Source organism: Leuciscus leuciscus (genome assembly GCF_965113295.1).
Source record: "Leuciscus leuciscus genome assembly, chromosome: 13".
Taxonomy (NCBI): domain Eukaryota; kingdom Metazoa; phylum Chordata; class Actinopteri; order Cypriniformes; family Leuciscidae; genus Leuciscus; species Leuciscus leuciscus.
The window spans coordinates 5,215,274-5,359,452 of NC_138737.1; the positions used below are offsets into that span (position 1 = coordinate 5,215,274).

General features: G+C 38.0%; 7 protein-coding genes and 1 long non-coding RNA gene across 18 annotated transcripts in view; 7 read left to right on the forward strand and 1 right to left on the reverse strand.

The window, feature by feature from the left end:
* The first annotated feature begins 1,521 nt into the window (after positions 1-1,521).
* On the forward strand, positions 1,522-10,801 carry LOC309512134 (uncharacterized protein). 3 transcript variants are annotated; one of them, XM_082187561.1, is made up of 9 exons: positions 1,522-1,948; positions 2,410-2,583; positions 2,674-2,831; positions 4,266-4,464; positions 6,709-6,805; positions 7,537-7,708; positions 7,793-7,942; positions 9,010-9,131; positions 9,404-10,801. In XM_082187561.1, exons 1-9 carry the CDS (start codon positions 1,713-1,715, stop codon positions 9,470-9,472), a joined length of 1,377 nt encoding a protein of 458 aa, XP_082043687.1. In that variant the 5' UTR covers positions 1,522-1,712; the 3' UTR covers positions 9,473-10,801. The 3 variants fall into 3 exon arrangements, with proteins under 3 accessions (XP_082043687.1, XP_082043688.1, XP_082043689.1); XM_082187562.1 differs by having other exon boundaries at positions 9,407-10,801; XM_082187563.1 differs by having other exon boundaries at positions 1,926-1,993.
* A 176-nt stretch (positions 10,802-10,977) lies between these two features.
* fgd1 (FYVE, RhoGEF and PH domain containing 1) lies at positions 10,978-57,627 on the forward strand. 6 transcript variants are annotated; one of them, XM_082187554.1, is made up of 17 exons: positions 10,978-11,970; positions 40,627-40,839; positions 41,797-41,983; positions 42,590-43,277; positions 44,196-44,434; positions 45,520-45,676; positions 48,414-48,552; positions 48,766-48,824; positions 50,440-50,586; positions 50,723-50,815; positions 50,896-50,975; positions 51,169-51,199; positions 51,300-51,401; positions 52,659-52,787; positions 52,864-53,022; positions 53,953-54,099; positions 54,697-57,627. In XM_082187554.1, exons 1-17 carry the CDS (start codon positions 11,820-11,822, stop codon positions 54,964-54,966), a joined length of 2,991 nt encoding a protein of 996 aa, XP_082043680.1. In that variant the 5' UTR covers positions 10,978-11,819; the 3' UTR covers positions 54,967-57,627. The 6 variants fall into 6 exon arrangements, with proteins under 6 accessions (XP_082043680.1, XP_082043681.1, XP_082043683.1 ...); XM_082187555.1 differs by having other exon boundaries at positions 40,681-40,839; XM_082187557.1 differs by lacking the exon at positions 10,978-11,970 and adding an exon at positions 29,348-29,631.
* On the forward strand, positions 17,507-18,669 carry LOC309512135. The gene is made up of 2 exons (XR_014210911.1): positions 17,507-17,623; positions 18,388-18,669. It is a non-coding gene; the product is annotated as an uncharacterized lncRNA (long non-coding RNA).
* Positions 57,628-60,459: 2,832 nt separating the features above from the next.
* On the forward strand, positions 60,460-78,918 carry tfe3a (transcription factor binding to IGHM enhancer 3a). 2 transcript variants are annotated; one of them, XM_082189160.1, is made up of 10 exons: positions 60,460-60,954; positions 64,760-64,873; positions 66,547-66,775; positions 66,887-67,111; positions 69,589-69,684; positions 71,258-71,375; positions 73,786-73,842; positions 74,092-74,167; positions 74,443-74,590; positions 75,648-78,918. In XM_082189160.1, the coding sequence occupies exons 1-10, from the start codon at positions 60,818-60,820 to the stop codon at positions 76,071-76,073; spliced, it is 1,626 nt and encodes a 541-aa protein (XP_082045286.1). In that variant the 5' UTR covers positions 60,460-60,817; the 3' UTR covers positions 76,074-78,918. The 2 variants fall into 2 exon arrangements, with proteins under 2 accessions (XP_082045286.1, XP_082045287.1); XM_082189161.1 differs by lacking the exon at positions 60,460-60,954 and adding an exon at positions 62,339-64,147.
* A 5,267-nt stretch (positions 78,919-84,185) lies between these two features.
* LOC309512378 (myoD family inhibitor) lies at positions 84,186-92,550 on the reverse strand. The gene is made up of 5 exons (XM_082187919.1): positions 92,397-92,550; positions 90,375-90,513; positions 90,110-90,241; positions 87,123-87,365; positions 84,186-85,681 (listed from the first exon to the last, which is right to left on the reverse strand). The coding sequence occupies exons 2-5, from the start codon at positions 90,490-90,492 to the stop codon at positions 85,422-85,424; spliced, it is 753 nt and encodes a 250-aa protein (XP_082044045.1). The 5' UTR covers positions 90,493-90,513; positions 92,397-92,550; the 3' UTR covers positions 84,186-85,421.
* Positions 92,551-93,340: 790 nt separating this feature from the next.
* cxxc1a (CXXC finger protein 1a) lies at positions 93,341-99,357 on the forward strand. 2 transcript variants are annotated; one of them, XM_082189154.1, is made up of 16 exons: positions 93,341-93,561; positions 94,119-94,231; positions 94,336-94,436; positions 94,584-94,711; positions 94,837-94,992; positions 95,427-95,480; positions 95,708-95,851; positions 96,007-96,114; positions 96,935-97,122; positions 97,207-97,414; positions 97,518-97,625; positions 97,749-97,798; positions 98,323-98,419; positions 98,503-98,655; positions 98,844-98,991; positions 99,093-99,357. In XM_082189154.1, exons 1-15 carry the CDS (start codon positions 93,559-93,561, stop codon positions 98,988-98,990), a joined length of 1,758 nt encoding a protein of 585 aa, XP_082045280.1. In that variant the 5' UTR covers positions 93,341-93,558; the 3' UTR covers position 98,991; positions 99,093-99,357. The 2 variants fall into 2 exon arrangements, with proteins under 2 accessions (XP_082045280.1, XP_082045281.1); XM_082189155.1 differs by lacking the exon at positions 95,427-95,480.
* A 139-nt stretch (positions 99,358-99,496) lies between these two features.
* On the forward strand, positions 99,497-118,785 carry mbd1a (methyl-CpG binding domain protein 1a). Of its 2 annotated transcripts, XM_082189143.1 has the most exons (14): positions 99,497-100,836; positions 103,400-103,896; positions 105,016-105,130; positions 106,665-107,185; positions 107,304-107,380; positions 107,496-107,536; positions 108,771-108,827; positions 108,975-109,010; positions 110,147-110,182; positions 111,313-111,495; positions 112,343-112,645; positions 113,199-113,279; positions 114,429-114,674; positions 116,841-118,785. In XM_082189143.1, exons 2-14 carry the CDS (start codon positions 103,667-103,669, stop codon positions 117,306-117,308), a joined length of 2,394 nt encoding a protein of 797 aa, XP_082045269.1. In that variant the 5' UTR covers positions 99,497-100,836; positions 103,400-103,666; the 3' UTR covers positions 117,309-118,785. The 2 variants fall into 2 exon arrangements, with proteins under 2 accessions (XP_082045269.1, XP_082045270.1); XM_082189144.1 differs by lacking the exon at positions 108,771-108,827.
* Positions 118,786-121,978: 3,193 nt separating this feature from the next.
* Positions 121,979-144,179, forward strand: part of ccdc120a (coiled-coil domain containing 120a) — a 58,783-nt gene continuing 36,582 nt past the window's right edge. The window contains exon 1 of the mRNA XM_082189152.1: positions 121,979-122,155. The gene's annotated coding sequence lies outside the window, so the exon portion shown is untranslated. The remainder of the gene's footprint in view (positions 122,156-144,179) is intronic.

Consider the following 144,179-nt stretch of genomic DNA (forward strand, 5'->3'; position numbering starts at 1 on the left):
TCATACTTGCTCTGTAGCAGCAGCGTAGCAGATCTATTCCGCCAAGACCAAATACATTAACATTGCCATATCCATTACCATGCCAGTCTCTATTACCATACCAATCTCCCGAGAGTTGTCATGACAGACTGACATTTTCATGTGAACAATCAACAAGTGCCTGCTGTGGGGTGATGTTTGCATGGTTGAAATTTGTATTTTTTTTTTTTCCAACTTCCTCTTTTGACACATGAATGTGATAATGAGGTAAAGAAAAAAAAATCAAAAGAGGAATTGAGAGTACCATGTCTTTTCTCACAGGCCTATAAATGTGGTATATTGACAGACTTGGCAGAAAGCAGAAAAGAAATACAAAAATAACTGTTACCTTTAAAATGGATTCAACATCAATGCGCATGACAGCATCAATAAACACTCTCATTTCAAATATATGTCCCGTCCATGTTTAGATTTTACATGGTAAGATTTTTAGAGATTTGGATTTCTGTTTTAGCTTTTGGAGTTGTTGGGACTGTTTTTTTTAACATTCAGTTGAGCTTAGTTTTGTCCCCCTGCAATCAGAAAACACTTGCTTGGGTACACACTGAACAACACTTGCTGTTGAAACAGTGTAAAACATCTAAAACAGTGAAAACAGAATAAATCTGACAGCTAATGGCTTGAGAGGCACTAAATCCATAGGCCTACCCATCACGATAGATCAATGATATAGAAAAAAATAAACAGATGACTGCACTACCAGGACATATAGGCCTATTGGATCCACATTTTAAATCTGGGGCATTTTTGTCATTTTCAATAGAAATTTTACAGCAAGCACTGCTTCATTTCTGACCTTTCCTGGAAGACACAAAAAAAGTAGTGATGGAGTGATATAACGCAAGGCCTACAGGTCTCCATTTTTAGATGCGGTGGAACAAGTGGTACTTCCTTCTCAGTACCAACAACTTGTAACATTTGTAACACATTTTAACAAACAATTAAATTTTCTGGTCCCCATGAGAAAAACAGCTTATAAATGATAGTGATGTTTTTTTGAAAATGTAAAAATGCAGAATGTTTTCTGTGATTCAAAACTTTGGGGTCAATGAGATTTTTTTTTTTTTATGTTTTTATCTCGAGCTCACCAAGGCTACATTTATTTGATAAAAAAATACAGTAAACACAGTGTATTATTGAAATGTAATTTTTTCCTGTAATGGCAAAGGAATATATAATCAACAAATGCTTTAGTGAAGGTTGAACCTATGGCCTATATAATGATGTATACATACAATTTCATGATTGTGAATGAATTTACACAAAATTGCTGAAATTAAACACATTTTACACAATATTTGACCCATAATTCACTCACACACACACACACACACACACACACACACACACTCAAGTTTTATGGGGACTTTCCATAGACAAATGATTGTACAAACTGTATATTCTCTCCCCTTACACTAACCCTTACCCTCTTCTGCAAACGTACCAAATTAGCTCCAGAGCCTCGCGTGGACTAACGCAACCACAGGCCACATTCACTCAGCCTGTAGGCGGAACCACATCCATGGTGGTTAATGAGACAAATGAACTGAACGCTCAACGCTGGCGTGGTGCGCGTGCTGTAAAGCTTTTGGGTTTTTGTATTAGTCATATAATACAGATTATTTCTTTTAAATCACCTCTGTTGTGTGTTCATAAACTCCAAGCGGTCTGCAATGTTGACCACGGCATTTTGGGGCATCGCAGTTGTTGTCTGTGCCGTGAGTAGCGATAGAAGTTTAGAGGACAAGGGCCGCGTGGAATTACTGCGAGTGCGTGAACTGTCGCTGCAACCGCGTTATGGCGCGTGTTGGTCTCGAGCGCTGGAGAAAATACAGTCAAGCTGCAAAGATTTCAGTGATGATGTGCAGAGCAAGATTGCCTTGTCCTTCACACACTGCCACCTGCAAAGGTCAAGAGCTTTGAAATCAACTGAAACTCGTTGAACCAGCTTAAGGTTGTTAGGTGGTTTAAGAAGATCTCGTAGCCTGGCCAAGCTGGTTTTCATCTGATCACCCATCCTGACTAATTCCCAAAACGCCAACAGATCAGACTGGGAGATTTGCAAACCAGTTTAGCCTCGTTTGAGCTCCATTTAGGCTAGTCTGTCTGTCTGTCATCTATCTATCTGTCTGTCTATATATCTGTCTATCGTTGTATGTCTATCATCTATCTGTCTATCTTTTGGTCTATCTGTCTGTCTATTGCTCTCTATCATCCATCCATCCATAAGACATTTATCATAGTCTTTTCCCTGCCGTCTATGACTGCATCTGAACTGAACCAGTTGAGAAGCACTAGTTTAGCCACAGTGTTGTGACTTCATTCAACATAACATTTTCCCTGTATTCTGTATCTAATTATTTATTGCAGGTCAGGTCGTAGTTTCCCAGAGTGTCCTGAAGGCAGTGATGTCAAAACCTGCACACAAGACATGGATCCTGTGGCCTTCAACACCTACACTGAATTTTTTACCCATGCACACAGTATATGTCATTATTTGCAGAGCGAGCGCTGGCAACAAAGAGCTGAGAACACCATTTACAGGTACAAAGGTCCCTAGGTGCATATTTCGAATATGAAGGGTATTTATGTGTATAAAATATTAATGTAAACCGATGTTCATCTGTGTTTCAGGTTGACTGAGAGTTCAGCAGGGGTGGCGGAGCAGTTGGCATCTACCCAGCGGATGGCAGAAGATCTGGTTGTGGCGCAAAGTGCTGCGCTGAAATCCCAGGAGAGCATCCTTCGCAATGGAGAGGAACTCAAGAGCACCCTGCAGGACTCAACTCAAGGTGCTGGTTACTATCTAAATGAGAAGGGAATATGCTTATGAAAGTGTGTCATTTGGTTTAGAATCACTGACAGTAAAAGAGTTAGCAATAAAATGTCAAAATAAACATTTAAAATAGAAAGATAATACTGTTGAGGTAATCTGAGAAACTTTCATGGCATGTAGTTAATGGGGATGCTACTAGGATGTTGAAATTCTGGCCAGTATATGGATGTATAATGTATAGTATTAAAAATAACATTTATTTTAAGATTTCATAGAATTACATTTAACAGTATTATTAATGTTTTTAAAGAAGGTAATTTAAATGTGAAAATTGGGGAAATTAGTGTGCACAATGAAAAATTCAATATCAGTAATAAAAAAAAAAAATAAAACTTTAATATTTGCTGATAATAACTAATATGTTACCAATATATCCCTAGCAGAGGCGGCCTTTGCAATTTAGAGGCCTGTTTCAAAGAAACAGTTGGAGGCCCCCATATAAAAAAAAAAAAAAAGTCAGACAAGAATTTCATGCAGTGCGACTGCAATTAATTTATTCAACAATGGTATCTCATATTTCACTCATAATAGTCTATTTATAAATGCATTGTATCTACCACTATCTATTCTACACATTCTATATCTTTAAACCATTGTGACATTTTTTTTTTTAAATATGAAACTTAACTGCCAGTAGGTGGCGACAACTCAGTCTTAACGCGCGAGTCATTGAATTATTCACTCAAACGATTCGTTCAAAATGCCTGATTCATTCAGGTATGAGTGAGTCGTTGAGTCATTCATTAGAATGATTTGTTCAAAAACATGGATTCATTCAGTAAGGAAACATCCCTGTGTTGCTCGGAGACATGCAATGGCTCTGTTGTGGATTTGTTTTGAGTTATTTTTATCGGCGAAATAGAGCAAAAACAGACAATATTCTGAGTCTAGAATGTAAGTCACCTAATATTAACTTATTGTTCATTGAACTGTTGTATAAAATTAATGACATCTGCAAGCATGCTGATATTCGGGAAAACAGCACTCTTGCTCATATGATATTACTTAACTAGCTAAATCCTTTAAAAAAATATTAAAAACAAGAACACACTCAGAGACTCTGGCGTCTGCGTGGCGTGATGGAATGGGGGTGGGGCTTTCTTTTCTAGCACAATCCGAGGCCCCCTCACTTTTTATTACAGTTCTTGCAAGTTTCTGCAATTAATAAAATTTATTCTGCAATTAATTCGCGCTTAACCACTTAACATGCAGACTCCATTCCAACTGTTTTGTAGATCATTTTAGTCTAATTTGAGCATGTTGTAGAGATGAGGCAATCACTGCAAATAAAACTGAAGCATGTGCTTGACCTCAATTTGTCTTGTCTTTTACTTCATTCTTTGCATGTGTGCTATAATCCAAACTGAGCTAAAATGCTTGAATGTTTCAGGACTGAAAGATGTATTTGCGGAGATGAGGCATTCTGCGCAGGAGCAGCAGGTGGCATTTGCGGAAATCTTTAACCGCGTAGTGTTCCTCCAGAGCTTCATCATGTCTGAGACTCACACGTTTAGTTCCCTCTTCTACAACGCTCTGGGCATTGGCGCCTCTTATCTTCTGACCTCTGTGCGACGTACAGCTGGAGCCAGGTGAGTATAAACCAGTCAGTCAGTGCCGACAGTGCTTGTAGAATAGATAATGCTGTAGAAATAGTCAAAAGATTCTAATTTTTTTTCCCCTGAGTTTTTTTGCCAAAATATAAATTAGTTTTTCATGACCTTTTCAGACCCTTTTCTGAAGAATTAAATGGCCCCTTTTTCCTATTTCTGTGTAACTCTCTATGCATCTGAAATGAGAAATGGTGTTTCACTTTTAGTCAGAAGCTACAGGTTTTTAACTGTCATATCCTTCAATAACAGCCTGTATTATATTGTGAGATGATCACAAAACAATCCACACTGAAATGTGCCATTCAGACTGTTAAAGGGGTCCTATTTTACTTTTTTACATCTTCAACTTTCTTGTGTAATGTTGCTGTTGTTTCTAATTCTTAAGAAATAGTTATTCTCTATTTCCTGAGAATTGTATTCTTGAGTTTTCTTCTGGGAACGTACACCCCACAGAATTCCTCATTTAAATAATTAAAAGCATGTGCAAAAATAAAGAGCGAGGCCTGGTTAAGTTAGTAGTGTGTTGAACCTCACGGTTATGGTAAGGGACGTGATATTTCCCAAACATGCTCAAAGCTGTGGATGAATCACAACACACTGGTCCAGCCGACCAATCAGAGCACATCACACTTTTTGGAAGGAGGGGCTTCATAGAGACAGGAACTAAACGGAGCGTTACAGCACTGGTTTGGCTGATTTCCCCTCATCAGAGTAGGCACCGTGTGCATATGCTCAAATTTGTGCATCTGTCTGACATCTGGGCCCAGTTGTTCAAAAAGGTTGATCTGGATCAGAATAATTTTGGGCTGTTTTACAAAGCAAAATAGGATAATTTCACAATGCTATGTAAAGAACAACAGGTAGAAGAGTCAGTGTGGGTGTTTTTATTTGAAGAGAAGGAAAACAACATAAAAAAAACCAACATCCTCTTCCATTTTCAATTTCCTTTAAACAATCAAACCCTTACGGAGGCACTAAACGGACATGGAGAGGGAGAAAAATTATATATTTTAACGCTTTTTGCTTTCTTTCGCAAAAGTTTTGCGTTCCCCCAAGAAACTTTGCGTTCATTCGCAAAGAACTCAAAAGTTTTGAGAGTGAACGCAATGTTTCTTGAAAGAATGCAAAAGCATTAAAATGAATTTTTCCTCCCATCACCATGTCCCAGTAGGGTTTCCGTAGCCATGTAATCCACAACAAAAACAAACAAATATACATACAACAAGGGATGCAATTGTCAGAAACTACTTGACTTGACTCATCTCTGATGATTGTGCCAATGTTGTTTATATACAGCGATTAAAACAAATATATATATTTTTTTATTTATTTATATTAATTTAGTTTGATATTGACAGTTGTTTGGGGGATAATTTTATGCCAATTATTATTATTTTTTTACTGTACTGTTAATAGGGAGCCTAATGTCTACTTCTAATTTATTTCTTTAACGGTTAAACAGAGCAAAATGTGTATGTGTGTGTATACATTACATGATACGAATGTTGTATTTTTTTACCCGTTTTAAAGTTTTATTACTTTTTTTGTTGTTGTTTTTTGTTGCTGGAATCCACTCTTCTGCTGGGATCAGGATAATCCTGTATTTTATAATTTTTTTGGATCAAAGGTCCAAATTTAGGATTTAAGGATTTTAAATTTGGGAAGGTCCAGGATTTAGTAATCCAACTAAAATGAACAGCACAAACTGATGATTTGATTCAGATCAAAACCTAGATTGGTGCCTGGTTTCATAGATAAGGCTTAAACCTAGTCTCAGATTAAAATGCATGTGTGAGCTGTCTTAACTGAAAGCAATTTGCACTGACATATCTTTTAAAAAAATACACACCAGTAATGTAAGACACGTTTAAAGGCACTTAAATGTCCTAATTTACTCAAGGCCTGCTCCTGGCTTAATCTAAACCCTGTCTGTGAAACCAGGCCTAGATTTTGTGATTTAATTTTCTTTTAAACAACCCGTTTTCAAGATTTGATCCAACTGATAGCCGAAATCCAACCAGATTACTTTTGAACAACTGGGCACAGAATCTTCTGCAAGTTTGGAAAAAGCCATTTAATAAGCTTATTTCCAATAAATTGTCTCTTTGGACTGGGAGGATGTTTTGAAGTTTGAGTGTGTTTCTCAGTACAATGACCTTAATATTGACCTTTTTAATAAAAAGTACTCCGACATTGACATTGATGCATCATGTTTCATTTTAGATTTTTCCTTTTTGGGCTCGTGGCTTTGAATATATACCTTGAAAGGATGATCTGTAAGACGGTGTTGGAAAATGAAGATCATGGTTTTCAACAGATGGTAAGACTAATGCATTATACTGAATGTGTTAGAATTGGTCCAGTAATGTAAATGGTATAATCTTGTTTCTTGTTTACATGCCTAATTTGTGGTCGGGTTTTTAACCATTTTTTTTGATCAACTTTTTTTTGTTTAGTTTCTGTGAGTGTGATAAAGAGGCTGAAGTTTGTCTTTCTTTCTTGCTATTGAACATTAAATGTTCCCCTCTTCTTAAAATCAATTTTTAATCTGTTTTGTGCAGTGTTACAGAGTAATTGTACTTGGGCCTAAACCATGGTTTACTTTCTTGCACATTGTTAATATGTACAGTTGCAATCAAGTTATTAAACCCCCATTGCAAATCAAGTTTATTGGCAAACTTTACAGACTTTCAGCTGTTTGCAATGAACAATTCAAACAAAAGTAATTGAAATAGCTTAACACAACAAATGTTTCAAGTGGTTTCCCCAAATTCAACAGAATTTTGTAACTGCGGAAGTCATTAAAAGGTGCGTTTTCAATCATATTCTCGTTCCCTTGCATTAGTATGTTAATTGCATAAACAAGAGTGTTGCACTTGATTTGATTTCTTTAAACGACAACAAAAACCCTCCCTGGCGCCCTGATATGTATAAAATGTTTTTAAAGTCAACACCGCCACCATTGTCTTGGTTTAAAATGTGTGGAATTGAATAATAAAGAATGAATCTGCATACTGTCAATCATGGTTTTATTGGGATTTTTTTGCATAGGAGAAAATCACTTTTTTAGTTGGGCTTCTAAGAAAAACCATGGTCCTTGTCGGCTGCCTTGTTCTGCTGTACTTTTCTCTGCGCTACCGGAATATCAGCCGAGAGAGTCTTGAAATTCTCAAGGAGCTCAAAGAGACCCGCTCTGATCTTCAGCAGGCCTTGCAGAAAGCAGGTATCTCCGAGAGAGCAGGTTCATTGATATTTAAAGGGTTTAGTTCCAGGATCTGTTCTTGATCTTTCATGTGATACCTTCCAGAATGTATCTCGGCGTCTGTGGATGAATGGAAGAGGTCCAGACGAAAACACTGGGAAAGCAAGTGGGAGGAGAGAGATGACAGTTTAGTGATTCTGCATCCCTCTAGCGTCGTGAGTGCGGCCCTGTCGACATTCTCTCCGTCTCATGACAGTAAGCACTGCTTCGAAAAGTGTTGACATTTTAATCTGAGCAGGAGTCAATCTGCATGTTTCACAAGGTGACCTGTGCTCAGATGGTGATGTAAATTAGTTTTATGAAAGATATGCAGTTCAGCATTATGTAATATGGATTAATATTTCAGCTATCACTTCTAATATGTTGAACTAGCCTTAAACAGGGTTTCTGTGGGACTTAAAAAGTCTTAATTCGCCTTTACACAAATAAAGCTCTTAAATCAAAGCAGAAAGTCATGGGATTAAAGGTTGCATGCATTGCTTCCTTCTTCTGTGTTTTTGTCCTGATTCCAATACGAATATAGAAACGTCTTTAAATCAAGGTTCATTTACTTGAGATGCAAATGTACAATGAAGTCTTGGCAACCTGAGCAAAATCAAGTGAGTTTATACTTGAAACAAAAACAAATATCTGTCAATGAGACAGATATTTGTTCTGGTTTTAATTATAAACTTGCGTCATTATGATCAATTTCACAGAAAGCAAACTTTATATTTTGTTGTTTTGCATATCATGTAAATGTATCTTGATTTAAGAATCATAGGACAGTTTATTCCTTACATTTTCTTTACTTGGTGTTAAAAAGGTCTTTAAAAAGTCTTAAAGTCCCCCTGTGGGGAAAATCAAGTTTTTAATGTTGTTTATATGTCTGTGTGGTGTTTTAAAATGAGTGCAAATTCATAAGTCAACACAATTGCTGAGTATTTTCTCCTTAAAACAATCTCAAAATTGCAGTTTGAAATCATGTCACAAACTACCTTGCAACCAATCACGTCAACTTGTGATCATCAACCAGTGAATCTGTGAGCTGGTGTGAGTGGAGGCGGGGCTCATTTGCATATTCATAGAACTGCATATACTAAATGAGTCAAGGGTGTAGAGTTGCATTCAAGCTATTTTAAGACATTTAAATATGTCATTTTGGTGACTCATCAAATACAATTATTGACTATAGGGGGACTTTAAAATTACCTTCATAAAACCTACAGAAACCCTGTTAAATGAATCCTAATTTCAATGCATATTTGTATTGTCATCATCAGCCAGACATCACGAGACACAGGGCACCTCAGAAGCCCTGAAGAGACGTCAGCGGCGGACCTCAGGGTCTCGTTCGCGGATGTCTTCCGCCACGGTCTACAGTGTGCTGGTGGATGACAATGAGGTATTGTATCACAACAATACATCATTTGTATTAACGTTTCAGGGATATTTCTGTCATTATTTACTCACCCTAATGTGGTTTCATTACAGGAAGTTTATTATTAAATAACTTCTGGAGGAAGTTTTTTGATAAATGGCCCCTTTAATACAAAGTTCTGTAATGAAACTCTAGCAATTGTGCATGTCTATTGCAAAAACTGCAGGGCATGTGTCGTCCAGCTGTGTTTTGATTGCAAATGTCCGTTTGCTAATATATTTGCATCGTTTCCTCAGCAGCCGAGGTATAGCCTGAGAAGTCGGAAATCTTTGTGCGGTTCAGAAGTTAGCCGAGTGAAGGACTGATGCAGAATATCTGGAAAATGTTTTATTGCTAATCACTGGACCAGATCTTTGGATGGCAGAGATGCCAGATCACCAGAAAGAACTGAACCCTTTGAAAGGTCAGAAAGATCAAGGACGTTTCATCTGTTTTTAATGTATGTTGTTTTTATTGTTTTGTTTTTAAATATCCAATAAATAATTTCCAGTGTAGCAATTTAAGAAACTGTCGGTTTTAACTACTGTATCAGAAAACCTGTTCCCCTTTACTACCAGTATGACAGGTAAATTGTTTATCTGACTTTCTAAGCAAGACTGACATCTAATGGTCAAACTGTGTAATTGACGCCACCAATTATAGAAAAGGCTCAAACCACCTTCCTAGTCAAATACTGTAGTTAGTGGTGGGTAGGTCCTTTTTTGCTCTTTTTAAGTCGAAAATGGATTGAATTCTGTACTATATGACAGATGCAGGAATAGATTTGAAATCGTCTAAACCTCATTATACAAAAAACGCATTGCAGAGAGAGACGTGTGAAGAGATCCAGTCCTGCAGCTGGACAGAATCTACTGGCTCAACTCAACTTGTATAAACATTACAGAGTTTGATGGCGCTCTTTCCACCCATAACATGTTCATTTATGGGAAAACACACTCAGAAGGTTCACACTGCTGACAGAAAGGCAAAGGGTCGGGGTAATATCAAAAAAACCTGTCATGGGCTTGTCAAAGTTATTTTTTACTCTGAGATAACAAGAATTGAAAAATATATTATATTACATATTGCTTACAGGAAATGACATCTTTTTGTTAGGACCATTTGAGTTTTGTTTGTTTTTTGCACATTTTCATGACAAATTGAGTTAAATTAATGTTGGACAATTTTAAATGTGTATTTAAAAAAAGATATTTTTAATACATATTTAAGAATGCGATTGGACATGTTGTGCAATTCAAACATTACTAAGTTGAATCTTAAATGCAGTCATAATTCATTTACATGATGAATCATGTGCCATAAAAGGTTATATGACAAAGGAGTGCTATTAACCTAATGACACCCAATTATATCCGCCCAAATGCAAAACTGGCTAAAAGTTGAATCGGAGTTTTTTTTTTCGTTTTTTTCTCCCTCTGAAACCTCTTCAACTTGAGCTACTGGTGCAATGTAGGTCAAATGGGACGAGTCCATGTTTACAACCACTTCAGCTCTCCTCCAAAATCCACATATTTTTATGGGGTGTAAATGTTTAATTTATGAAATATAAACGATCTTCCCGATTAGGACACACAGGAGTTTCTTTTCATGAAGGGGGAACGTTCAAATCCTTTGAAAGTCTTTCCTCTGCCTCAGATTTCAAGCACAAACCCTTAGGAAAAGAAAGGGAGAGAGGGAGAAAAAAAATGAGAAACAGACTTTGGGAAAAGAGGAGAGAGAGATGGAGGGGGTTGAAGCTCGGTTTCATATGTCCTGGTGGAGGAGGAGAAGGAGGAGGAGGTTTTCAGTTTAACACACTTTGGCGTTGTCGAGTCCCACAAAAGAACGGACGAGCAACCGGTGGAGAGCGACAAGAGCGGAATTGTAACACTGAAACATTGTAACAATGGAACGTTGCGACAATGTAACATTTGTTTAGCGTTCGAATCCCGCTTAAAAGACGCCGACAGTCGGAGGAGTTTTCAAACCGCGAATGTGAATTGTGTTTAAAGCAGCTGAGTGTGCATATTTTTGGATACGGTTATTCCGAAAGGAAACGGAGGGGAAACCCGTTGGAATAAGAACGACAATATGCGGCGCCTTAAAGAAGTTGTTTAACGGGAAAGTTCGTTTTAAAACGCGAATGTCACTAACAGAACCAATGTGGTTATTCAAAGCTATTTTGCATTGGAAACGTCACGTAAAAATGTCAATCTCTTCTGATATGGATTCATAATGTCTGTACGTTATTCATTGCGTCTGTTTGTGTACATTCTGTGAGCGCCTATGAGGATGACCGAAAGACTGCAAATGGCATAAGAGGATGATTGCTTTTCGTAAAGGTCACTGCGTATTGGGAGTTCTTTATATCACATTTGCTTGGACTTGTGTGTGGTTCTGGTTAAACTGATCGTTGATGGCTGTTTCTGTTGCTCAAAGCGACTTGGATCGGATTGAGTCTCCACCGGCTGATCAGGGGGGATCGATCTGCCTTATCCAGCATCTACAGGAGGAGGAGGAGGCCGTCGGGACACAAGAGTGGCTGGTGGTTTTGCACCTGGACTATTTTGAAGATACGGCTTTTATATCTGGACCTGGAATATAGAGCCCGTTCCCTGGAAATAGCTCGCATCTTGTGCCCTATATGCCTGCGTGAGGGTTTTGCAGGCAGGGATGCAGTTGAATCGACCCAAGAGCGCGCATCTCATCAGCTCCTCCAGTCCGCACAATTCATCCTCCTATTCCAACCAGTTCAAAAGCATGCGCTTCTCTTACCACATCAGCAGTGGCTTATCCAGTCCACAGCCAGCCCTGCGCAGAACAGGTGAGTCTGGATCTTAAATCACACTATAAATATGCTCTGATCCCAATTTTATTTCCTTTCAGTAGCAAGAGTGTTTTGGTTTCTCATGCAGTGTTGCCAGTGCCAAGGCATCATTACACATAATAGACTCAGGGGTGACACTGATGCATGCAAACGTGGATGTGTCAGTGATAAATAAGGAGGATAGGAAGGAGAATTCTTAGAACATTTTTGCTTAAGGTGCCAACCTCTTGGAAAAGTAAAATTTGTGTTGTGTTAATATTTTTGTTGTTTAAGCCATTTTCTAAGAAAAAAGTTATTTATTGCCTCTATAAAAATGTCAAGTGATGTAACCAACGTTTTCAAATATATTTGTTCAAGTTTGAATCATACGTTTTTTTCAAGATTACTGTAATTAACCTGAACACGACTTTTTAAAAAAGGGTAAAAAAAAAGAAGGTTTTAATATCAGAGTCATGAGGTCCTGTCTGTTTTGATGGGTTTCTTGTCACATGACGACAAAATGACTTACTGTGTGTTGGTTATGCCACACTGACTTTAATTTGGGTGACATTTTTTTAAAATTATGAAATATTATGCCATACTTATTACATTTTTTTCAAGAATATCAGCCTTTTAATATCAATCTGTATGGTTACATCACCTTGACCATTTTTACTTAAACTTTTTAATATACTTTTTACTTTAAAAGATTTTGAATTAAAACAAAAATGTTTTGTGTGTGTGATATAGGCTATATTTGTGTGTTGAGTTGCCTTTTTAGTGTATATTTGATGGATTTAAACAACAAAAACGAGCATCACATCATTGATCCGAACGTAGATAAAAATCTGATAAAAACCAAAGCTTGCAGGTTAAAACCCCGGGTAGTATACACAAACTATGTCCGTTGTGTCCTTGAGTAAGACACTTAACCTCCAGGGACTCCAGAAGGACAGAACCTGTAGTAAATGTAGGATAAATTAGTGTATTATGGATTTTTTTGTTGTTGTTTTTTTGTTAAAGTTCTACAATTTACTACAATTGTTAACTCAACACTCCAGAACAAAAAAAAATCACACTTCAATCAATCACATAACGGCATGATAATGTTGAGAACAGATATAAGTAATATTCATATAGAGAAAATGTGCCCAGCATTGTGACACATTACCCTAATTCACCCAACTGTAAATTGCTTTGGGCAAAATAGTAACGCTTATTTGTGTTGATGTAAACCGAAACATAGATGTTGAATACTTGGAATGCTTGATGTTGAAATGCTCTTGACTCCGGATGTCTTTAAGACTAGAAAAATGCCACCACTCCAGTCCTTGTGTCTACCATATTGTGTAGGCGCTTGTACGGTTGAGTCCCAGAAAAATCACCTTTACACTATATTAAGCTGGTTTTAATGATTATTGGGAAGAAAGCAGCATTTATCTTATTTATCCTGCAGAACACTGAAGCAATTGTGCTCTGAATGAATGTGCTTGAAGACAAGGTCATCAGTCACAGTGGCATAATGTATTATCCTGCCAGCGCACGTTTGTCTCAGAGGACGGCATGTCACTAAATCAATGCCCTACCAGCAGACTGACATTTTCATGTGATTCCCATTCAAAGGAGATCATATAAATGTATAAAGAGCATGCAGTGAGTATCTTGATGAAACCGTTTGCAGTAGAGAAAGGGTGTTTGTGATGCAGTTCGTCAGATGTTCGTTGTGCATGTAATGATATTCACATGCTCCGCTGCTCACTTGCTGATAAGGCAACAGCAGAGACCTTGAAGCGAAGCCTCGTCGTCCTCGTGTCTCTTTTTGGAGCTACGCTGCCATGTTTGTACTCGACTGTGTGGTTACTTGAGGTTCTGTCTGTTTTGGATATTTACTCAAGCACTGCACTGTGAAATCCAATTAAATGTGTCTGGAGTTCAGTTCAGTTCAGTGGGTTGCATGTGTGTTGACCACCATACTCGCTGGTGGCTTTTAGAAACGTGGCTGATGCACTGGAAGGCCAAACGCGTGAAGCGCCGTCCCTGGTGAAGGTCTTCTTTAATAACTAGTGTGGTGTTTGCGCCATCCATCACTGTTGCTCATGGTTTGGGTTAGGGATTTGTACAAACCCTTGACATTGGTGAATGTCCTGCACTGTTTGCACATGAATGGTGCTTTACATTGTGTGGGTTACATAGCTATTGTTCTGCAGTCCATGATGATATCTTGTGCAGTCAGTCTGTGTTTGAAGAGCACATCATGAATAATCTGATGTTGACCTTAAAGAAGGGAGAATAAACGTGGAGTAGAACTGTTGCTGAGTGAACACAAGAGGATCAAACGAACCTGGATTATAGAGCGCTCGAACGAGAACAGTTTCCATTATCACTCATAAAAATAGCATGTAGGCTGCTATTTTGAAGCATTTTTATCCTCACTGCATATGACAGTAACAGATGGGGTCGTGGCTCGTGGGGGGCTTGTTCACACATTTAAAGTTATTACTCTAAAATGCATTCAGATCTGCAATCAATATAACCGGATCAGATATGTTTGATCGCTCTTAAAGCGATAGATTTGCTGTTTAAAAGAGGCCTAGCTTGAATGGGTTTAATCATGTGCATTCTTAGCATTGATTTTTATCAAAAGGTTGGGGTTTGAAAGAGTCTCTTCGGCTCACCAAGGCTGCATTTATTTGATCACTAATGCAGTCAAAACAGTAATATTGTGAAATAGGATTACAATTATGTGTACCATGTGAATATATTGTAAAATGTAATTTATTCCTGTGATCAAAGCTGAATTTTCAGCATCATTACTCCAGTCTTCAGTGGCACATGATACTTCGTGTGTGTGTGTGTGTGTGTGTGTGTATATAGTGTAACGTTTTAAATGTCTTTATTCTTACTGTTGATCAATTTAATGCCTCTTTGTTACATAAAAGTATATTATTTTAGTAGTACCAACTGACATCAGTGTTTTTTTGTTTGTTTTTTGACTTAGCATGTTTTCTAAAGTACTTTGGAGAACCATGTAAATGCCATGAAAATGATCATAAATCATTCATGGTGGTATTATCATTTGATACCATTAATGTAACATGATATCGCCACAGTTCTTTTTTTTTTTTTTACCAGGAAGGTCTCAGTGGGAAGTTGTGCTTGTCTTCATTTTAAGAATACATTATTCTGTTGTAGAAATAATTGCAGAAACCATATTTTCACACCATATTTTCTATGTCTCTGAGTTTGTTTGCCTTGGATGAAGGAGTTTTGCTGGATAATGTAGGAATGTGAGGGAAGAACGTGTTGCAAATACTTGGATCCGTCTATTCTTAAAAGGGTGTGTATCTGATCAACGCTCGAGTACGATCAGCCCCACAACTCCCATGATCATTGTCACATAGTTTTGGAAGACAATCCCATCTCCTCCCAGACTGATATCACGAGTAGCTGTGAGCGAGAAAACTGCAGCTCCTTCAGTTCTGATCATTCTGAGCGGCTGCTGTTATTATGACAGTGTGAAAGTGCAACAGTTCTCATTGGTCAACTGCCAACTCGGTAGATGAGTAGGAAGTCTGTCTGGCTGCTCGGCCTGGCGCTCTGTGGAGAATTACACTTGTGTGAATGAGCCAAACTCCCTGTAAATCTCCAGAGCGCCGTTAAAGAAACAGTTCTCGAGATGTATCCATATATAGGTTGGGAAAGGAGGAGACCGACTCTGTACTGGGAGATTGTGCTTTAGGAAGTCCCATATGCAAAACAGACCCACGCTCATGACCCTCTAGGCCTCTTTTATAAACGAAGAGTATGGGACAAGACAGTACGTTTACTTTACCTCGCCCTAGTTTGATTGGTGCGCATAGAGCACAACAGCCAGCTTTCCAGAAGTAAATATCACAATCATTTGCTCCTCATAGAAAATTATTTTAACAGTAACATATAAACCTTTGAAGATAGACTTGCTATGAAATACGAGGTTGTTAAACGATGATATGTGTTTCTGTGACAGCCACAAATAAGTGTGATAAATTACGGTGGTAAACACCCGCCCACTCCCATGAAGCACTGTTGATGACATAATCGAGTCAGTCTTCCTAAACTCCCAAACTACTTAAACTCTCAAACTACTTATATGTTTGTACATAAGTGCAATAAATTAAAAATATATTGTTTTTATAACCAATGAGTATGAATCAAGTTTTACTTTATTTATTTATTTGTTTGTTTGTTTGTTTGCCTCAATTAAAAGTTTGTAATTTTGTTATTCATTTCGGAGCTGGTTGGTTTGTTTCATGGTTTAGAGCTCTTTATTAAAGGAACCGTATGTAAGAAATGTATTTCAATTAATCATAAAATGGCCCTGATATGTCACTAGACATTAAGAAATCATGTTAATTTCAAATACTTATATCACTGACAACAGTAGTCCGGCCAGGATATTGTCATTTAAAAAGTGAAGTTGCAGCCCTCAACTGATGTTGATGTTGTCATCTTGTGTTTTGGCCTGAAGCTCCACCCTCCACCTATCTACCAATCAAGAAGTCAGTAGTGTTTGGCATCGGGGTTGCCAGTTCTGCTCTAGTTACAACAGCCTATTCCTGCTGGATCCTGCAGCCTATCTGGCAACCTCGAGTCAGGGGGGAGGGGGAGGGGATACACCGCTCTACAGTAATTTGAAAGTGATTGCAGTACCAGTTTTGGCCACAATCTTACATACGGCTCCTTTAAATGTTTTTCTATTCCAATGGAGAAAATAATTTGGGGAAATAAACTTCCCCCTTTCAAGGTCATTGAAAATTTGGACGATTACTGTTGTGCTGTAGTCATAGTATCATCATCTAGGTAACAAATTATGTGTGACGTCTAGTCAAAAATTTTGTTGTATTATTAAGTGCAGCCTATACAATGAAAGTCTTCATGCAGAACTTGAAGGATAAAACTATTCTCTTTATATTGTTTTTCCAAGTTTCTCTAGAAAAGTCTGATTCGTTTTGGCAGAATCATTGATACAAAGAAATTTGATCAGATAGAAATGTGAAATCTTAAATCTTGGCCTTCATAAATGCTTTGCTGACCTCAGCCTCTGGAACAATGGCAGCAGAACTATGCCTTCAATTCAGCAGACGTACCCCTTTAAGACGTTTATAAACGCCCACATGCTCATATAAAAGCCATCTGGTGGAGAGATTAGATTACTCTGAGGTGGTTGTTTCCATTCTGGATGTGTGTCTTCATTTCCAATATTATGAATTGTGAAAATTGTATGTTTGCACACTTTGTAGCACTAAATGACAGATGACCTTCAAACCCATACATTTACGCATCACAGTAATTAGTATTTAGGGTTAGAGAATTTAACAAACCCATGAGTATTAAACTTTGGTATGTGAATAGTTGATCTATATATTGATGTAATAGTGTATGTATATGAATGATATCTCAAATAAGCATAAGAAGCTGTCCAAATGTTTTTGTCTCATTACTGGATTAGGAAAGAAATCATGTCCAAGAACCTCAAGAGCCTAAAGAAACCTAACATACTTTTATTATTGGTACAGACTAGTACAAGTCTATCATTCATTTCCATAAGCACATTCAAATTATGGGTCATCTAGTCATCCAAAAACCGACTACTTTAAGTTTTGTTTCTTATACACTACTGTTCAAACATTTTGTCTAAGGGCTCTTACAGAGTCAACGCATCGATACGCATACGCGCCTGCAAGGCTACGCATCGCTACGCTTCGGCTGCCATTAAGGCCTATTTATACTTCTGCGTCGAACTGCCGCCGTAGCTACGTCGTAGGCTGTGTGTAGCGCGCGTACCCTTCGGCGTACCCTGACGTGCACCTCTCCAAAAATGTAACAACGCGTCAATTCTACGCGGACGCAAGCGCTGTGATTGGTCTGCCAGAACCCCTCCCTCAGGGTTTCACATGCTCCCTAGGTGCGCGTCAACGAGGACAACAACGCAGAAGTATAAATGAAAACCCGGACCTACGCCGGAGCCTCTACGCCGTAGGCAACGTGTTGGTTTTCATTTATACTTCTGCGTCGTTGTCCGCGTTGACGCGCGCAGAGGGAGCATGTGAAACCCTAGGGAGCGCTCCTAGCAGACCAATCACAGCGTTGCGTCCGCGTAGAGTTGACGCGTTGTTACATTTTTGAAGAGGTGCACGTCAGGGTACGCCGAAGGGTACGCGCGCTACACACAGCCTACGACGTAGCTACGGCGTAGGTTCGACGCAGAAGTATAAATTGGGCTTTATGCGTCTATGCGTAGCAAAATGTGTCGTCCCAGTTTTTGATACGCGACGCACCGTTGCATGCAATACTATTCGTTGTTGGTGGGGGCGATACTGCAAGTTGCTTGCGTCCGACGTGTAGACTATGAAAGGGAGCACGTCGCTCACGTTGCTCGCGTTGACTCTGTAAGAGCCCTAAGACTTTTTAAAAATGTTTTTGAAAGAAGTCTCTTATGCTCACCAAGGCTGCATTTATTTGATCAAACATTCAGTAAAAACTGTAATATTGTGAAATATTATTCAAATTTTAAATAACTAGTTTCTATTTTAATATATTTAAAAATGTAATTTATTCCTGTGATGCAGAGCTGAATTTTCAGCATCATTACTGATGACTTCAGTGTCACATGATCCTACAGAAATAATTTTAATATGCTGATTTACTTCTCAATAAACATGTATTATTATTATTATTATTATTATAGAAAACCAATTTTCCTCTTTTTTTTATTTTTTTTATAAAAAATTCAAAAGAACAGCTTTTATATGACAGAGAAATCTTCTTTTGTGACATTATAAAAATATTTACTGTCACTTGATCAAATTGAATGCATCCTTGTCATATCTCATGGTTGCACTCAGTTAAAATTAAAAATATCCGATCAAGACCATCTACAGTTACTGGTGTTCCTCAGGGCTCTGTTTTGGGCCCGCTTCGATTCATTATCTACTTACTCCCTCTTGGCCACACTTTCAGGAAATATGGTATCCATTTTCACTGTTACTCTAATGAGACCCAGCTCTACCTGTCTTCCAAGCCCTCTGGCTCTTTTCCTCCACCTTTGTACAGCTGTTTAGCTTTCAGCTGACTTTTTAAAACTCAATAGTGATAAAACTGAGGTCCTACTTGTAGGCACAATATCTACTCTAACTAAATCTGATTTTTGTTTGTGAATATTGATCATAATGCAATTTGTCCTTCCCCACAGGTTAAGAGTCTGGGTGTCATTCTGGATAGCACACTTTCCTTCTAAGCCCATGTTAATAATATAACGTGTGCTACATACTTTCACCTTTGTAATATTAATCAATGCTGAAATCTTTATCCATGCACTGGTTACTTCACGTATCGATTATTGCAACGCTCTTCTTACTGGTCCTCCTTTCAAACTTCTCTATAAACTTCAGTTATTTCAGAAGTCTGTGGCTTGTGTTCTTTCTAGAACTCCTTCTACTGAGCACATTTCCCCAATTCTCCAGCGACTACACTGGCTTCCAGTAAAGTATCGCATTGATTTCAAAATTCTGCTTCTCACATCCAAGGCAATTCACATCTCGCTCCTCCATACTTTACTGATCTTCTTCATATTTATACCCCTTTGCGTGCTCTAAGATCTTCACTCTCACTTTCTCTTGTCACCACGTATACGCCTAACTACCATGGGAGCTAGAACTTTTAGCTATGCGGCCCCTCGCCTGTGGAATTCTCTTTCTCTCTCTCAATATTCGTAATAGTGTCAGTCTGCATACTTTCAAATCCCCTCTTAAGACCTACCTTTTTACCCAGGCTTTTTTATTACCTACTTTTATTAACCTGTGTTGTATTCTTCTGTATATATGATGCTTGTATTCTGTGATGCTAATGGGATTGTTTTTATTTATATATTTTCTTTAATTCTTTAATATATTACTGTTTTGATTGCTTGTAAGGTGACCTTGGGTGTTATGAAAGGCACTGTTATTATTATCATTTGTGGAATAAAAGTATTCATTTCTTTTTTTTTACTTTTGAACGATAGTGTAAATTTTTTAGTTTTAAGCCATCAGAAAAACTGACATTGGCATAATGAATATCCATGCGTGTCGATTGGGTTTTACCTTAAATTGGGTTTATGACCTTTTACAGATAAAAAACCACAGTTTAAGGTGTTGACATGACCTCACAAACTGTTGTGTTAAGCATAATTGTAATGTTAATGCACTCATTGTGAATTAAATAGATTCTTTTGGAAACAAAACAGTTCCCTCGTGCTCAAGTAGTTATTTTTTATTAAATGGAGTGAAATTGCAAATACAGAGGAAAAGGCAGTGTAGCAGAGAGTTTATCTGATTATAGTTTCACTTTAGCATGTTGATTTATCAGCCCTGCGTAATATTTAGACATGGTCTACACTTTCTTTATTGTTGTAGAGTAGTGTGATTTGGAGCCTTTGGGGAAATAAACAGTGGAGTGAATGGAGCAACTGGGAGCTGTGTTGATGAAGCTTTACTGTTCTGTTTTTCTTGTTAGGATCCCATAAAAGACTCTCTATTGGTTTTTGCATGTTTTCATTTTTGTTTCATAATTGCATCCACATTTCGTGCTGTGCAGGATATGAAATAAACACAAACAGAGTAGGAAAAGTAAAAAAATAAAAAATAAATTGGTTGCTTTAGGATCAAACTGTTTCAGAGTAACCGTCTCCACAAAGCAAAATGGGTGTTTAAAAAGTTTAATATTTTAAAGGGATAATTCACCCAAAAATGAAAATTCTCTCATGCCTTCCCTGATGTATATGACTTTCTTCAGATAAACACAAACAAAGATTTTTAGGTCAAAAATCCATCTCTGAGTTCATATAATGCAAGTGAATGGCTGCTGCTCGGCTGACGCTTGATAAACCACACACAGCGATTATGGGGGGAATCCATACGACCCCAGTGGATGAATCAATGTCAATAGGTCTGTGCATATGAACAATCATAAGAGTGAGACGTGACACAAAAAATTATTTTATTTTCTTACACACATCTATCATTTCACTTCAGAAGACATTGATTCATCAACTCGGGTTCACGATTTTTCAAGTGTCAGCTGAGCGATGGCCATTCAATGGCATTATATGTACTCACAAAGATGGTTTATTTCCTAAAAATCTTAATTTGTGTTTAGCTGAAGAAAGAAAGTCATATGCATCGGAGATGGCATGAGTGTAAGTAAATGATGAGAGAATTTAAATTTTTTGGGCGAGCTATCCCTTTAAAGTTAGTGTTTGTATGAGCACTTGTAATGTTGATGCTTTGCACACAGCAAACACTGATAGTTTCCACTTCTGTTGAGCTTCCAGAAGGTCCATAGTTTCATAAAAACAGCACAGTTGTACGTAAAGAGTTAAATGATGAGAAAATATAGCTATCAAAGAGCACTGACAGGCATTTCGGTCACACATGCACCACTCACGGGTATAAATAGAAACCTCAGAGGTTTGGCCAGGGCTCACGGAGAAGAACCGAAGGGACACAGCCATGATGTTACAGAAAAAGCAATGGTCGTTCATGGGAGTCGTCAGTTTCACCAAATCCTGCTCAAGCTAAAGTGCGTTTACTAGTCAACCCCCAACCTCATAAGAATGAGATTTTGCCCTTGAGCAAGACACTTGACCTTTGCTTCTCCTAAACCACATGACCTCTAGTCCCCTTAGGGCGTTTTTTTTATATTTCCCCAGTGATGTCGAGGTTATCATAAGAGTTCTATATTATGTAAAGCCTGGGTGAGTAATGCATGTGATAGCCTGAAGCGGATGTGATGAATCGCAGTGCCGACTGAGCGAACAGTCTTTAGCAGGTACTGTGAGTGTTAGCTAGCTGTGAACAAAGTGACAGCGTGACAGTCTGAGCGAGATGCTATTACTGTTCTCTCACCTTCCGCTTCCCTTTCCTTCCTTATTAATTCAGTGAAAAACACTTGCACCTTGTGGCTGCCTCATATCTGTTTAAATGCAAAGGCAAATTGAATAAACCAGGACCTGTGTAGTTGTCTTAGGTGGAGGGTAGCTAATAGGGAAACAGAGATACAGGGGAATCTTTCTTGTGCACTTTATGCATGGGCTGGTATTGTATTTTATTATTTTATTATATTTTTGATTATGTTTTTATTATTTTACTTTATTTTATTGTACATTCTTTTATTTTCCTTTTTTCTTTTTTTCTTTTGTTAATGTAGTACAGTATTTTGTCATTACTTTTAAAAATAAAAAAATACATTTATAAATGTAAAGATTATTTTTCCTTGCCTTTTTAGATTTATTTCCTTTTATTTTTTGTTTATTTTTTATTTTAATGTATTATTTTGTTATTACTCTTATTTTTTTGTTAGTTTTTTTGTTATACGAAGGTCACATCACAGACATATTTCCTATTTTCCAAAGACGTTATTGTATTTCCTATTGAAACAGGAAGTTTGGACAGGACATATTTGTCCCACTTTTTCATGGATCTTTTAAACGTCCCATTTTGTAATTTGTTTTTGAATTATGTCTTCATTTATTTTTTGCTGTTTTTCAAGTGCCCTTTATGCCCCAAACATTCAAACTTATTATATATTTTTACTATTTATATAGCCTATATATATATATATATATATATGTATGATAATGTTAAAATCAGTTTTTCCACTGCAAACACAATATAGATTTTTTCAAATGTTAATGTACTTGTTTACCAATGTAAACGAAAAGCTTATCAAATTAGCCTTAACATGACAAAGGAGTAGTAAAAATGTTTGAAATTTTCTCCATGGAATATTGTCAAGTAAAACACAAAATAAGAAATGTGATGAAAATGACAAATAAATAAATAAAAAATATATAAATATGTTTATAAAAAATCACAATTTTCTTCTGATGCAAATATGTCCACTGTTGGACATTGTTAGTGGACTAAATAAACTAGTGAGAATAGTGATTTAAGAGATAGTGATTGCCCATGTTTGAAGAAAGACCCTTAAATGAATAAGCCTGTGTGTGTGTGTGTGTGTGTGTGTGTGTGTGTGTGTGTGTGTGTGTGTGTGTGTGTGTGTGTGTGTGTGTGTGTGTGTGTGTGTGTGTGTGTGTGTGTGTGTGTGTGTGTGTGTGTGTGTGTGTGTGTGTGTGTGTGTGTGTGTGTGTGTGTGTGTGTGTGTGTGTGTGTGTGTGTGTGTGCGTGAGCTAAAATGCTATCTGCTACTGCAGCTGTAGGCAGAGGATGAGAAGAGGGAAAATCAAGGGAAAGTGAAGACAGTGTGTCACTGTGTCAGCGTGTGGGAATGCCGTGCTGCTGTTTGAAACCACGGACAACGTGGCAGGACTCAGGAGAAAGAGAGAGGAAGCTCTAATCGCTCGAGAGGGAGCTTTAACCCACTCGCTCAAATCCTGGACGCTTTAATCTGCTCAAGTAAACGGGGAGGGCTTGATAAGTACAGAGATGGGTTTCAAAATCACAAGCTGATTAGACGGCTCACGAGAGAGAGAGACGAATGTGTGTCTGGAGAGAGGAAGAGGAGGAGGAGGAGGAGGAGGAGGAGGGGGCGTCTTCGGTCTCTGCTTCTCCACAGCAGAAAATGTAATGAGAGAGGCAGACAAAATACAACATGTGACCTCTTAACCACGTTTTTTTCCAGCAGTGAAGGGATGAGAGAAATGCATGCACTCCATGGATTTTCCTATACGTGTAGCATTTTATGCATTTTTTTCAGCATGGTCCGCATCCAAGTCCACGTGTGCACTGGTGTCGATGTATTAATGACAAAACCATATGATATGATAGACCGATGAATCATAGTCATTGTGCTCACTGATCCATAGGTCTTATTCATGATAAGAGCAAAATTAATTTCTGCTTTCTATGTAAATTTTCTCATTCAATTCGACGCAGCAGTTAATGTAGAAATGTGTGTATTTGGGGGATGCTTTTATCCAAAGTGACTTGCATACATTTGATCAGATCATGCATTGTCTGGGAATGAAACGTATGACCTTGGCGTTGTTGCATGCTTTAGCCTACTGTTTGAGCAATTTTTATGAAGTCATTGTGCTCGTTTCATGAATGTTCCTTTGTTTTGGATATTACTTTTTATGCAGTGGGTAATATAACTGTTTGTGAATGTAAAAGGTCTGTAAATACAAAGATCGAAGTGTACGAATAATTGAGTTATTGTCTCCCAAAAGAAAAAAAACAACAATTCTGAACCGCCTGAAACGAGTCATCAGTAAATCCAGTCTTACTTCCTGCACAAACCTACATGAAGAGTTCAGATGCAAAAGCCTCTAAATGCCATCTGAAATTTTCTTCTAGAGTGATCATTTTTATAAAGCTTGTATATTTAAGTTAAGTAATTTCACTTAAATGACAATTATTAGGTAATTTGCATTGCCATTTAAGTGAAATTACTGAACTTAAATATACGAGCTTGATAAAAATGATCATTCTAGAAGAAAATTTCAGATGGCACTTAGAGGCTTTTGCATCTGAACTCTTCAAGTAGGTTTCGTAACAAATGTGCATAATGCCAGTCTATGGTCTTCATTGCCTCCCCACAAACAACATCTTTGATCCTCATACACTGTATCTAACTGAGGCCTGGAAGAGTTCATGTCTGGTTCATGTTGTCAACATATTCGGGTCTGAGAAAGCAAATCCACTTCTAAAGGATGAGGACTTGATGCACTATATATACATTCAGCTCTCTTGGCTCCATGACTTTTAAGATTGTCATTATGAGACTCAGACTCAAATACCAAAGTCAAAGATCACTGAACCCACATTCCAGCCCCGTCTGAGCTGAACAAAGCATTGCATTCCTGACCGCTCAGAGAAGAGCTCATCTATACAATAGTATCAGAATTGAAATGGAAGCATGGAACGCTTGTAACCGAAGCAAGATGGATTTTCTTTTGCAAGAGATAAGTGAAGCTACTCGCAGTAAAAATTAATGGCGTCATAAATCTTTTACCCCTCGTGCACCATTCTGAAGGTTTTCCTTGAGTATCTGCAACCCGGTTCAATCCCTGAGAGAGATGCTGTGAGCAGGTTTGGTTTAGGGAGGACCGTAGATCACAGAGGTGTAGCGTTATCTCAAGCCGTTCACAACAGAAACCGCTTTTGGAGGAAAACTGATAAAACCTTCCGTGTCCTTTTGAAGTTTATCAGGAATCTGCTTATTTAACCCTGGTTTACATAGCCTACATTATTCACATAATTCTGGTTAGTAGGATGCTAAAAACTGAGTTGCTAACTGCTTATTATATACAGTCACTTGAAAGTCAGCTGAGGCTTGTTGTGAAACGGACCGGATGTTATTAATCATGTTTTTAGGATCATGCGTTCTCACCAGTGAGCAGACGACCAGCCCCCTCTATCTGAGAGTGTTGTTCGACATCTGGTAAAGGGGGCGTAACCATCCAGCCCTCTGGGAGGGAGTTCGACATGTCAGCAAGCAAACAGCTGAGACTCTCAAGGCCTCATTCGGCCCTACAGTACGGCGCTCACACCAGCTCCATTACAGACACAAGACCCTCCAGTTCAACAGCCCACCGTAATCCACTGATCTAATTGTCCTTCACTATGCCTGCGTTCAGAATAGCATGTTGTACGCTACTCTTACTATTTGTGCAGTATGCAGCTGTGCAAATGTTTGGTGTGCATGCATGGAATATCTATGGCCTTCTATATTTGTATTGCCCTTCATTTGGTCTTCCATTTCCAGTGTGATTCTTGAACCGGAAACATTATTTAGACATTATTTGTACTGAAAATTGGTTTAAAAATTAGATTTTTTTTTTTCTCAGATTAAACATTCAAATTCATGAGACCATGACAGTGTTGTTTACACTAGTGTTCAAAAGTTTGAGGTCGGTAAGATTTTTTTATGTTGTTGAAAGAAGTCTCATTCACCAACGTTGCATTTATTTGATCAAAAATACAGTAAAAGTAGTAATATTGTTAAATATTTTTGCTATATAAAATAATGTTTTCTATTTGAATATACTGTATTTTAAAGTGTAAATTATTCCTGTGATCAAAGCTGAATGTCCAGCATCATTACTCTAGTCTTCAGTGTCTCAAGATCCTTCAGAAATTATTCTAATATTATTATTATCATTAATGTTGAAAAACCGTTGTGCTGCTAAAGAATTTTTTTCAGGTTTCTTTGATGAATAGAAAGTTGAAAAAGAACAGTATTTATTTGAAATGGTTTGTACACTGAAAAATTGGTTTAGACATATATTTCATTTAGAAATGATTAGTAAATATCACAAATATTTCAAAGAAATGGTCATTTAAAAAAATGCCTGTAATGTCACCTTTCATCAATTTGATGCATCCTTGAACTATTAATTATTTTATTTGATAGATAGATAGATAGATAGATAGATAGATAGATAGATAGATAGATAGATAGATAGATAGATAGTATATAGTAAAGTGTAGTATAGGCTACTTAAAATTCATTCTGCACAAGCCCCATGTGTGTTAATTACACTAAGGTGATGTGTGTATTTGTCTAGAGGCCAATAATAGTGCAATGAATGCAGGGAGTGAAGGTCAACCCCATTAACCCTTAGCTCATCCCTCCTGTTACTACCAAAAAAAACAGTGAACTGTTCTGCTAGTCTCTTATGTTCATCCTGTTGTCGATGTATTATTGCCTTGAGATAAACACAAGAGGACGAATACACCTCCAGAGATGATTTTAATAATTTAACACTGGGAATTTATAAATGGCTCACTCATACTTGCAGTGCTATTGTGCTATTATTAGTGCTGTTTTCTAAGGCAAGCATGATCACTATTATTATTATTATTGCTCATGTGTAAGATTAGAGATTTAGACAAACACCTGAGTATTAAAGTATTAAACATTGCCTGCGTTTCTGCTAAATACATGAATTATACCTCAAATCATGCGCTTTAATTAATTGGTGTGCTGTTAATATCTATTTACTTAGATTTTATTTTTATGTTTTTAGATTTCTTTCATTATGTATGTATGTATGTATTAATCATTTATTTATTTATATTCTCAAATTTATTTTATTATTATTATTATTATTAGATTTTTTTTAGCAACTCACATTATTATTATTTAATTTTTTTTAAATAATTTTTTCTAGGAAATATACATTGTTTTATATTTTCCTGCAGATGATTACTTTTCAAATACGATATGATACACCTGGAAAGCAGTGCATGCTTTTAATAAGCTTCTAAATATGAATGCTGTTTTCCAGTGCACGTGAGTCATTGGCCTGTGGCATTTAGACTTGTGATGCCATCAGGGAGCATGCGCACTGGGTAGAAGTCATAATAATGGGCCGGGTGACAGTAGGCAGATGGCCTTCTCTCTAGGGAAATCAGTGGGGTAAATCTCTCCATTTAAAGCCTACAACCTGTGCCATGGTCTCAGAGAGCAACAGCACTGTGGACCCAGCAGGGGTGAGGAAAATGAAACAGAGAGAGAGAGAGAGAAAGGGCAAACCCCGTGCCACGTAATCGCAAGTCATTCTCTGTGCGAGAGGATTATTCAGACCTTTGACAACGGGGAAATACTGCCATCACAGATCAGCCTAGATGCACGCTACAGCGTGAAGTGTCTTGTCTGGAGGGAAGTTGTGTGTAAATTGTGTGACCTCGGAGATCAGCCGACTAGTTTCTTTACCTGATGTCAGAGAATTTGTTGTGACACACTTTTGTATTCTGTGTCAGGATTTATTATTGTGTTCTCAGCCTCTACTCCATGTCCTGAATTGAATGTTAATCCGGCTTGAAACCCATCTGGATGGATAATTTTGCAGTGGTTTATGTCGACACCAGAAGCATTTGCTAAGTCATTGTGCTTGCTTACATTACTGGAGGTTCATCGTCCAAGATTTCAGAAGCCCACAACTTGAGTACTCATGTACTTAGATTTTTTTTATTTGTATTTATTTATTTATTCATTTTTATTGTATATTCATATATACTGCCATATATATATTTTTTTATATTGTGTATATAATGCAATGAAATGCATAAATTTTTTAAAGTGTGACTATTACAGTCAAAACAGTCCGAAGACAATGAGAGTAACATCTTTTTTTTACTAGACAATATTCACCTCTAGATTCTGCAACATTTATGTCTATATAAATAATACAAATATTATAAAAAATACCTTGCATTTTATTTTCAATTAATAGTGTTTAATATAGCAAAGGTATAATAAAATTGTGTGTAATTGTGTAGCCACTAGATGCCTATATACCAGCCTGTGTGTTCCCTAGTTTGCAGAGTATTTTTAGACATAATTAATTACTTCTATTAGGTTTTGCATTTGCATATAGTGCCTTGCAAAAGTATTCACACCCCTTCATTTTTTCCACATTTTATGCAGACTTATGCTAAACTGCTGTAAATTACTTTTTATATATATATATATAATTCTACACTACATTCACCATAATTACAAAGAAAAAAAAACGGATTTGTGATAACTTTGTAAATTGATAAAAAAAAAAAAAAAAACTGAAATAATTACTTTGCATAAGTATTCATACCCTTTTCTGGGACACTTGAAATTTGAGCATTCCAATATCACATGTAGATGTTACTACACTTTGAATGGAGTTAACCTGTGCAAATTCAATTGAATGCATATGATTTGGAAAGGCACACACCTCTCAATAAAAGGTCTAACAGCTGAAAACATATATCAGAGCAAAAACCATGAGGCCTGTACAGCTCAGAGACAGGATTGTGTCAAGACAGATCTGAGGAAGACTACCAAAAGAATCTGCTTCATTGAAGGTTCAGAAGCATGAAGCCTTGTTAATCCTTTATGGAAGAAGACTCTTCCAAGAGCTTCCAAGAGCAATCAATGGAGAAGAGTCTTTGGGTGACCAAGAAAGCTGATGATCACTCTGGTTGAGCTCCATGAAGATGGGAGAAACTTTATAACTGTATATGGCAGACTCAAGCCTCTCCTCAGTGAAGACACACAAAAACCCACTTAGAATTTGCAAAAAAGCACCTAAAGGTCTTTCTGAGACTGTGAGAAACAGCATTCTCTGGTCTGATGAACCTTAGTTCTAAACATCATGTATGGAGGAACGAGGCACTGCTCATCACTTGCTCAATATCACCCCAATAGTAGCAGCATGATGCTGTGGGGGTGTCTTCAGCGGCAGGGTCTGGTGGACTCGTCAGGGGAAGGCAAGCTCAATGCAGCAAAATATAGAGATAGCCTTGATGAAAACCTAGTCCAGATCATTCAGAACCTGGGCTGAAGGTTCACCTTTCAACAGGACAATGAACCTAAGCATAAGACAATGCAAAAGTGGCTTTTAATTATAAGCCATTATCTTCTTAGTTAGTGAACTCACTCAGAGGCCCACACGGAAGAAAATGAAGAGTTGAATAAAGTCGTTATTATTGGGTTTTTTTGCGACCAAAAAGTATTCTTGTCGCTTGATAAACTTAAGGTTGAGCCACTGTAGTCACTTGGACTATTTTAACGATGTCTTTCCTAACTTTTCTGGGCCGGCAGAATGAAATTACCTAGAAGCCTATGAAGGAGTGGGACAGCTCTCAGATTTCATCAAAAATATCTTAATTTGTGTTCCGAAGATGAACGAAAGTCTTACGGGATTGGATCAACATGAAGGTGAGGAATTACTGACAGAATTCTCATTTTTGAGTGAACTGCCCCTTTAAGTGTTATGGTTTCTTTTCTTCATTTTCCTACGAGTGGCGTGTCTCCTCCCCCTCATACAGTCTCTGGTTAAACTCAGTAAATGTAGATGATGACAGACAGGGTCATGTGCGTGATCATTGGTGATGGCTATTTTTAAGAGAACCTAATTACACACTGCCACACATGCGGTTTAATTATAAGAGGGTTATTCCATGAGTCAAGGCCCTTGATCTGTCCAAACCTTACACTTCAAATGCATCAGTTCAATTAATCACATCAACCTAGATATAGATATAGATATAGATATATAACCTAGATAAACCAATTATGTGTATGTATGTCTGTCTGTATGTATGTATGTATGTATGTATGTATATATATATATATATATATATATATATATATACACTACTGATACTTCTAATGTTGAGTGTTACAGCTACAGAAGTTTTTTAATATTATTTTATATATTTTGTTTTTATATAATTTTTTTATTTTTGCTGAATAAATATGTTTTATATTTATTCACGTTTTTGAGATTGGAGCTTTTATATTTTTGCACTTTTATTTATTTGTGTGCAGCTCAACTAAAGGATGCACTTTTGCACCATGTTTTTTATTTATTATTTCTTTAATTATTATTATTTAAAAAAAATGTTGACATACGTACTCCTATATTTTTCTTAGAAATACCTTGGAGAACATTCATTTTAGTAGGCCTGCTGTGGTGTATATCAAAGTACCATAGTATTATTATCTTATATCATCACTGTATTGCCATAGTGTTTAACATAGACTAGCAATGCCAAGGTCATTAGTTGATTCCCAGCAAATGCACATGAATGTATTTCTTCTATAAATTATGCATCCTAATATTTATTAAAATATGTTCCTTGAATAAACTGTAAGTTGCCTAGGGTAAGATAATTTGTCAAACAAATAAACATGATGCAGATGTAATAAAACATGGTGTAGGCCTATATGTCAAATACCATATAGTATTGCCAAGGCACTTTTTTTGTATACTAGTCTCCAGTATGTAGAATTTAGAACAGCAAATACTGACTCAAATGACACAATAATTGTAGAATTTTTGCTTTGAATGATATTATTAGCCATATCACAATATATACAGTCCAAATTAAACCCTCTAAACTGTTGTCAAGGAAACAGAGCTGAGGATGGTAAAGATGATGGTGAGGGGAGGAGGGACCCGGTCCTGCTGCTGCTGTGAGTGTGTGTGTGTGTGTGTGTGTCAGGGCAGTCAGCGAGGGGTGGGGGGCGCGAGGGTGCATTTTATTTCCTTATTATATCCGCATTTTCGGTGTCATCATGGCCACCGCTGCAAAAACCTCTCAAATATTCGTTTTAGTGTCGTTTTGGCGTCATTAAGTTGTGTTTTGCGGTGGGTTTGTGTAGTAATCGCGCGTTGGTTGTGAGGCGCTGGAGATGCGCGTGAGAGCGCAGATCCTCCTCGCGCCTTAGATCGTTCGCCGGTGGACTGGAGGAGCAACCGGAATTGCGTGTTATATACCGTTAATCCTATTGATTTGATTTTTATTTCGTCCTTGAGTGATTGGGGGGGATTGTGTCTCCCCGTTCTGTATTTTAATGACTGGTTTCGTATTTTGCTGCGCGATGTACATGGATAAAACCAGTGTGCTTCGGGGTAAGAACCGTTTTTGCTTCTCATATTCTATTTCGCCATATTAGGCGTAATACTGGTTTTATGAACGGAATCGTACTAATTGTTTTGAAATATGCAATGTTGTATGTTTGCTCATGCAACATCATATACTAGCCTACACCATCATGGCCGGAATATCATACATGTTCAATAGTTCAGTGTGTCAGTATGTAAAGTGGGTGTATTCACCATCTGCTGTCTTTTCATTAATAATTTGGATTGACATTGGATTATTTTTAGCATGCATTGTCATAAGATGTGTATTTTAGGTTTGGATGAAATTTGAATGCCTTTTATTCAGATTTTTTTCTCTTTTGGTGGAGGGGGATGGGCTTTTACATGCAAGAGGGTCATTTTAATGACATACACCTGTGATAGATAAGCACGTCAATGCACATGATAAATCACACCAACATGCACATTTTGAATTGTCTGTGCCGTGCTGCTGGCGCTTCACATACATTTTGCAGGCTGGTGCATCACTGCCTGCTGCACACGGATGCAGGGAGACATGCAGTGCAGCCTGACATGTAGACGTGTGTGTGTGTGTGTGTGTGTGTGCGGTTGAGTCTACAGGGGTCTACTACTGCTGTCGCCGACCCCTGCGCTTGCAGTGTGCATGCTTTTTGAAGGTTATTTGATGATGCAAAGACAGCTTACACCTGTCATCATTAGGGAATGTGAGCTGTAGGTGTTTCCATGTTTTTGTCGGGGTTTGGCTATGTGAAATGCAATGTCTGTTTCTTCATACCGTGTCTGATGAGCTGACAATCTGTTATTTTAAAAAGTCAAGAGGGACTGTATGATACATCAAAACAATGCCTGTTGTCAGCTTTCCACAGAGTGGGTGTGCCTGACTACAGGATCCATTTCAGCAATGCGTTCCTTTAGTCTGCTGCATTTCGGGAAATGAATGAACTACTCTTCCGAAAATCCATTCATCCAACTTTCTTCGTCACAAGCATTCCCCTAAAACACTGTTAACTTTCATGGAATTGCTAATGCTTTAGTTTCATGCAATGCATTGAATTATGTGTGGATTTGTTTAGATTTATATAGAAAAGTTTGGAATGGTTAAGATTTTTTTAAACATTTTTGAAAGAAGTCTCTTATGCTCAGCAATGCTGCATTTATTTGATCAAAAATACAGTAAAATATGCTGACTTGGTGCACAACTGTTTTTAAAGTCCCCATGAAATCAAAATGGGCTTTTAGTATGAATATGTTAGCCTTACTGTTATCTATAAGCTAGTGTGCTTCAAAACAATGACAACATTCGCATTTAGTAAGCATTCAAAACGTACATGTCTCTCACTTCCGCCAATATGGATCAATGCTTTTGATGATATCACTCTGCACTTCAGCTTCTCATTAGATTTTCTGTCTAATCAAATGCTCTCTAGAATCCAAAACTCCGCCCCCTATTATAAATAGACACTGAAGCTGCGGCTGAAATCGGTCAATTGTTCACACATTTACTTTTTCCTATATGGTGATTGTGAATGGCACATAGTGCAATATAGATGGGATAGGGAACAATTCAGACAGTGTAAATATGTTTTCCATTGGGGCGAATGAAGTCTGGTTTTATTAGTGTCACATGAACTGCCGCAGCTCCGGTCCAGAGGCATGATAGCACAGAGCGGATCATGTGCGCGAGTCGGCGCAGACCAGAAAACATATCAGACCCATTTGAATTCAGTATGCTATATTTTAAAGCGATATGGAGGAGTTTAGGAGGAGAAACTGTTCACGATTAGGAGGAAACGGCGGCTTTACCGAACTCAACGGCTCTGGCCAAACTGTAAAATAAACTAAACGCTATTGGCTATTCTTAAAAAGGGGAGGAGTGTTCGATATGCCCCTCCCCATTGCGCGTTTCAAGGAACTTCAGTGGGCCCTTTAATTTAGCTAATAATAAGAAATGTTTCTTGAGCATCAAATCAACATATTAGAATGATTTCTGAAGGACCATGTGACACTGAAGACTGGAGTAATGATGCTGAAAATTCAGCTTTGTCATCACAGGAATAAATAGCACTTTAAAATATATTAAAATAAAAAACTGTGTATTTAAATTGCAATAATATTTAACAATATTACTGTTTTTACTGCATTTTGATTCAATTCAATTTGCGCTTTTCACAACACACATCGTTTTAAAGCAGCTTTACAGAAAATGCATGAGTCAACATTACAATTTAGAGTGATCTTATGTAGTTATGTATTTCAGAAATGTATATATAAAAATCACAGTTAGCTAAACATTTATTAATTTAAACAATGTAATAATGTAAGGCAGAAAGAATGAGCTCATGGAAGTAATGAATACTTGTTTGTTAACAAATGATTATGACATATAGAAGATTGTAGCATTGGTGCATGTGGATTCAGAGTTTGTATCGTCTGAAATGCAGCCTTGGTGAGCAGAATAGACTTCACTTTGCTTCTAAAACATTTTAAAAAAAAGCTTAATTATTCCAAACTTGTGACCGGTAGTGACCGGAAGACCGGAGAATGACAGACAGATGTGTGCAGTGGTGTTTTGCTGATGTCTGACCCACTAACAGAAGAAGTCGACACCTGGTACATGATTGACCATCTGTAGTTCTGACTGCAGTATTTTTCTCAAACCTTCCAAAGATTCCAGTAATGTTTCCCTGCAGATTTTTGGAAAGCCTTTGGGGTGCTGTAATAGACTGGTTTTTCCACTTCACAGGCTGTGCATTGTTATTCAGTGTCATCTGTGCTTGCGTTTTAGCTGTGTTTAGATGAGAGCGAGTCTTTGCTGAGGCTCAGCTTGTGTATAGAGACGGCGTGTTGACTGTCCTGTCAGTGCACAAGCTCCTGATCACGATAAAAATAGTCTGTTCCAACACATCCCTCGGCTCATGGTGGAATAGATATTATCAAAGAGAAAGTTTGTTTTCACTGCTGTTTTGCGTAGCCATGGCGGCCTGATGTTTGCCGTTACGCTTTCTATTCCCTGCATGTCGAGATGAGCAGGTATAAAATCTTGGAGGAGCCCGTTCCCATTCTATATCGGAGCTCATAAAATATTCATGGAAAGTCACATAAGACAGATGAATCAGCAAAGTGATGTGGTTCTTAAATGTCTTATTGATCCTGAGTTGACTGACAGGCACAGGGATTCTGACTGGTCATGTTATTGTAACACGAGGAAGCCCTGATCTATAGACATCTCCCAACAGACCGACACATCTCTAACCACAAGCATCCTATTTTATCTTTGTTCCAAAACATAGGCGGCATTTTAAGGCTTTGTCTGATGCTAAGTGTTTTGCAAGGTATAGGCCCACATGATTGCTGCCTTCTAAGATACACTGAAAAAATATGAATATTTGGTGTTTGAACAATTTTCACTCAGAAATTGCTAGTAAATTTCACAAATAATTACCAAGTAGAACGACTGAAATATTATTTTCTTGTGAAATATTCTCCAATAATCTTTTTTCTTCTTCTTCTTTTGGGCAAATCTGTTCAGTAAGAGATCTTCCTCAGAAAAAAAAGTCATTAAATACTGAAAGATATAGATGAATTTGAGTATTCCACACAGTATTTGTGATGTTGTTATCATTCATACCTTTCAAAAGTTTGGGGCCGGTAAGATTTTTGAATGTTTTTGGAAAGTAAAAACAGTAATATTGTGTATATGTTATTATGTGATTCAAAGCTTAATTTTCGGCATCATTACTCCAGTCTTCAGTGTCACATGATCTTTCAGAAATCATTCTAATATGCAGATTTACTGCTCAAGAAACATTTCTTATTATTATCATGGTTGAAAACAGTTGTGCTGCTTAATATTTTTGTGGAAACCCTGATACATTTTTTTTTCATGATTCGTTAATGAATAGACAGCGTTTATAGAAATACATATGTTTTATAACAACATCAAAGTCTTTAGCCTACTGTCTTTAATGTAAAGCATCCTTTATGAATAAAAGTATTGAAAAAATCAAATAAAAAATCTAGCTGAGAAGGAAGCCACATGGTTTGAATACTTCACGCTGAGTGAAAAGCCAGTGAATATGTGTCTGACAAGCTGAAAAGTGAATCATCATTCAAATAAGAGTGTTTCTGTGTTTTGTGTAGAGTAGACATCAATCTGAATTGTGAAGGTGTATCTTGCCATCCTGAGATCAGACCCACGGGGTGGAGATTTCTGCAGAGGTTGTCAAATGCGAGTCCGCTGTGCCTCAGTGCCTAGACAGCAATACCTCCACCGCACCAGAGCTCATATTTTACAGACCTCTCTTGCCACCGTTTAGGAGAAGAATTTGACCTTGGTCCTAATGTGTGGATATCTGCAACAGTCACTTCCTTACAGTGCAGGTGCAGGGTTCATCATGTTTGCTCTCCGTCTCCTGATTTCACACTCAGAGTTTGACCCTAGAACGTTTCCTTTTGGTTTAAGCCCTGTTGGCACTTTCTTTCAGGTGTGATCTTAACTAATTAACTGCTCATTAACATATTGCTAAACAGTTGTATAGATTTACTGGGGACTTTGATTTTTGATTGGAAATCTTTCAAGTCGATTGTTATTGAAATGCAAACGGCTGCAGTCAATAGGCTCAATCTGGCTCTGAATGTCTTCAAAGTGGTGTTAGGGAGGCTGGTGGTGAGGCTGGTGGTGAGGCAGATGTTTTATTGAATCATGGGTAATTCAGATTATCCTTACAGACCTCCATCACAGGAGCTTCCCATTTGAGTTTCTTAAAGGGATAGTTCACCAAAAAAGGGAAATTCTGTCATGATTTATTCACCCTCATGTCGTTTCAAAAGATGTATATGTATGGCTATTCGAGGCACCTCACGATCTGATCCGATTCCAAATTATTCTTAATCTACATTTTTTTCGTATTCATTTATTTATTGATTGAGTTAATCGACTGTCAAAGATATTTTAGTTTTATTATAGTTTTATTAATGTTTTTGAATTAGCTTTTATTTATTTATTTGTTAATTTTAGTTTAATATTTTGTCATTTTGTTATATGCTTTTGTCATTTTTTTTTAATATTGCTATTTATGTTTAATTTATTTCAGTTTTAGTTTTTATTTATTTCCATTTAATAAATTTAGTGCTTCAATTTAAACTTATTTTAGTTTATTGCCAAGGCAATATTTCAAATTTTCATTTAGTTTAAGTTTTTCAACTAATATATATATATTCAGCTTTATTTAAATAAACAGATATGTTTTTAATAGTTTTAGTTAACAATAATAACCCTTCTTTGAATATCACATTTTTTTTAATTTTTTTTTATTACATAATTATAATTGCTTTTCAATATAGCATCAAAACTACACTACAAGCAAATATAAAATAATAAAGAAACACATTTCAAGCAATAATCAAAATTGAATCGGAATCGTTGAAGACAGAATCGTGATAATCGTTTTGTTTTTTTCTCCCACTCTTAGTTTCTTTTGTACAAAATACTATATTTTTGAAGAAGATCTGAGCTGCTACAATGAAAGCATTTTCTGACCAGGGCCAGTCAACAAGCTCCAAAAAAAGACTAAAAAGTGGCATAAATGTCCACATTTAAAACTGGCATAAAAATGGCACAAATCTTAACATTTGTTTTTCATATAGATTAGGAATAACATGAGGGTGAAGACAAAAATGGAGGTGAATTATTCCTTTAATAAACTGCAGCCAAAGCACTTCATGGATTAATCTCAAGGCTCTGAATAGAAGAGCAGAACAGCATATTTTACCCCAGTAGTATGTCTGTCTCTCCTTTATCCTCGTGGCCCTAAAAGCCCCATGTCTGCACTTTATGCCTTCAGGAGAAATGGAGCATGAAAATATCAGTCAGTCAGAAGTAAACTTCTCTAAAGAGAAGATGCTTGTATGAAGCGTATTTCAGCAGTGCTTTATTTTTGATGACATTCAATTTGTAGTATGAGCATGCATTGCTAGTAATCATTAAAACTCATGCATTTTTCTGTTTAGATGTCTCAATGACATTGTGGCTTGATTGACTTCAGGCTTTGTGCCACTAAATGGAAATATTTGTCTCTCTCTCTGTCTGCTATGGAAAAAGAATAGAACATTTTTTTTGAATAGAAATTTAAGATTGACTGAATGACTGAGGAAGCACTATTATTTATTGTGGCATTACTATTGCTCATAGGGTTATGCATTTGAACAAACTCATAAAACCAAAGGGATGGTTCACCCAAAAATGTACTCATCCTCAAGTTGTTCCAAACCTGTATAAATGTCTTTGTTCTGCTGTACACAAAGGAAGATATTTGGAAGAATGTTTGTAACCAAGCAGATACCATTTGCAAAATTGGCATGCCAAGTTAGCCTCTTTTCCCTAGCCATGATCATAACCATAATCCATATTCTCCTCTTTTGCTTTCTCCTCTTTTTTTCAGTGCACATAAAAACCACAATTGGCAAGTGCGATTCATCTTGCTCTATTTGTTTACCAGAAGCGCATGCTGATGACGTTTTATTAATCTATACTAACTTGTGTCGTGGCCTACGATTCAATGAGTGTCATCATCGTACATTCTATACATGTCGTACCAAAGTTTATTAGATCCATGTTGTACAGTGTGATTTGTAAAGATCTTATAGGATCTGTAGCAGGCATGAGGCAAATCATTTCACTCGGTGGCCATCTTTAAAACGCCTCTCGGACAGCTATTCTATAGTCATGCGAGTGCAGCTCTCATCTCTTTGAATGGGGAAACATCAAATTGTCCAAAGCTGTTCACTAAGATTACGATTACATTTCATATTTGAAATCGCCAATGAAATCTGACAACATCTGTCTTTTAAATGCTCAAATCATGACAAAAAACTGCATTTTTCAGGCTGGACTAGCCAATGTACACGTGCGATCATAAGCGCGCAAAATGACCTTATCAATTGCCAATTGGTTCTTTTATTTAGAAGACTTATTTCGCCATATTGTGCGTTGCAATTTCTCCCATTCTATGAGTGCACCGTCTTTGTATATCTAGTCTTTGGCTTTGGCTTAACTTACTGTACTAAAATAACAAAACAATGACAAAAACACAAAATTAGAACTAATTGAAAATATTCATAAATAAATATGAATAAAATCTACAATATCACTCAATTATATGCCTACTTAAAAGAGCACTTTAGCAACCATTGCATAGTATAGTCCTGCTATTTGCAACAAAAGAAGACAATTACTACTACAAAAAAAAAATCAAAAAATTCAAAGGCAGATGTCGTGTTTTGGATGGGCCTGTTCTTTTGATACATATTTAATCCGTCCCGACTCAAATGGGCTTGTAGGTCACAGCACACATCCCTTTCCCATACAGGACCGTTTTCAGAGCACATGGGGGAAAACAACATGCGCTGCAAATCCAAAACTGCGGCTAGGATAACTCTGGTTTCTCCTTCGCTAGACTTTCTTCACCTTTAAGTAATTTTGCTGGAGCATGTGGAAGTCATTTCAGCCCCCTGCCTGCACTAGCTGGTATGAGTGTCACCATATGGAAGCAATTAGCTCTTTGTAGGGGGACAGACGGGCTTTTTTTAAAATGGCAACGTCATCTAGACAGCGGGTCTGCCCAACATCTGACCCGTCCGTGCAACTTTAAGAAATTCCGACTCAATTTATTTCCTGTCCACGCTCATTTTAATATCAAACTCCACTATTGATCATTTTAATATCAAAGCCCATGTTCAAATCGCATTTACGTGTGCCTCGTTTGTAGCGTGTTTAAGCTCTGAATTTTGTTATGTCACTTGATCCATCTCAAAATGTGTTACACTGATTGAGCTGAACAGGCAAATACACAGAGTCGAGACTGGCACTTTAACACACTGACCTACTTAACACACGATGGCACAACAAGGGCGCAGACCGCTCAACTGCGAACCCAGAAGTCTTTTTACACAGTTTGATGTCATGTTCACATTGTCAGCAGTAATTTAAGCCCAAGATTGATGTGGAGTATTTACTTGGACTTATCTCAGGATCTGGACTTTATTGACCCAGAGGTGATTTGTGTGAAAACTTGTTGTACATTTATGCTTTCTGGCATTCAGACACATCACTCAGCCCAACTGTAATCCATTACACCCAGCCGGCTCCATTAAATTAGGCTGAATTGAATTTGCCCGTCTTGTTTTCTTCTCTCCTGTTGGTTCTTTAAGTGTTTGCTGTCTGAGATGATCATGCTAGTAATGATGAGCGTAAGACTTGAGGGTACCCACTAACCAGTTAGTTTTTAAATCAACTTTTTGAATGGATCTACTAGCCTTGTATTGCACTTTTTGCATTATTGAAAAATTAATGAAACATTTATTTTATTTATTTTTATTAAAAACGAATATTTTTGTCCTGATTAAAATTGGGTTATTTACACTACAATTCAAAAGTTTGGGGTCAGTTCGTTTTTTAAAAAGAGATTAATACTTTTATTCTGCAATGATGCATTAAATTAATCAAAAATGACATTAAAGACATTAACCATGTTAATAAATGCTACTATTTTAAACTTTCTTTTCATCTAAGAATCTGAAAATATTAAGCAGCACAACTGTTTTCAACATTGATTATTATAAGAAATGTTTCATGAAGCAGCAAAACCGCATATTAGAATAATTTCTGAAGGATCATGTGACACTGAAGACTGGAGTAATGATGCTGAAAAAACGTACCGACCCCAGACTTTTGAACGTGACTGAATCTGTATTTTCCGCATATTAGTGATAAACAATACAAGTCATTATGGCACATAATATGAAACAGTCCGTCTCTCTGTAAACTGATCATAAATACATTTTGTATAATTTCCTCATCATTTTGCTGACTTTTTCAAATGTTGTTCTGGGAAAAAAACTAGAAAATCATCCTAGAAAATATTTGGATGTTAAATGTTGTTATGAGATGTATGAACCGGGACAGATATGCTATTTTGCTCTTGAATTTGCATTACTCGTGTCACTTACACTTACAAGTAACTGTTGTTTCATTTCATTTATTCACATTTTCAACCCTGATCGGAACTCATTGTATTGTCTACAAAAACTGCTTTTATATCATAAAGCTCTGGCTATGAAAGAGAGAGTGGTGTATTTTAACTCAAAAAAAGCCAAATTTTGGCCAAAATCTACTCAAATGAAACCAATAACAAGACATTAACTTCAGTTATTGGTTGTAATTGATTAAGATCATTAGGCATGGTTTATTCCCTTTATTCAGATTCTCTGAATCAAAGCAAGTCTGCACTCTCTCTTTCTGTCAGGCCTGTCCACATCCAGTCCACGGCTCCTAACCAAGAGTCTGTCCCTTGAGCCAGGCCCCTGCCTTGGAGCCCACGAGACCCCGCAGCACCTCTGCTCTGACCCTGGACCCCTGGAACCTCAGCACTGCAATGGCACAACTGAGAACGGACCTCAGGATGTCCCGCCTCCACCCCCTAAGACACGCCCACCTTTACCTGGGCCAAAGCCTCAAGGTATGTTCTGTACATTTAAAGGGACAGTTCACCCAAAAATAAAAATTCTGGCATAATTTACGGTTACACTATTTTAAGGTGTCATTGTTGCAGTGTAATTATACATTTAAGCACTGAGTAATATTAACGACATGTACTTACTATAGGGTTAGGGTAGGATTAGAATTTGGTTGAGGGTTAGTTGCATGTAATTATGCATAATTTACTGTTGTTACTATGGTAAGTACATGTAACATATGTAACAAGGATACTGTAAATTAAAGTGTTACCCAATTCACTCACCCTCTTGAATAATCCAGCATGAAATCCATGTTGGTCCAGGCGGGTTTATGCTGGTTAGAGCTAGTGTAGTGCTGGTCTAGCTGGTGGAACTCAAACTGAACTGGTGTAGCTGGTCCACCAGCACTCCCACTTCCCATGCTAGTCCCAGCATGGAAAACCAGTTCGAACATACAGTGAACAAGGGCCTCCGGGCTCTAAAAAGGACAAAATGGCAACTTTTATGCTATTTATCAAGTCTTCTGAAGCCGTACAATAAGTTCATGTGAAGTACAGAGGTAAATGTGTTAAATAGGCACATTTGCAAATGAGATTTGAGAGATACACTACCTTTCAAAAGTTAAGGGTTGGTTCGATTTTTTTATATTTTTGAAAGAAGTCTCTTATGCTCACCAAGGCTGCATTTATTTGATCAAAGAAAGACACAATAAAACAGGGTAGTTGTATGTTTTGTGCATATATAAATATACTAAATTGGGGTGACTAATTTAATGTTTACTGTATGACCTCATGATTAATTTATGATTTAATATGATATACAATTATAATGCAATCTAATAAAAGTACTTGTTATTCTACCCGGTTGTTCTAATTTAATATCTGTGTGTTTCTGTGGTGCAGTCATGTGATCGTACAGTCTCACTGTATTGATTTCTGTATTGATTTTGTCTCGTTCAGTGCCCCCGAAACCCCCTCATCTACAGCAGCAGGGCGCTCGACGGCCACGCCCCCCGGACAAGCCCCTCCCTCCCCCGCCCTGCCGCCCACTCCCCGCTGACCCTCGCCAATCACGCGCCACTTTACCGAGAGCAGAGGGAAGCTCCTCCCCCACTTGTGTCCTCTCGCTCATTGAGAAGTTTGAGAGGTAAGAGAACACAACAGTCGAGTGGTTGTCGGTGAAGCCCGTTTTTTGATTATGGTAGATTTATTATTCATAACTACAGTCAGATTTGATTTGCTGCTCTCAAGTAATGATATCTCCGTTTGTTGATCACAGGTAAACAAGAAGCTAAATCTTTCTTCTCATTGCAAAAAAAAATATTATATTAATCAGTATTTTTGTCTTGTTTTCCAGTAAAAAAAAAAATTAAACATCCTTAAAAACAAGATGAACTTGAGAAACAGAATTGCATTAGATATTAAGAATTTTTCAGAGAATATAGCTATAGGTTCTTATTTTTAAGCATAAATCTTATTACATTTAGTTTATTATTTATTTACTTTAGTTATAATTTCATTTAACTTGCCAATATAAGTAAGGATGTTCTCTGAAAACAGGTCTTAATATTTTATGCAATTTGGCTTCTCAGGTAAACTTATTTTGTCTTAAGGATATTAAGATTTTTTTTTTTAAAACAAGACAAATACTCAAAGAAAATTGTATTTTATTTTTTATGTAGTGCTCACAAATGTGATGTGTTTTGTATGTATAAACATAAGTAACAAGACAATTTTTTGTGCCTTTTTCCAGGGAGCAGATCATCGTGGTTCCAGATATCACCGGCGGAGTGATGTGTACCCCACGGGTCCCGGACCAGCAAGCCGCTCCTGGGTCATTTAGCCCTCCACCCTCGGAGTTCATCCTGCCCTGCACGTCCCTTCAGGAACCACTAGAGGCGCCGCTGGCCGAGGAGGAGGTCGAGAAAGTAGAAAAAGAGGAGGAAGACGAGGTGGACGAAACCGAGGAGGATGACAGTGAACTTGGGGCGTCCTGCTCAGAAAAACGTCTCTCTATGGAATCAGGCTACGGTGCCTCTGATAAACTGTTGGACAATATGGAGATGAGGGACCTTACAGCCAACCAATCAGAAATCCCCTCGGAACGCTTGTCCCTCCCACCGTCACAGATGGATGGGAAGCTGGCCAATAGAGACAGCGGTATTGACAGTATCAGCTCGCCCTCACACAGTGAGGAGCTGTGTTTTGTTGGGGATGAGGATCGGGTCGGTCACGAGAGGGAGATTTGCCCGTGCAGCCCAGGGCCCGGGCTTCCTTGCGCCTATGCCGAGGGGCCCGGAGGAGAGGGGGCCAGCGGTGTGGAGGGCGGCAGAGACTCGGAGGGAGACAGTGATATGGAAGAGGGCAGCGGTGACGAGAGTGAGATGAACCCAATGGCTCTACAACCTCTGCCTAAAGCTGAACGACAAGACTCATCTGAGGTGAGTAGAAGTGTGTTCTTCAGAGACCGTGCCTACCATTCATTCATTCATTCATATATAAGGTGAGATTGATCTTACTCTTAGTTACCTCTGTATTACCAAAGACTCATTTACATATGGTTTACATATCATTTACATAAACATATATGCAGTATGTTCTTCAGAGACCATGCCTATCATTAATTCATTGATTAATTTATAAGGTGAGGAAATGACTAAATAATTTATCAAAGATTGATCTTACTCTTGGGTACCTCTGTATTACCAAAGACACATTTACATATAGTTTACATATAATTTACATAAACACATATATGCAGTATACATAAACAGCTTAATTAACTCTAAGGGATAAATACATTTGGTGCAAGAAACTTGCAAAAATTATATTTATATATACAGTATATATACATACAATATATTATTATTATATTACATATATATTTTTATTTATATTTTATTACACTAATGTTTAAAAGTTTTTGGTCAGATAAAAAAAAAAGAGATTAATACTTTTATTCAGCAAGGATGCATTAAATTGATAAAAACTGGCATTTATATTGTTACAAAAAATTCTATTTAAAATGTACTTTTTTGTACATTAAAAAAATACTAGGAAAAATGTATCAGGGGTTTAAAAAATTCAGCTTTGCATCACAGAAATAAATTACTTTTTAAAATATATTCAAATAGAAAACAGCTTTTTAAAATTTTAATGTATTTTTGCAACCTTGGTGAGACTATTTTGCCTATTTTGTGTGTGTGTGTATATATATATATATATATATATATATATATATATATACACACGCATTAAATGTAAAGTTCTTACTATTAAAAGCACACACGTCAGTCCATCTTGTTGTCACAGGTGTGTTCAAACTGTCATCATTCAGCCAACATGTTCTGGTTTTCCAGCTGTCGTTCCAGCAGCGGGTGTTTAACATTGCTAATGAGCTGCTGCATACGGAGAAGGCCTACGTGTCCAGACTGCACCTCCTGGACCAGGTGTTCTGCGCCCAGCTGATGGAGGAAGCCCGAGCTCGCAGCTCCTTCCCCTGCGAGGTGGTCATGGGCATCTTCTCCAACATCTGCTCCATCTACTGCTTCCACCAGCAGTTCCTGCTGCCCGCGCTGGAGAAACGCATGGAGGAATGGTGAGAAAGACAGAAATGGTCTGTGAGACTGATTTTACTATGGTTAAGAGGTAATGCTAGTGTTACCCCCTAACTAATGTTTTATCTTGCCGTCAAGTCGAGACAAATTTATTTCTATACACATTGCAGCTTTACAGAAATTAATGATGTTAATGTTTATTATATGTTAATATCTTAATGCCTTACAGTCACATTTAGCAGATTAGAGCTGAGAGATAATGCAGTTGTATTTTGCCACGATACAAGCAATCATGCATTTAAGATTTGCTATATATTATACACTACTCAGCCAAAAATAAGTCACTGTTTGGATTAAAATAGGCAAATGCTTAAGAGTCAAAGATATGATCATTATTGCAGTGATTATTATGTTTCTGGCATGTTATATGTTTGGCAACAGTTCTTCTAAACCCTAATTGATGGAGTGTGTAGCTTTTCATTTCTTAAACAAACATGTAGGAAGAAACATCATGGCCATATTACAGGATGACAATGTCAAGATCAGGTTCAAATTGTGAAAGAATGGTTGTGAGGAGCATGAAGACTGGACTCTTGTATTGTCAATACAACATCTTGACCAAAAATTAATGCACCTCTTGATAAAAAATAAATGCTGTGATGTTATTTCTATCAAGAGGTGCATACATTTTTGGTAATTTTTTTTGAGTGAATAAAAAAATCAGGCATTTGAGATTTAACATATAGTATGTATTGCTTTATATAAGTGTCCTGCATATATGAGGATATAAAGAGTTGGGCGATAATATAGTTACATAAAAATATGTTAATACTCTATATATTAATAGTAACCCCAATAAAAATGATCTGCCAAGTATTATTTTTGATAAGCCTAATTATATTTCAGACCTGGCTCATTAATAGAGTATTAAACTGATGTGTTGTCAATATGGCTGACTATACAATGGTTTTTTACAGTAGCTCATGCAATCAGATTTTAGAGATGGAACTATAATTTTTCTTTTTGACAACTAGAAAAGTTTGGATGTATTTTGAATTCAGAATTTAAGCAGAACGAAGCCACATATGTGTTTTCACAGTGTAAACTTCTCCCCCTCTCCCCTCAGGGATCTGAACCCCCGCATCGGGGACATCCTGCAGAAACTGGCACCTTTCCTGAAGATGTATGGCGAGTATGTGAAAAACTTTGACAGGGCCATGGAGCTTGTGAACACCTGGATGCAGCGCTCCTCTCAGTTCAAAGCCATCATCCACAACATCCAGGTATCAGAGTGGGAACTTTAAATGCTTTGTGCTAATCTAAGGATGCAATGCTCTGAAATAAGAAAAAGCAGCGATATATATGAGGGAGGCAGGACTGTCGTGATTGGTCTGTCAACTGACAGATGTGGTGTAATTGGACAAAATTCTAATTGTGATAATGTCACGGCAGAGATTGTTTGCTATTAACAGTTATATTCAGAATTATACATTTTAAGGCCAGACAAGTAGTTTGTTGAGGGTTGGTTTGTAGGGAAGGACTACACGCCTGCGCACATGTTCAAACACACATACCTATAACTATAGGTAAATATCAGGTGTGTATCATTTAACAAATATTATGTGAAATACAATAAATGTGACCTATTTATATAGACTGAACTCGTAATACGCATGTGCACGCCATCACCGTTCTCACAGGTTTGAGTTTTTGAAGTTTGCACAGAAAGAACTTAAGAGTTTTCTGTTAGAAGTTAATAACTAATGATCGTTGCGACGGAGGTGAATCAATCAAAACTAACTTTAGCTGGACAATAACTTTATTCTAGAGCTGCTATAAAGCCAAAAAAATCTCTGTTACTTTAATTTCCTATTATCACTGTAAAGCCGCTTTGGAACAATCTACATTGTTAAAAGCGCTATATAAATGAAGATGACTTGACTTGACTAATTGGTGCTTCCAGGATTGGTCACGCCTGAGGCGTTTCCCATAGTGAGATATCGAACGAATCTTTGAAAGAGAACATTCAAATCATGGATAAATATTTGAAGTATAACATCTGTATGAGTTGCTCTCCTCGTTGAACACAAAAGATATTGAATTGAATGTTGGTAACCAGACAGTTGACGGTAGCCATTGACTTCCATAGTATTTTTTTCCTACTATAAAAGTAAGTGGCTACCGTCAACTGTCTGGTTACCAACATTCTTCAAAATTTCTTCTTTTGTGTTCAACCGAGGAGAGCAACTCATACAGGTTTGGAACAACTTGAGGGTGAGTAAAATTATGGGCATTTTTGGGTGAACTATTCCTTTAACATATGCTTTTTGTAATGGACTTTTGAGTAGCGCATCTAAAATGCTACTACTAGAGTTTAAAACAGAGCGAATATATTGAATAGATTATCTGAATTGATTTCAAGTGTACAAGTGTGAAACGACAATTGGAGCTGGAATAAAATTTCTCTTAAAAATTCAAATTGTGATAATGTCACGGCAGAGATTGTCTGCTATTAACAGTCAGATGTGGCGAGTACTGTTGACGATCACACTCTCTGATGAAATGTGTGAAAACCCCCTCACCGTTATAATGAGTGTTAATTGCACGCAACCCTGCATAATTCACACCCGACGACTGAATGAACAGAGTGTGTGTTAGTCATACAGTGATCTCATCCTCCAGGTGCACTCCACCAAATCCACCTTCACAGTCTGAGACAAGAGCGTTCGTGTTAAAAATAACGAGAGCGCTCCCTCGGCTCTGCGGTGATTGAGTGCGTCAGATGAAAGAGTGAATCGCTGTGGGTGCGGGATTGTTTTTGGGGAGTTGTAGGTTATGGTGAATACTAATGGCGCCCCAATCAGGCCTGGTGCTGCACTTCAAACGTCTCTGGTTGCCACTGTGTGAAGAATATCAAGAGTGCGCGAGGCCCAGTGCCTGAGATCACAGGACTGCTGTAAGGAGATCAGGCATGTCATGGGCTCCATCACGCAAGGCTTACACTAACAGTGAATTATCTTGTTTGTGTTCGGGCAATGCTTTGGGAGTTTGCCTTATTGTTAAAGACAACATGAAACCGCATTCATTCAGTACATTTAACTTGTTGAAACATGATGTATTTCAGAGTGAAACTAAATATTCATTGGGAAATAATCTAGGCGGAGACGAGCAAGATTTTGATTGCATTGTGAAAAGTAAAATGTTTTAAAATATTACGCAGGAATTTGAGCAAACCTATAATTTTAAGTATTAAACATTGAGAAAAGCAATATTACAGGCTAGTAACCACATAGTAACATGGTAACATACTATATATATATATATATACATATTTTATTATAATACTGTATATTTGAACAAAAGCTTATGAAAACAAGTTTTTAATTTTATATATATATATATATATGTGTATATATATATATATATATATATATAAATGAAAAACTTGTTTTCATGAGCTTTCATTAAAATATATTATATATTAAAACACACACACACACACACACACACACACACACACACACACACACACACACACACACACACACACACACACACACACACACACACACACACATATATATATATATATCAATTTTTTTTTTTTAAATACCGTAATAATACAAAAAGTAAAGATGCTTGTATATATATTTTAATATATAGTATATATATATATATATATATATATATATATATATATATATATTTGAATTAAAACTAGTTTTCTTTTCTTTTTATATATTACATATTAACATTTTATATATATATATATATATACACACACACACTTTAGTAATATGAATATTATATCTTATATTTTAATATGTATTTATATGAGAGCTTTTCTTTATAATTATGTGCGCTTATAAATTGTGCAAAATAAGTGTGTAAATAGAGTCAGTCTTGATTCATGTTGTCTTTAAGGTCTCGGTCTTTGCAAAGGTTCTGCATTTGTGTGTGGGAATGGATCGGTGCATATTTTCTTTTTAGTCATCGTATTCTTTTGGGTGTGTATTGCAGAAAGAGGAGATGTGTGGGAATCTTACCCTACAGCACCACATGTTGGAGCCTGTGCAGAGGATCCCTCGCTACGAGCTCCTGCTCAAAGACTATCTGCACCGCCTGCCAGAAGACGCCGACGACTTCAAAGACGCTCAGAGTGAGTGCAGAACGGCAGAACGCTGAAACGGGCCTTATCTCCTCCACTGACCACAGCAGCCCCGCTTTCTGTTTCATTTCAACTGTTCGTGCATGTGCCTGGAAATATTTCAGTCAAAAGATTCATGCAAGGCTGACAGACCAAGATAAAAGGCAAAAAATGGAAAAATGACACCTTGTGAATATCAAGACCGTACTCCTTTATTCTTTTCAGAATCTCTGGAGCTGATCGCCACAGCGGCAGAACATTCAAACGCTGCCATCAGGAAAATGGTGAGTGGATTTCAGATGAACCACGGCACCACAGATCAACACCACACTCCAACTGGGGTGAAAACCAGCACTGCCACTTAACATCCCTTTGTAATTAAGCATGGTCGCCTCTTTAATGTGCAGTCTGTTTTAGAAAGTCTCTCATTTGAAGCTGTTAATTGCCTATGTTTTTATGTTCTTCATTTTGAGACATGAGATACCTCCCTCCCTGTGGAACTGACCCAAACAGACAATAGCTGTGTTTCCATACACCTATTTTAATGCGAATTGTGGGATATCGCATAAAAAAAAACAACGCTGGATGGAAACGCCAAGATATGCATAAATTCTAAAAATGTGCATAAAAACAGTATTCGCTCAATTGAGGTGGATAGTTTTTTATTTGATAAGTAAACATGGACACACATTTACAGAATACATCCCCCAATGTGCAACAAAAGACTCACATGACCTCAACAGAGGATGTGATTGGAGAAGTAGACTAACTAGCATCTCAGATGTTGGTTTGGTCATTCTGAAATGCCTGAGCCAAAGTCTGTCATGAAAATAATTTGGTTTAATTCCCTCCCAGAAGTGTATCACATGATTCCTTTCCCAAACACCAGGCATCCGAACGCAAGAGAACTTGACGGCACGTTCTGAAACGCAAGTCATTTATAATGTATGAAAAAAGAGACACAGTGGCTTATAACACCGATTTTATCATCACTGCATTGGTTACCTATAAAGTTCCGTATTAATTACAAGGTATTGCTACTGACTTATAAAGCCCTAAACGGCTTAGCTCCAGTCTATTTAACGGATCTTCTATCGCCCTATAATCCATCGCGCTCTTTAAGATCACTAAATTCAAGGCTTTTGGTCATACCTAGGATATCCAGAACCACCAAAGGAGGGAGAGCATTTTCACATTTGGCTCCAAAACTCTGGAATAGTCTTCCTGATACTGTTCGTTGCTCAGACTCGCTCTCCCAGTTTAAAACTAGATTAAAGTCGCATCTCTTCAGCCAGGCATTCATATAATATTTTTAATCTTACAGTTCAAACTACAATCCGGCCTCTAGCTCATAAATGCCAGAGGAGAACTGGCCCCCGACTGAGCCTGGGTTCTCCCAAGGTTTTTTTTCTCCATTAGGTCACCTGATGGAGTTTTAGGACACCATTAGGTCACTTGATGGAGTTTTTCGGTTCCTTGCCACTGTTGCCTTTGGCTTGCTCAGTTGGGGATATTTTGGGGATATTGAATTTAATTTTATCAATCAATAAATTCCACTAGAAACAAACCTTGTTGTATTATTTTAATTTAATACTGTGAAGCTGCTTTGATACAATCTGTATTGTGAAAAGCGCTATACAAATATACTTGACTTGACTTGACTTCCCAATAGCAGCAACTTCCATTTTATCACTGATATTTGGCGGCAATTTTCCAGGAAGTGATGATTTCACAAAGGTTTTAATGCGATCTTCCAATTTTGAGCACAAGTTAAATTCATAACTTTGGATGGAAACTTAGCTACTGTCAAATTTGATCAGCTTGAAGATCTCTTGTTTGGATGCTCACTGAAAATGAATGATAAATGTCTCTACAAATGTGTGAATGTTTGTCTCTCAGGAGCGCATGAGAAAGCTGTTGAAGGTGTACGAGTTGCTCGGTGGAGAAGAGGACATCGTTAACCCGACTAATGAGCTCATTAAAGAGGGACACATCCTGAAACTGTCAGCTAAAAATGGGACATCACAGGATCGATACCTCATTCTGGTGAGTCAAACATGCCAAAGCTGTTTCACTAGTTGAGCTAAACATACTGTAAATGATTCCTCAAAATGATTTCTTTTTGTAAATGTAGTTCTTTGGTAAATCATGCATGTTTAACTTTGTTCTCCTCTCTCTGAAGTTCAATGACCGGTTGTTGTACTGCGTCCCTAAACTGAGGCTGATAGGACAGAAGTTTGGAGTGAGAGCGAGGATTGATGTTGACGGCATGGAGGTTCGACGTGTTTTTATCTCGTTTACAGTGTCATGTTCAAAATAAATCAAACGGTGGATTCACTCTGCATTGTTTCACAGCTGAAGGAGACCAGCAGCATGAACGTCCCACGAACCTTTCTGGTATCCGGAAAACAACGTTCACTTGAACTGCAAGCAAGGTACGGCTTAGGGAATGTGCTTCATCTGCTTAAAAAATCAAATCTGAGGTTGATTGACAACCACAGAAATGTTGTCCGAGCTTTTGGGGATTAGGAGAAAATACCCAAGAAAAGCATACGAGCCATTGAAAAACAGGAGAAATATGTGCGGCTTTTGGGATTTTACAATGTTTGTCGTTTTCATTTTCACCAGGACGGAAGAAGAGAAGAGAGATTGGATTCAGGTAACCTTTTCTCCTCCTGCACGTCACATCGCAGGTTCTCACATCTCTCGACCATACTTACATTTTTCTCATCTTTTCTTTCTTGCTCACTTTCTCACAGGCAATCCAGGCCACTATACAGAGACACGAACAGACGCTCGAGACGTTCCGTATGCTCAACTGCTCGTTCCGGGAGGAGGACTTCACTCCTCCCAACTCTCCAGTTAGTTTTGATTTTATCACTCGCAGTGTTGTTATTGTTAACTAAATCTAAAATGGCACAAAAAAAAAATTATTGAAATTTATCTGAAATAAAGTCTAAATATTGGATGTAAAACTTAAAAAACTTAAACTTAAATTAGAAATGTTGCCACCAAAACAAAAACTAAAATTTCTACAAATTTAAAAGCTAATTAGAAATATTAAACTATAAGTGACAGCAAAAGCACATAACAAAATTACTACAACTGTAAATATAAAACTAAAAGTTAATTCAAAATATTAATAAATACTATAATAGCATATGAATAATACTATATTTTTAGGGGGTCAAGAGAAAAATATTGTAAATAAATGAATATATTTTTTAAAAACATCTTACATTATAACATCTTACATTTTTTACATTTTATTCTGCTTTCTAAACACTGGTTGTAAATCATGAGATTAATCAAATGTTTTTTGATTGAATTAAATAATGTGAAGTACAACATGTTCCTGGTCAACATCTTTGTTGATCCTAGAACAATATTCCAATCAACCAATCAGATTAGAGGGACAAGTTTACAGTTTATGTCAAGTTTAGGCTTACAACCAGGGTTAGGTGCTTCTACATCAGTGTTATTCACCTATCATTCTCCTCTGATTTTAGGGATAACTTATTATGTGTAGGGTTAGGTTTAGGGGTAGGGATATAGATATGGTTAGGACAACATTTTCAGAATATGTTGATCCAGGAACATGTCTGTCTTGGCAAAATCACGATGACTAGATAATATACAAGATTTTTATAGCAAGAACTTCATAGCAAGTAATTACTACACTTAAACTATTATATACTACTAAATTATAATATATTATATCCCAGGTAATAGTTCATAATATTTTAATAATATGTTCCACAAATGGGTCTTTATGCATATGCATAAATATGCCTTATATTAGGAAGGGTATTCTATCCCTCACAAAGGGCTTGCCATATTTGGGGCTCTGTGGCATCGAAAGTTTAAAAATCCCAGATCTATGTGAATAAATGCACAATACAGTGTCCCCAATGAGCCTTTTGATGCTCAAGTCACACTTAAATATGCATGAATGTCATTGCATTAGTTAACAAAATTTCAAATCAAGTGGCAAAACTTCAAAGCAAACATCTTTAAAGAAGACACTTGCGCTAATGCAATGGCATTTAGGTGTGGGTTAGGTGTGTGAATACTTAATGTTGCCACTGCAGTATTCTCTGATCGTGTTTCGCTTTCAGAATTGCACAGAGCTTGGAAAGAGAGCGCCCACTCCAATCCGGGAGAAAGAGGTCACACTGTGCATGAAGTGTCAGGAGCCTTTTAACTCTATTACCAAAAGACGGCATCACTGCAAAGCCTGCGGACACGTATGTTACACAGCACCATAACTCTGTAAGTCCACATGCTCCTGATGCAGTGGGCTGACGTGGGTCTTGATTTCAGGTGGTGTGTGGAAAGTGTTCGGAGTTCCGCGCCCGTCTGTTGTACGATAACAACCGAGCCAACCGTGTGTGTATAGACTGCTACACCATGCTAGTGGGAGTGCCGCCCTCTCCTGCCAGTCTGAGCAACAGCACACAGAGACGTCGCTCCATTCTAGAGGTAAAGGAAAGGTCACGCTCTAAATGGGCACTAAAAGAAGTGTTAATGCTTTAGGTAAACCTAAGGTACTGGTCAAAAGTTTGGGGTCATTAACATTTTTTTATGTTTTCGAAACAAGTCTCTTATGCGCACCAAAGCTGTGTTTATTTGATCAAAAATACAGTAAAAAACTGTAATATTGTGAAATATATATATATATATATATATATTTTTTTTTTTTTCAATATATATGTCATTTATTCCTGTGATCAAAGCTGAATTTTCAGCATCATTACTCCAGTCTTCAGTGTCACATGATCCTTCAGAAATCATTCTAATATGCTGATTTGCTGCTCAAGAAACATTTCTTATTATTATCATTCATTTTTTTATGTTTTTATTTTTGCTGCTTAATATTTTTTAGTAAATGGTGGTACACTACCTTTTAAAAGTTTGGGGGTAAGTAATGTAAAACATTTATTTTCTCTTTAAATTAATACTTTTATTCAGCAAGGACACATTAAATTAAGATCAAAATGCTACAGAAAATCCCGGTTTCCACAAAAATATTAAGCAGCAAAAACCAACATTGATAATAATAAAAGGAAATTACTAAATAATTGAGCTCCAATAATAATTGATAATAAATGAGCACCAAATCAGAATATTAGAATGATTTCTGAAGGATCATGTTACACTGATAACTTTGCTTTGCCATCGCTGGAATAAATGAATTTGTAATATTTCACGGTATTACTGTTTTACTGTATTTGATCAAATAATTCCAAACTTTCAACTCAACACATAACATGACATGTCTGGAGTCTAAAGGCAGCTATATGGCTAAAAAGATGCAAGAAAGACAACACAAGAATATGAAAAATATGAAAAGTACTAGTTGTTGACTAGTAGAAATGTCAGTAACTGTAACTTGTTCTTCCCCTCGTGCAGAAACAGGCCTCAGTGGCAGCGGAGAACAGTGTGCTGTGTAGTTTCCTACATCACATGGAGAAGGGAAGCGGCCGTGGATGGCAGAAGGCCTGGTTCGTCATCCCTGAAAATGAACCACTGGTGCTGTATATCTATGGTGCTCCACAGGTAAGGCTGCAGTAACTAATCCACAGGTTTATACACATCTATTATGAAAATGTGTGTAACTGTAAAATACAGATGTGGTTTCTTATTTTAATGTTTTGCATTTACGAGAAGAATATTAACCGCCATGACTGCATGTACACCTGGATTATCATTTTTATGCCTGATGTGTCCTGGACAGAAGCAAAGGACTTCCTACTCACCTGTCAATCAACCATTCTGTTAAAACAAAGGTTTTGAACTTTGCCTGTTCCATGTGGATTTGAAAGAATTGACCCATATAATCAAAAGGTTTGGAAAAGCCTAAATATATACATTACCAATCAGAAGTTTGGTAGTTACCAACCCTAAACTTTTAAACAGTAGTGAACATGCACAAGACATCACAGAATTAGCTTGACGTCAACATGAAATTTGGTCACAGGAGGTTTGGCGTGCTTGTTACTACCAGGAGATCAGTCTTTCGATCAGATTTCCCCAGACAGATGTTAACACCAGGTGTAAACAAGGCCTTAGTGTGCATTCCATGACTAATGTACACAGTGATCCGTTAATGGTTTACTCGGGAAGTATTGATCTTATCTTCTGTTTTTCGCACAGGATGTCAAAGCTCAGCGCAGTATTCCCCTCATCGGATTCGAGGTGTCACTACCTGAATCGAGTGACCGTCTAGAACGTCGCTTCGCCTTCAAAATGAGCCAGAGTCATTTGACCGTTTACTTCAGTGCCGACTGTGAGGAACTGCAGCGACGTTGGATGGAGGTTTTGTCGAGAGCCGGCAGGGGTGAGGAGTTGCAGTCAAATGGTCCGATTTCCGAAGCCCTTGAAGAAGAAGGGGAGGAGACAGTACCTACAGGAGAAAGCACATGATTGGCTGAAAAATATGATATAATTTTGCACACACAAACTGTACAAATGTGACCACAGCGACAGGATATGATAGACAAAACACACACATACAGACACACACAAACACACACATATACCTTCTTACACACATCTGTATTAATTGTCAGTTGTAAGTTGCATGAAATATCTACAGGTACGTTTCTCTGTCTATTGCTCATCTTGTGTGAGTGACCAGTGTTTGGAACAATCTGACAAAAGTGTGCACACTTTAAAGACGACTTATCAGAAGTGATTTCGTTCATCAACTCTTTCGGTCGCTAGCAGTTTCTTTGCTGAATCGACTGTTCTTGTTGTGAAGTGGTTTCTCGACTGATGCTTTCTAAGGGTGTGTTCACACTTGGCAGGTTTGGTTCGATTAAAACGAACTCTGGTGCGATTGCTCTGTTGGTTCAGTTGAACGAGTGTGAACGCTACCATCTGAACCCTGGTGACGCCAAACAAGCGGACCGAGACGCTGAAAAGATGAGTCTCTGTCCGCTTCCAAACGAACTCTGGTGCGGTTCGACTGAAATATGAACGCCAGACGGACCGAAGACATCTAACCGAACCAAAAACAGGACACGATGTCACGAGATGTGACACTTAAACTGACTTTTTTCCTCGTCAAAGATGCTATAATGCCCATTACAGTTTGGCACAGGCGTCGAAAACGTCATCGCCTTGCAGCACATCTTCATTTTGAGAGTGTAACGGAAGAATTCCTGGTGCTGTTTTGACTCCTTTATACATTTTATAAACCCTTTGTGAGTTCTCAGCTGGTAAAAGTACCAATCATATGAACGCACATACAATGAGCCATTTAGTCTTACACACAGCATTGTTTAGTTCAGTAAGTTCTGACGCAAATATACATCATAAAAGCCTTTTTTTAATCTGTAGGTTCATTGTTAAAAATGACAGTGTGAATGCTTAGAGAACCAAGTCTAAATGTGTCATTTTCTTTTTGGTCCGGACTTATAGAACCAAGAGAACCGAACTACAAGTGTGAACACACCCTAACTCGATATGGATCACACTTGGTATAGCGAAGTGAGACAGTTGTCAGTATGGCGAGGTGGCAGGAATGTTTGGCCTGGTTTTTGTGAAAAGTTTAGGTGACACAGAGAGTCTACAGTAAAAACCCTAGTTTACATAACCAGAAGCAGGATGGAATGACCGATTTTGTTGATTTTAAATAAGCAAAGCAACTATGGCCAATATTTATGGCAATAATCTGCTTGGTAAGAGGATCAAATCCTGGATTTCAGATTTCGATTACATATTAAAAACATTGGCTATTGCAGTTAGCAGTGAATTGTGATAGGATTGGACACATGAAATGTTGTTTAGCTATGCAAGCCTGTGTTTATCTCAGAAACGTAGTGTGGTAATCAGGAACTGAACTGCTGGAATATTTATTAAGCAGGTTCTAACCACTCAAAAACAACAGAAATATGTGCTTCCTGTTGACTCCATGGTCTTCAGCTCAGAGAACACCACCAAATGTACTCTGCCACCTAGTGGGCGCTCATCATAACGCTCTAGGAGTGAGTGTCAGGAACATGACAAGAACATGTCAGCCCAAATTCAAAAGAGGTTTTATTTTGCATAAAGTAAATTAAGCTTGTTTTAATGACCATTAAGATTTTTGTTGCATTGTTACATTACTGTAATGTAAAATAAAATAAATTATATATTTAAATAGTAAATTATTTATAGTGTAGTATTATATGTTGTACTGTCTGTAATTTATGCTGATTTAAATAAAAGTTACAGTTACGAGAATCATTGAGAATAATGGGAATTATAATGAAAATAATGTGACAGTCTTAATGGTCCTAAAAATAAGCAAGTTTTTCTTTTAAACAAAATGAAATCGAGTTATTTTGGGGGTGAAATGCAACCTGGACATGTTTATCGAAAGACTGTCTCTTTTGCTGTTTCTGAGAAGGAAAACGTGTGTGTGAAAAGGAATTGACAGGGCTCTCCCTACAGGATAACTGAGATATATCCTGTTGTCTGAGTGTGCATGAGTGATTTTATGAGTGCGGAGGTGTTGTGAGATTTGATAAGATTGTAGGTCATGAGGGTTTGTATGAATCGGGCTAGTTTTTATCATTGAAAACTCAATGATATCCCTGCCTTATTTAGAGGGGCTTTTGATAAATATAGAATATATATAAATAAAAACAAGGTAAAAGTTTTGATGAGGATATCAACCGTTTTCAACTGTGTTGTATTTGTGTATGAGAAGTGCAAAAGATTTAAGGACGAATTCATTTGTAAATATAACTTATTCCTCTGGGCCCAGTTTTGTGGGTTAGGTATTGTCGACGAGCTTTGGTGTTTGATCTTCGTTATGTGCGGTTTTAAATGGACTTCTGAGCATTGTGGTCAATTCCAGGTCAAGAAAAGCTTAAGATAAGTTCTCATTTTACCACTTATTCCAGAGGTAGATATTCAGTGTTTTAGAAAGAGCTTCATTTTCTTTTCCTCTTTTGAATCCAGTTTCCAAAATGTATTTGCCAATGTGAACTCATGATGACTCATTGAGAACTGCTTTAACTCTTTGTGTTTGATATTGCTTTAATCTTGCTCTTTGTTGTCAAAGACATCGCTCGATTAAAAGTAAAGGTGAACCAGTCGGTGTGTTTCAGTCCCGCCAGCCTGTCTGCTGTTTCCTTCCTCAAGGTGCAAGAAAAGGACTGTTGATGCCAGTGCATGGTTTGGGAGCACTGATGGCTTTGGGACAGGGCTGCGTGTGTTAACTTCCATATGTTTACGACTTGTACTGGTCATTTCCCAGATCCTCAGTTGAGCCTGCCCGTCACTCACGCTTACACACACACATTCATCTTCCTGCTTCTCTCAGTATTATTGTTCTTGATATCCTGCCTTACTGATATTTTGCAACCCTGTGCTTATCTTCACATTGTTTTTCACAATTGCTTTTTGCCAAAGTATACTGCAGAAAATGTCTATTAGATATTGAAATGTCTTTTTTTGTCACATTTTTATGGTTTTTTTTACTTTTCTTTTTTTTATACCAATATTTATTGTCTTTTTTTACTCCTTGAGGTAATTGTAGTGAGGGTAGTATAACTCTGTGATGAACCAAAAGATTAACACTACCAAAATACAAATGAAAAACACTACCATTAACATTTGGGAGAATATAAGTTATTTGTTCTGTTTGCTCCAAGTATGTTTTAGTCCCACACTTATAGAAAGTTTTGATCTTTTAACTGACATCATTTCTATTCTTCGTTCCGCAGTCCACAAAATTTATTTGTAAACTGTATTTTGAAGAGATATAATATAGAATACAGATGTAATCTGTAATCTCACAAAATTAGTTTTAATACATTCTTCAAAAAAGATGGAGGTGAAATACACTGTAGTTAATTTTAGGATATCTGAACAATCGTGCATTTTTAAGCAAAGTTATCAGAACAATCTCATGTCTTTGATCTGACATTATACAGAAATAGAGGTGCTATTTTATTGTTTGATCAAGGGAACAGCTTTGTGTTTTTAAATAAATGAACATGATAAGATCAGGAATTCTGTGTACATGAATGAACAGGCTATATAATCAGAGTTTCTAGTGTTTAATATGGAGGAATAACACAGTGGTACTTGAAGGATTATTCTGTGTGGCAAAATCTGAGCAAGAATCATTTGGGAGAAACCATTACATCTCTGTGGTGCAGAACAGAGAATTAAATGTTACATTGTATATATTATATATGCCCAAATCTGCATACCAAAAGACTCCATGAATAGCACAGTCTGATGATGATGATGATGATGATGTAATCTGTTACTACACCTGGATTTTTGACTTGAGTGTTTTAATCTTGTTCATTTTTATAATCTAGTACCAAATTCCATTTTGCCATGAGGAGGAGTACTTTTGTTACACGCCAAACTTTTAAAACCTATTTATTGTAAACCAGCCTTTGGACGAGCAGGTTTCTTTTATATGGACATGTACAATGGAAGCTAAAGAGAGAAATGTTGAGGCATGGATGATTGTTTTGCTCATAAATGTTAATGATTACTTGCCTAGTGATGATCTACCATTCCCTCTCTTCTGCTGTCTGGCATCATCTCAGCATGCCAAACCCGAGGAATTGAAATGAGCTCCTCCTGACCCGTTAGTTTTTTTTCTTTTTTTTGCTGCCTCTTCATGTTGTGCACGTCTGCAACAAATCAGCAGAGAGGGATTTGTAAAACATTGCCAGATAGCCCTATAGCTGATCTTCTCAAGGACAGTAAACACCGTGTTACTTTGCTCAGAAACACTCTCTCAGAAAACCAAGAAATGGCTGCATTATGAGCTTTGATGTTTTATTTTCAAGCCTATAAGCCAAACCATCACACTATATGGCACAAGTATACATGCTATTGTGTTCCCTCATGAAACCTGGTTTATTGTACACGTTATAATATGGGAATTGCTGTTATTTCAAGTTATACTATTATTATTATTATTGTTGATTAAATTAGTGGCAGGCCACTGGGTACCATTGTATGTTAATATCCCAATGAAATCTGTGCAAGATCATGAAAATGTTTATGAAATAAAGTAATAAAAGAACAAATGTCGTTCATTTATTTTATCCAAATTCTGTGTTTGATTACAGTTTGTAGGTTTTAATATCTTGGTAACACTTTACAATAAGGTTCATTAGTTAACTATATTAGTTAACATTAACTAATAATGAACTGCACTTATACAAAATTTGTTCATCTTTGTTAATGTTAATTTCAGCATTTACTAATACTTTATTAAAATCTTGTTAACATTAGTTAATGCACTGTGAACTAACATGATCAAACAATGAACAGCTTTATTTTTATTAACTAACTTTAACAAAGATTAACAAAAACAGTAATAAATGTATTGCTCATTGTTAGTTTATGTTAGTTAATACATTAACTAATGTTTAATAAAGGAACCTTATTGTAAAGTGTTACCAATATCTTACTAGATTGTAGGTATGTTCAAAAGGCACTTTCCTTCAATAGGGTGGGATCCAAACCATAGAAGAAAAGGTTAAAACATCTGAGGATCGAGGAACAGGCCAAAAATTACCATTTTAAAGAGAAGATACATTTGTAATTTAAACTAGCTATATAATAGGTTATCAAACATTTCCAATAGGTCTTACAAAAACACATGATTTGTGAAATGAAATCACATCATATTCATTTAATCGTCAGCATTAGTTTAAAATTAATATTCTTTTCATCTGAACACCACACCACAAAGGGACACAGAGGTTCATAATCTAAAAAGGATGACGAAATAGTTTGTAACGTTATATCAAAGGATGACCTAACATTGAAGTAAACAAGTATTCTATCGTTCGTCTATTATTGGCTAATGTCAGTGAAGTCCCGCCCTGCTGCACAGCTATTGGCCCGCTCGTCTGTCTGTCAACCCTCGGCTGATCATGGAGCGTCACTGTGGGGTTTTCCAGTTAGATTTTACTCCCGGAGAAGAGAGCAAGATAACGCCGTGCACTGCAGTCAGACTCTGATAGAGCGACTAAGGACTTTGGCCGTCAAGACGCATTTAATTTTCATCAAGCTCTAGTCTACACAGATAAAGAAAGCATCGATACGGACGAAAGTTAAAATTCGTGCAGTAAACATCTCGCTAGCGATCGGACAGTGCGACAGTCCTCTATTTTAACCTCTCCAGAAAACAACTGGTTTGATATAGTTTGTTGACGTGAGCTCAGGCGACTATCATTCTCAGTTGCTCAGTTACTCTAGCTCGTTTATTTTGCTGTTTGTAAATACCATTGCGCTCCTAGAGAAAATGTCCAGCCTGCCTTCAGTCAGACCCGAGAAGGGCCGAGTGGAAGTGGCGTTACCTGGGCAACAGGAGCAGCACGAGCGTCCTCAGACCGTCTACGTCATTCTGGACTCCTCAGCCGAATCTGTCAATCTCATCAGGTTAGTGCACGAGCATCACAGAAACTCTGGAGTTGTAACGACTGGTTCAAACAAGTGATTGTTTTAACTGATTGTTGTGTTGCATTTACATTCATGGGATCCTGCAGACTGTGGACTACTAGATCATGGACAGAAATGACCTTACGGCTACTTTGTTTAGCTAGTGCATGCCATGCAGCCTCTTGACAAGTCTCGGAAGATGAACTCAATTGAATGTTGATGCTATATAAGCAAATCAGAGAACCTGGATGCTTTGGATTAGAGGGTTGTTCAATTCTTTTTCATCACTGCAATGCAGATTATTGAGTTTTAGTGTGTACATTGAAAAAAAACTTGTAGAAACAATTTTCTCTCAGAAATTGCTAACATTTCACCAACAGCAACGGCAAGTAACATTAAATTGCACATGAAATTTTGAAATAGAAAAACTGAAAAATTTTCTTGTAAAACATGACAATTATTTCCAACTTATAAATATACATTTTCAAGGGGTAGATTCAGACTGTTCTGTTTCTTTCTCTTTTTTTAGGTTTATGCAGTTTATTTTGCACATAGTCCCGCCCTTATTTTTGCTCATAACTTGACTGTTTTTTAGTCATAAACTGTCATAACCTATTTTAGAGTTTTTTTTAAACTATTTTTTGGTCACCCAAAAAGGAATATTTTGTTATTAATTACTCACCCTCATGTTGTTCCAAACCCGTAAGACTTTCATTCATCTTCAGAACACAAATGAAGATATTTTTAATGAAACCTGAGAGCTTTCTGTCCCTCCATTGACAGCTACGCAACTACAACTTTGACTCTTCAAAAAGTTCATAAAGAGATAATAAAACGGATCCATATGAATTGAGCGGTTTAATCCAACATTTCTAAAGAGACTCGATCGCTCAATATGATGAACAGATTTAATTCACATATAAACTTAGATCAGCAAACGTAAACAGAAGCTCAAGCGAACCTGCTTGACGCACGAGAACAAACCTCAAACGTGCTGCGGAACACGAGAATGAATCTCATTGGTTCTTGCAGAAGCTCAAACGTGCTGCGGAACACGAGAATGAATCTCATTGGTTCTTGCAGAAGCTCAAACGTGCTGCGGAACACGAGAATGAATCTCATTGGTTCTCGCACGTCAAGCGAACATGCTTGAGCTTCCGTTTTCTACGAATTATTGTGTACGTTGATGAATGTTTATATGTGAATAACAGCCTAAATTTTATCTGTTCATCATATTAAGCGATCGTGTCTCTTCAGAAAATTTGGACTAAACCGCTCGATTCATGTGGAATAGTTTTACGATCTCTTTATGAACTTTTTTGAAGCGTCAGAGTGGTAGTTGCGTAGCTGTCACAATGGAGGGACAGAAAGATCTCAGATTTCATTAAAAATATCTTCATTTGTGTTCCGAAGATGAATAAAAATCTTACAGGTTTGGAACGACATGAAGGTGAGTAATTAATGAAAGAATATTCATTTTTTGGGTGAACTATCCCTACAGTATTATTGTGCATAGTACCCAATGTTGAGCAGAAGTTGAGCATTGCAAATATTATTGCAAGTCTCTAAATATTGTGTGCAGGAGGAAGATGGTGCGGTCAGGAATTCAGTTTTCAGAATATCAAAAGAACCATCTCCTGTAATTCCTCAACCCAACCATCAAAGCCATTTCAGCCTCAACCTTTAAACCCCCCTCCTTCCCTCCCTCCCTTCCTCCCTTCCACCTTGCCAAAATAATTCCTCTGGAATGTCTGTCTGTGTTACTCTTACCCACTATAGCCGTTTAACCGGAGGCTTAGCTTAGCAGTTCTGTCCTGAGCCTCAGATTTCACGGGATATGACTCAGCAAATCTACCCACACATTTTCCCTTTCTCTTTTTTCCGTCCATGTTTTCACTCTGCTTCCTCTCAAGTTCGTGCTTGCTGAGCGCACGCTATTTTGCTCCTTTTGTACCCAAAGGAATGTGTTTTTCATTTGCTGTCCTCAGAAAAGACATGACCACAGCCTTTTCTGTCTATAGCCCAATTACCATAAAAGTTCAGATTTTTATGTTTTACATTGCATAACGTGCTTTCAAAGTTCAATATTCTTTATTGTCACGTCATCAGATAGGTGGTAGTTGTGTTCAGTACAGTAAGAGTAAAATGAAGTATTACAACAGTACCTAAAGAAATTAGGTGCTTTCCATATATGCAATATTACAATATTGCAAAAGCTTATAGTACAGCACTTATAGAACTGGAAGTATACAATACAGAAAATTAATAGGGTCAGCTAATAAAAAGAAATATTGGAAACGAGGGGAAATTTAAAAAGGGAAAATATGGGAATAAATGGATTTTTATATAAAATTGATGCAGTGACTCCCTCTGGCGGTGACTATTGACTTTATTCTTTTGTATTTCTCTTTTCTTAGTAAAGGAGTAGTTTATATTAGGGTAGTCCTCAGCTAATACACCCCGAAAACATAGATTAGATAAGTATATGGCAAGTTTTCTCCTGTGCTAGTAATATTTGCCAGTGTTTAGCGAAAGTTTCAGCTTGAAAAGCTCGACTCTAGAAGCCGGGTAGCGTGTATAAATATAAGTTTTTCCTCATGAATATTAATTACTTTCCCCAGACAGCCAAGCTGGTTGGCTCAAAGGCAAGTGTGGGCGTTTGTCAGCTGGCCAATCAACGAATAGTGAAGGCTTGCCTCATGAATATTAATTACTTTCTCCAGACAGCCAAGCCGGTTGGCTCAAAGGCAAGGGTGTGTGAGTGTGCGCTAGTCAGCTGGCTAATCAACGAATAGTGAACGCTTGGTCAATGAATATTAATTTGGTTTTCTGACTGACAGCTCCAAGCAATGTTGAATGACCTTTTTAATATCTACATGAGCTTAAGCCTTCGTTGTAGTAGGTTTCGTAATGTCATAATTTCACCGGAAGACAGAGAAGCTTCGCGTGCTCGGAGTGGCACAAACATGGCCACCTGGTGAAACCAAAACACAAGCGAAACGGCGATGCTCTGCTCATAAATCTCGCCTTTAGATCGTGCAAATCAGCGTGACAGCTCGTAGCAGCCCGGGATTCAGATGCTGACCATGAGCTGATGCGGTTTACAAACCGAATTTACCGGAATGGTTTCGTTTGATAACGTTTGATCTGATTACGTCACTTGGATTATTGCACTAACCAGAAGAGGCTTTAGGTATGTGATATCTGTGCAAGGTCTAAAATGCGTTTAGAGCTTTCTGAGGATAGTATTTAATAAAGTTTGTTTCTAGAAGAAAATAGCATCACAGTCCAGCTTAAGTAAGTTCAGTGATGGAAGGCCAGTTTAGAGGGGATGTCCTTTTTCCAATTTTGATCAAAGATACCTTTTTTTTTTTTTTTTTTTTTCTTCGCCACAAGATTAGTAATGTGCACTAACAAAGTAAATGGGCAAATAGCCCATTTTGATTTCATGCCAACTTTAAGACATAACCTTTTGTGTTTACATGAATACTAACCAAGATGGGCATTTTGAGCCCCTGGTGCTTTAATCGTGAAAGTGAAAGTTCCGTTATATATATATATATATATACATATACTGTATTCTGTGTAAGCGTGGTATTTCTCTCCATCAAAGTTTGTGATTTATGAATTAAATATGATATATGTATTAAATATCTATTGGGAGTTTATGTAGTGACAGACTTTATTCATTGCATGATGTTACAGTAAACCCCTCCTGTTCACAGTCTCTGCATCAACATGTCAGATTATGGGAGATGTTTGTGGGCTGACGGTATGTGACGTTGGTGTGTTCTTCCCTTCTCAGTGTTGAACCCCTTCTGCCAGAGTCTGGGATCGTGGCAGATATTGAGGTGGAAGGCATTTTCTCCACCGATTCGGACACCTTCTACGAGCTCAAGAGTCAGCCCATCACCCCAAGGTGAGTCCGCCGAATGATCCGATTATATAAATAATACTTCCTGTTTATATCTGTACTGTCATCTACACATTTAGATTGTGTCCGCATGCTAGACATGCTTATGAGAGAACCGCAGTCATATCTGATTTACTTCCTGCATACTCTGAGTTAGATGTTTAGAAGTTTTTTTTAATCACGTTTTGCCACATACCTGTTACTTGTTGATTTAAAAAAAAAATTTTTTTAACACTATAATCAGCTTTACCCCGTGGGATTTTACTGGCAATGAGAATGTATTTCTGAATTGTTGACATATTGTACATTCTTGGTTTGCTGCATTCACACACAGTTGCTTATCGCTCATTTTATATGAAATTATAAGAGTGTTTTTGTGCTCGTTTGTATGTTTTTTTTCTGGGGTGAGACAGGTCAGTGCATGCTGTCCTGCAGGCGTTTAGACGGGGCGTTGGGTTTCTGTTGACAGAACTTCCCGGTGTCTGTTTCCAGGGACTTCCCAGTGATTCAGCACAAAACAAAACACCGTGATCAGTCATAATACCTCTTTCCGCAGCTCTCCTTACAAAAAAAAACATATTGATTATGAAGTAATATGTTTAAGGATAGTGGGTCAGATGGTTTGTTTACTGCAAAGAATTACATAACCAAGTGTTTTTTAAGATAAATCAATTATACAACGGTTTCAAAGTTCACACGCTGCTGTCTCCCACAGTCTCTCAGCTCTTATCTGACAGTGTGATCTGCCTGACATGGTAATCTTTGAATTTTCTTTGTAGAAAACAGTGTGTTTTGAGGCAGCATGGTCTTGGCTGCTTGTTTTCTGTTCACTCTAGGACTTCCCACAATGACTCATCACTAAAACGAGTCCGTGTGAAAGAAATGTGAAGGCCGTATTGTTGGAAATGCAAAACTGTACGGAGAGATTTTGTTATTTTGGTAGTTGATAGCACCACACGCTAAGATACAAAGGACATATTTTGTTTGTATGTCTCATTTGCAAGTTACTTTGGATAAAAGTGTCCGATAAAAGAATAAACGTTATTCTTGAGAGAGTTTCAGAGGCGGAGCAAGTTTTAAAAAATTTACTTTATTAATATTTTATTTATTTTAAAATAACTTTTTTTTCTTTGGAATAACATGCACTGATGAAAATAACACAAGCAATGTTTATTAAGTAAATATGTCATTTTTTTGACAACATAAAATAGCAGTTGCACTGCATTTAACTTCCAAAATGTGATGTATTTTAGAGCAGGAAATAATGTAGAGCAGGATTTGATAATATTCATCAGGATTTAATTGGATCATAAAGAGGCAATCATTTTATTGGTTTCTATATTCTCCTGCTTTGCCTCTGGCACAGAAAGTCATTACATTTTGATATTTTTCTTTTAAGTAGCGTGCACAATAAGACCTTTTATATAAGAAATGAACATATGTTTTGTTTGACATATGACAAATAAAGTTTCATGATCTCATGAACGAGAGATCATTATTTCTGCCCATCTTGTGTTTTAAGTTGCTGTTCTCATGCCGTCTGTCTTAAATTGATCTCTATCTTAGCGGTGAACTTTCAGCCCTGTGGTTCAAAAATAGCATGTGGTAATATGATTACAGCACGGGGGTGTAGCGTGGTACTCTAAGCTTATTTACCTTCTCATCGTCTGCCCCCGTAGTGGCTCTCTGCCCTCTGCTGACCCCGTGACCCCAGCAGGCTCAGTGATGACGTCACGCGTGTTGATGAGGCAGGAGCTGATGCGACAGCAGGCTCAGGACCAGGAGAGACGAGAGGCCCAGAAACAGGCGTCCAGCGCTGTACAGCGCCTTACTGACGCCACCCCTGCCATCTCCGTCGCCTCCACCCTGCCTGCCACCCCGGCCCAGGTGCCCGTGGAAGTGCTGAAGGTATCACATGAGAAATCTATAAAAAATCAACATCAAATATGATGATTTGGATGTTTAAATATGGTTTAACTCATTAGGGGGAACTAAAGTTGTCCTGTGTTTGAATCCCAGGTTCAAACTCACTTGGAAAACCCTACAAAGTACCACATCCAACAAGCTCAGAGGCAGCAAGTGAAGCAATACCTCTCTCACACCCTTGGCAGTAAAATAGCCAATCAGACGCTGGCAACATCTCCTTCGCCCCAGCCTGCCTCTGCCCCTGAGTTGGCCCCTGCTGCCAGTAGCACTCCCAGCAGCCCACTGGCTGTGCTCAGCCTTGGATCGAACAAAGAAGAGGTACAAACTGAACCCAGATCAGATCTTTCTGTTATAGAATGTATATTGCCAATAATGTGGTGGATTTAGTGAATAAAAAAAATAATACTCCTATTTAGCAAGGATGCATTAAATTGATCAAAAGTGACAGTAAATACATTTATAGTGTTACAAAGGATTTCAGTTTCAAATAAATGCACAAAAATAAGAAATGTTTCTTGAGCAGCAAATCAGCATATTAGAATGATTTCTGAAGGATCATGTGACACTGAAGACTGGAGTAATGATGCTGAAAATTCAGCTTTACATCACAGGAATAATTGTAATCATTTGACAGTAGTGTTTTTTTTTTTACTGTACTTTTGGTCAAGTAAATGCATCCTTGGTGAGAATAAGAGACTTCTTTCAATGATTTTTAATCTCCAAATGATGTAAGTGTAATAGTACTAAATCATGACAATTAGGTTATTGTAAAGATAAGAGTCCTTGAGCCAATGCCATAACGAAAGATGACCCATTTACACAATCACTGACAGCATAATGTAATGCTCTGTGCTCTGGCCTACTTTCACATGCACGATTACAAAATAATCTTTACTCTCACTACACAGTAACTATATTTTAGTGTTACTTGTTCCTGGCCTGATTCTAGGCTGTTGTGGGTGGTTGCCAAGGTGTTGCTATGTGGTTGCTAAGGTGGTGTTGTGAGTTTTTTCAGGGTGTTTCTATGCGGTTGCTAGAGTGTTCTGTGTGGTTTTATACTGATTCCCAATGCCTCTGTGATATTCTTGATATGGCTATGGTCCCTTCTTCATTGTAAGCCTAGGTGTACTTGACTTGTGTCTGTTTTATTGTCTGCTTGGAAAATACATTTTCAATAAATTTTGTATTGCTTAAAAAAAAGCAACTGTCGCACAAACATAGACAATTATGCATTTGGCAGACAGGATTATCCAAAGAGACTAAAATAAAATTTCCTATATATATATATATACATATACAGTGTGTGTGTATATATATATATATATATATATATATATATATATATATATATATATATATATATATATATATATATAAAGGGATAATCCACGGCTAGCTCTGCATTAAATGATTTTAAGACAAGAAGCGGAGGGTAAGGTTGCCTCCGCAAAGTGCATTAAAATCGTTTAAAGCACAGCTAGCCGTGGATTATCCTGCTTATACCATTGATCATTTTCCAGCATTGACAACTTAACGCTGTTATTGATGTTTGCAGCGCAATATTTACCAGAGAAAGAGACAGACAGAAAGAGAGAGAGAGACAGAGATATGAGATATGCGTACCTGCGTCTGTTCAGCATCTCTCTCTATTAACAATGAAGCTGTGAGTTTAATTGTTTCAAAATAGCGATGTAACCCCCTCGTTGCTGAGAAGTAAAATGTAGACTTTTATTAATAAAAGTCACAGGGCCGCGTTGATAACAAGTGTCTGTGCCCCTGAATGTTTCTCGATCTCTGCTCTCTGTGTGCGAGTGATGTATGCGTATGTGCGTTTCAATGAAAACAGCGCATTAATATAGAACTATGATTAAACTTACTTGGAAGTACCTGTGCATTAAACGCTTTTATTGCACACCTTCCAGCCAATCAGTATTCAGACAGACCATTTGGCCAGATAACTTTCACTAGGATTTTACATACAGTATCTCAAATCTGACCCAGATCTGTGGTAGTAAGATATCAGCACATCAACCGTTCACTTTCATATTCTGTATATGATATATGTGTGAGAAGTCAAAGTTTAGTGTTGTGTTATCAAACAATGCTGCATTGATAGGATAAGGTTTTATTCTCCTACCAGCTTGTACTTTAGGCTGCTTATTTTGCTAGTCATAGTCTGTGAATTTCACATGCTTACAAAACTGCACTAACCAGTAATTATTGTCCTAATAATCTCAAGTCTTAAGCCGTTTAGAGTATGCTAGACAACTAATTAAGTGTTTGGCTCTGAGACTCGGAAAGATTCTTTTGAAGAATTTGCCTCGCGTTTACTAAATACAATAGTGCGCTTTGTCAAGTCTGCGTGAAGGCGGCCAGACTCTCTCGGGCACTTTGCTTTTGGTACCACATTGTGCTGGTAAATATCACACTCAACGCTCAATGACCCCTGCACACTTTGCACTTGGTGTGGGCTTGGCTATTAAAGCCTTTCAGTGCTGTATTTCTCCTTCTCAATCAAAACCACTGGCTGGAAAACCCTACGATGAAATACAAGCTTGCTAAGGTTGGAGACTTTTATCAGACTTTAAATGGGATGTCTGTATTTCTCATCTCCATGTGTCCGGTGTGTCACTCTGGAAACTGCTGTGTAGTGTGTTATTTAGACTTCCTTCTGCCTCATGAGTCAGCATGGATGTCACACTTTAAAAGCATATTTTTGTGCTAGAAGGACTCAAAAACATTTGCATCTACAAGTCCTGCTAAGCTGTTTTTTCCTCTCTTTTCGATATGCACAGATAGAAGACGTCATTGATGACATCATCAGCCTGGAATCGAGTTTAAACGATGAATTTATGACTCTGATCGAATCAGGTTTGCAGCTTCCCAACACGGTATGTAGCAACATCCTCAATTCTTTTGAGGATCAATTGAGCAACGCATTCATTTCATAAGAACTGATTAGGTAAAGTTTGTTAAACTTGTTTTGCATCACATTTTGTAACAGATCTAACATGCATAGCGTTGTTTTTTGGGGATAATTCACTGATGATGAGGAAACAGCCATTAGTCATAGTTCCCATATTAATTAATTTAAGCAAATTTGTCTCCAAGAGAATCCTGCTCTGACATGCCATTGCTTTGGAAATACAATTTCGGTTTTCAAATCAGTAATTTTCAGTTGAGTCTGGGAGGAGTTCAGGTAGAGGCGCTTGTGTAACCAGTTACGATTAAAGGTTAACTTAGGCTTATGGGCTTCTGTATTGTCAGTAAGTGTTTGCATTCGGGACGTTTGGTTTGAATGTGGGCTTGAAACACTGGGAGCAAATATAAACTTCTGACACATGGCTCACAGTGGGTGGGGTTGGCACACCGCGGAGGAGTGACAGAGAGCTGCCGCGCACACACATGCAGAAACACCGGCCATTCAACTTGTGTGTGTGTGAGCGAGCTGATTTCTGTGGCTTTTTTTAATACTCCAAAAGATATTTCCCCATTTCTAAACGTCCCTTTTTACGGAGAGACACACAGAAAGAGGAAGCACTTTGCGAGTGTATAAGAGAACATGAGGATTCTGGTTTTACTGCCGGAGAATGAAAAGAAAAAGGGCCAGATTGAGGTAATTTTAGCACATTTTATCTCTCTGCCTCATTGCCTGATCTGTGTAAATGCTGTGTGAAGATGGTAGGTTTGTGTTTTAGTTGCTTTAGAGACAGGGTGGCATGTTTTATGACAGTTTAAATAATCTTAGCATGTTCGGAACAATCTGCTGGGTTTATTTGAGCATGTGTTGGCCAAGATATGCCTCAGAAACTTTTGATGGATTTTACATAATTGATTTTTGCACAGTCGTCACCTCATCGGTTTTACAAATCAAAAGTCACATTTCAGGCTAGCTCGGTTTTTAAAGATGAAGGAAATGTGTTTTCTGTTAAACCTTCATGTTTGAAACTTCAAACATATTTATGGATCTTATGTAACTGGTTTAATAATTCAAAAAATGTCTGACTTCACTCTCAGTGCAGCTTATGGGTTCATTGAAGCTCGGTGATGAAATGCAAGCAGAGCAAACTTCATTTGTGAAACCATTTAAAAAAATAATAACTTTATTGTCACATCTAGTATGGAATTATGGTTAGATGTGTTGTGTTTTATGTTCTCAAAAGTTTTAGTTTGCACTGACTGAGGAAGGTTTATGAATTTAAGTTTTGACCTCCAAATTAATTTATATTTATTCATATAATTGTCCTTGCCTTTTCCAGTTTGTTTCACTTTACAAATAAACATGCACACAGAAACCGTTTGGCCATTGTTAAAGATGTCGCCCTTCAGATATGAAGGTTCATTTTTGTGGTGAACTGAATGAAGGTTATCCATACGCTGCACCATGTGTGATGAGGGGGCCTCTCACTAGATAATGCCGTGGGCGGGGCCCTGATTTAATGCGTTGTGGTTGGTTTTCAACAGCTGCCAATCTCAGGAAATCTCCTGGATGTGTACAGCAGTCAGGGCATGGCGGCGCCCACCATCACCGTCAGCAACTCCTGCCCTGCAGACCTGCACAACGTCAAGAGAGAGTTTACAGGTCTGTATCTCTTCTCTGTGGCCTTCCATCTCTTTATCTCACTGCTGCTTCTTCCTCATTTCTCTGGCACTGATCCTTCACCCAACCAGTCGACTCAGTCTGACTGTATCAGCAGAGTTACACACCACATTTGCCAGTTCCCAATTTCACTGCAGTTTCCAGTTAAGATCTGTTCATGCGCACACAAAAATATAATCATCCTTGCATATGATTCATTATTGTGTCAGTGGATATTTGTGCTTTTGCAGAACTTATGACTAAGTAGTTAGTGTAAATACCCATCATTCATCAGTCACTGGCCAGCATGCAATAAAAAGAGAATTATAGAAGTAAAACTTGTGTTTTAGTAGCAATCGTAATAAATTAGCAGTGTTTTATTAGACTTTTGGAAAGATGGGAGGGCAGATATGGTTTGTGAATCTTAGACCATGTTTACACAGCAGCAGAATACGGTTGTCTTGTATTTGAGTCCTTAATAATGTGTTTACATTTACACACAGTTCAGTTGTTTACAGGAGTGACAACCACATTCTATAATCAAACTCACACGACACACCTGTACATTTTCGAGACTCACAACCGCATTCTCTAGAAAAAACGGTCTGAACAACTGACTCCGGTCTGAACAACTGACTCCTGTCTGAATAACTGACTCTAGTCTGAACTACTGACTCCGGTCTGAATAACTGACTCTAGTCTGAACTACTGACTCCAGTCTGAACTACTGACTCCAGTCTGAACAACTGACTCCGGTCTGAACTACTGACTCCGGTCTGAACCACTGACTCCGGTCTGAACCACTGACTCCGGTCTGAACTACTGACTCCGGCCTGAACAACTGACTCCGGCCTGAACAACTGACTCCGGTCTGAACTACTGACTCCGGCCTGAACAACTGACTCCAGTCTGAACTACTGACTCCGGTCTGAACTACTGACTCCGGTCTGAACTACTGACTCCGGTCTGAACTACTGACTCCGGCCTGAACAACTGACTCCAGTCTGAACTACTGACTCCGGTCTGAACTACTGACTCCGGTCTGAACTACTGACTCCGGTCTGAACAACTGACTCCGGTCTGAACTACTGACTCCAGTCTGAACTACTGACTCCAGTCTGAACAACTGACTCCTGTCTGAATAACTGACTCTAGTCTGAACTACTGACTCCAGTCTGAACAACTGACTCCTGTCTGAACAACTGACTCTAGTCTGAACTACTGACTCCGGTCTGAATAACTGACTTCAGTCTGAACTACTGACTCCAGTCTGAACTACTGACTCCAGTCTGAACAACTGACTCCGGTCTGAACTACTGACTCCGGTCTGAACAACTGACTCCGGTCTGAACAACTGACTCCGGTCTGAACAACTGACTCCGGTCTGAACAACTGACTCCGGTCTGAACAACTGACTCCGGTCTGAACTACTGACTCCGGCCTGAACAACTGACTCCAGTCTGAACTACTGACTCCGGTCTGAACTACTGACTCCGGTCTGAACTACTGACTCCGGTCTGAACTACTGACTCCAGTCTGAACAACTGACTCCAGTCTGAACAACTGACTCCAGTCTGAACTACTGACTCCAGTCTGACTCTGGTCTGAACTACTGACTCTGGTCTGAACTACTGACTCTGGTCTGAACTACTGACTCCGGTCTGAACTACTGACTCCGGTCTGAACTACTGACTCCGGTCTGAACTACTGACTCCGGTCTGAACTACTGACTCTGGTCTGAACTACTGACTCTGGTCTGAACTACTGACTCTGGTCTGAACTACTGACTCTGGTCTGAACTACTGACTCCGGTCTGAACTACTGACTCCGGTCTGAACTACTGACTCCGGTCTGAACTACTGACTCTGGTCTGAACTACTGACTCTGGTCTGAACTACTGACTCTGGTCTGAACTACTGACTCTGGTCTGAACTACTGACTCTGGTCTGAACTACTGACTCTGGTCTGAACTACTGACTCCGGTCTGAACTACTGACTCCGGTCTGAACTACTGGCTTGGCTCCCATTGCTCGTTCATACTGACAGTATTGGAGATGCTACTGTAAGTTACTGTGTAAACAAGACATTTTGAGACTCACATCTGTAAGTAAATGTGGTTGTCAATCCCCGAAACTGACAGTGTGAACATAGCCTATTTAGCTAACATAAAACCTTAAAAGTACAGTGAAATACTTCCTTGTATCTCAGTTTACTATCAGAAACCAAGTTATTTGTTGGTTGATTCCCACAAAAAGTCCCACATCTCATCCAGCCCGACACCGTAGGTGGGACCATCTATTTGTTTGAACAATGACATTTGCGTAGCAGTTTTGTCTGGTGATGCTAGTGACAAAGAAATGTCACACTTCCCCTTTAAAATGTAATATAAATTGCCATGTTATTTGTTTTAAAGATGCAGAGGCAAAAGCTGTTATGAAGGAGAGGCAGAAAAAAGACAACCATAACCAGAGTGAGTTTTGATTTCTTGAAGATTTGACCTGCAGTTTGTTTTTATCTCTAAGATATGTCATTACTATCTGCACATAAAAACCTGAAGATTAACCGTTGTTGGTAGTGTATAAGGAAGTAAATTACATTTCTGTTTATCTGAAACAACTTGTCTGTCTAGTTGTTCCCAACCATTTAATATGTGTGTGTGTGTGTGTGTGTGTGTGTGTGTGTGTGTGTGTGTGTGTGTGTGTGTGTGTGTGTTTTGTAGTTGAGAGAAGAAGAAGATTCAACATTAATGACCGCATTAAGGAACTTGGAGGTCTCATTCCGAAGTCCTCTGACCCGTCAGTATCACTGCTCTCACTCTCACTTCTCTCTGGTTTTCAACAGTAATAATTTGCACTACTGCATGTATTCAGTTAGAAAGATCATTTAAATTGTAATGACTCTGAGGTATAAAATTCTAAGATCATTAGTGTATATTTCATTTGTTAATAATTTTTTGTTGTTGTCCTAAATGTTTTTAGTCATAGTTGTATTTGTCTTATGTAGAGTATTTTTTGATGATTTAATTCAGTGCATGCTTCTGTAAGAGTATCTACATGTGTTTTCTCAACAGGGAGATGCGCTGGAACAAGGGCACTATCCTAAAGGCGTCGGTCGACTACATCCGCAAGCTACAGAAGGAGCAGCAGAGAGCCAAAGAGATGGAGATGAGACAGAAGAAACTTGAACACGCTAACCGCAGTTTGCTGCTGCGCATTCAGGTATTCTGCAGCAGAGATTTACTCAAACTCTTTTGCAATATGTAAATTCATTCCACAGAGTTTTTTTATATACTATTATAGTTTTTGTAGATATTTACAATTAGTTTTTTTAGATTTTAGTTTATATTAGTAATTTATTATGCCGCTGTCATTTTAATTATTTTGTTTATTTTGTTTATATATATATATATATATGCTTTATATTTAGCATTACTAAAACTAAAAGTGAAAAAATAAATAAACTAATTTTAGTGCTTCAACTTAAATGTGTTTATTTCAGTTTTTGAAATAAACACAATTAAAATTTGTCAGAGCAAATTTTATTTATCTATAAAGTTTGTATGGTTATTTTTTTCCATCTAATATTTATATTTTATTTGATTTCAGCTTAATTTTTAATTAACAAAAAAACAAACATTTTTAATATTTAAAAAAAACAATAAACTGAACAGAAAATGTAATTTTTTACATGTGTAAATGTAAAATAAACTGCATAGAAAATTCCTTCTCCTGATTTTTTGATTGATTGATATCATTAAACTCCTTATTGTATATTATTTCATAAAATCATTCTGAACGTGATTCTAACTATGCTATTTTTAGAACTATATCTTTATCGTTATCTTTATAGTTATCGTCCTTGGCGTGAAAAGACCTTAACTGTCAAAAAAATGGTAAAAAAAAACCTAAAATGGATTTAAAGAGGGAGACACTGACACTGACAGTGGTTTAAATCCCTGGAGCTCAGCGAGTCTCTTCTGTCAGTTTCTAGTAGTAGCAGTCTGTGCAAAACTGCTGTATCCTTGTGTATCAGGCAACAGATAACTTTGCATTCCCACCGCATCACACCATCGCTCATTTGCATAACACTGACCTTCGTTCAACTCTCTGCTGTTTCTTTCAATGCCAAAAATCAACATTCTTATTATAACCTAATGTCTGCAGGCCGCCCTGTCACTTTAATACGAATGTTCCCTCAGTTGTGATTGAACATGCATGTTTGTCATGTGTAAATGCCCCTATTGCAGTTTAATGACTGTGCCTGTGTGATCGACAGGAGCTGGAAATGCAGGCTCGTCTCCACGGCATGTCTTCATCTCAGATCTCTGACTCCATGCTCCAGCCGCAGACTTTAACTCTGAATCACATCCCCAGCCATGACCTCTCCAAGACCCTTCTGTCCCTCAACCAGGCCACGCCCTCTTCTTTCTTGTCTCCGCCTTCTTCTACCTCCTCAGTGGGCGGGGTGGTCACCAGCCCTCTGGACCTCGGGACACTCAGCTTCGGCGAGTTAGATGACCCCTCTGCCTCCGTGTTCAGTCCATCCCTGATGGCGGAAATGGGGTTAGGGGATATTTTGATGGATGACAGCGGCGCTCTGTCGCCTGTAGGGGGCGCCGATCCCCTGCTTTCCTCAGTCTCCCCGGGAGCGTCCAAAACCAGCAGTCGTAGAAGTAGCTTCAGCATGGAAGAAGACTTGTGATGGCTTCAATTGGGACGATAGTTTTGCTTTAAGTTGCAAATCCTGCTTGCACGCTCCATTGTCGGCCAGTAGAGGGCAGTGTTATCCCGAGGTCTTTATTAATCGCTGTACAGTAGAAGTCTCGTAAACAGAGTTTGAGATTCTCAAGACTTTTTTTCTAGAGGTGACACAAGTATGGAAAGACTTCGGGAGCAGACCCTGGTGTGTAGAGCCTCATTTATCATCTGGACCTCTGATAAATATATAGAAGAATATATGTACATAGAGTAGATTTAGTCCTAAACATCTATTTTGTGTTTTTAATATGCAGTTGTATGAAAAGTAGCACTCTAATATTAACTCATGGACACAAACCACATGAATTTATTCGACATGTTGGGGGAAAAAAAACATGCCTGAATAGTAAAATATATGATTATTTTTTAGGTTCAGACCTCTCTCAAATAGTGGGCTCCAAAAGTCTGAGACTTTAAACTTTTGAAATATGCAATCATAAATGGAGTAAACATATTTTAGAGTCTGTATTTGTCAGCTGCTGTCATTTAAAGTGAAAAGAGACAAACCAAATACTAAGATGTTATCAGTTTAACTTTTAACTTAAATTATTATGCTAATATACACTACTGTTCAAAAGTTTTTTGTCAGTATGTTTCTTTTTTTAAAGAAATTAATACTTTTATTCAGAAAGGATGCATTAAATTGGCAATTCATTTATAGTGTTACAAAATATTCACTTTTAACGGATTCCTCAAAAATATTAGGCAGCAAAAACTTTTTTCAACGTTTTCAAGATAATAATAATAATGATTGATGATAATCAGAAATGTTTCTTCAGCCTAAAATCATCATATTAGAATGATTTCTGAAGGATCATGTGACACTGAAGACTGGAGTAATGATGCTGAAAATGCATGAATAAATTACGTTTTAAAATATAGAAAATAGTTTTACTGTTTTAACTGTAAGTAAATAAACATTACATATGTTTACCGACCCCAAACTTTTTAACAGTAGTGTAATCTGTCATTTAAAATGTTGTGTTAAATATCTCAGACTTTTGGAGCTCGCTGCATGTCAGTGTTCGTCGTATAAGTAGCTCATCAAACATAAAAGGGACAGTTGTGTTTTATTTCCCTTTTTTTTTAAGTTTAGAGTGTGTGTCTGTACGCTGTACATCCGTGCATTTGATAAAGACAGTAAACCAGCTCCTAAACGTGCTTTTAATGTCCTCAGGAAAACAACATCCCGTTCCGCTCTTCTTTCATTTCCCGCTGGGACGTCTGTGTTCTGATGTGAAACCGGGGTTGACTGTTTCATGCATGTTAGATTTACACGGATCACCTCACTGATGCATGAACACACGAGTTTATGTCATACCTACAGTATATCTGTGCCACTCTTCTTGCGCTGCGTCTCGGCTTCTGTGATGTTGATTTGATCCAACCTGAGACCGGGTCATGTGCTGATGTCAGATTGTCTATGCAAGTACTTTCATAGTGAAGTGGCAGAGGGTTGTGTGAGCCGATGACCGTCGCGTTTCCTTTGACATTCAAAGAACCTTCCAGCTCTGAATATTTGCTCCAGAGAGCCACCAATCACATTAATGCATCATCAAACCTGTCATTATCATGAGTTTGACATTTATTACTGCGGTCTTTACATCCCTTAATCAGGATTATGATGACTTTCTGAAGTTCTGTTTATATTTATTCCGACTCTCGTTCTGCTGTTGATGCTTTTCATACGTTTTAACGCTCACATCCTGATTAAAAGACACCGTTTTGGAGCCGAAAGCGATGGAAATCTGAAGAAAACAGGGTTTTATGATCTGTACTGTGATGTATGAGTTGATTGATTTTGGCGTGATTACTTCTAGTTGTTTCGTATCACACCTGAACGAGAAAATGTTTTTTTTTTTTTTTTTTTTTAGGTTTGACATTTGTTTGTTTTTTTACCCTGTTGTGAATAGACGGATCTGAATATGTATGTTATAGTAATAGTAACTTCTTGTAGTTATGCAACATTACAGCTCATTTATATAATATCTATATATTATGTGCTGATTTTGCACAATGACTAATGTACATTCGGAAGAGTTTTATTTTACCACATATATAAATCATTGCATTTAAGATGACATAAAAATGTATTTTCACTGCTATTTAATTAGACATTGATATCCAGTGATGGATTGTTTAAGAGCCTTGCTGGCAAAGAGGGAACGAGATTTACTTGTGTCTGTAGATGAACGGATCAGTGTGATGAAAGAGTTAACTCTGCGGTGTAAGTGTGTCCACCACAGCATTCACTCCTAAACCATAGGGAATTACCTGTTCTGTTTTTGGCTAAATCATCAAGTACTTTTGTATATATTTCTTTGAAGCCTCCATGTTGGATGCCCAGCGATGGGATTTGTGTTATTGGGGGGGTTGTCGTGCAGTTTCTGCCTGCTGAAATTTCCTCAATCCTGCCATCGGTTCTGTGGTCGGTGCCGTGTCGAGAGCTTTGTCTAAAAAAAAATTGATTAGAAGACCTTGAAGTTCACTCTATTAGGCAGCGTTTACATTCATCTGGTGATTATGTTCTTGATAACACCCTGTAGATGTCCACTGTCCACTGTCCAGTCAGACTTGAGCAAAGGGAATGTGTTAGTCGTCTGTTATGTATTTCAATATTTCCACAGTGCTTGTGGATGTTTATTCCCTGTATTTTCCTAACAACTTTGAAACAAGCAACAGTTGTGCAGATTTCTTTTTGTACTCTTGAATATATAGATTGTTTGTTTTTTTTGTTTTTTTTTTTTTACTTTTTAGGAAAAAAATTATAAATAAAGTTGTAAAACAGCGATGTATTTGTATGAGTGTTATTGTTTTCTTTTTTTTCTTTCTTTCTTTCTTTTTTAAATTTTCTGACTTTTAAGTAAATGGTTGAAAATGACCAGGTCATTTTTCATCCCACATCAAAAGTGTGAAAAACACTATTTTTAGGGTCTTTTTTTTTTTTTTTTTTTTTTTTTTTGGTAAATATCATTAATAATTCTCATCAGATTCTCATTACTGCAATAGAGTAATACATATTGTCCTGTTAGGATTCAATTACACTGTAAATCTGAATAAGTTTGCAACAAAACAAAAAAAAGCAATCAATCACATCAACATTTTTAAGTCAAGAAATTCAAAGAACTTGCAGATTTTTCATTTGTAATTATACATTTAATTGCTCTTATTTGAGTAAACTAATTCATACATTATCATGTAATCTCAACTTAAATATTTTAGTAGTGGAAACTTGGCTAGCTTGTATGAAGTCAAAAGAAAAAGAAAGTTCTAAATACTCATAAAAGTTAATTTGAAGTAATTTAAGTTTGCTCTACTCAAACCAATTAACTATTTTGAGCATTAGGATTTTTTTTTATTTTTTTTTTTTATTGAACTCCTAATAAATTTAAGACCATACAACAAGTACTTTAATTAATTTAAGTTTGTAATTTAAACAATCATAATTTTATGCATTACAGTAAGGAACACAATTTTCTTCTAAGAACTGGAAAATGTAAATGTGACAAAAATCATAATGCAAAAAGTTGTTGTTTTTTAAAGAAATGGCCAATCTAAATAGGCTTTTATAATTTTTTTTTATTATTTACAGTGAAATATAATCTAGACATGCACTGTAAGAATAAATTAACAGTACTTTTTTACCTTAAGCTTACGGACATTTCTTTCAACCCTAAAACACAACGATGCAAAATATGCAACAAACTTAGGTAAAAAGGGTAAAATTCCTTCACATTAACAGACTTTTCTTAGAGTGTGTTCTTGACAAGTTTTGTGAGATTCACTAAATAGCATTCACACACTGTGACTTATATTGGACCTAATGTTTGAGAATGAAACATCCAGAAGTTGCTCTTCGCTCGTTTGTCCAGCAGAGGGCAGTGACATCTCACGCCTTTGTGTGTCAATGACGTCACATCGTTTCAAAAAAAGTCGTGTCTTCAATTTATTTTATTTTTATTTTATTAGTAATTATGGATTTATTAGTAAAACTGCAGGGAGTTCTGTCGTCATGTTGTCACTTCACCTCTCTGTTGTGTGCGTGTGTCGTTGTTTGTCAAACACAGCGCTGAATGTGTGTTGGCTTTAGCCCGAACACAGAGAATAACGCCATATTATTGTTATTCCAGCTCTCCGCCACCCTGCTATAAAATGTGTTTCTGTTTCTTCTGAAATCTCACTTCCCCATATTAACTGTGTTAGTTTTGGATGAAACCTCGAGCCCACCCGCTGTATGGCTGTAACTCAGACCTGCAGTGCATTCTGGGTAGATCTTCTAGATTGTGTGTTTTAATAGTTCACTTGATCCTTCATCAGGGAGTGTTATTTTATCACAGATAGGATATAAAGCACTCGGACGGGAAGTGTCCTCTTTGTCCTGAGATGAGATGCCAACGGGCCTGTTTTTATTAGCACTTGTGCCAGGCCACAATTATTTCCCAAGTGTGAAAATAATCAGGATCTCGGAGTAATTGAAACGTAAATCATAAAGAAATTGCCTGTAATAAAATAGAGGCCAAGTTGCATAAGCAAATTACTTTTTGTTTGCACAGGTGGGTACAATTATTTTGTTAAATTAATAATTGACTTCCATATTATGCATTCAAATTGAAAAGTAAATAAATAATTTTAAAAATTGATAAGTAAATTAATCATTTTATTTTGTACACTTGTTATATATATTTTTATTTTTAATATTTTAAAGCAGTGTTGTTCATTGTTCCTTATTTTTATTGCCTAGCGGTGTTCAAAGAAGAGAAACACCATTAACATAAAGAACTGAAGTATTAATCCTGTGTTAGGTGTGGTTTTTAACCTTGAAGGGCCAAATAAAGGAAGTTATGATTATTTCTTCACCCTTTTTGAATGTTGCGGTGCTCCTCCTCAGCCATGAGGAATCTGCAGAGTTTGTTGTTCTTCATGGGTGAGAGTCTTCACGACGTCAGCACTCTTTCTTCTCCAAAACCTTGAATGAACAAAAGGAGGATTGTGGTCATTCGTCTGGGAGCCCATCATGCCGGCCCGAGGGAAAGACGTCACAGACTACAGGAGACTCGCAACATTCGCCAGATTGCAATGTTTCATTTGTAAGTCATTAAAATAACAGCGTCTACTTCAACCCCATTTCCAGAAAAGTTGGGAATTTTTTTGAAATGCAATAAAATCAAGAATCTGTGATTTGTTAATTCTCTTTAACTTTCTATATTTCTATTTAACTGACGAAATGACAAAGAACAGATTTCCAATGATTTCACTGACCAACTTAATTGTATTTTGTAATTATTATTATTATTTTGATGGCTGCAACACACTCCAAAATGAGGAATGAGGCCTGGCATTGTCTTGTCTCCCAGGAAAGATGTCATCTTGAAGGCAGTTTATGTCTCCGTACAATCCCATTATATGCCTCCACATCAATGATACCTTCACACATGTGAGAGTCACCATGCGTTTGCACTGATGCACACCCGTAGATGTTTTCTTTTGCACCTGTCGCTGATGAAAGTCTGGATGATCCCTTTCGTCTTTGAGACAGAACTCAATGTCCCTGTCCAAACGTGAACACAGCACAGATTCCCACTGTCTTTTGGATCATCTGAGATGAGTTCAGGCTCAGAGAACTCAGCAGTATCTCTGCATTGAATTGATTTATCCTTGCATAACAGAGATTCATTTCTTGGTCCAGACTGTGTTAGGTGACAGCGGTTCTCTAATGTACTCCCGAGCCCACGTGTCTGTGTTTAACACATAGCAGGATGGTTTCTCATGCAGTGCCGTCTGAGGGCTCAAAGGTCACACACATTCAACAGAGGTCTCCTGCCTTGCCCTACACAGACTGAGGTTTCTCTGGATTCACTGAATCTTTTCACAATATTATGTATGGTAGATGGAGAAAGACATAAATACGTTGCAATCTTTCATTGTGAAATGTGACTTTTTAATTGTTTGACAATTCTCTCATGAAATTTGGCACAAAGTGGTGAGCCATGACCCATCTTTCCTCGCTGGAGGCTCTTTTTATACCCAAACGCAACACCCTCAGAAATGACCGATTTACCTTCTTATTGTGGACTGTTTCAAAAGAGTTAACTTGGATATTCACTCTCAGAAAAAAAGGTACAAAAGCTGTCACTGGGACAGTACCCTTCAAAATGGTTATAATATGTACCATTTACTAATATGTACACTTTTGGTACCAATATGTACCTTTGAGGGACTAATAAGCACTCTTTAGGTACAAAGGTGTACCTTTTGAAAAGGTACCGCCACAGTGACAGCTTTTGTACCTTTTTTTCTGAGTGTTCTGTAATATTTTCATTCAAAACTTTTATTTAGCCTCTGTTCCAACTTTTTTAGAGTGAGTTGCAGCTGTCAATATCAAAATTTGTTTATATTTACAAAATACAATTAATTTGGCCAGTGAAAACAATGAAATATTTGAAATAAAGGTTCAAGAGAGAATTAACAAATCACATATTGCGCTTTTACAAAATGTCCCAACTTTTTCTGGAATTGGTGTTGTAAATGAATAAAAGTAAAATATGATCTTCAGTTTCATTTCTGACACTAGTTTACTGAAACAGAAATCAAATCTAAAGATGTAACCAGAATAGCCTCACTGTTCTAGTGACTGGATGAGCTCTGGCGTGACATTTGGGCTTTGATGTAGTGAAACTGTGTTTTGTCTATTTTAGCGCAGTGATGCTGAAAGGAAGCTGCTTCCTGTGAGCGGCGGCGCTTTGAAACACAGGGCAGGAGCGCTGGGTCAGAACCGGACCTGGATTAGGGCCGTGTGGGCCTATCCTGTCGCCCCCAACTGTCATTTCAGTCACTTCCTCCACTTCCTGTTGACGCCACTTGGCACATCTGTACAATAAACACAGCCTTCCTGTCCAGGAGGTAACACTCATCTCTATATACAGTCAACCTCATCACTGTTAAAACTCACAAATATATTGATTTATTTACTCTTTCTATAAATACACTACCATGCAAAAATTTGGGATCGGTAGGATTTTTTAAACTTTAAAAAAAAAACAGAAGTCTCTCATGTTCACCAATGCTAAAAAATACAGTAAAAACAGTAATATTACATTAATATTACAATTTAAAAGAACTGCTTTTTATTTGAATTTATTTTAAAATGTAATTTTCTGCATAATTTCTCCAGTCCTTGGTCCTTCAGAAATCATTCTCATATGATCTAATGCGGATTTGCTGCTCATGAAACGTTTCTCATTATTATATATGAACTTTGATTAATAGAAATTTAAAACAGCATTTATTTGAAATCAAAATCTTTTGTAACATTATAAATATCTTTACTGTCACTTTTGTTCGGTTTATGAATAAATGATGAAAAATAAAGTATAGTTCATTTTAGTTATAGTTTGTATATATAAAAATATAAATGTTTTGCATTTTCATGATTTATGATAAGCAGTCTAATTAGTAATGGCATTTTTTTCTATTTAGGTTTTTACAAAACAGCAGATAGATAGATAGATAGACAGAGATGGATAGAAAAATAGATAGATAGATGAATAGATAGATGGATAGACAGATAGATAGATGGGTAGATAGATAGATAGATAGATAGATAGATAGATAGATAGATAGATGGGTAGATAGATAGATAGATGGGTAGATAGATAGATGGGTAGATAGATAGATAGATAGATGGGTAGATAGATAGATAGATGGGTAGATAGATAGATGGATGGATAGATAGATAGATAGATGGGTAGATAGATAGATAGATAGATAGATAGATAGATAGATAGATAGATAGATAGATAGATAGATAGATAGATAGATAGATAGATAGATAGATAGATAGGTGGGTGGGTGGATGGATGGATGGATGGATAGATGATGGATAGATAGACAGATAGATAGATAGATAGATGGATGGGTAGATAGATAGATGGGTGGATAGATAGATGGATGGATAGATAGATAGATAGATAGATAGATAGATAGATAGATAGATAGATAGATAGATAGATAGATAGATAGATAGATAGATAGATAGATAGATACTTTATTAATCATGTTTATCATCACGATACTTTATTAACATATTTGTTCTACAACACATTTTCAAATATTATACATTGTGGTTTGCTGACTTGTATAATCAGTAAGTCAGTGATACAGGGCGTTTCAAGCTGATGTTTTTATGGCGGGATGCAGGGAGGGATGGAGGTCATCTCAGTAGAGCTTCAGTGGCTTCTGTTGGACACACAGATCTCTGTCCCGCTGCCAGATTCAACATGAGCGCTCTCTCTCGAGCAGTGCCCACTGTCTAAACACTGGGCAGAGTCATCTGGAGACAGGCTGTGAAATTCAACATGCCCAGAGGAATATGCGAACGCTTTATAGTCATCCTGACTGGTTATTTTTGCATCGCTCAGGCTTCCTGCCACACACACTTTAGATAAGAGTGCAGAGAACAGACAGAGAACAAAGATCCTTACGCCTTATTCTCAGCTGTCATGCAAAACGGTTACACTACACAGAGAGTATTACAGGAGATAATTATTACAACAGATGTTTGTTCAAAGCAAATTACTCTCTAGATTTTTTTTTCTATATTGTATAAAATCACAGTTGATGAAGATGTTCAATGCATTAAGGAGTTTATTGCTTCATGCATGCACCTATGCAGGTCGCACATGTGCTACGAAACACTTGCAAGGACGGCAAAAGTATTTTTATTTTAGGCACATTTCTAACCTTACTTAAGTAGAAGAGTCTGACACATCTTTAAGCTTACTAGAGGAAAACTTCTAAACTTAAGCTCTTAAAAGTGCAGAATATATTATTCTACATAAAGCTGGTATGCTCTCCATGTTGTGATCACATGACCAGCTGAATTTGTGTGCATTTTAAGGTAACACTTTATTTTGCAGTGTCCTTGTTACATACGTTACATGTAGTAATAACAGTAAATTATATGCAACTAACCCTAAAACAAAACCTAATCCTACCCTAACCCAAGTACATGTAGTTGCTTAATATTACTCAGTACTTCAATATATAATTACACTGTAACAAGGACACCTTAATATAAAGTGTAACCCATTTTAACATACAAAAAATAACACACTTCAGATGTAAGGCCTGTCTGAAATCCAGAGAATAGCCTCGCACAGAACAGTCCAACTTTGATCAATGCAACAAATTCATTCTTCATATTAAATAAATACAAAATGCGGGATAACGCTAACACATATACCCGACACTTACGGTCCTTTGAGCACTTGATATCGTTCTGTAGAGAGTCCCATTAGGCAGGGAAACAGATGGAACAGCATTCCAAACAGATCTCCAGACAGTCTGAAGACTGGCAACAGTCCTCCAGTATCCCACAATCCAGCAGGGCAGAGCAGGTGTCCTCCGCACAGCACGCCAGACCTCCGGTGGCCGCTTCCCCACAACAGCAGAGAGCGTCACACTCCAGACCGCAGGCCAAACACTGAGCCACGGCCGAACAGCAGGACAGCAGCTCGCAGAACAGACAGGCTAGTATACAGTGCGCACAGCAGTCTGAAAACACAGAAGCGTACACTGTTTGTGGATCTGCTTATCAGCATTCACAGGAAACACTGACATTTGTGCCCTCGTGATTTGTAAACTATATATTTGGATACGTTTGTTTCACTTGTGATGCAAAAGATTTTTGGAATCATTTGGAAGAGCAAAATTTTACAGTATTTTGTAAATACTTGTCACTTACTGTACACTACTGTTCAGAGGTTTGGGGTCAGGAAATGTTTTTGAAAGAAGTCTCTTATGCTCACCAAGGCTGCGTTTATTTGATCAAAATTACTGTAAAAACAGTAATATTGTTATTTATTATTGCAGTTTACAAACTGTAAAATTTTTATTTATTTCTGTTATGCAAAGCTGAGTTTCCAGCATCATTACTCCAGTCTTCAGTGTCACATGCTCCTTGAATATGCATCTAATATGCACAAGAAATATTTCGTTACTATCAATGTTGAAAACAGTGTTGCTTAATATTATTGTGGAAAACGTGATGCATTTTTTTCAGAATTCTTTGATAAATAGAAAGAACATTGTATCTTTTGTAACATTGTAAATGTCTTTACTCTCACTTTTGATCAATTTAATGCATCCTTGCTGACATCATAATAAGGAAGTGACATCATAATTTTTGACCACATTGTTCAAACTTACGCTTCTCTAATAGCCTTTATCAGCATTTAATTATGTTTACACTTATATTACCCTCTGAAAACTCATAGAAATCTTTTGTTTTGGTTGGTTACAGTTTATTTAAAGGTGTCCTTGTTACAGTGTAATTATACAATCAAGAACTGAGTATTAATTAACAACATGTACTGTACTTACTATAGGGTTAGGAATAAGGTTTAGTTACTTGCATGTAATAATGTATAATGTTATTACTATAATAAATACATAAATAAAGTGTTACCTTTGTTTTTCTAAAGGCAAAATTATTGAGGATAAATAATGTGGTTAATATGGCCATTTTTCTTACTCTTTTGTATTTCAAGCACACCAAACCTGAGCGATACCACCAGAATGTACTCATTTATCTGTTTAAATCTTGTAAATTCCTTTAAAGCAGATTAAAAAAATCACACAAACTCATGATATTGTCAAAACATCAAGCCCTCTCAGTATTTAAATTCTCCAGATTAGATTTGGTATCAGCTCGTGTGAGTTAGTCATCAAACAGGGATGTGTGACCTAACGGAAAGAATGATCAAACGCTGACGTGAAGGGACCATAAAACACATGAAGATAAATCCAGCGGGCCGTCCAGTGTCACTGACAGATAAGAGCAGGCCCTATATTTACGAACAGACCAGTGGGCGGAGGCCTCTTTTCAGATATGCCCCAACGTGCTCTAAAAATACATAACATATTGACACTAAAAGTTGAGCATGGACTGAACCAATAGGTGTTTTTATGACGTGTGTTCAAATGCTTTTCTTACCGTCTCCAGCTACTCTCTGTATCTGCGAGGCATCGCCTTTGAAGCTCTGCTGGCTCATGGAAGTGGAGGGTGTGTGTTTTCTGTGAGGGTGTTTGTGTCCATTGCACTTTGCATGTCGCTTGCATTTCTTGTGTGCTGAAGCACGAGGCGTCGATCCTCCTGATGAAGAAGCAGGAGGTTTGCAGATGATAGTGGAGCCATTGATGACTGGAGGAGAGGAGCCATTGGGAAAACTGGGCTTCGCTGAAATGTGTTAAATTCACATTTGAATGTATTAAAATTCAGACAATAATACATTTTAAACACATTACAATTTGTAACATATATATTCATACAAATACATACAATGCAATTGCATCTAGGGTCCAACCGATTAGCATTATCTAGTCTATTAGCAATTAGTCAATTTTTTTTTACTATGTCTGCATTTATTCCTTGTGCTAAAGAATAGTTCACTCAAAAAAGTTTTTTTTTCTTCCATTTTCTTACTCTCATGTCATTCCAGACCCATTTTATTTCTTCTGTAATAATGATGCATTAAATTGATCAAAAGTTTCTTTTTCGAATAAATGAAGTTATTTTTAACTTTTTATCCATCAACGAACCCTGAAAAGAGTTTCCACAAAAATGTTCAGCAGCACAAGTGTTTTCATCATTGATGATAATCATTAATGTTTCTTGATCATCAAATCAGCCTATTAGAATGATTTCTGAAGGATCATGTGACACTGAAAAGTAGTGACAGGAATAAATTACATTTAAAAATATATATTTGTTATGGAGAGACCTTGACGTTGTCTTCCATCACTGTTTTATTGTGTTTTTACAGTTCTTATATATTTTATAATATTTACGTGAGGTTCGCTGTTTTAGCTGAGAGGGCGTGACCTTAAAGAAAGAGCGAACTGCATGCCAGTGCTCATTTTAGCTCATTTTGTTGGTTTTATCCGTCCTATTTATTGTATTTATTGTATTGATTTAACTCTTGTTCTTAATCATCTTGTGTATTTATTTATTAATCATATGGTGAGGAAAGAGTTAAATTGAAAAAAATTATATGCTGAGAACTGTCACCATCCCGCTAGCGGGACGCCTAAGTTAACTTCACTATATTACAATTAAATCCTAATCTAATCATGACAAACTATATATCATTGGAAAGGTCTAAGACTCCTAAATAGATATTTTGGCACTGTTTTTTGTTACAAATTATGTAAGAACAGTAATAGATGAATTTATGACAAGAGTGCACCTCAAAAAATCTACATCATAACAGGAGTTCTGGCGTTTGTCACAAAAAGTCGACGCACACACTTTTAATAATTTGGTTTTCATGCTAAAAGTTCATAATAAAACATATAATATAGTATTTGTCAATAAAAAATTATATAATAATTTTATCCTCTAAAAAATATAATATATATATAGTATCCTCTAAAATATAATATTATCTTTTTTATCGTCTTTTTTATTACATCACATATTTTAGTAGTTATCATAAATTAGGTATCATTTGAAAGCTTACGAACTTGAAATTGGACGTTGCGTTACCATAGAAACGGTACTCTAAATTCTTTTATCGGGCTCCTCCCCTTTTGGGCGTCAACATGTTTCATAATTTATGATCAAAACCTTTTCTAATCTTGACAAAACACATAATTGTCAGAAAGGTCTGAGTCTCAAGGTTCCATATTTTGTGACAGAAGTGATATTTGGACAGATATTTATTAATTTGTTACGGCAGAATGCATACAATTAAATTCAATGGAATGTATGTCACCCGGTGGCTATTTTTGGTACTACGCCTAAACAAAATCTCATGGGAACTTCAATTTTTGTGATATCAACTTCAAATGTGGAGCACAACTTGGTTAGATATATGGCTTTGATTTTATAGTAAAAAATATTTAGTAAAATATATATTTTATATAAAAGAAAAAATATTAAGTACAGTATATTTGATTTACTGAAAATGTAAACTTCCATTACTTTTTCATACATTCTTTTTTTTTTTTTTTTTTTACAAGACCAAACTTAGGTCTATATTCCAAAGCATTCTTGTATTACAACCATTTAAGTTCGAATAGTGCATTTTAATGTCCATTCTCAAAAAGGCGGGTGACAGTTAAGGGGTTAAGGCAGCCGTCACGAGGGGAAGGGAGGATTGGACGGATTGTGTTTTTTGAGGGAATCTGAACAGGGTTATTGTCGCGTTGCGTGAGCGCACTGAAACTCTGGCTTCAATAGGTGAAGAGGAGAGTTTGTACTGTTTTAGCACATAACAGTTCTAGTTTTTAGACTGTTTTTATTGATAACCAGTTTTATTTCTCTTAACCATATTTTATTTGCACATCGGCTTGTGATAAACATCTTTTTGGATGCCAACATCGCCCCGTTTTTTACATCTTGGAGTGTTTCTCCTTGTGACGGCTCGGGTCTCTATCACAATATTAAATAGAAAACAGTTCTTTTTACTGTATTTTTGATCAAATAAATGCAGCCTTGGTAAGCAAAGGACACTTCTTTCAAAAACATTAAAAAAGATCTTAACTTTTGAACAGTAGTTTAAAGGTATAGCGGAGGATCTTTCCAAATTTTAGATAAGACCCGCCCTCTCCACTTTTTGAAAAGTTTGATTGATTCACCAGAATGATTGACAATTAGGAGGACCAATAGTATAGGTTACCCACCAGGAAGTAAAACATCCTCCGCTATACCTTTAACTGGCGAGCATTTATCAAAAGTATTCCAAGATACTGTAAACTTTTGCTCTTCCAAATGATTTTCTACACTGTAAGCTCCAAAAAAGACAAAAAAAGACAATAAAAGTTTCATAACAGACACAAAAACCAATGGAGTTTGGTGTCTCCTTTGGCGTTTCACAGAAAAAAATAATAAGTGGTTGGAACGATTTTCATTTTGGGTTAATTCATTCTTTAAATAATGATAATAATGATAATAATGATAATAATGAAAAATGTAAATACCGTTAACTTTGTCTATTTTGCGTGAAATTGTAGGTATATGGTCTGGAAGCAGTAAAGCATCATCACTGGATGTGACACCGTCTGTCAGGGACTCGTTGCTTCCGTTGTGAACAATCTCAGCCGAGACAGGACCTGTCAGTCACAAATAATGATTTAAGTCTGTCTGAATGTCATGACTATTTCTCCAATATAAATTAAGCATAAAAGCTAAACATGCTGAAACTCTCAAAAATCGACAGATTTGCTTCATAAACATCCCTCTCACCGGTGACTTCAGGTTTGCTGGTGGCCCGTGGTTGTGTTGTGTGGACGTGATGTTCCTGGGCCACGACCCTGTCCGGGACGCTGCCCTGCTGTTGGACATCCATGGCCTCTGTCTCCATTTGAGACGCCTAATTCTAACTCTGAGATGACATCCAGAAAGAGAAGTGTTTTAGCATAGATGGTGTGTAATCAGTCTGGGTGTTGTTTGTGGAGTAGAGTTCAAAATGAAAACCTCTAACATGATGACTTTTATCACCAAAACAGCATGAGAAACACTTGAAAATGTGACCTAAAGTTACCATGAAATCAAAATTGACAATTCTTTTTTTATTTTTTAAATTGCCATGTTTATTATAAATGATTTATCTGTGCGCATTTTTAATGTGCCTCATAAGCTTCAATCAAAACAAGTTGCAACTTCTCTTCTCATGTTTACTGGTGTGAGGGCGGGGCAACCTGTCACTCACATGAGATCGACCAATAGCAAACCACAACCATTTAACCATCCAATCAATACCCAATCGAAAAAAATCAAGCCCCGCCCTACATTTTTTCTTGCTTGAGAAGCAGTTTAACTCACATATACATAACAATAGGGATTAAAAAACTATTGCAACTTCCATTCCATGCCGACTTTAAAGTGCATTAAACAGACATTTGCTTGTGCAGCTTCTCCAAAACTGACCTGAAGTGAGCTGGAAAGGTGACTAATGTGAATGTCCTGTTGAGTCAGACAGAACTGACAATATCATCAAAGCCCTGAGCTAATATGCAGGAGTCACAATAAACATTTTTGCTGGTTGTTTGCTGTTTTAAAGATCTGCCTACTTTTTATCTACAGTTTAATCTACAGAGCATTCACTGTAGGGAATCTCTCTAGTTCAACACTCATCCCTGTCTAACCCTGATTCTGAGTCATTCTATGTCCCCACTCCTCTACTGTAACATTTTTAATGTTTTTTCATATGTGACCCTGGACCACAAAACATGGGTTCATTTTTTTGAAATTGAGATTTATACATCAACTGAAAGCTGAATAAATAAGCTTTCCATTGATGTATGGTTTGTTAGGATATGACATATTTGGCCGAAATACAACTATTTGAAAATCTGGAATCTGAGGGTGCAAAAAAATCGAAACATTGAGAAAATCGCCTTTAAAATTGTCCATTTATGTTCTGCATTTACTTACAAAAATAAATGTTTTATCTATTTACGGTAGGAAATTTACAAAATATCTTCATGGAACATGATCTTTACTTTACTTAATAAGATTTTTGGCATAAAAGAAAAATCTATAATTTTGACCCATAGACCATTGTTGGCTATTGCCACAAATATACCCGTGCGACTTGTGACTGGTTTTGTGATCCAGGGTCACATATTTTGTAGAATGTATCTAAGAAATGAAGTAAGAAAGGCCTATCCGAAGCTGATGAGATTATGTTATACATTACTACTGTAATGTACATATTTGTCTTAAATGAAATTTCTGCTGTCCTGCAGATTACTTTAAAACCTTGACAGTTGCTCTTATTCATTTTTAAACTTTAGTTTTCAACTTTTTAATAATTATAATAACATTAACAAATATTATAGAATACATAACATGATTAATGTCTAATGTATTATTTCATTTGTCTATGCCTTTGAACCTATTCATGTATTTTTTTTATTAAGTATAATTATTTTATCATGATTAATGTATATTTTGGATGTTTAGCAGTCAAGCACAACAAACAGTGACGTAAATGTCAAAATAAAAATATTTCTTGGACCATATCAAGTATATCCTTTCCATATAAAAGGATTAAAGTTTGAGTTTAATTATGCAAGATATCGTTTGTCCAAATTAACCACGTGTTATTTTAAAAATGACAGTTTTGGCACTACATTTGCCCTTGAAAGAGGTAAACAGAAGTAAACTTTCGATAACGTGACTCTGTTTCTGGTGACCCAGAATGAAGCGAAATGACCAGAGCCTGAAGAAGACACAAAAGAAATGAATTTAAGTCTTTCTTACCTTATCTCGAATAACTCCAGTCTTGTACCGAGGACGTTTTAATTCACCTTAATTCAGAATGAATGTGTGATGTTCGCTCGTGAGCGCGAGCATCTGCTTTGACCAGCGCGTGCTGCGAACTCTCGAGCTTGTGCGCGTGCACGACATCCTTCCTGCACTGCAGGGAACTGTTTCATTTATTTCTGATGATTTATATATGGTTTACCTGCAGTACTGGTCCAAAAAAAATAAAAATTAAAAATAAATCATATATAAATTACCTCATGAAATTCTGGTTTATTTGCTGCATGAAGGCATGTTTTCAAACATAGTTTTATACAGTCTATGTTTCAAACACATTCATGCCTGTCATTGAGTATTATCAAAAGTAATGGACGATAAATAATTATTTGTTTATATTACTGATTATATTAACCCACATCTCTCTCTGAATTTTGGCGGTATATAAGAATTAATTAGTCCGTAATTAAATAGCTAATACTCATTTGATTCTAATAGTAGAAGTCTAAATAAACTTTTCAACAATCATATCAGTCAAAATATTAAATCAATGAAAAATACATTTAAAATGCAAAAAAAAAAAAAAAACACAAATTTTTTAATAATATCAAAATGAAATTCTCTACATACTCAGTTTTATTTTAGTCTCACCAAGATACTATTATAGTTTTATTAATATTTTGAAAGTTTTTATTTTTATACTTAGTTTTTTTATTTGAGTTGCATTTTTAGTCTCTTCCTCTATATATTTTTTATTATTTCAGTTTTAATTTTCATTACACCAAGTTAAACTAAATGAAAATGAGAAATGTTGCCTTGAATTTTATATTTTATTTTATTATTTCAAGTAACAAAAATGTTTTTATGTTTTTAGTTTTGTCACCTGTGTGTGGGTGCGGTCACTTACACACACGTCCAATAGGTGGCAGTAGATCGTTTGGTGTCTAAATCGTAGAAGAAGAATCATAGCGGTGGAAGCGGAAGTAAATGTTGTGATGCAGTGTCCTGCTGTGTAAACAAAAGGAGTAAAATAACATTAATTCACAGTACACACGTTTAGTTCACGATGGTTATGACAGCTTATTAGTTTTTGTGCTTCAGATGTTCTGAATGACTGTCGTGACATTCCTTCCTTTTGGACAATAACCGTACAAAATCTGTCATGGTAAGCGAAATATTAGTTTTGCCATTCTGGTTGTTGGTTTTACCCTTATAAGTAGAACTGGGCGGTGCCATGGTACAACTGTACATGCACATGGTACATGTATTACCGTGGTACTTTGATATATACCATAGTACTGATTCTGAATGAACAAATTAATAAACCAAGGCACTTTAAAGAATACCCTGGTTCATGTCCAAAACTTGGTACTTTTTTGTTAAGAGTGTGATAAAAGCCGTTAGAGAGAGAGAGAGAGATAGATGAATGTAATACTATTTAATATAAATGACAATGACAGCTCAGAGTAGCTCTTGCATAAAGAGCTAAAAGAGCATAAATTGTGCCATCAAATGAAGGTTTGGCATCACAAAGTATCAGAGTTTAGTATGCAGTATATAGAAACATATTAAAGTGTGCATATACAGTATATAGTGACATTTAGAAAAATATGAGCAGCACAGAATACAGTAATATAGTATAGGCTGGCAGGGTTACAGGAGTAGTAACATACAGAAAATGTAAAATTGGAAGCAAGTTCTGTTTCTTCTCTTGTGTTTCAGGACAGCGAAGTGTCAGACTTTGAAAAACCTCCCAGACCCGGGATGAGTACAAGCCGGAGCAACGCGCCTGTTTATTGCGTTTGTCGGAAACCAGACATCAACTGCTTTATGATGTAAGATGTGTTTCTATTGAAATGTTTGAATGCCTTTTTTGAGGAGGCTTTTTCTTTGTTAAATAAAAAAAATTTAATTGCATGTTTTAAATTCTTGTAAACAGTGGTTGTGAAAGCTGCAGTGAGTGGTTTCATGGAGACTGCATTAATATTTCTGAGAAGACGGCCAAAACCATCCACGTGTGGTACTGTGAAAAGTGTCGAGGTAAGGACTTTTCATTTGAATTATTGTTTATTTATTTTATGTAATTATTTGTTTTATTTTAGAACATATAAAAATAATAATATTGTATTCATTTGAAATAATTATAGTGTCAATAGCAACCCTGAGTGTGTGCATCCCTTGGTCTAGGTAAAAATAATTCCTTGGAGATCAAATACCGTCCCAAAAAAAGCCGGGAGAAAGAATCAGAGGCAGACGGGACCGATAACCAGCCCGACACACCGGATTTCAAATCAGATGGACGGCGAGGGTCACGGGTAAGATATTCTGATTCATAAAGACTGCTGTCTGCAAATAACCTTTGTGAAGACGGTAACTGAAAAGTGTGTTGTTTGTTAACCCTTTGGACTGACTATGGGGAGTATTTGGGATTTGTCCATAGATTAAGCGCTCCGCTCGCATGTGTGGAGAATGTGAAGCCTGCATGCGCACAGAGGACTGTGGACTGTGCGACTTCTGTAAAGACATGAAGAAGTTTGGCGGCCCGAATAAAATCAGGCAGAAATGCCGACTGAGGCAGTGTGAAGTGCGGGCTAGGGTGAGTTTCACTTTTGTAAAAGAGTCGCTTTGCCTGTGATTTCATCTTTTTTTTTGCCTTTTTATCATACACCTTTATGGTATACTTTAAGGTCTGATAATGTTTTGTTGCCTCTGTGTACAATATGATGCACTCAGCAATTATTCTCAAATGGTTCTGTAAGTTTTAATGCTTTTTCATTGATTTATTGTTAATTTTTAATTTAGCAGACACTTTTCATCAGTACACTAATTACAGAGAAAATTCGTCTGGAGTAACTTGAAAAATCGGCATGAAACGGAATTTCCGATAATCTTTTCTTTTCTTTTGTGACGTATATACGAGTGAAACGGCTTCTCAAGCATGTCAAAATATAGGGCGGGACTCAGTTTTGTTCATCGGGAATTGATTGGATGGTTGTGGTATGCTATTGGTCGATCTCATATGAGTGACAGGTTGCCCCGCCAGTAAACACATCATCAGAGGAAAAGATGATGTCGTTGAAAGAGGTAGGGAAACTTATTTTGATTAAAGATTATGAGGGCACATTAATTTAAAACATAATAATGATGTGCATTAGATAATTTCTAATAAACACTGCAGTATTCCATTAAAAAAACAAAACAAGAATTGTTTTGATTTTTTTGGTGACTTTAAGAATCATCCCTTGTGGTGCTTGAACCTACAACCTTTCAGTTTCCAGCCCTTCTTTTAACCACTATCTTTTATTTTTCAGAAAATGTTGCGAGTGAAGGATGAGGAGTGCTCCATGTCTAAGGGCAGAGACTATCAAGACGGCCCAATGTCTGAAGACTACAGTGAGAATGAGCTGGAGCTGTATCAGCAGTACTGCGCTGGGCAGTTTGGAGAACACAGCACGGTACCTCACATCACACTTCAGCACTATAAAAAAAAGTACCTTTTAAACGACGTTAGCCCACTTCGCTGTCTTGGATGTCTTGGACACCCCTGGATGTATTTCCAATAACCATTGGCAGAAATGGTTGTGTCTGATTTTTGTGTTTTTTTCTTCAGGGTTGGAACAGTGATGACGATGATGGTTCATATGCTGATTCAGCTCTGAGAAAGAGAGCTGTTAAGGTCAAGCACGTGAAAAGAAGAGAAAAGCGATCTGAAAAAAAGGTAAAGACCTAAAAAATATGTGTATGGAATGCTTGTTTAACCCTGTAAAGCCTGACATATGAAATAATACTCAGATAGAAGAAATGTAACAGTTTATTGAGCTTTTTGACAAACAAGTACAAGCTTTTATGGCTCGTATAGGAGAATAAACTGAGCAAAAATATGAAATTTGGTGCAGTTGCTGATGTTTATATGGGCAAAAAGTTGACATTCTGATAGCTTGTAATGTAAATGAGATCTTTATAACAGTATAGCAGACTACTTGCATAATATTCATATCAGTTAGTCACTCTATATCACCCAATAATATGTCTTAGTAAAATTATATTGAAATGCTTAATTTTATGATTAAAGCTCTGTAGTCTTTATTGTGGGGGCAAAATATATAATTCAAAGCAATACAATGATGATTGAGAGATCTTTCCTCAAAAGCCTGATGGATCATATTTAATACTCACTTTTGAAAATGATTTTTCAGAAAAATTGTGTATGGATAATCAAGTAAACAAATGTTGCTTCAGCCCAGTAAGTGTTTATCTCAAAATATTACTAACAAAGTAACAATATAAAACTATTCTTACGTTTATTATAAATTACAAATTATAAATTAGATGACAGAAGGCATGAAGTTGATTGTGTACAACAGGATTTGATTAAGTTTTGATCATGTTGATAATTTTAAGGGCCCTTCGAAATTTGCATATCAAATATGATACAGTGGGTTTTATAGGGTTAATCTTTTAATAGTAATTTTTGGCTTAAAGTAAATCATTGTGCTTAAAATGGAAACTTAAGTTTGGACTTCGTTTTCATTCATAAGAAAGAGGAGAATAAGCCTCGGAAGCACAAACCCAAACAGAAGCACCGCGACCGGGTGAGACACAGCGAGCGGCCAGAGGTTCGAGACAGTGGAGGAGCAAGACAGTGTCTGGGACCCGGATGTGTCGAAGCTGCACGCACCAGCTCCAAATACTGCTCTGATGAATGCGGCATGAAGCTCGCTGCCAAGTAAACCTGGAAAAACTTTTACGGGTGTAGAGTATGTTGGAGATTAGACAGACTCTGAATATTTGTGCCTTTTTGTCTTGCCAGTCGAATCTATGAGATCCTGCCCCAGCGTATCCAGCAGTGGCAGCAGAGCCCGTGCATTGCAGAAGAACAGGGCAAGAAACTTCTGGAGCGAATTCGACGTGAGCAACAGTCGGCTCGCTTGCGACTCACTGATATGGAAAAACGGTTCCATGAACTGGAGGGTATCATCGCTAAGGCCAAACAGCAGGTCGTACAGTACGATGAAGAGGTGAGAGATCATCACAACCATAGTTTCAGTATGACATATGCACTGCTGTAAACACTGCAAACGCATTACACTGTCCTGAACATTGCTTTTCTTTTCCCTGAAGGTCAACGAGGGTGATGACGACACTGATTTGCAAATCTTCTGTGTGTCCTGCAGTCACCCAGTTAACCCTAAAGTGGCGCTGCGTCACATGGAAAGGTGCTATGCCAAGGTGTGTTGTCTGTTTTTTATAATCATGATGCATGGTCCTTTAAACTGTGGTCACGTTTTAGTGTTTTGTTTTTAAAATGATGTGTTATGTTTTTTAATAATGTCTTCTTTTCCTTCCATCCAGTATGAGAGTCAGACATCATTTGGCTCCATGTACCCCACACGCATAGATGGGTAAGTAAAAAAATAAATAATTTTAAATAATAATTCTAAATAATTGTATTACATAACTACTCTGCCGTGAAATAGTTTGGGGTTAATAAGGTTTTTGAAAGAAATTTCAGTAAACACAGTAATATTGTGAAATATTACAATTTAAAATAACTTGTTTTCTAATATATATAAAAATTTAAATTAGATCTCTTTAATGTAATCATTACTCCAGTCTTCAGTGTCACATGATCCGTCAGAATCATTCAAATATGTTGATTTGCTGTTCAAGAAACATTTCTTATTATTATATTAATATTGGAAAATGAGATAAAGAAAATTCAGTATTCAATGATGAATAGAAAGAACAACACATTTAGTTGTTGGGGGGGTTTGTGCCATCTCCCAAAAATGAGTTTTTGCCAAATGTTATGTCTGCATTTCTTCTATTCATCTGTAAAATGAGGGAAAGGTTACTAAGTGCACCTTTAATGCCTGTTAAAAAAAAATCGAATTTTATTTCTGCTCTTTTTCCTGCTTGTATCTAGTGCTACACGGCTCTTCTGTGATGTTTACAATCCACAGAGCAAAACCTACTGTAAGAGACTGCAGGTTCTCTGTCCAGAGCACTCCAGAGACCCCAAGGTCACTTTAATTTGATACATGAACACTCAATTTGCATAGATAATTAGAGACCGTATGCATAAATGTGAATGTCATGCGTGCAGGTCCCTGCGGACGAGGTCTGTGGGTGTCCACTGGTTCGTGATGTGTTCGAACCCACCGGAGAATATTGCAGGGTGTCCAAACGCAAGTGTAACAAACACTACTGCTGGGAGAAACTCCGCAGGGCTGAAGTGGACCTGGAGCGAGTCAGAGTGGTCAGCGCGTTACCTCAGCCTGTTACCTTTGCAAAGGAATCATTTATTTGAAGCAAAGAAATGTTTTTACTCAAATGGATTAAGATGTTGTTGCTTTCAAGACAGCTGATGTTATTTTCACATTATTGTTCATCAATCTTACATTTAATCTTTCATTAATTTACTCATTATCTCTTTTATTCCCCCAGTGGTACAAGTTGGATGAATTGTTTGAGCAGGAGCGCAATGTCAGATTGGCTATGACGAATCGTGCAGGTCTCATGGCCCTCATGCTGCACCAGACCATTCAACACGACCCAATTACCCCAGACCTGAGAACCAGCAAGGACAGATAAGGTTCCTGTCATTCCCTTTTATTCATCTATTCCGTTTGCACATGATGTTCAACCATGAAGCAACCCTCCTGACAATCTGAGGTTTTGTCTTTGATCTTACAGGGAAAACGTACAATTGCTGCTGAAGTCACCTCACATTTGCGAAGATTTGTCAGAGTCAGTGTCTTAGCAGTTGTTTGTTGAAACTGTATTTCATGTATGACACTCATCTTGTTTCTGTTTTGTATTTGCATTAATGTAACCCTTGGCTTCACTCTTTGAATGGTGCTGCTGTGACCCCACTGGTTTGTTGTGCTTAAAATTTTTAAGATTTTTAATTAATCTCATAACCCTGTATTGTGCATTAAAAAAAAATCATCTAGAGATATTTTGTAGCTTGTGAAATGTCTTCTATTTGTCTTTATTTATTGTGCCTCTACACAAAGGAATTGCTATCATTAAGGACCCTACAGTAGTTTGTTGGGTTGATATCCCTTACGAAAATGAACCATGGTTTTACTACAAATAAAACCAAAATACATGGTTACTATATTTAAACCATGGTAACCACAAATGAACCATGGTTTTGCTACTCTAACCATAGTTTAACCATGGTATTTGTAGTAAAACTGGTTGTACAAATGGTAATCAGCAAAAAAACAAAACATGTTTACTACGATTTCACAATAATAAAACCATGGTTAATTTTTCGTAAGGGATAGGTTTTTCTTTAGTCCGAATCTGGCCAAATTATTGTAATGACATTATGAGAACTTCCTATGATGAATTAATAAGCAACAAAAAGTTTGTTGTGTGAACCTAAACTTTGGTCATACATTTACACAAAACATTTATTTTAGGGTTGGAACCTGGTCATCTCTCAGACGAAATCAGCTAATTCTAATGTATATATATTACAAATGTTACGTTTTAATTCAATAATACTTAATTCCATGTAAAATGTCAAAATTCCGAGTTCTTTCTGTAATAGTCACTGATCAGCGTTAAAACCTTTTGCTGGAATGGCGCGATTCTGAGGTATTCCATGTTAAGAATAAGATTAAGTAGGTTCATTAATAATTTTAATAAAGTATGTAGAATACCAATAATTATAATGTAGGAAAAACGAGATTAGACGGTCAATGTTAAATGCATCTTTCTCTAGAACGGCTAATTATAATAATGCATATCTCGCTTTCTGCAGCCTTGGTCTTTTTGTGTTCATGTGTGAAAGTGAATCAAGGGCTCCTCAGTTGTACTGTTAAGATGTACGTTTATTTGACCTCAATTTAATTGTGATAATTTGTTTCGAGAAGTAAACGCTGAACCCTCTCAAAAAATAAGGTCCCTCTCGGATTCAGATTTAAAGTACGATAACAAAGTAATTTTGCTCCGAAAATGTGCACACTAAAGCTCCAAAAATTACAGTATTTCCCTAAACGAATATCTTCGTCAAATATGCTCAGAATAGATTTTAAATATGGTTATTAATCAAGGCAAATGGGTAATGGTACGTTATTTTTGGGATCGAGAAAATATAATGTAGCGATGCGCGAATCGGCAATATTCGTGTACATTATTCGTGAAATGCTTATAAAAAAGACAACAACAATCTCCGAGGACCTGCAAGTAGAGTACTGTTGATATAAGCGCCAAAGCTGTGTATAATTTATTCATTTAAAGGCGAATATTACTGCAGACACTGAACGCTGAGCGACTATTCAACCGCTAAATTTTATTTCAGTCAGGATCGACTTCCCACGATGCTCGTGTCAGCGCATGCGCAGTAGATCGCCGAAAGTATCGCTGATCGGGAGAGAACGAGGCGCAGATGAACGGCTCGATCGACGGCGCGAGACGCGATGAGGTAAGAATGTCAAAATGCTGCACGTATTCGTTTCGGTGTTTGTTTTTGTGCGTGGCAAAACGCGTGTTTATAAAACGCACATGACGTTATAATTTGTATCTATCGCTCAAGTAAATGAATCGAAAGATCGGCGTGGTTCCGTGCAAGAGAGAGCGTTCGGAAAGTTGTTTTCGAGGCTGCATCGCTGAAAGCAAAGCAATGGGGAGTGTGTGGAAGGGGAGGGTCAACAGCGAAGGGGGGCTGCTCGAGCTCATTCAGCAGCACAGCGAAATGGACGTGGTAGAGTCGTGTAAAATAAACTTATCGTGCCTTTAAAACCGATCACAAATAATAAAGCATGTTGTCAGTGAAATACTCTTGCTAAACGCGTGATGTTTGTTACGTATGTCGTTAATTGTCACGTTATATCGGACGTGTTTTTGATCGCTCGTCGGGACAGCATTCCTCACTCCAGCGATCTGTAATGGAGGCTGGCGAAACTAGTGTCGAATTTTTTTTACGATCTGTTTATTTAGCTCGCCGATCTTTTTTTTTAATCACGTTTTCATAATGGTAGGAATTGCACGCGATGACAAGACACATAACTTTAATGTTTTAAGTTAGGTAAGTTTATTTGCGCTGAAAAAAGTGCATCGCGCTATTTAGATAATTGTTCACGCGCTGTTTCACGATCTATCGCTACCAGGGCCACGAGTTCAAGCACATCAACTTGCGATCATTGTCAAAAAAAATTTTTTTTACATGTAGGTTATGAAGGAACGTCAATCTTAGCTTCACTTAATTCGTCTATTATCTCACAAAATTATAATAAATACAGCATTGTCAATTTTAACATTTTCTGCAATACATCTAAATATTAAATATAATGCACAATGCAAAATACATCCACGTCTAATGTTTATGAAATGTCATTGTTCTTGGGACGAACTAAAATGCTTAAAGTAAAAAATGGTAATAACAACATACTCAGAGACCATTTGTCACTGCATTTGTCATAAAAATCTACTGCCAAAGAATCAACCCAATAACCTCGATCTTAGTGTTCATAAACACAATACAAATGTAACAATGATCACATAATCATACTTGCATTTTTGCTTCTGTTACATTGCATTTAATTAAAAGTAAAACGATTCATGTTGGGTGTTATTTTTTATTATTCTTTTTAACATTCCACTTTTTGGTATATCTTGAGTCTTATGAGTGTAATTGAGTGAATTTTATGATTTGATTTATGAACAGAGAAATTTGCTTTTTAGTTTATTATGGTATATTCTAGTACACTGTTCTGCATTTGTATAGCAGCAAATTTAAACGGAATATTTTGCAACAATATTGATAGAGAAACTATAGAGTACAAGAAGCACACAAGCAGACATTGCATTTTATGACTAACCCTCTTACTGATTATCTCCAGTTTGGTCATTGCTGATAATTTATTAGGAAAATTAAAATACTTTGAATCTATTCCACGGTTGCATATGAAACGGTCAATTTTGTTCTTAGCAGAAAGTAGTTGATGAGATAAAGAATATAAAGTTGTGTTGATACTGAGCCACTGTAATTATTACTTTCTAACTAAATGAGAGATGTCTGAAAATGGCTGGCTCAGCATTTGATATTTTTAATATTACTGATTAAACAGTGAGTTTAATCAGTGAGTTTCTTGCTGAACCTGAACAGTGAGTTTCTTGCTGACTTGCTAATAACCTTAATAAGATATATTCCTCAACAAGCTGTATTTGTTACTAAAAAAAATGTATGACCCAGATTTGAGTTGAAACCTACAGCGAGGTTTAATTTACCACTGAGATGTTGACATCTGTTTTGTCATGTTTGTATTATTATGAATCTTTAATAGTGCCTATTACCTTGGTCAACCTTTCAGCAGTTTTCTTAAAGAGCAGTTGTTTTAAACAGATGGTCTTAATTACATATAATGAGGGCTTCAGGAAATGAAGTATTTTCTGCTAGACAAATTTGAACAAATGTTGGCTGCTTGCTGCACTGTAACGTATTTCATTGCCATAGTAATTGCGCTGCATTGCAGATATCGAATGTTCTCAGCTCATTTGTATCGACCTCCCTGCCATCGCTGCTAGGCTCGCTGCTAGGCTGTCACCATGGCAACCACTCGTTTCGGCCCCGTTCTATAAATATTCTCCTTCACGCTTGTTCATCGTGTTTCTGCTAGCTTGACTCATTTTCAACAGCCCAATTTAATAGAGGGATTTTATTTACACATCAGTTACGTTACAGTGGAAAAACTTTATTATAAGCTTTTGCTGAATTGAATTTGAATTTGATTAAAATAGTGATTTGTATGCACATCATGATACAAGTGCGTCAACATCATATTTCTTAAAACTGCAATGACGATGTTACGCTATGTGTGTGAGTGTGATTTGTTTGCAATCAATCTCAATGCATAGTATGTCTTTAGAAATATATCAAGCTGCAAAAAAAGTGTAAAATCAGACTGTGCCGTAATAATAATTTAATAGCATATACAGTTTGGTGTGTTATTTGGGGTTCTTCTCTAATATCAGCATTCTCTTTACAGGTATAATGTAATGATCCATACCCAGTAAAGACATGGATGAAGTGTTGGATCTTTGACATTTCATGCAACCCAGGCTATTCGTAACATTGTGAGATGAAATTAATACCTCCGACTTCTTTGGACTAAAAAGTCGTTTTTCCTATTTAAAAATGTGAGCCAGAGATTAAATTTCCAAACTCTTCCTGGGATGACTCACAAGTCAAAACCATTGGTCTCACAAATCTACTTGTAAAATAGAGGCCTCGAGGCCAGAGGAAAAGATCAGATATGACGGATGAGCTGAACAGGGCGTCAGCTGAACCGGAGACGATGAACCCGGAAGAGGCTGTGCCGGCCCTCCTGAGTGAGAATCATCCGATTGGAGCAGATGATGTTACCGCTGTTGAGGAAAATACTGAGTGGGACAACATGCCTGGAATAGTGACGGTTGAGTTGCCACCTGATTGGCTGAAGCCAATGGAAGAGGATGAAGATGGTGTTGAGAGTGTCAGGAGCATGTATGTGCCTTTTCCTTACTTCCTTGCTTTTTGTTTGCATTTAGTGGAATATACTATAGGCTGTATGTTGCCTGGAAATATTTTAAGTCCAAAGGTCTGAGAATACATTAAAATGTAACATTAAAATTAAAACAGGTTTGCACAGGTAAGATTTTCCTGCTTCCATTGAAGCTTCTGAAATCGTGCTTGAGTATATGATCATTAATTTATGTCCGTGTCAGCATCAGTGCTGCTGTTAATGCAAAAGGAGGAAATCTTAATACTAAGACTTTAATTTAATTCAGTTAATATTTTTCACTAAAACTGTTACGCTGAATATTTGCAATGAAACATTTGATTACTTTAAAACATGCATAATACTGTAAAGGCCCGTTCACACCAGAATGATAGCTATATTAGCATCCACACCAGTTGACAATAACACTGTTTATTCTAAGCGTGTTGCAGTTTTGTCGCCTGCCGCTTTAAATGCTCAAGTTCTTTAAAGCAGGATGGATTCTGATTGGCTGTCAATGTTTTTATCACCCTCATGTCGTTCCAAACCAGTAAGACTTTCGTTCATCTTCAGAACACAAATGAAGATCTTTTTGATGAAACCTGAGAGCTTTCTGTCTCTCCATTGACAGCTACGCAACTACCACTCTGACGCTTCAAAAAGTTCATAAAGAGATCGTAAAACTATGAATCGAGCAGTTTAGTCCAAATTTTCTGAAGAGACACGGTCGCTTTATATGATGAACAGATTTAATTTAGGCTTTTATTCACATAAACATTCATCAACGCACACATCAGATATGGTAAACAGAAGCACAAGCATAAAAATATCTTAATTTTTGCTCCGAAGATGAATGAAAATCTTACGGGTTTGGAACGACATGAGGGTGAGTAAAAGAAGACAGAATTTTTGGGTGAACTATCCCTTTAAGACCTTGATTTTCTTTCATATAAACATTTAAATGTATTTGATAATGAATAAATGTGACATGAAGTGATGAAATGGATCAATCAGATTCGGTTCGGAATATGGAGGTGCTGCAGAACATGTTCAGACATTCATATCACACCTGTTAATCATATTCACATAATAAAACGACTTTTGTACTTCTCATATTCTCACAGTCCGAAAGTAAAACGACGCAGAGGTCGGCCTCCGAGTGCCAGAAATGTTAGACAAGGACTTACTCGTTTAGATTTCAAGAAAGGAATACACATGGATCGCACTAGGAGAACTAAGGTTTGTGTTGCTTTTTCTGTCTTTTGTTTGCATTGTTAGAGAGAATATTATGTGCAGTAAGAGAAATAATATATCATATAATATTTATAGTGGTTTAAATATATTTTGTTTATTTATAGAACATTTAACATTTTTGGGAAAAAATGTTGTTGTTGAAAGCTCTTTGTTGTGCTTGCTAAGGCTACTGCTGATCTTAAAATGGCCTTATTATGCAAAAATAACGGTTCCTCATTTTGTTTTGGAGTCTCCTACAATAGTTTTACATGTGTCTAAGATAAAAAACATAAATTTTCTCATAACATAAATTGCAGCATCACCTCTTTTCTCATAGTGTTTAATGTTCGATCATGGAACCGGTTTCTCTAAACCCCTCCTTTCTGAGAGCTACTCTGCACTGAAAGCCCAGTCTGTTGTGATTGGTCTATTTTGATTAATCAGATGACCCAGTCTGTTGTGATTGGTCTACTCTGCTCTGATTCTTCAGATGGCCCAGTCTGTTGTGATTGGTCTACTCTGCTCTGATTCGTCAGATGTCCCAGTCTGTTGTGATTGGTCTACTCTGCTCTGATTGGTCAGATGTCCCAGTCTGTTGTGATTGGTCTACTCTGCTCTGATTCGTCAGATGTCCCAGTCTGTTGTGATTGGTCTACTCTGCTCTGATTGGTCAGATGTCCCAGTCTGTTGTGATTGGTCTACTCTGCTCTGATTGGTCAGATGTCCCAGTCTGTTGTGATTGGTCTACTCTGCTCTCATTGGTCAGATGGCCCAGTCTGTTGTGATTGGTCTACTCTGCTCTGATTGGTCAGATGTCCCAGTCTGTTGTGATTGGTCTACTCTGCTCTCATTGGTCAGATGACCCAGACTGTTGTAATTAGTCTACAGCTTACAGCACATGTTGGAAATGACATGCCCATTACCATGTCTAAATTTCAGCTAGGGAGGTTTCCTCAGCCCTTGTAATGATGCCGCCCGTTTTACCGAATCATTAGAGCCTGTATCCTCATCCTTTGGAAGTGCATCCAAAGTGGATTTGCATTCGTAGCGTCAAAAACAGCATCTTCTCGACATGCGACAACTCAAACTAAACTCTTCCAGTCTCAGCTACAACTACAGTGTTTGAGGGTCAAAGTAGACATCGTTCGCGGGCAGCCAATGAAGACCATAGGCTTTTTTTCAAATGTGTTACAAACATACATAGGTTCATGCAGGAAGTAAGACTGGAATTACTGACGACTCGTTTCAGGCAGTTCAGAATTGGTTCTTTCTTTCGGGAGACAATAACTTTATTTGTTGTGCACTTTGAGCTTTAAACCAGTTCTCAAACAGCTATATTACACACTGCATCAAAGGTAATATCCAAAAAAGCATAATAGGGTAACTCTAATAATCATGAGTGCAATTGACAGAATTTTTTATGAATTTAAATGAAATTACAAGTTAAATATAATCTGCTTTTAATTTAATCATAAATTATATTATTATAACATTTCTTTTAATTCTTTCTTTTTTCTCTGTGGTTGCTTGTCATATATAGAGTGCTCGTTCCCAGCTGGAAATTACCAAACGTTCAAGTCTCTCATCAGGAACAGCCGCCCCCCTCCCAGACCCAACCCGCACGCCTGAAGTTTTACCCAGAACAATCCAGAGCATCATCCACAGCTCGACATCCACACCCCAGAGACCCCGACTCACCCCCTGCTCACCTGCAGGAGTCAGCAGCCTCTCCAACACACCCAACGCAGAATTTAACAGCCCCCCGCGCCTCACGAGAGTCTCGCCGCTCAGTATCGACACATCCAGGACACGGGATTTCATTCACTCTCCTTCAGTAAAAGTGGGGAATGTTTCCCAACAGATAGTCAGTTCCTCTAGCGAACCTGGGAAAGACGGCGCTGAGCTGCCCCTTCGACTCTGGCTTTATCCATCTCTGGAGCCCATTAGCCCTACAAAAACTCAGGATGCACTGATCTCAGATCAGACTTTAATTTCGCCAGATTTTCCGGAGACTAGGCTTAATGGAACAATGGCGCTGAAGGAAAGCCATCCAATGCTCAGGTGAACAAAATCAGACTCATTTCATACTGCACAGAAAGTCTATCTTGAATATTTGCTGTAGTTTCAACTCGGGCCTTCGTGAATGTAGTAACGAATCTAGTTGTTTCTCTTTCTCCAGTAAATGTGAAAACTGTGGCTGCCCGTTTTCTGCTCAGAAGCCTGGAGACACGTTGTGCTTCAGATGTAGGCCTAAATGTATGTGAATTTATAATTACACCTTTCATTTCAGCAAGCATGATATTCTGCAATAATTCTAAGGTGTATTATTGCCTTTTTTGTAGTCTAATTTCTAAATTTTCTCATTTTGCAGTAGAGAAGAAGTACTCTCCTCCAAACATTGTGTTTAGGAAGGTATGTATTTCTCTCATCGCAAGACCTGTCAGTCCTTCTTTTCCTTGTTTTCTGTCACTGATTCTTGAGACCTGGGATAATACAGAAAGTTTATGTGGCAAAAATGATTTTGAATTAAAGTCACCATGAAATCAAAATTGATGGAAGATTGCAGTATTTGTTATAAATCTGTGCATATCATTATTATTATTTTTAAAACCATGTGCCCTCATAATCTTTAATCAAAGTAGCTTCCCCTCCCTCTTGTACATCTTTTCTATGATGACGTGTTTACTGGCACGAGGGCGGGGCAACCTGTCACTCACATGAGATCCACCAATAGCAAACCACAACCATCCAATCAATTCCTCATGGACAAAATAATGTCCCGCCATACATTTATTCTGGTTCGGGAAGCCATTTCCCTTGGATATACGTCCAACACTAAGAAAACACCGTTGCAACTTGCATTTCATTCTGACTTTAATCTGTCAAACAAGTTTAATATTTATCTACCTTGTGGTTCTGCTTCCTCTATTTTTTTGTTTTTTTTCCTTGCTTTCTCTAATACTCACATGCCAATATTCATTCTGTCATTCATCATATACTGACACTTGACAGTGTCAATTGGAGAAATGCTACATCTGACACCCTGTGTTGACAAATGACAGTGTTGACAAAAATCTTTTTGTTTATAACACAAGTATTAAATACAGCCACCATTTTCTGTTTTAGGGTAGTGAGGAATATTGCAGTAATTTTGCTAATATAGAGGAAAATTAAATATAGTTAAGAAAATTGTAGTTATCCCATGTCTCATTGCTGTATTATGTTTTTGTTTTTGGAAGATTGTGCTGAGGAATCATTCATCTGTGCTGTTGTTGATGTTGTGAAGTGGAAGAGAAGCACTGCGGTGTTGCTGTGTCTGTGTTCACGTTAGTTGTATGAGAGAGGTAGCTTTGGCGATACTTTTGGGTCTTAATATCTGAACTAACACAAGCTAGTTTCCCATTTGTTCTGCTCTCAGTCTACAAGCCAAATAATGGTTGTTTGCTCACTTTAAGTAGCTGAACAAAGTCCAGATTATCCTTGATTTCTCTAGTAGCAATGTTTACTTCATTTATTTATTTTCTAGAAACATTATTATCCTTTTATTTATGATTCTGTTGAAAGTAGCACCTTTGTTTATCACATTTCTTTTGCTTCTTTTTTATTATGCATTTGCATGTTTTTTTAATTTATTATTATTTTCAAGGTGGGGCAGGATCAGTGGGAGGTTGGGAAAACAAAACATCCAAGAAAACAAATACTGGTAATAATAAACATATAATATCATACAGACACATTCATGACATTTATGGGCTGCAGCATACACAAAAGCATTGCCAAAGATCATCACATAATCTGTCTGTAGCTGAACTACTTGCACACCAAAACATAATGCCACTATCTCCTGCAGAAACCACATCCCAAATACACGAAAATTGTAAATAAGGTGAGTGGGTTTTTTTTCATGTAGCTTCTTTTTTAAAAGGTAAATCAATTCAATGTATGTTTGCCTATTCATGAAACTGTCTCATGTTGTTCCAACCCCGTAAGACCTTCGTTGATCTTCAGAACACAAATTAAGATATTTTTGATTAAATCTGAGAGCTGGATCACTCCTCCATAGGCTTCTAAGACACTATAACTTGCTGGCCCAGAACAAGCATTAAAGAGATCGTTAATATAGTCCAAGTGACTCCAGTGGCTCAATCTTAAGTTTATAAAGCGACGAGAATACTTTTTGTGCGCAAAAAAACAACAAAAATAACGACTTTATTCCACTATTCATTTCCTTCTCTCTGGGCCTCGAGTTAGTTCACGTAGTGTTTTAGCGCAGCGCGTCTGTGTTGTACGTCACACGTAGACTCACTATTGGCCGACGCTGGTCATGTGTGTGATGCGTGTGACGTGTCACTTGGACTATATTAACGATCTCTTTAATGCATATTCTGGGCCAGCAAATTATAGTGTCTTAGAAGCCTATGGAGGAGTGATCCAGCTCTCAGATTGAATCAAAAATATCTTAATTTGTGTTCTGAAGATGAACGAAGGTCTTATGGGGTTGGAACAACATGAGGGTGAGTAATTACTGACAGAATTTTCATTTTTGGGTGAACTAACCCTTTAAATTATAGATACTACATACCACTACTACATACCATCAAGAGTTACATTTTTAACATTTAACATTTTTACACCGTTTTTTTAGTAGTATTAAAAGTAAAGTGTTATTTATTCAATGTTTAAATACTTTGTCATAGCTTAAAATAAAGTATCAAAAATAAGCAAATCATTCATTGGATAACTTAAAAGAAGAGTTCTTTCTGAACTTTGTGCTAGTTGAGCAGTTTGACATGTTTATCAGGTCTGTATAATTAAAAAATAGTGTAAACGCAAACTTGCATCTTGACGTCATTGAAACTTTGACTATAGATTTTGGAGACCTTTTAGGAAATAGTCATCATTTCATTTTGTGCTGTTCATACTGAAACAGTTATTACATGTTTAACCACTGTTGCACTTTGTTCATGTAGGAGTGCTGTGCTTAAAATATTGATCCAGGTTTCTATTGTATGTGCTGTTTAGGATTATGCTCCTGATGGTGGTGATGAAGATGATTGGGTGAGTGAGTTTATCATTACATTCTCGCACCGACAGCACTAGTGGAATCTCACGGATAGCACTAATCTTTTGTCGTTTTGTTTGACTCTGCTAATGAATGGCATGGGATGATTTTTAACCCCTTTGTATCTTATTTGATATGCGAAAAGATCTAAGTCCTTTAGCCTAAATGATCAACATGACCGAAAACTTGCTGGAAAAAGCTGTCGTACACAATCTTCTACGTTCCTTTGTCCTGTTGTCTGATTAATAGTTTATACTTTTTTAGCAAGTAAAAGGCCTTTTAGTATAATTAGGGCCCGAGCACCGATGGTGAGAGGACCCTATTGTTTTTGTAAAAACATCCCTGTTCATGTCGTGGTACATGTATTTTTGCTGTGAAATCTTTAATGATTTTTATAAAAATATATGTAAGAATAACTTTTATAATCCTTAGTAATATTTCAAGATGAACACTTACTGGACTGAAGCGACTTAGGAATACTTGATTATCCAGACATCATTTTGTAGAAAAATGATGTTAAAATGTGAGTATCAAATATGATCCATTAGGCTTTTGAGGAACCAATTATTGGTTCATCTCTCAGTCATCATTGTATTGCATTGCATTGCATTATATGTTTTAAACTCCCCATACTTGATCATTAAACTAAGCGTTTAAATATCATCTATTATTGGCAGATATAGAGTGATAACTTACATTTATATGCATTTTATGTAGGTTGACTATTGTTATAAAGATCTCGTTTATGTTTTTTATTTTTATTAAAAGCTATTAGAATTTCATCTTACTTTTTGGCCATAAAAATATCAACTGCACTAAATATCATATTTTTGCTCAGTTTGTGCCACTGAATAAAATCGAGGAGTATGAGCTATACGTTCTTTTATGAGATGTTTAAAGGCTCAATAAACATTTGCATTTAAAAAATTAATTTTCTCACTATTATTTCAGGCATCTGTCAGGCGGCTTTACAGAGTAAAAGCATATTATAGATTTAGCATGGAATATTATTTTCCTGATTATAGCGGAACTCATAAAACCCCTTAAAAAGCTTTAATTATGTCTTTACTGCATGTCAAAAAATCTTTAGTCCTTTATTAATTTCTCTGTCTTCTCTTGCTTTCAGGCTCAAAAGAAACGGAATCGCAGAATGTGTCGGCAGTGTATCGCATGTCTTCGTGAAGACGACTGTGGCAAATGCGACTTCTGCATGGACAAGCCCAAGTATGGTGGCAGTAACAAGAAAAGGCAGAAGTGTCGCTTACGTCAGTGCAAGTTTGAGTCAAAGCTTCATGGTCAAAGTGCAAATGTACGTATTTGTATGATTAACATCTAATGGCATCACTCAAGAGTTAGGTTATTTCCAGTGTTGGGTGTAACGCATCACTAGTAACCCGAGTTATGTAATCGGATTACATTTTTCAAGTAACTAGTACAATAATGGAATAACAGAATATTTTAGTTAATTTTTTAAATAAGTAACGTTTTCCCATTTATTGACTGACAGCTCTCCTGTCCCCATGTTGAGAGAAATCATGAGGAAAGGTGCTTGTGTGTAAACATGATGGTTATTGTAGTTCTAGACTATATGTGAGCATGCATTTACTCATTTGACTTATTCAAGAAACAGATTCAGTATTCCTCAAAATGAATAAATAGAGTGAAATGCAAACTCAGAATATTATGCAAACCTGCAATAATTAAATATGTTAAATATACTTTAAATCTCACTTTATTAACCAATATTTTTGCTGCTGACCTTCAGTTATCTGAAATGGATACTAATAAGCTAAAAATCCATAATGTCTTTAGATAAACATCACATTTGAGTTAAAAATAAATAAATGTTATTGCTAAAGTAATAGTGTTGAACTTTCTTCTTCTGCGATCCAGAATGAAGTTTACCAGTTTGACACTTGCAAAAAATAGAACTTTTAAACAAGCAAGCCAGTACGCATCACGTAACGCATCACTTTCCATAAAAAGTAACTAAGTAACTCAATTAGTTACTTTTTTTAGGGAGTAACACAATATTGTAACACGTTACTTTAAAAAGTAACTTTTCCCAACACTGGTTATCACCTGACCATCAAGCAACTAATACACATTTCGGAGGTGCATTTTGCAAGATCTTTTTGTTTTATCATATCATGCAGAGAACGCTGAATCCGTCCCTTCCACGAAGAAGAAACGTGAAACCCAAGCTCAAGAGGCGTGGGAGACCAGCAAGAAAGCGGAGATTCAGAAGCAAACCCTGGGAGGATGATGACGATGATGACGATGATGATGAAGATGAAATGTCTGATAAGGATAACGACGAAGACGAAGTGAGACTGTATAAAATGAATGGCTCCAAGGCCAGAGGAAGGAAGAAATGGAATTACAGTTTTAAGGAAGAGGACGACGACATGTTCATTGAGGCCGTGATTGAGGATGACGAACCGTCCAACATAGAGGAGGTTTCTGATTTCTAAATGTTTGCAGTCAGAGAATTAAATGTTGCACAACCAAAACACAAAACAAGGTCTAGTCTGCATCCACATCATACATGATGACAACTCTTATGCCGTTTACGTTTTTGGACTTATTTTAGACTCAAATTATTGTGTAAATTTTTTGTTGACGACAGCAAAGTGCTTCATAACTACATTATTCACAACTCAATGCTTGTGTAAAATACATACAGTGCCTATAATAAAATGCCATAACATTTAATAGTTAGAGTTAGAAACATCAGAGCTGTCATAAATTCCAGAACATATTTTCAATTCGTGTTTATGGGATTACCAATGACGTTAATGGTTTTTACGAGTCAGAAAGTTGTCAGTGATTATGGTAATTTATGACTTGACTGCAGCATTAGACTAAAAGTAGATTTAAAGTTTCAGCAGATGTTTCACAATGTAATTTAATCAAGAAAAATTAATTATTTTAATTAAATTATTTTAATTCATGTTTATTAGGTTATTAAATATGTTTAATGTTAGATTATCTCGTTGCCTGTTTTCATAGGATCCTGATATTTTGGGCAATGAGAGGTCAATGATGGCGTCTAATGTGATGTACTCCAACACCTCTGGACTCGGTGCTCAGGTAAGACTTTCTACATCGTTCTCATTTATTTGATTTCTCCAGCTTTGGTTCTGGAATTAATTTTCTTTATTAATTGGCATTAAAAAATCTAGACTAAAGCATTTTATGCATTTTTGCAATTGCTTTTATCCAAAGGGACATACATTGCATTAGGACTGCATGATTTTGTGTGATTTTTCTGCTAAGAAAATAATCAGGTTGCTGCGCTTGTTTGTAGGGTTGCACAATTTGGCCAAAATTGTATGATTATATATCAATATTGCTACACAATAATAATAATAATAATAATAATTAGTAGTATTTTCTTTTTTTATGCTCTAGTGGTTAAACAACCCATAATTAACATTAGGTAGATGCATGTTACCTTGGTATTTCCTGCTTGCCATCTCAGCACAACCTTATATGTAGTGATTCCCACTTCTTTTATCTTTTTTTAAATTCTTTTTCTTTTCTTTTTTTATTAATATGCAACAAAAATAAAACATACATAACAGCAGGTGACAGATACAATAAAAACAAAACATACATAACAACCAACATGGTGTGTGTGAGTGTGTGCGTGCATGTGTGTGAGTGTGTGCAAGTGTAACTGGGTGTGTGAGTGGAAGTAACTTTACAGATGTACAACAGACGAAATACAAATTAATAAACACTTAAACATATTTATGACAATAATATTGATAAAGATAATATTAGTAAAAATAATAACTTGACGATGAGGAAGAAATGATAATATAGTCTTATATAATAATTCAATAATACTAATAGTAGTAGCAATAATAACAGCAATTAGACTTTTCATCAGGAATGAGGGGGAGGCCGGATGACAAGGAAGAGGAATAATGATATTAATAATAATAATAGTTACAATAACACTAACAATAGTGAGGCTATTACTAATATGGTATTAAAATGATTCCCACTTCTAATATAACAGTGATTTCTCTGATTGAAGAATCTTGATTCAGAATTGTGGATAGTTCACCAGGATTTTGACCTATTAAATAAGATTTTTTGGATTTTTTTAGTTTTCCATCAGAGTTTTTCAGCAGAATGTTAAATTTACAAAATCCAATTACCGTATAGATGTTGCAAATGTTGATGGCCATTGAAAGCTGACGTTTGTTTCGATGTCTGCATGTTTCACAGGGATTATACTACAACATGCCGGGCATGCCGGTGGCGCCTCATATGCTTGGATCAGTACCTCTGTGCAACAACAATCAGATGCCGCTGGGTGAGGTCATCGGTTCTTTGCCGATGGATGACGCGACTCAGAATGGTTTTCTTCAGATTGAGATGGTGAGAGTGGGGTCACCACCATCACATTTCACAGAAGAACCACAGAACACACAACACCACGTGTCAGAACATCAACAGGAGGCCACGCCGGTGGTGAGTCTCGCCGGACATCTGTCTTCACGATGACTGAATACACTATCGTTCAAAAGTTTGGGGTCTTTAAGATTTATGTTTTAGAAAGAAGGCTCTTATGCGCACGAAGGCTGTATTTATTTGATCAAAAGAAGGATGAGGATTGCATAAAACAGTAATATTAAGTATTATTTCAACACTTGTGCTGCTTCATATTTTTCAGGATTCTTTGACGATTAGTTGTATTATGAATGTCTTTTACTTTTGATCAATTTAATGCATCCTTGCTGAATAAAATAATAATTAGAAATAATAAAATAAATAATAATAAAATAAAATAATTATATATATATATATATATATATATATATATATAACATCTAACATCTTTCCAGACATGAGAAGCATTTATGAATTCAGCAAAAGACAACATTTAATAACATGCTTTTACTCCAAACTCACTTCATAACAACAGTTGAGCTCATCCTTCTGTGAGATGATGTGGCTTCTTACACAGAATAAGGCAGTTGTGTGTTTATTAGTCATGTTTAATCAATCAAAGCGTTTCAATCTTCTGTTTATTCAGCTACAGGGATAGTATTATGCCCATAGGGATTTCCTGGAATGAGTGTCTGCGTGAGAGCGCCCTCTGGTGTTCAGATGGAGCATTATTTACCACTGATCACAGAGCCGCGCTGCACTGACAAACTGCACATAAATAATCAACCTTTGCCAATCGCGTACGGTTTCATTGCAATTAATTGTGCAGCCCTACTGCAGAGTGACATTTAGATGAATATGTAAATATGTGCTGTGCCCTTTCCTCTCAATAACAAAATAAATGAAAATGACAGAGTTGAGAAAACAGAGAAAACAGCAGTTAAGAAAGCATCTGATCATAGTGATGTGGATGTGTTTGCACAAGCTCTGCAATTCACAGGCATCATGTCGACAGATGAGGTCATTAAAATTAAACTGTTATGATAGTTTGATTATATATTTGAGACTATAAAGATCTGGCTATGTGAGACTATAGTTTGAATTAACATGAATTAATGCTCTTTTTGCATTTTCCTGAACATTGCATAAGCATTCATTTCATGTGTCATATAATGTCAGTGTAAACGTCACATCCATTATATTTTTCCAGGCAAAAACATCCCTAGTCCTTCACATAAAAGTCCGACTACAGCAGGGGTCGGCAACCTTTTGGTCATGAAGTGCCATTTTTAAGTTTCTGAGTTTATCACTGTGCCATAACCCCACCCCACCCCAATATGTATAAATACACATACACATATTTAAATATGAATAACATAGAAATGGTGCAGAACCTTAAATAGGCCTATTTCTGAAGCAATTTTTCATAGAATATGTTTTACTTTTGTCCAAAAAGTTTGTTTTTTTGTTTTCAGTTTCAAATTGGATTTTGAATAACACATTTCCAATGGGCCTGTTTACTCCTGGTCGTTCATGCGTTTTAAATGATCAGATAGCAATCCGGTTTGTTAAAACTGTTCAATTTACAATGGGCAACATTACTGTGTTCACGTCAAAGAAAGCAAGATCAAGATCAAAGACCGCAATTGACCCTTTGCAGGGAGTTTGATTGACAGGCGATCTGACCAATCATAAGCCGCCGAATTCGCCATTTTAGTCCGACAAACGAGTTAGTAGATTAACGTTGGAGGATTTGAACTTGAAAAACGGTGTGTACTGACGTCTTTCCGCGGTTAAAACAACATTCCTTCTTATCTTCATTCACAATTCATCATTAATTTGATGCTATAAATGAACTAGAAGGAAGGGATGATCGGTTCACGAGCAGCTTTAACTGAGGCTCTACAGCGATCTGTCAGACACATTAAAGAGCCACAAAACGGTATTTATTGTTTAAATTTCTTTAAAATTCGAAAGGTGAGACTTTGTTTCATATCAAAAGCAACCTGGTCTGTCCTGTCTGTCAGCACGTTGTCAGTGTCCTCTCTGCTCCGCGATGTATTTTTCACTGAGTGAGAACATGGTGTAGAGTGAGAGCGGCGTGGCTTGTCGAACATAGCAACAGTAACTAAAGGGGGCGGGTCTTTGCGAACGGTCGATTGGAGAGAGAGGTGCATGAAACCTTCAGGGCAGTCAGAGATTTCCACAGCTATACCAACAATGTCAATGTCACATCTGCTTTTGTAGATCACTCAGATCTTCAGTCTGGCGGCGGCAGAGAGCGACTGCGACCGAGACCAAGGCCTGATGGAGCTGTTCACTTCCCTAGGCCAGACTGTGCTGCCCGCTCACTGGGTGTGTGTCATGGCCAAAGGCCCCGTCCTCCAGCTCCTGCAGTGCTCCAAGCTCTCCACCATGGCTGACACCATCGTCCAGATCGAGAAGGGCTTCTTCTACCAGGTCAGCGTCCAGAACCAGCCTCTCCTGCTCATGCACGCCATCTACTCGCGCCACCCGACCTGCCTCGAGACGCTCGATCACGTGGTGTCGCTCCTGCTAGACCTGGAAGGGCTGGGTGTGTGTCAGGGCTACCAGAGCCTCGACATGGGTTCGCCCTGGGAGCCCAGAATGTGCGTCCGAGCGGCTCTGTGCGATTTGCTCATTTCCAAGGATGAAGAACATTGTGTGAAATGCACGCAGCCTGTGGAGGGGTGAATCATCTTCCACGAAAATTTACTGTAGTTTTTGAAAAATCCTCCACCAGTTTTTAAGCTTATAGTCCAGTTAGAGCCGTTTCCAACTTACGGAGCCCCACAAATGACATAAATCGTGGCCACGTTGAACTAATATGTTCCCTCATTTTGATTGAACTAAAACAAGGGAACGAATTGTTACAATGCAGCCATGATTTAGTAAATTGGGGAACGAATTATACCGTGTAAAACATGCTGACGTATTAGCAAGTCCGAGTCGTGGGAACAAATTGTTAATTCATGGCCACGATATACATGCATTCCCCAGCATGTCATGTGCAGGGCTCCGTACCAACCTCACGTCATCATCCCAGTCCACATCCAAAATGGTGCTTCTTTTTTTGTTGTTTTATTTTCAGAAATGTGGGAGTTAGTGATGCGGCAAAATGTTCGGTTTGAAAAAAGGACTCACCAAAAACATTGAGTTTTGCCAAAATCCTTTCTTTCCGTCACTCCAATTCTCATTTAAACTACCTCTCGATCATTTTACGGACCAATTTCAACCTTGAACTTCCCAGGTGCCCTTATTCAGGCTGAGTTATTGATTCAGAGCTGTTTGGTGAACATGTTTATTGTTGTACAATGAAAATAGTATTATTAACTGCCTTTGTTGGGGTAAATTTGGGGTTGTATGTTCAAACCTAAACTCTTTGAACACAATTTTAAACCAAAATCACTCAACCTTTAGAAATAGTCTGCTTTTTATTGATAGCTTACACTGTATTTAATTTGTACCCCAAAGCAAGCATACAATCGTCCATAATGTGTTTTTACGTCTCCCACCCCCCCACCCCCTCCCTTTTTTTTTTTTTTTCAGGATTCTTGTTTGAGCGTTTTATGGAAAGAAAGATGAACTCTGGTCTTTTTTTGTCCTGTTGTTAATCACACCTGCTTTCATGTGACTGAATTGTGTTACGCATGATAAAGTGCAACTAATGGCAATTGCAAACTGCATTGCATCTGTGTGCATTTCTGCTGTTGTGTGTATTAATCCCAGCCTAGTGTAGACATCCGACCGGAGAAGGCCTGGTGAACGCCATCTTTTATCACACTGATTGGCCTTTATACGGTTTATGCATATTTAAAATCTCCCGCCTAAGAGATGTTAAATCAATGCAGACAAAATTAGACCTCGTTTTTATTTTAGAGCAACGTTTTGTGTTTTTCATTCCTGAGTGATTTAATTCAAATATCGGCAGCATAATTCAAATTTGTTAACCTGTTCCCCTGGAGATGTGTACAAAATGAGCTGTAAAACACGTAATTGTCTGAAATTATTTATAAATAGAGGATGTAAGCTAGAGGTGTTTGTGAGAGCATCTCTGTATTGTAAATCTTGCTCTTTTGGTCTGTTCAACCACTGAGTTCAGTTTTTGAAACACTGTAAAGTAAGATTTTTATGAAGGGTGGGTAAAAATAAAGATTTTTTTTTTCTTATATACAGAGAACTCTGGTCTTTTTTTCATCTGAAGTGAATCAAAATTCTTGGTCATTGGTGTAAAGCAGGGGGTTTCAAACTGGGAAATCTGTTAACGTGATATGAATTAAATGTATATTGGGAGTTTCATGACAATCAAATACTTCCCAACTAAATAATATGCGAAAATCAGTACGCCAACAGAGTATGTCCGAAGGCTATTTGAGAAACAGTAGGTGAAACGGTACCCGGATGACCTACTTGGATAAGATGGACACTTTACTATCCCATGAGGCCACGGGAGAGGATTTTTGAATGGAAGTGAAGCGACGCAACTGACACTGGTAGGTCACGTGACAGAAACAACATGGCTGATGTAGTACGTCTGAATTTCATTCATGCTACACATTCATACTATATAGAACGTAAATTTTTTTAATGGTCACAAAGTAAATTCACATGTAGTACCTACTCAGACAGTATGCGATTTCAGACGCAACATTATCTTCTGTACATCTCGTTTTGGAATATTTGTTGTGAAAAGCGATATACAAATACATTTAACCCTATAGTGCTGTTTGCATGGCAGTCAAAAATGTCCGATTATTATAAAAAAAAATTATTTAAATGATATGAATGTACTATATTTTGTTCATTGTTTTTTTTATTTAATATTTTGCATTTTATGGTACAAATATAATATAATTTAAATTAAATTATATTTATAAAATACTTAGGATCCATTTATCAACTGTTAATTACTTTTTTGAGCATAGACTTGAAAATGAAATTTCCAACTTAAACTTGTAAATCTTAAATGCTTTGGATCAAGGCTTTAGTTTGGTCTCTTTTTAAAGACACTTGGCAGATTATTGCTGAAGTGGAAAAGGGTTTAAAAAAAATGTGAGTCAAAAATTTAACTTAAAAAGTTATAGAAGTTGAATATATTATTATGAAAAATGCATACAAATATATATATTTTTAAATGTAGATGAAATATATATTTTCCGAAACTGTGAGAAAATCAAGGCATAAATCTAAACAAGTTGTGTTCCAAATTGAAGGTTTATATCCAAATAAGAGCTTTCAATAAGATTTTGGTTTGGCGCAGTACCAAACGCTTCCACTAGATGAAATTCGCTTCCCAATAGTTTTCAATGCGGCCATTTAAAGTGTGACTATATTTTCAGTATTCCATTTGAGCTTTTCGGATCATGGCCATGGTTTTTGTGTGTGTACGCATAGCGAGTGCCAAAACCTTTACCTAGTTTTGTACCATTCCGATGAAGTAAAAATAAAAGACGACTTTGTCAAAAATGAGCGAACAGCACCAGAGGGTTAACTTGATTTAAAAATGTCTTCAGGTTTCACTGTCAAATATTATATGATCAATAAGTTATGACAACACATGTTTTTACATTGCTTTAACTCATCAAAAGAAGTTAAGCAATTTTCTACTTTTTTATATAAGTTATACAAGATTCAACAAATGTTTTTTTTATGTCAGCTTGATGTAATTTAAGTTGAAATTACTTAAACATCCAAGTTGATTATAGGCTACTTAACCATTTAAGGCAGCAATTTTTTTTTTTTTTTTTTTTTTTTTTTTTTTACCGTGATACAAAAGTTCAAAAATAGAGAGGTAACACATGTAATGCTGCCAACTTAAAGTAAATTCACAGATAGTTTTTAATAATTAGTTTAGTCTTTAGTAGGCTATATTGACTAAATAAAAGGCCATTAATCGTTAGGAAACGACATGTAGACTATAATACGCCTATCATTTTTGCTATTTTTTTCTCTTTATAGGCTAGGCTACTTTAGGAAAGGGTGCCTCACAAGAGGATCATCATATTTTGAGTTTGAAAACCCCTGCAAGTCTCTCAGTTCTTGCCATTTTTACACTATTCCACAAGGGGGACTCATTCTCTTTCGCTTTTATTTAGCGCTCGCATGTAAACGCACACAGATAATTATGAATGAATATTTTTCAAAAGACTCTTTACCTCTTTCTTGAAAGACTTGACAGTCTCTACTATGGATGACAAAAATGTATATTTCTTTACCTATTTGCTGTTAATCTGAGACACCTGCAGTCAGTTCCTATGGACTGAGCAGAGAGAGAGAGAGAGAGAGAGAGAGAGAGAGAGAGAGAGAGAGAGAGAGAGAGAGAGACTCATTCATGGTGTTGTGGATTGATCCTGAATGAGCTGCTTTGTTTCCATACGGAAGTGCCAGGAAAGTGACCCCAGTGGCCTTCCGTCTGATATCTGGCTTTTGCATTCAGTCACAGTCTGATATTCGTATCCATTTTAACAACGCCAAGTTTAGCTTGTATTGTGCTTTCAGTGGATCTATAGGAATTGCAAAGAATAAAAGGAAGACAATATATAAGCCCTTTACAAAATTCACAAACCTTAAACTGTACATTAAAAGAGGCCCCATTTTCATTTGATCATTTCATTGTACCGTTATAATATTTTGATATTCTTTTACATGATCAGTTTGTGTTATTAAGACTCATCAACAGCTTTTGATTTTGTGAGCATGATTTCAGGCCTATATTGAGGATGGAAAGCATTAACAAATCAAACTCATACAGGGGAATTGAATGGGAAACTGATTTACCCGATTCATAATCTCCAACCAGGCTTTACGGATTACAGCTGCGGTTTAACCCTCGAAATGCCAGATAACGGTACTGGGTATAGTGCTGGATCAAGAACATGACTGGTCAGAACATTATATAATATATACATACATACATACATACATACACACATATATGTGTGTGTATATATATATATATATATATATATATATATATATATATATATATATATATATATATATATAAGGATCACACAGAACATTAGCCTACTGTAAATATGATTGTGAATTTAGACATACATAGGCCTACATGTATATCGCCTATATTTACATATACATAGCCTACCTATATAAATACGCTTACTTGTATTATAATGTTCTTTATTTTATTTACATATTTTACATTTATATAAATATAGAATAAAATGTTGTTTTTTTAAAATAATTATTACATATTGATAGATGTGTTAGTGTTTCCAGTACTGTGGCACTGAACGGGTTAAAGCAGAAATGTGGCTGAATTGTGATTGGTTTGGTCGCTGTGTGTAGATCAAGGCAGGATAAAATAACTACAGCCCTTTCAGATGGGGGACGTATAGAGGAGGCTGCTGTGTAAACACAGGGGTGTGTGTTGAAGAACAGGCGAGGATGATGATGATTTGGAAATCAGTGAGCAGAAGACAGTCATGCAGCTCAATGAAGGAGTAAAGATGCTCGGGAGATGCGCGTGAGATGATGCAGAGGGACGCACGTGGATGGGAGAGACTCCAGCATCCTCTCAGGTACTAAACGCTCCAGATGTTGTGATTGTGAGGGGGTTCGACTGAACAGCAGCATTGATCCGATGTTTCGTTGAGGAGATGCTGTGTTTGCATGCTGCACATGGTCTGCAGTGCAAAACAAACACATCCGAGAATGAATTCCGCGACTGTTATTTACTTACTGCGGTCTATTATGCGCTGGTATTTACGCACGTGCTGTGTGCACAAATGTAAAGCTTTATTTCTTTGCGTGCGTTATTTCAGGGGTCTGAATTTGTGAACGACTAAACATTTTTATTCTGTGTAGGCTATACACACACTGATGCGTATGACATTTCTTATGTTTTGTCGCTGTTCTGTTTTTAACTATATTTTTTAATATATACAAATATTTATTTTTATGCATTCTTGTATAGCCTAATGCTGTATAAGATCTACTCAAAGATCTCAGTGCGGTTGGCAGTGTTTGGAGATGTAAAGTGTCCTCGCCCCAGATTCACGCGCAGGATCAGGTACATTAATGGGGTCACCTCATCGCGGTAATTGTTGTGATAATTCATTGTATAATAATATAATTCATTATGTTAGTGTACTAGAGTGAAAGTGTAACTTGATGTATGCAGTGTTTGGACATTGAAACGCGTGGGAATGTTCAGTTGCTCTTGTGCGGAGACTTGGGCGTGTTCAAATTTCATCCGCACGCACTTTTCAGCGTTAATGTTTATTATGGCTCACTGTACTGATTTTCCTCAGAGCCTGGTAATTAAGCTTCTGCTAATAACTTTATCTTATATATATATATATATATAAAGGCTATATATTAGACGTAGGTGTAGCTAGGCTACTATAAATTTTTTGAGAAATACAAATATGTAAATATAAAAATATAGATGTGTAAATGGGGAGGCTCCAGTACATGATGTAGTCAAAGGGAGACATTGAAAATCCAAATGTAAAATTACACATTCTCACTATTAATTATTTGCCTATTAGCATTCATATTACTAGATTATTGGGGGTTTATAGCCTACTTATAAAGCACATATTAATGCCCATATAAGCAGTATATTAATAAGCAAAAATAAGGAGTCTATTGAGGCAAAAATCATAGTTAATAGTTAGTTAGTTAATTGTGTAAAAAAATAAATATATATATAGTTACAAAGAATAGTTTAGATAAGTGTATATATATATATATATATATATATATATATATATATATATATATATATATATGTATATATATGTATATATATATGTATATATATATATATATATATATATATATATATATATATACACATATATATATATATGTATATATATGTATATATATGTATATATATATATATATATATATATATATATATATATATACACTTATCTAAACTATTCTTTGGCTGCCTTGCATGCACTACTGTTTGGTCCTGGAAATATAATTTTAAGCACAATTCCCATCTGTGAGTTTTAAGTTACTCACTGAAACTAAAAGTGGACATACTTTTTTCACATATTTGTAAAAAAATATCTGGAGATTGTTTTGCTGGATCCATGCATCTGAAATGTTCTGCATCAGCCCAGTTGAACTTTATTTTTGAAACATGCAACTAGACCTTATGTTTCTCCTAGATATTTTTCTACACTTTTATGACACGGTTAACCCTCTGCTATAACGTAAATATTTGAAGTCTCCCTCTCAGATATGTAAAACACTGTCATGTGAAAGCAATAATACCACTTAACGTCTAATACATTATGACTCACTCCTCAGCTTGAGGAGCCACGGAGCCAAAATCTTAGCCCATTATCCTCTTTACAGATCATAAGTGTAATCACAGGATTACGCTGAAGGGGAGAGAAAGAGCAGCTCTGAATGTGCAATCTGGGTTATGCCGCTGTAGGGGTGAAAAGGTCTCCCTGAATATAATTCTGCTAACCTATATTAAAAGGAGCGCTCACCACTAATCTATCTCTTTCTGGCCTTATGAAAGGGTGTGTGTGGATTTGTGCAGTTGGCGAACCTATTAAATGGGCCAAACACGTGGGTGAGGTCTGGCAGTGGTCCGGAGGAACCTGCGCCTCTGCGTTTTTAGCTGCTGCTCTGTTTTATGTTAGGATTGGTTGTTTAGCTATTATAGGAAGTCCAGAGCAGAGGATGCTGGAAACTTTGAAGGACAGGTGGATTTGCAAAAATGGGGCATTTATATTAGGCAATATGGGATGTAAGAAGCCAGATGAGGATATGAGGAAGACAAGAATAGACTAGATTCTTATAGTCTCTGAAGAAAAAGTTTATGTTCACCTGTGCAATTCTCTCAGGCGCATTGCTAACGTGTTCTGGGCGGTTGCTAGGGTGTTCTGGTACGATTCCCAGCATACTGAAAAAAGTTAGTTCACCAAAAATAATTAACATTCTCTCATCATTTACTCACCCTCATGTCGTTCTAAACCTGTAAGACTTTCATTCATCTTCGGAACACAAATGAAGATAATATTTAATAAATTCTGAGAGCTTTCTGTCCCTCCATTGACAGCTATGCAACTACCACTTTGACACTTCAAAAAGTTCATAAAGAGATCGTAAAACTAAATCAAATGAATTGAGTAGTTTAGTCAAAAATTTCTGTAGAGACTTGATTGCTTTATATGATGAACAGAATTTATTTTAGGCTTCATCAACGCACACATCAGATATGGTAAACAGAAGCTCAAGCATGTTCGCTTGACTTGTGAGAACTAATGAGTTTCATTCCCATGTTACGCAGCACGTTTGAGCTTCAGCAAGAACCAATGAGGTTCAGTCCCGTGTTACGCAGCACGTTTGAGCTTCAGCAAGAACCAATGAGGTTCAATCCCGTGTTACGCAGCACGTTTGAGCTTCTGCAAGAACCAATGAGGTTCAATCCCGTGTTACGCAGCATGTTTGAGCTTCTGCAAGAACCAATGAGGTTCAATCCCGTGTTACGCAGCACGTTTGAGCTTCAGCAAGAACCAATGAGGTTCAATCCCGTGTTACGCAGCACGTTTGAGCTTCAGCAAGAACCAATGAGGTTCAATCCCGTGTTACGCAGCATGTTTGAGCTTCTGCAAGAACCAATGAGGTTCATTCTCGTGTTACGCAGCACGTTTGAGCTTCAGCAAGAACCAATGAGGTTCAATCCCGTGTTACGCAGCACGTTTGAGCTTCTGCAAGAACCAATGAGGTTCAATCACGTGTTACGCAGCACGTTTGAGCTTCAGCAAGAACCAATGAGGTTCAATCACGTGTTACGCAGCACGTTTGAGCTTCAGCAAGAACCAATGAGGTTCAATCACGTGTTACGCAGCACGTTTGAGCTTCTGCAAGAACCAATGAGGTTCAATCACGTGTTACGCAGCACGTTTGAGCTTCTGCAAGAACCAATGAGGTTCAGTCCCGTGTTACGCAGCACGTTTGAGCTTCAGCAAGAACCAATGAGGTTCATTCTCGTGTTACGCAGCACGTTTGAGCTTCTGCAAGAACCAATGAGGTTCAATCATGTGTTACGCAGCACGTTTGAGCTTCTGCAAGAACCAATGAGGTTCAATCACGTGTTACGCAGCACGTTTGAGCTTCAGCAAGAACCAATGAGGTTCATTCTCGTGTTACGCAGCACGTTTGAGCTTCTGCAAGAACCAATGAGGTTCAATCACGTGTTACGCAGCACGTTTGAGCTTCAGCAAGAACCAATGAGGTTCAATCCCATGTTACGCAGCACGTTTGAGCTTCAGCAAGAACCAATGAGGTCTCGTGTTACGCATGTTACACAGCACGTTTAAGCTTCCGAATTAAGCTTCTGTTTATGTTCGCTGATCAATGATAATATGTAAATAAAAGCCTGAATTCAATCTGTTCATCATATAAAGCGATCGTGTCTCTTCAGAAAATTTGGACTAAACCACTCAATTCATATATATTAGTTTTACAATCTCTTTATGAACTTTTTGAAGAGTCAAAGTGGTAGTTGTGTAGCTGTCAATAGAGGGACAGAAATCTCTCAGATTTCATTAAAAATATCTTCATTTGTGTTTTGAAGATGAACGAAAGTCTTATGGGTTTGGAACAACATGAAGGTGAGTAAATAATGGCATTTTTGGCTGAACTGACCTTATAGACTAGAGCAACAGGAATATTGATGTTTTCCTTAAAGAAACAGAACAAAGGGGATATAGACAGACCAAGAAAAGCTAACAGTAGAGATCAGAGGTGAGGAGAGAAAGAGTTTGTTTGTGGAGTATAACGGGAGCAGTCTTTAACCTCACATTGTCTAATTAGACATTCAGAGCAGAGCGGCCCGTACCACTGGAGGCAGCGAATATTTTCAGCTCAGTCTAAATCAAAGTTGCCTCTATCCCCGTCTCATCCCTTTCCCAGCCAGGATGTGCTATAGGAAAGAATGTGGGTTGCTTCGTGCATAATAAAGAGATTCTTAAAGCGAAGGTGCGTAGCTTAGCACTAACTACAAGGGCGCGCAAATGTACTTTAGCCCACAGCCAGAGTGGAGCCTCGAGGGAAGCGTAACGTTTGCCCGCTCAAGAGGGTTGTTGGAGATAAAGGCGTCAGCGTCAGTGTCAGTGCCAGGGTGTCAGTGACAGACCTCGGTCAACACTCGGGCTGCGTCTCTCGCTCTCGGCTCAGTTTAATGAGTTTGTAATCACTCTCATGTCAGAAGGATGCTTGTGCCCTGGAGGGTTGGATGGTGTCGGCACAGAAGGAGCGCTGGAATTCATTCTGCTGAGACTCACGCTGTGCTGCTGCGCTGTTATTGAAATATGAAGGCTTATGAGCGATCCAAAAAGAAAAGAACACCTAAACCCCACAAAGGTTATGAAGAGAATTACACAAATATTTGCCATACTTTCTGAAGAACAATAAATACACCTTTAGTCTCCTGTGTGCAAGAGAGAGAGAGAGAGAGAGAGAGTAATCTGAACCAGCTCTATAGTGTTCGGACAGTATGAAAACAGGTCACGCTGATCCAGGAAACCTCATATAGAAAGTAAATTATCGGTTAGAGATGGATTAAATCTGCTTTTCTACCCATTTTTCCAGTTGTTCACGTGATGGTGGTGGAAGATGTTGTTTTAAACAAAGAAAATTATGAAAACTCACAAATCTTTGTGATAAAGTTCACAACATGGCCATATTGGATTCCTTCATTCATTCTACCTTTATTTATTTATTTATTTATTAATTTACTCTAACTTTTATGTGTGTATGTTTGTTCCCTCTACCATTCATTCATTCATTCATTCATTCATTCATTCATTCATTCATTCATTCATTCTACCATTCATTCATTCATTCATTCATTCATTCATTCATTCATTCTACCTTTATTTATTTATTCCCTCTACCTTTAATGCATGTATGTTTGTCTCTTCCATTTGTTTGTTTATTTATTTATTTATATAAGCCTTCTTCCTTTAAAGTTTAAACACACACACACACACACACACACTCACACACGTTGATGGTTTGAAAAATATTGCTATATTTTGTATGAAAATTTAATGTTTTGTTGTCCATACAGTGAATGTCAATATGGTTCAGTGTAGTTTGAACCCCAATGTTCTTTCAAAATATTTTACGTAGTGGTTTGTTCAAAAAAGAAATTCATACAGCTTTGGAATATCATGAGGATGAGTAAATTATTACAGAATTTTCATTTTTAGATGAACTATCCCTTTAAAATAAATGCAAACTAGGCTGCGAGAGGCAGATCTGGAACTGTCTGGCTTTTCTTCTAAGGGTTTTACTTGTGTATGTTTGATGGTGATCAAAGCCAGGAAAACGTTGAAAATGTCTTTGAAAAAAAAGCAGCCTTGTTTTCATTCACATCAAATTAAATATGTCAACACTGTGGAGATCAAGAGATAAAGTTAATATTTACAGTATAGGCTAGCTAAACCTCAATCAACAGCTTTAAAACATATTTGCTGATACCGAGTGATCGTCTTAATCTTTTAAACTGGCGTGATGACCTTCACACCTCCTAAATAAGATCGGATTCACACAGACATATGGTATCCTCTTAGAGACTGTCATAACATACATGAATATCAATGCTTTGAGATTAATTTTTTATGTGGTTGGTGTGCACTCAGCGTAAAATCACTTGCCTTGACTAACTTACATGTATATTCAGTCTTATTGCTGATAAGTGCTAAAATTATTTCCCTGTAGGTCAGATTAAATACAGAGTTTTCTCCTGAAAAAAGAGCCTGTTATCTCCTCTAGACTCTAAGAGATCTCAGTAATGCCTCAACATTTCACAAGTCCAAATCTCTGAGCTATTGCTATCCACAGTTCTCTTACGAGAGTACTCTCGTGTTGCGTAAGCTAGCTTACGCTACGGGAAAAACCCTTTTCTCGAGAATACTGAAGCCAAAAAATTATCCTTAATTTTTGCATTAGTTTAAAACGCATTGCTGCATAAGCAGACCTAGGCAGAGCGGCTCGCGCGCCTATTGGTTGCTCAGCAGCAACTGCTGCAACCTATCCAGGACCTGCTCGTGACGCAGCACCAATGAGGGCGCGGGCGCCCGTCCGCGTCACGTCCCGCCAGAATGGGCGTGGCTACAGGCTATAAAAGCAGGCCCGTGAGATTGTTCTCTGATTTTTCAACTCTTCAGCGAAGTGGACACTCACCTCGCTGTTCTCCGGAGAAGCTGCGCCGTCGAAGAGCCTTCAGCGGGACGAGCTTCAAGCCGGCCATCTCGCCGCTTCCTCTGCCGTTCCTGCTGCGCTATCCGGCGCCGAATATCCTTTTTCATTACCGTGTGTTACGTTACACAAGCTTGCATCTAACAGAGCGAGGCGTTGTTGCAAATGCCTCTTTTCAAAAAGTGCGGCTCCTGCCGAGCCGATCTCAGCGACGGGGACCACCACATCCTGTGCGTTTCCTGCCTGGGACAGACACACGCGGACCACGCGCTTTCCCTGGGCGGCTGCCCGGAATGTGAAGTGATGTCTATGGCGACCCTGCGGGCTCGCCTAGCATCTTTCAGCGTGAATCCCGCCCCTCCGCTTCTCTCTTCTGGGCCGCGCCGTAAAAAGCGCCGTTCACAGAGAACACCGGAGGCATCTGCCGCGAGCGCTTGCATGCCGGATCTCTCCCCGTGTGCATCGCTCTCTGCATCCCCCACCTCTATCACGGCCGGCCAGCCGCCCGCTGTGGATATCGAGTCGGGGGGAGATGACGCAGAAGGGGACAGCTGCTCTATCCTGGCTTCTGACTGCGAAGGCTGGTCTGGCTCCATTCCGGACCCCGCCCCTTCTCTTCAGGAATCGAGCGGTGTGCGGTCTACGTTCGACGCCGAGCTTCTTCGCCTGCTTACCAAGGCCGTGGAGGACCTCGGCCTCGATTGGTCGCTTCCTGACGAGCCTGCACCCAGCAGGCTGGACGGTTGCTTTCTGCCAGGCCGCCGCTCGACGCCTCACACGAGGCCTGCCCCCTTTCTTCCGGAGCTCCACGAGGAGCTCACTAAGAGCTGGAAGGCGCCATTTTCTGCCAGGCTGCGTTCTACTGTCTCTTCGACGCTCTCTCTAGTAGACGGCGCGAAAGACAAGGGCTACCTCTGCATTCCTCCGGTCGAGGAACCGGTAGCCACGCACCTCTGCCCGCCTTCCGCCGGATGGCAGTCTCATCCTTCACTGCCTTCCAAAGCCTGCAGGACTACTTCGGCTTTGATCGGTCGCGCCTACACCGCCGCCGGTCAAGCCGCGTCCGCACTTCACACGATGGCCGTGCTTCAGGTGTATCAGGCCGACCTTCTCCGTAAAATGGATGAGGCGGGCCCGAACCCTGAGAATTTTAATGACCTCAGGAGCGCGACCGACTTAGCGCTACGAGCTACTAAGTCCGCTGCTCAGGCCATCGGGAGGAATATGGCGTCTCTCACTGTCACCGAGAGACACTTGTGGTTAACGCTGTCCAACATGAAGGAGTCCGACAGAGCCACTTTCCTCGACACGCCCGTGGCGCCATCCGGTCTCTTCGGCCCGGCTGTCAAGGGGTTTTCGGAACGGTACTCCGAGGTTCAGAAAACCTCCCAGGCTATGCGGCATTTCTTGCCGAAGCGCTCCAGTTCCGCTACGGGTCGCTCTAAACAGCCGCCCAACCGGAAATCAGCGCCACAGCCTCCCCCGCCGTCAGCCTCACAGCGCCGTCAGCCGAGGGATTCCCAGCGCTCACGCTCTTCCAGCCGCCACAGACCGCCTCCCCCTCGGGGACCCCAGTCCAAGATTGTGCTGAAGGCAGAGCCCTCAAAGTCTTCCTGACCGCGTTAGGAAGATGAAGATGGTCGAGTCCCGCTGCGGCCGGACCGCCATCAAAATCAGCGCGCCTCGCTCTCACAGTTCCCTCAGCAGAGGTGACTGGAGATGTGTATTTCACAGCCAACGAGCCCGTTACACAACAGCCTGTACCCAAAGGCCGTTTTTACGGCCGCCCAAATATATCACAGAAAGAGCATTCTGTCTGTTTATCCGGCTCACGCCGATGGTGTTATAAATGTAGGTCATGTGCCCACTCCACAGTGTTCGCGCCTACATACAAACACGGCCGACTCAGTGACTCACACTCTTTCACGGCCCATATCCATAAACTCGGCTCACGCCGTGTGTGTTTTGGAAGTGGGAAAGGTGCCCGCTGTACAGCGCTCATCCCTACACACAAACACGGGCTGCTCTGTGATAAGCACTCATTCAGAGCCCCCGTCAATAAACACAAAACGTGTCCCGTGTGTAAATCACCCTCTACCAGACACGAGCTGTGTTATGTGTGTGCGAAGCGCGCGCGCCTCCATGAGCGCGCGCTCTCTCTCAGGTGCTGTGAGATATGTGCCACACACACACAGCGACAACAGCCCGCGCGTTATTCTCCCTCTAGCTTTTCACATAAAGGCATGGAGGGAGCTGCCGGGCGTGTCAGAATGGGTACTGAACACGGTAGAACGAGGTTATTCACTACAGTTTGCTCGCAGACCCCCTCGCTTTCGAGCCAGGGTCGAAACCACGGTGAACAGCGAAGTAGCACACCTACTTCGCGCCGAGATTGCGAAACTGTTAGAGAAACGAGCCGTAGAAGCCGTCCCTCACACACTGAGCGAGGCAGGTTTTCACAGCAGATATTTCCTCGTTCCAAAGAAGGATGGCGGTCTCAGACCCATCCTAGATCTCAGACGGCTGAACAGAGCCCTTATGCAGAGATCGTTCAAAATGCTCACGACCAGTCAGATTCTCGCGCAAATTCGCCCGAGGGACTGGTTTATCTCTGTGGATCTGAAAGACGCATATTTTCAGATTCAAATAGCGCCCCATCACAGGCCTTTCTTGCGATTCGCCTTCGAGGGGCTGAGCTATCAGTACACCGTCCTGCCGTTCGGTCTGTCCTTAGCACCCCGTACATTCACGAAGTGCATGGATGCAGCGCTCGCTCCCCTGAGACAACGGGGGATGCGAATACTGAACTATCTGGACGACTGGCTTATTCTAGCCCAGTCAGAGTCAGAGTTAATAGCGCATTTCATGCGCCCGCTGCAGCACTGGCTGAAGACGCGGGTCCCGCTGCGAGCATGGTCCGCTGGCCGCGTTCGCCTCAGGGTAACTCAGAACTGTGTCACAGCACTGAATCCCTGGAAGGCGGCAGACTGGTATCAGTCAGGAGTGGATCTGGGCATGGCTTCGAGACGAAAAGTAATCTCGATAGACGCATCCAACTCAGGTTGGGGCGCCCTCTACGAGGGCAGACCAGTGTTTGGTCTGTGGGCAGCCTCAGAAAGGCGCCTACACATAAACTGTCTAGAGATGAAAGCGGTCGAAAATGCCTTGAGATACTTTCTCCCCCTCCTCAAAGACCACAACGTTCTGGTCCGCACGGACAACATGTCAGTGGTGTCATACATCAACCGCCAGGGCGGTCTCAGGTCACGGAGCCTTCACAAGCTGGCGGAACGCCTCCTCTTGTGGGCCCATCACAACCTGCGCTCACTGAGAGCATCACATGTCCCGGGCTCCCAAAATGTGGGCCCAGACATGCTGTCCAGGGACAACGTTCCCTCCGGGGAATGGTCCCTGCACCCTCAGATAGCCCAGTTACTATGGGACATCTTCGGCAGAGCGGATGTCGACCTCTTTGCGTCGACGGAGAACGCGCACTGCCCAGTATTCTTCACGAAACAGAGAGATGCGTTGGCCCACGACTGGCCCAGCCGTCCGCTCTATGCGTTTCCCCCGATCGCGATGTTACCACAGGTAATCAAGCGCATCAGGGAGAGCAAATGCTCTGTGCTCCTCGTGGCGCCGCTCTGGAGGAATCAAGTGTGGTTCTCAGAGCTGATGCAACTGACGAGCACGACCCCGTGGCCGATTCCGGTGAGGAAAGATCTCCTCTCCCAGGCCAGGGGCGCGATCTGGCACCCGCGCCCCGACTTATGGGCCCTGCATGCATGGGCCATCAACGGGTACCCGCTGACCTCCCAGCGGCAGTGTTGAACACAATTACTCAGGCTAGAGCACCCTCTACGAGAAGGCTCTACGCCTCTAAATGGTCAGTGTTTTCCGGCTGGTGCTCGGCCCGAAACTTAGACCCACAGCGCTGTAGCGTTGCAGAGGTTCTCTCCTTTCTGCAAGAGCTTTTGGACGAGGGCAGGTCCCCCTCCACGCTCAAAGTGTATGTGGCGGCCATTGCGGCGTTTACAAAACCTTTGCATGGCCGGTCACTGGGTAGAGACGACCTCATTGTTAGGTTCCTAAGAGGAGCTAGGAGGTTAAATCCTCCTCAGCCCCCTCTGGTTCCAGCCTGGGACCTCTCCTTGGTCCTGGAAGCCATGAAGGGCGTACCCTTTGAACCCCTTCAGTCCGTGGATTTGCGGTATCTTTCACTGAAGACCGCTTTTCTCATGGCTCTCGCTTCAGTTAAGCGAGTGGGTGACCTTCACGCGCTCTCTGTGAGTGCTTCGTGCTTGGAGTTTGGGCCTAATGACTCTAAAGTCATCCTTAAAGGCACAATATGGGATTTTTTCTCCACTAGGGGTCGCTAACCTATTTACAATAACAAAGGCGTAGATTGATGACGCAACATTTGCTATGAATTATGGATTTTGTCGTCAACGTCAAGCCGACCGATCTAATAATGTATATGGATTACTGAATACATCGATGCTTTTATCATGACTGTGATATGAAGCAGTTCGGGATTGCTAAGAGACAGCTATCAGCTCCAAACGCGATGCGAGTCCCGCGGATATAAAAGGAATATGGATATTTCATTCTACCGAACTACACGCAGAATTACTACTCACAGGTCAGTTTATTAGACAAATTAAACTTGAGAGGTAACGCAGCGCTGTTTCACTTGGTCTAACATTACACTATCACTCTAAACTGCATTTGAATGTGTTGAAATGTATGTGTTAACATTAGTTTGTCTGTATGAGACTAGCAGTAAGCTAGCTAGATCAACATTAGAATAACATACAGATCATATTCTAACATTTTATCATTGTTGAACTATATAACATTGATTAGTTTTATGTAAATGTGCTCACCTGTTTAATAAAGTACATGTAGGAGTTGTCGAAGTCTCGGACGTGGAGCTCTCGTTTATATAGTGTCCATGGGAGCTCTCAACATCTCGAAAACACCGCGCTGATATTGATTCTCGGTTTAGTTCTCCTTTTGTATCCAAAGTCTGCTTGCCATGGTCCATAATGTTTGAACGAAACAACAACAGCGTGCAAATAGACATTGCGAACTACACTGTTGTCCTCGTCAGTTTGGTTACTATCAGAGGGCTCTGGTTCATAGCTCTGGTTGCCATGGCAGCACGAGCGGAAACCAGAGACAACACGGATATGACGGCATTGACGGCGACAAAACGGAAATAAAGACACGGTCCGTGTCTTCGAATTAAAATATTAATTTCTCTGGATTTAGAAGTTAATTGGAACTGTCGGGATAATGTAAATACACAACTTTAAAAAATATATAACATGGATATAGTGATTTTTTATATTTTTAAATAAAAAAAAATACATATTGTGCCTTTAAACCGAGGCACGGTTATGTCCCCAAAGTGCTTTCCACTCCGTTCAGATCACAGATCATTTCACTGTCAGCTCTTCCGAGATCTGAGGGTGAGGACGATGTGAATTTTCTCTGCCCCGTCAGGGCGCTGAGAATATATGTCGAACGGTCTGATGCTTTCAGGCAGTCAGAGCAGCTCTTCGTTTCGTTCGGTGGCCGCACTAAGGGCTTAGCCACATCGAAACAGAGCCTGTCCAGATGGATAGTTGACGCTATCGCTATGGCTTATAGGTCTAAGAACCTTCATTGCCCTCTGGGCGTCAGAGCGCACTCCACCAGAGGCATGGCCTCGTCGTGGGCGTGGTCTCGCGGAGTCTCGCTCCATGATATTTGTATGTCGGCGGGCTGGGCCTCTCCGTCTACATTTATCAGGTTTTATAACCTGGAGGTGCCTGCCCTACAGGCTAAACTGTTGCCAGTCTAACATACTAGCTCTGTTCACTCTCGCTGCAGATCGACACAGACTGTGTGTGGTTTGTTTTATACACAGGCTCCAGATCGACAGACCAGGTCTTCCTGTCTGTGATCGTTTTTCACCTGTCCTTCGGGTTCAGGTGGCTGACAGGCAGTGTTATCTTTCTTAGTTCAGCCCACGTATGTACCTGGCTGCTCTATTGTACTAAGCACCCATTCCCACACTCTGGAATGGTTATCTCTCCCTGTGCCCAACCCTCATCGGCCCAGATATTACCACTTACGTTTGTCCCCGGGCACATGCCCTTGGGAACGTGCATGTGGACCTTCTCTAGCACGCACGGCGTTTTACATTGGGTTCCCGTAGCGTAAGCTAGCTTACGCAACACGAGAGTACTCTCGTAAGAGAACGCTCTCGGTTACTAACGTAACCTCGGTTCTCTCTAGATGAGGGAACGAGTGTTGCGTAACCCTGCCGTGCTTGTGCTACTTCTGGTTCGCTTCAGATTGAAAAACCAGAGAACAACCTCACGGGCCTGCTTTTATAGCCTGTAGCCACGCCCATTCTGGCGGGACGTGACGCGGACGGGCGCCCGCGCCCTCATTGGTGCTGCGTCACGAGCAGGTCCTGGATAGGTTGCAGCAGTTGCTGCTGAGCAACCAATAGGCGCGCGAGCCGCTCTGCCTAGGTCTGCTTATGCAGCAATGCGTTTTAAACTAATGAAAAAATTAAGGATAATTTTTTGGCTTCAGTATTCTCGAGAAAAGGGTTTTTCCCGTAGCGTAAGCTAGCTTACGCAACACTCGTTCCCTCATCTAGAGAGAACCGAGGTTACGTTAGTAACCGAGAGCGTTATGTTATAGTTATGGACTATTTTGAGGAAATAAAATAAAATAAAAAACTAAGTTTGAGGAAACATTTGAGACAGTGTTGATACTTAAAACAAATGAGAAGTCTCCTGAGATATGAAAAAGCAACCTTTGAGCAATGAAATTGTCCACTAGGGAGTTATGATCAATGCATCTTTCTTTGTTCTAGACTTCAGTGTAGTAAAGTCATGTTGTCACGTGTGGGTTCAGGAAGACAGAAGAATCAAGTTCCAACACAATGTTTAATGATAAATATCCACAAGGAAGGCAAACAAGCAGAGTAACACACACACATAGGGTAACGGTGATCGGACAGAGCATGAACGTGAGGGACCAACTTATATAGCGAACACAAATGAGGATGATTAATAGAACACAGCTGACACATGAACTAATAATGAGGAGCGGGAAAACTGAACACATGATGAACGTGAAAACAAATGATAATGAAACTAACTGAACATAATGTGACATGTCAAGTCACCTTTATTTATAGCGCTTTGTAAAATACAGATTTATTCAAAGCAGCTTTACAGCGATAACAGGAAAATGACGAACACGGCGTGATTATGATTCGGGCTGCATCACAAGTCAGAAATCAGATTAGTAAAAGAATGATGTTTCAATGAATATTTGGCTGCAGGTTTACTTTTAATAACGTAAGAACTGAGAAGCATCTTTTCCATAGTCAATAATCTGGTGTGAAACACTAGAGACAAAAGCTCGGTGCAGGCTCTGTTGTCTAAAATGCTGTTTTTGGGGATCAGCTGATGGATGTGTGTGGTATAGAGTTTAGAAGATTAGTGGCTTTCAAAGGCTTTTCCCACGTCCTCTAGAGCATTAACTCCTGAAGGACAGCGCTGTGCTTCAAAACCTGCACTTAACTCCGTCTGTTTGGGTTACTGGAGGTTTGAAGCTGTGATTTTACACCCCAACATTAGCTAAAGCTTGCTGAACTACAGATGATTGTGGAACACCTGATGCACAGCCATTAGAACAATATATAATTATAATAAAAAAAATTAAAAACACGGATATGTGTATATACTCATTTTAAAAAATATATATTTTACATTTTTTAAATGGTTTGTTATTGTTGTTAAACTGTGATTCTACACCCTGAATGCACACATGATCATTTCAGTCCTGAACGTTTGGGTAATTTACGTGTACCTAAGTAACTACTGATGGATGGATGGATGACCTATCTCTACATGTATACACACACATACACAAACACACACACATGCTGTATATAGTACAGACTGCACACTACACAGGCATAGGAGAAAGTATTTAAACATTCAAACATCCCTCAGTTCATGTTTCATTGAGTAACGAGTAATGTACAGTAGCATGCATGTAATGTGCTGGTCAAAATGGTTTATGTTTCTTTTAAATTCATCTATTTTCCACTTAAAGGACAACAAGAGTCCCTCCAGAGTAATCCTTTGACTGATGGGCGTGTTGGACACAAACTGACTCCTGCAGCTCTCCTGAAAGCCTCATGGGATAGAAAGAAGGGCCGTGTTCAAAGAAATCAGCCGAGTGAGGCAAATTGAGGAGACAGTTTGGAAGGCGGTGTGGCCAATGGCTACGACCGCTCAGGCGAATTTAAAGTGACCTGTCCGTGCTCTGAAAGGGGGTGAACTTTTTGTGAACGGACATCCTCAAACGTTGCTTTACTATTCGAGCACGTTCCCTGAGTAAATTCACTTTGCAAGGTTGGCATTTTTCCGCGGTTTGGCCGGTCCGAAGGCCCCGTTGCTATGCCGAACATGAATTTGACCCCATGGGTTCAGTGCAGACATCTGGATGAGAGTCAGTCACCCAAACATGACGGTGACGGCCCAGATCCGCCCTCCCTGTGCCAGCACCCCAGGGGTGAAAGGTTATTGGCTGCGCAGTCAGAGCTGCCAGCCTGCGATATGCCACTATTTTTAGTAGGGGATTTTTCGCGTTGTTGCCATGCAGCGGTTGCACTCCCGATCACTCTCAGCTCAATGTGTTGTTCCTGCTCATTGTGCAGTTTAGCTCGCTGAGAGTCGCGGCGCTGTGATGTCGAACTGTGACGGATCTCTGAGCTTCACTCGAGCAGAAAAATGTAGGTCATATCATAAAGCAAACACCTAGAGAGGCAGACGGAGAGAGCAAGAGACTGGCTATAAGGCATTAAAACCTACTCCAGCATGCACATTTTAAAGATGTTTCCTAACTTGCCGTTGGCTGGAGCCTCCACAGCCAGCCAGTGAACGAGCAGGAGCAGGACGGGGGTGTGACTGTAGCGGGGCAAGAAAACCTCACAAAAGCGTTGCAGTGGTGTCAAGGACGGGCTGCCTGTTCGAGAAGGAATGAGCACAGTTATAAAGCACTCAGAAAATGGAAAGTGTAAAACAAAGCATCCCTGGGCCTCCAGATATAAAGAGATCACACATGTCTTCATCACGTGCTCTGACTCGGACGACCCTGTCCTTGCTTCCTCTGTGTTTATGTGTTATATTCTGTGTTATAATGTGTTATATTCTGCAGTGTGACCTAAGCGTGACCTCAAACGTTTTTGCAAACATGAGCGTTTCAGTCCTGAATACTATATACTGCAGTTATAATAATATAGAATTAAATTAGCATATATTCAGGTAATATATATATATATATATATATATATATATATATATATATATATACATATTTATATTAGTGCTGTCAATCAATAAAAAAAATGTACTACTTAATCGCTCATTTTTCTGTAATTAATCGCGATTAACCGCAATTAATAAAAACTAATAATAAATTTTTTTTTAATCTATTTTTACATTGTAATAATTTCACATTTAATTTCCAAGTGAATGTAGAAACAACATAAAGTAGCTTATATTTTGAATATTTGTTTAATGGCATTTTTTTATAAAAGAAGGCATCACCGATACCAATACTGCTACTGATGTCTCTATGAAATTGGTTTTTCCCCCCTCAATTTTAGGCATTAATTATTGGCATTCAGCATTATAGTATGATTGAAAGCTTAAATTTGTTAACATTCATTAGGCTTTAAATTATATAAAAACTTCTAATTTAAGTTAACTTAAAACCTTTACCTGTGCCCTTCAATATATCTTTGCTCAATTTGAGCGTATGTGTATGTGTGTATATTTATGTGTATATTAAAATAATACATTTATATTTATTATATATTTTATGCTATTATAAGGGTTGTATGTATGTATGCTATGTTTTTAATTTTTTTGGTTATTATGTTTTTATGTTATACATTTGTCTGTTGTTGTGAATTTCTGTAGTGATTTGCTCTAATTTTCCAGCATAACAATCATATACTTACGTTTAATTATTATGAACAATTAATTGAATTATTTTCTCTAGCTGTAGCATGTTTCTGTAAAAGATTCATTATAAGCAATTAATTTCTCTTGGCACATGTAGTATATAGACTGTGGAGACTCATTGTTGCTGTGAATTAGTCTCAGAGTGAAGACAGGTGGTGAGCTATTTTTAAACGCCCTTCTGAGTATGTTCTGATTTTAGGATTGTTCACACCTTTATGAAGCGCTGCAGTGAGGTTGTTGTAATGCTTCTCCTTGCCACAAACGGGGCACTTGCACATCAAACCCCAGTTGCACACACACAAACACATTTCACTTGATACTGGGCACTTTCTGAACATTTTTAGTTTCTCTCAGGTGCATCAAAACAATAAATAGGATTTAGCATAATTCCAGATCCAGATGCATATTATAGTCCATACCACAAATGTTAGGTGTGGGAATCAGCAGCAGCCTGATGATACAATATTATATTAATATGTGGATCAGGATATCGTAATATTTTTTAAAAATGTATTCAAAACTGTGACATATTGCAGTCATTTTTTCAGGTATCTGCTGTAGACTACAATGCTTAGTGTAAGAGGAGGCTTGTTTTCCCCTCCATTTTCTGTGCTGTGGCCTATACCTTGAGATTTTACAGCACTGCAGCACATCATTCTGTCTTTGGCTGTAGTTAATCATGCCTGCATTTCAGGAGGAGGTTGCTCATATACTATAATCTGTCCATTCTTGGCAGGCGTAATATTCCATGTATCCATCACAGTGTGAAAAGCTTTACACCCCATTATCAAAATCTGTCCTGCCTTGTGTTTTGGACACTCTCCAGTGACATCCAAACAACATACAGAATGAAGCATCACAGATGACCTGGCAATACTTCTCATTGTGATTCGTATATCTAAGATCTTATATCGTTCAGTTACATAAAACATTCTGTCATTTCACTCTTTGGGACCAAACCACAAACATAAGGTTTTATTATTGATGCTTGTGTAACCGGTCCTACTCGACCCGCTCGGAGCGGGACTCGAACCGGGGTCTCTGGACCGGGAGTGAGGTTTACATGCACAGCTCTTACTGGCCTACATCCCTTACACTTGCTAAGGTATTTCCTCAGATATAAGACTGCAAAACAAGCCTTTTATTGCATTTGTTGTTAGCCTACCTTGATGGCTTAGGTTTTGTCGACTGATATCTTAGTTATTCGCTCTTATATAATCACCAGTGCTGTTGATATGATATGTTCCCCCTACTGATGCCCACGGAGCTCTTCTGAAGACTGTGGGAGCTACAGGTCTTAACAAGTTAAAAGAGTGGTGAAGTGTTTGGGTTATTTTCCAGAGGTTATCTCAGCTTCCCTCATGAGCCACAGCTGTTCAGCCTTTCTGAAGCACACAAACACAAGCAGATTGGGATTAAAGCACATTTGGCCATTTCATCTCATCAAAGTGCATAAGAACCATATAACACCATTAACATCTCGTCTTCTAATACTTCAGCGGTGACTCATGAATGCCAGATGCTGTTGAAACACTTCCCAATAAACCACTTACCTATGTGAAGCCTCATGCTGGTTGTTTCCAAACATTAGACCAAAGGCCCGTTTATGATTGGATTTCATAGGGGAAACTGCGAAAATGTGAGTAAAACAAAAAAATGTTGGTTTAAATTAAAGGTTGGACTCCATATAGTGTTCCTTACAGCTTACCAAAGATCCAGTGATCCATGGATATTGACATGCAACCAGGAATCGTGTTTCCTGACATTTATATGTGCCTGATTTCGATGCATAATACATAAAGTCCAGCCCTTAAACTTATAATTTATAGTAGTTATAGTTTTTGTCATTGTTTATCTAAAAACATCAAATTATCCAGAATATAAGACGATAAATATTTAATTGATGAGTTGTCAATACAATATATAACAATACAATATATGGGGTATGATTTTACCCCAAAATTCAACATATTGGCACAAAATGATAACTGCAAATCCACGTTTCGCTGCCTGGAGTCTGTTTCTGTGAATTGCAGCGATCATATTTGGTTTTCTTTTCTGTAGCTTTTGGCAGTCTATGAAATTATACCTCAGATTTCTTGTCAAATCTATTTGTACAGTAAATCTCAAACTCTTTCCCGTTTTAGATGTGTTTTGTGTGTTTTTCGCGGCATTCACGCCGAAACCATTGCTGCCACTCAGTCTTTTTGCCACTCAGTGGGCGTAACCGCAGTCACTCCGGCTGACGGTGACGTCACGCGCATACACTCTATAGGTCAGAGGTCACTAGACTCACGTGATTATAGCTTATAAAGTTATAAATATAGATATAGATATTTTTCTCACAAAAACGCATCGCTTCGCTTCAGAAGGCCTTTATCAACCGTCTGGAGCCGTATGGATTACTTTTATGATGGATGGATGCGGGTTTTTTTGGGTTACAAAATCTATGGTATTCACTCCCATTATAAAGCTTGGATGAGCCAGGATATTTTTTTATATAACTCAGATTGTGTTTGGCTAAAAGAAGAAAAGTCATATACACCTACACCTATATACACCTATGGCTTGAGGTGAGTAAATTATGGGATAATTTTCACTTTTGGGTCGGACACATTCACACGGCAGCCATTGTAAGTCCACAAGACTGCAAGTGCACATTTGCCATTTGGGACAGGGCCGTAGTTGTGGTGTGGACTAAACTTAAACCTTTATCGTTATCATCCTTAATACTGTGCGATTATGATGTGGATGTGTGATGTAGTCTAGAGATGTGAGCTTGATAAGTTGGCACTGCAGCAGCGGGTGGTGGAGGGGGTGAGGAAAGGACACGCTGTTTGGATTTTTCTGCTTGGCAACTCGAGCCCCTCCCGCTCGGATTCAAAGCGGAGCGAAGAGGGGAATGTATGCTGTTTGAAGCTCTGCTCACAAGTCTACGCCGACTCCTGACGGGATCACACGCACAATCGCCGAGAGCCAGAGCGAGAAATTCTTCCAGGGCAGTGGGGCACTGCATGAAATAATAATCAAAACACTTAGATGAAAAATAGTCTGTGGTGGAGACTGCTGTGGTGCTGACAGGGGCTTTAATCAGAGGAAATTAATATATTCAAACAGGCTCACTGTAGACACAGGCTAAAGTTTCTATTGTGCTAGAGCAGAAATGCTCTTTAGCAGTGGTTCTTCATCATGATTCAGTACCCAGATTTTGTGAAGTTGTGAGACTCATCCTTAAAATAAGACTTAAAATCAGTAATATTAACTGTGTTGGTCCAGTAATATTCAAAACTATTATGTGTCATGATCTAAATAGGAAAGTTAGCTAGTTTCTAATCATCTCTTTCTCAGCCAATAATGCAGTGCACAAAACAAACTGTGGTCAGCACAATCCATGCTTATACTCGTTGCAAGTGAACTGGTATTTAATAGCCTGGGATTTTAGACACTCATACTTTGTCATTTATGGACTTGGAAGAATGTATGTTTGTGTTTTGTCGCAGGACAGGCAGTTCATCAAGCAGTTCATGACTTTAAGAGGAAATAGAGGAAGCTTTGCTCAGGGATGTTAACATGACGTACGCTTGTCTGTCATCCAGTGTGGAGTGGCGTCCGGTTGAGGGCAAGAACATCTTCAACACCACTATCCCAGAGACTCCATGAGATCTGGACTCTTTTACACTTCTAGAATAAGGTTAACACAGATATGCACATTGTTGAAGTATTTAGTACAAAGATCCAGAAAGTGCAAAATGTATTTAGCATGTATGCAGTATATGTGACACTGGACCACAAAACCAGTCACATGGGTAACTTTTTATTTTATTTAGATTTATACATCAACTGAAAGCTGAATAAATAAGCTTTCCATTGATGTATGGTTTGTTAGGATAGGACAGTATTTGGCCGAGATACAACTATTAAATATATGAAAATCTGGAATGTGAGGGTGCAAAAAATTGAAACATTGAGAAAATCGCCTCTAAAGTTGTCCATTTATGTTCGCGATTGTGCTGCATCACTCTCAAAAATAAGTTTTATATATTTACGGTAGGAAATTTACAAAATATCTTCATGGAACATGATCTTTACTTAATATCCTAATGATTTTGGTCATAAAAGAAAAATCGATAATTTTGACCCCTACAATGTATTGTTGGCTATTGCCACAAATATACCCGTGCGACTTGTGACCCAGGTTTTGTGATCCAGGGTCACATATGTACATCATATATCACATCACCGAACAGAATTGTAAAAAATTACTTGTTTTTACAGTTTCTTCGGCTGTTGCTGAGGTGCTGTGAGTGGTTGCCAGGGTGTTGCTATGCATTTTCGTCCACCAGGGGGCAATCTTTGTAAGTAAAATAGCTTAGAAATGTAATAATTCACATAGAAATGTTTATTGTCAAAAGAGCCACACTGTGTCGGCACAGTAAAGTGGGATAGGAGAAGGTATTTTAACATTGAAAGTTCTCTGTTTAAGAATAGATGCAGTACCTGTTAAGTATAGATCACTGAACTCTTAACAGTAATCATAGTGCTTTAACCACAGATAAACCCACCACTCTCCCCACAGTGAGCGTGAAGCTGTGGATTAGACTAGAGGAGCATTTAGAGTTTGGTTTTTCTGCCCAGATTACTCCTGGAGAGGTTTTAGAGAAAGAAAGAAGGAGAGAGGAGCGAGCCAATTGGCGTGAAACTAAAAGAGAAGCGTTAAATATGTCAGAATCAGCTGTTACTCCATGATCTCCCTCCTACGATGCCTGGCCGCTGTGAAGCTATTGTCTTAGACTCCTTAAATCTTCTGTGTTCTTATGAAAACTCACTCAGACATCAAAGAGGTGTGAGTGTGTGTGTGTGTGTGTGTGTGTGTGTGTGTGTGTGTGTGTGTGTGTGTGTGTGTGTGTGTGTGTGTGTGTGTGTGTGTGTGTGTTAAATCCGCTAAAAAATGCAGCATGAAAACAACACTTTATATATAGTCTGTTCTTAGGATGTGGTGTACCACTATATGAATAATTAAAGTCCTTTACACATCATTATGCTTTGGGATTTAGATTTTATAATAAGCAGTTAGTGTCTGCGACGCTCATAGGCCTGGAAACATATTTTGATTCATCCAATGCCAACGCTTAAGGAGTGCCACTGAAAATCCCTCCGAGCCCGTCTCTTTCAGTGAATGGATGGGCACTAAGTCGTCAATCTGTGGTTCTCAGATGTGGAGAGTTGAGATCGTTCGTTGACCGCTGGTTCGTTTTATGTTGGGGTTCTGAATGGGCAGCTGTTGGGTTTAAGGTCACTCCCTTTGGGCAGC

Bases quoted from the DNA above. Each gene is read 5' to 3' on its own strand.
- cxxc1a (XM_082189154.1), top strand. The intron at 94,232-94,335 runs GTAAGATGTGTT...TCTTGTAAACAG, and splicing joins GACATCAACTGCTTTATGAT to TGGTTGTGAAAGCTGCAGTG. The intron at 97,123-97,206 runs GTAAACCTGGAA...TTGTCTTGCCAG, and splicing joins GGCATGAAGCTCGCTGCCAA to TCGAATCTATGAGATCCTGC.
- mbd1a (XM_082189143.1), top strand. From the start codon at position 103,667: ATGACGGATGAGCTGAACAGGGCGTCAGCTGAACCGGAGACGATGAAC. The intron at 112,646-113,198 runs GTTTCTGATTTC...CTGTTTTCATAG, and splicing joins AACCGTCCAACATAGAGGAG to GATCCTGATATTTTGGGCAA. The intron at 113,280-114,428 runs GTAAGACTTTCT...CATGTTTCACAG, and splicing joins CCTCTGGACTCGGTGCTCAG to GGATTATACTACAACATGCC.
- tfe3a (XM_082189160.1), top strand. From the start codon at position 60,818: ATGTCCAGCCTGCCTTCAGTCAGACCCGAGAAGGGCCGAGTGGAAGTG. The intron at 60,955-64,759 runs GTTAGTGCACGA...TTCCCTTCTCAG, and splicing joins GAATCTGTCAATCTCATCAG to TGTTGAACCCCTTCTGCCAG. The intron at 66,776-66,886 runs GTATCACATGAG...TTTGAATCCCAG, and splicing joins TGCCCGTGGAAGTGCTGAAG to GTTCAAACTCACTTGGAAAA.
- fgd1 (XM_082187554.1), top strand. From the start codon at position 11,820: ATGCAGTTGAATCGACCCAAGAGCGCGCATCTCATCAGCTCCTCCAGT. The intron at 45,677-48,413 runs GTATCAGAGTGG...TGTGTATTGCAG, and splicing joins CCATCATCCACAACATCCAG to AAAGAGGAGATGTGTGGGAA. The intron at 50,816-50,895 runs GTTCGACGTGTT...ATTGTTTCACAG, and splicing joins TTGATGTTGACGGCATGGAG to CTGAAGGAGACCAGCAGCAT.
- LOC309512134 (XM_082187561.1), top strand. From the start codon at position 1,713: ATGTTGACCACGGCATTTTGGGGCATCGCAGTTGTTGTCTGTGCCGTG. The intron at 4,465-6,708 runs GTGAGTATAAAC...GTTTCATTTTAG, and splicing joins CGACGTACAGCTGGAGCCAG to ATTTTTCCTTTTTGGGCTCG. The intron at 7,709-7,792 runs GTATCTCCGAGA...GATACCTTCCAG, and splicing joins GCAGGCCTTGCAGAAAGCAG to AATGTATCTCGGCGTCTGTG.
- LOC309512378 (XM_082187919.1), bottom strand. From the start codon at position 90,492: ATGGAGACAGAGGCCATGGATGTCCAACAGCAGGGCAGCGTCCCGGAC. The intron at 90,242-90,374 runs GTGAGAGGGATG...TGTGACTGACAG, and splicing joins CAGCAAACCTGAAGTCACCG to GTCCTGTCTCGGCTGAGATT. The intron at 85,682-87,122 runs GTAAGAAAAGCA...CTGTGTTTTCAG, and splicing joins ACAGAGAGTAGCTGGAGACG to ACTGCTGTGCGCACTGTATA.